The sequence below is a fragment of the Heloderma suspectum genome, chromosome 4, assembly GCF_057233095.1.
Source record: "Heloderma suspectum isolate Gila_16-S chromosome 4, 16-S_ref, whole genome shotgun sequence".
In the NCBI taxonomy this organism is placed as follows: Eukaryota; Metazoa; Chordata; class Lepidosauria; order Squamata; family Helodermatidae; genus Heloderma; species Heloderma suspectum.
Genome location: NC_139461.1, coordinates 196,484,355 through 196,628,533, shown reverse-complemented (window position 1 = coordinate 196,628,533; position 144,179 = coordinate 196,484,355).

Sequence of the window (144,179 nt, the reverse complement as noted above, 5' to 3'; positions counted from 1 at the left end):
GGGAACTCAAGCGTGCCAAATTTACATCATATGCATGTGTCTAAAAATAAAAATAGATATAAATCATGCATTGTCATTTAATCACCAAAGAATTACTAATTAAAACTTTGCAGGTTCAGTTGGTCAAGTTTAATGGCTGAATGTGTTCTGTGAGAGCATGCTCCAGCCAGCATTTATGAGATTAATTTGTAAGCTCTTCAGATTCTGAATCTCCAAGATTTATGTTGTCTGTGTGCTGTTTGCATAATGCCGTTTTATAGTGCTAAACCACTACCTATAAAGGGATTATTTTCATATTCAGCGCATTAAAGATCTGGTGCAATTCACAGATACCATACTGTGCTTACGCCACAGAGAACAGGTAAAATGTCTCTTCTTCTGATTAGCTGCAAAGCTAACATAAGATCATGGATGTCGTGAGAAAGAATATTGCCCTGCTGAAATTAATTCCCCAGTGGTTTTATTAAAGTCTGCAAATTGCATTATTTTCCCATCATATTTGAAAGGCTTCACTCCCTTAAAGCCTGTTGTAACCCGTGGCTTGCCATCTTTCCTGGAGTGTCTAGACGTGGCGTCTTAGATTTATGTGTGTGATCTCAGTGTGTTACAACATCACTCCTGACTAATGCATTATTACAATACTTACATAGACTCCCAAGTGCCATGGTATTGATTAGAAAATCACCAATCTGCATATTCATACCATCTGTGCTATAGAAAAGCAAAACATTACATGATAATATTTGGCTTGTTTGGAAGGAGAATTCAGAGGCTGCTAATAGAATGAATGGGGATTCATTTTGAGTGTGGTTTTGTGTGTGTATGTGCACGTGTGTGCACACGCATTTGTTTGGAATTGCAAAATAGACTTCTGCTAATACCTAGGAGGATTTAAAGTGGTAACATTTCCTTAGAATTAACACCATTGAAAGAAGCTCTTGATAGTAAAGAGCAAAGACAAAATGTAACCATTCCTGAAATTGGATTGGAACAGCAAACGCAACAAGTGAGAGATGCAAGAGCCCAACCTTTGATGCAACGATGGTTTCTAATGCCAAGAAACTGAAAATCAGTGGTAACTTCGCTCTCATTCAGAAGTTGGCAAAAGATGAATGACGCCTCACTGACTGGGCCAGAATGCTTTTAAAGGACAGGAATCTGCTTATCTTTGATTGATTGCTCAACTTGATACTTTCTTTTATAAAGTTTGACTACAAGCCCATAAATCAAAGAAAAACAAATCACAGGTTCAATTTGGGGGGCATTGACATCCTGCCATCTTTGCAACAACAGCTCAGAATTCAAGGGGCAAGAAGAAAGGGGAGAGACTCTGAGGGCTGAGTAAATAGGACAAAACACCTGATGAAAAATCCCTTCCCTTAAAGAACAGAGTGTGCTGCCCCAGCATGTAGATTTTTATGCATGACAATTGCACATTTGCGTATTCTGCTATGAGCACATGCTATGTACATGAGTTAAGAACAAGTAGCCAATTTTGAGAAGACAGACAGATATATGAATTTATAGGCTGTGCTCTTCAACAGGTTCCCAGAGTGGCTTCCCGATATGCACTAATCTGCAGAATATTTCCTATGAGGATATGCTTCCTGTGTATGATTTCTGTTATACTTGAAGTGACACCGCACCTCCTTGGAAAGCTTTATTGAGCTATGAAACCAGCTTCATGAGTTCCATTTCCAGGATGGAAATTTGGGCACGAGTCTTTGTCTCCTAAAATGTGTTACTTTGAATTTAAATCATGCATTTTAGATCTTTAAAGAGATTTCTGTATAATCAAAATATAAAGTGATGAAATGCATAAGTGCATGCTTTCCTTTTAGCCTTACAGAAGAGGAAACCATAATATTAGGAAACAACATTCCACAGTTAAAAAGAAGACACTTTTGCAAGGGGACCATCATACTGATAAGACAATCAACGAGGTCTGATTCACACATCACTTCAGTTCTCTACACTTGATTCCACTTGACTTGGCAGCTGTATGTGAACGGGCTCCATTGCAAAGCGCTGTGTTTGAGGTGATAGGCAAATTTTTCCATGGTGTTAGATCCCCAATGGCCCAGTTGCACATACAAGTCATCGATGAATGTGGCAGACATCAGACAATGACTATGTATGTGTGATCCACCACTAAGTAGAGAAAACAGCTAGGTATTTGTAACTGCTAAACTTTAGCTTATCTTTGGTCCACAAATAACAATTTGTCTTAAGTGATGCTAGCTCCAGGTTTTGGATGGGGGTAGCAGCTTGGACCAGACACATTGAGTGGGCCCCCTCCTCACCATCGCCAGTGTCACCAGCTGATGTTCCTGCTCCTTACTATTGCTGCCATCTGTTTACTTGTCATATAGAGAGCCAATGAGCAAGTTGGCAGTAGCAACTACTGCTTTTCCTTCTCACCACTGTCATCATTCGCTTAGGAACATAGGAAGCTGCCTTATTCTAGGTCGGACCATTGGTCCACCAATCCCAGTATTGCCCACTCTGCCTGGTAGTGATTCCCCAAGGTCTCCAACAGAGGGCATTCCCATCACATGTTACCATGGTCCTCTTTAACAGGAGATGCCAGGGACTGAAACTGGGTCCTTTTGCATGCAAAGTATGTGCTCCAGCAGCCGGTTGTGACACCTCTGACTTGTTCGCCCATCCTGGTCCAGGGGGACAAGGGGATGAGCAAGCAGGTGGCTTTGATGAGGAGCAGTGGCAGGTCCAGGAGGGTCTTGTTGGTGCGTCCACTGCTGGGGCATGGGCCTTCAGCAGATGCCTGATCATGCTGACCCTTGGTAGCCTTGGTCTTGGATCTGCAGTCACCGTTAGATGCATGTGTTTGAATATGGCAAAAAGAACTACCTGAATATTTCCTCCCACATTCCCCTTAAAATGTCATATATCACACTGCAGTCAGAAGACACAGGGGAAATCCAGGCTAATGTATCATACATCTTTAAAGTGTTTTATTTTAGTCATCTTTCTATATCTTTTTTGTATTATTATTCTCCGAGCTATTTTTCTTCAGTTTCTTAGAACCTACAACTCCTGGAGGAAGTGGAAAATCCAGAAAAGCAACAAAAGAAATTCTAGCCTGCTCTTCTGTGCGGTTTCATGCTGCTGGGTCAGTGATTAACAAAGACAAGGTCCTATTGCAGGGAAGCTAAATGGAGTTCATTATGGGCAAAAGATCTAGGGAGGCCAAAAAGGTGAGACTACGTGAAACAGGATGAATGAGAGACTAATAAGTGCAGGTTTCACTTCCTTAATGTAACCCTAAGAATGGCTTTTAACTATCAGCCAGTTGTAAGAATTACGGTTGACAGCAATTCACAGGAAATATTTTATGCAGTTATGAGCCCCTATCACAGGTACAGGAGAAAGCACCCTTGACAACATTGATGGATCACAGAACAAGCTGCAACTTTCTTGCACTGGTAACAAAGTTGGAAAGTTAGTTTACCTTGACATGATTTGGCAAGGCCCAAACTCTGGAATGTCACTGTACAGTGTAGTGATATATCCCCCCATAGGGAAAAATTGAGATCCATGCCCGGTTGGGCTGCGAGTCTGCTGAAATCTAGTGAAAGCCTCCTAGCCTAAGAATACATAGTGTAGCCCCCATTACTGAAGCCCCCATTACTCGTAGAGTTGGAACCATGTAGTGGCTAAGAATTTGTTGTTGTTGTTCAGTCGTTCAGTCGTGTCCAACTCTTCGTGGCCCCATGGACCATAGCACGCCAGGCCTTCCTGTCCTCCGCTCTCTCCCGTAGCGTGCTCAAGTCCATATTCATTGCATCAGTGATGCTATCTAGCCATCTCATCCTCTGCCGTCCCCTTCCCCTTTTGCCTTCAGTCTTTCCCAGCATCAGGGTCTTTTCCAGGGAGTTTTCTCTTCGCATTAGGTGGCCAAAATATTTGAGCTTCAGCTTCAGTATCTGTCCTTCTAATGAGCAGTCAGGGCTGATTCCCTTTAGTATGGACTGATTTGACCTCCTTGCAGTCCAGGGGACTCATAAGAGTCTTCTCCAGCACCACAGTTCGAAAGCATCAATTCTTCGGCGCTCAGCCTTCCTTAGAGTCCATCTCTCACAGCCATACGTTACTACTGGGAAAACCATAGCTTTGATTAGACGGACCTTTGTCGGCAAGGTGATGTCTCTGCTTCTTACTATGCTGTCTAGGTTGGCCATAGCTTTCCTCCCAAGGAGCAAGCGTCTTTTAATTTCATGGCTACAGTCACCATCTGCGGTGATCTTGGAGCCCAAGAAAATAAAATCTGTCACTGCTTCCATTTCTTCCCCTTCCATATGCCAGGAAGTGCCATGATCTTCGTTTTTTTAAAGTTGAGTTTATATACAGTAAAATAGTCTTCCGTTCAATTGTATTTAGATTTGTAATTGGGTTAGGCACACTACTACTGCTTCTACATCCACCCAGCCCATTCCCAATATTGGAATAATAATATGATTGTTGTAAGAGGGATACTCTGATGTATAAGAAGCAATTTTAACACTTGAAGTGTGCTGTATAAATGGTTGTATTATCATCATCATCATGTGAAAGAGAAATGGTACTTCTGACTTGTCTAGTTCTTCCAAGTCAATTGAAGCAAGAATAAATTCAGGACACTAGTCCCCAAGGACATATCCATGCATGCAAAGCAGCCAAAGGGGTGTCTGCTTTTTCATTGCCATTTTGGGATGCTGAAGAAAAGGTCTCCCTTAACTCTGGTTGTCACAGGATGTTGGCATTTTGTCAGGAATTGCCTCTTCACTCATTTTGCAGATCTGTAGACTCTCTCAACCATTATGTCCTGGACCTGGATCAAAATCCATCCAGAAATTTGCAGGCTAAGACAAATGCAAGCAAGAGATCTGGTATTAGCCTTAAATGTGCATTTCTTTTTTAAAAATAATGAAAACTAGGATTTTCAGCAAGTGGATTTTATAAAGCTATGTATTGCTGAGGTTTCTCTGAAGGCACTGCAGTTATTGGGTTGGATCCATGATACGTCTTCCACAAGAGGAAATGACCTTCTATGAGAGGAAGGGGTCTGCTTGTGGAAGGTCCATCCACCTGATTTTGGGGGATCCCTTCCTTCCCCCCCCACCAAACACCACTTCCTCCCTCCCCTCCCATACACACACCCATTCAGCACTGTCTTCTGTGTAGCATTCTGAGGTGGCTGGATGAGTGCCATGGGAAGGATAAGTCCACTTCCATCAGCTCAGCTGATCCAGCACAAATCTGGATCCAACCACTGGTTTCTGTCCTCACCGATCACAGTCTTTTGAGTACCTTCCCTACAGCCACAGTTTGGTTTAATCCTATGCCACTCTCTAGGAAGACAATGACATGACCGTTTTTCCTCTCTCTTGAAGAGGGAAGCAGTGAAAGGGAAGCAACTGTAGCAATCCTTTTCGAGGGTCTAGATCAGGATGAGGAAAGTCCTCTACACAAGAAAGAGTTGCTTTCCCCAATTAAGGTGACCACTTACTCATCACCAAAAGGAGGTTTTGCACCACCAAGAAAAGAGGGGGAAAGAGGACACACATTTCCACAGCATTTGCATGTGCTCAGGTATATGCACAATGAAAAATAATTGCTAAAAATTTAAATGTCACAAACCAATTAATTTCCCATCCACTTCCCTCAATTATTTTTCACCCCATCTTCAGATCACCCTAAATGTACCTCTTCAATTATATTTGCTTATAATTAATTTCATTTGGGTGGTGATGGCTGGAATTATGGAATCACAGAGGGGTGTGTGTGAGGCATTAGAATTCCCCCTCCCACCCCACTGCTGCTAGCAGGCCTGCTCTGTGATTTACTGTAAATTAGCTTTAGGGCTGCAGCCTCATTAATTACATCATGTGCAGCTGACCAATTTCTTTGTTTCTTACTCTAGTGTAAGTGTGCACGGCCCCAATTTCGATTGGGACCACAGCATACTGGGAGGGGAGAATTAAACTTTCCCCCCACTATTTACTTCCCCAAACGCCTCCCACCCCTGCATGCACGTCACTAGCAATAGTCCTGTGCAGTATTTCCTATCTCTATATGAAATAATGCTTTGTCATCCTGGAGATTTGCTTGCTTATTTAGAATACATATATCCTGATTTATAGCCACAAGAGGCTCTCAAAGCGGCTTACAAAAGATTTGCATGGTACAACCACATTCAAGTGAAGTATCAGGAAAAGAAATAACATGAGAGCCAAAATCCACGGACAGGCAATGCCTCTGTTAAGACCAACCAAAAATGTACATAATGGTAAGCATCCTTTCCAGATCTCTTCATCAGGTAAAACATTACAAAAAGGGGCAAGGGGCTGTTGACTTAAATGTCATGACACCTAGTAGAGTCTCATCCATTTAAGTCTACAACTCTTTCCCCGTTCCCTCTTAAGACTCTGGGTTCCTTCACACCGGGCTTTTATCCTGCAGTTGAGATTGCTCCTTCACGGAAGTTTGTGGGCTCTTTACATGACGCCGTGATCATCCAGGGCGTCTTCTGCACTAAATGCCCTTTGTTCTGTTTTTAAATAGATTGCAGATAATGAGCTACCAAATTACCCCATTGTGTTCCACTTCAGTTCCCTCTGTGAAAAGGGTTAAAGTGGCAAGAAGAGGAGCGAGATCAATGAAAGATAATGGAAGACTCAGATATGGGGAGAAGGGGGGGGGAATGGGGGGAAATGGGAGGGGGAAAGGGAGTGCATGTAAAGGGAGTCAGTTGAGATCCTGCATTTAAAACGGAAGCAGAAAGCCCTATTTTAAATGCAGGATTTTAGGCTGGTGTAGAGTTGCCCTCTGACTTCATTACTTCAACATCAAATCAGCCTTTTTTCCCCCTCCTCCACTGCTTTTTGTAACTTTTTTTTTTGGTTATGAATAAACAGTGCTTACTTTGATTTAGAAATAAAGTGGTGTCCATATGGTGCCAGGATCATTCAGATGGAATTTCCTTTCTTCATCCTTGGTCTTCCATTTTGTCACCCCTCAGTTACATCTAGAGATGTATGGATTTTGAAAAATCTGTTCTGTCTGAATTTTGCAGATTGTCAGGTGCTTTTCATTCCATCATCCCCTCATTGATGGAATTGGATCTTTTCCAGTTTCCCAAATTTGTGCAAATTCACATTTCCTCCCAATCCCCTGCCCCCATGAGCATTTTCATGCTTTAGCATATGGGGGAAATGCACAGTTTCAGCTGGGTTTTTTTTTTCCTAAGACTAAATTTGCATAAGATTCTGGAAAGTAAAAAAGCCAGGCCACAAGTCCACAGAAACTGTGTGACCCAGGAAAAGATGGTCTGCTGCAGAATTCATGAGTTGGATTCATAGAAATCCAAACTCATTTGATTCTGTTGAGGATTTCTACGACATTCCTAGTTACACCTACTAGTCATCAAGCCCTTGGAGGACTAGGGATGTCAGAGAATTCTGTCACGGATCTCAGTGAGGCCGAATGCCAGTGCATTCGGCCCCCTGAAATTCGTGGCGGAACTAAGCCCCCCCCGCCGTGCAAAATGGGCCCGGAACGGAGCACCTACCTGCTGCTGTCTGCGCTGATTTGTGAATGGTGGCCACGTCTGCGGCCGCCATTCGCTTCTTCCATATAGCCATGATAGGATTCGTAAATACTTACGTAGCCTATCACAGCTAATGCAGGGATGCCATTTGCGTCCCTGCGGAAGCTGTGATAGGCTATGTAAGTATTTACATAGTCTATCACGGCTTAACTAAGGGAACGCAAATGGTGGCGGCTACGGTGGCCACCATTTGCATTCCCTTTTCTTTGCTGTTTTAGCCTATGTAGGCTATTACGGCCAAAAAAAAGAGAGAGAGAGAACACAAATGGCAGCCACTACACCATTTGCGTTCCCTTTTCTTTCTTTCTTTTTTGCCATAATAGCCTATGTAAATATTTATGTAGGCTAAAAACAGCAAAAAACAGGGAACGCAAATGGTGGCCGCCGTAGCCACCGCCATTTGTGTCCACTTTTTTTTGTGGTTTTTTTTCTGTGATCAGCTACGTAAATATTTATGTAGCCTATCACGGCAAAATACAGGGATGCAAATGGCAGCGGCTATGGCCGCCGCCATTTACGTCCCTGCAGGTTGCCCAGCGGCCGGATGTCCGGCTGCAGGCAGCCCTGGCCGGCGGCTTCGCAGAATCTCCACAGAGCAGAGGTGGCCAGAGAGAATTTCGGGGGGAGGGACGGAGCGCCTCCCCCCCCCCACGAATGTCACCCTTCGAAAAGGTAAATGACTTTCGTACATCCCTATGGAGGACCTCTGAGGCAAGGGAGTGGGGCCAAGCAGCCAGGATTCACTCAGCCTATGATGGAGGCAAATATTCCCTTGCTGGAAGTGGGCAGGCTAAGAGCATGAACAGTAAGACATGTTCAACAGAACAGTTACCCATGTTTAACAACAAAGTGTTTGAGGAACAATGAAAATTCATTGCAAACTGAAGTCTGGGATGAAAATGACTAGAACTAGTTATCTAGTTGCACTCAGCATGAGATGGTGTCCTTAGTTTCTTCAGAGTTAACCTTGTTGTTCCTGCTCAAACCAGGCATCACCTTCTTCCTGCACTTATCATGTTGGATCCATGGTCTGTCTTCCTTGAGAAAAAGGGATCCACTCACAGAAGTTTCCACCACTCAGATTTGGGGGCTCCCCCCTACCCCATTCAGCAGGATCTCCTGACTCTCTGTGTAATATTTTCAGGGGGCTGGAGAGGCTGCCATGGGAAGGAGAGAGTGAGGAAGTCCACTTCCACCAGCAAAGTAGATCCACTTTAAATCTGGATCCAACCCATTTTTGCTAAGCACCAAATTGGTATCCATTGATTAGTGCACTCAGCTGTTCTGCAATCTGTGAAATCAGTGTGGGCAGGGGGAGGATGCTGCTTTATGCTAAATCAAAGCATCAAGGCCAGTACTGTCCAGTCTAAATGACAAGGCTCTCCGAGGTCTTAGGCAGTGGACCTTCCAAGGCCTGCTACTTGAGATCTGTAACTTGAGATGCCCAGGATTAAACATGGGACTTTATTGAAAGGTGAGCTCCACAATAAACTATGGCTACTTCTCCCAAATCACTTCTTGCATATCCATAGAGCATCTGTTCATCCAGGGACCGAACGCTAGGCTCTCTTCTTCTTCTTTTTAATATTTCCCCTAGTCTGGAGAAGATCTCAATCCTTGAAAGTCCCTCAGATTCTATTGAAACACTGATTTATCCCCCTGGGTTTGGCATCCATTTTGGTGTACTGACATTTTCAATGAGGTTCAAGATCCCTACAGAAACAAGAGGTAGGACAATCTGCATGGACACAGTTTCACAATTCTATCATACTTCCCCTAGCTTTGGCTGCCAAAGGTCCTTTATGGCCAGTGCCTCAGCTTAGAAAGCAATCCGATACATTGACTTCTGCTACCAGCCAGCTGGAGGCCCATTATAATCAGGAACTGGAGATCTAGAGTAGACAGATGACTAATTTACAACACTGTGTAGATGGGTTAGGCAGCAGTCTGTTGAGCATTTGTCAAGATAATTTGATTTCCATGGAAATGACTTGTCACAGTGGCTCAAGTGATGGTGATGGGGAAGCTTAAACAGGTGCTTGTCTTCAGGCTGGATGGGCCCACAGCCTGGGGAAATTGGAATTGTGTACAGTTAAACTTCTGCAGAATACTGGATAATATCTGGTTGGTTGCTAAAGACTGTACTCTGTTGCATTTACCATCTTGACAGGCACTTTCCCCATTTTGAGTAGGAGACAATCAATTTTCAGGGCAATCTTCCTTTGTCCAATTTGGAACTCCATTCTCTCCTTTAATCTGGCCAATTTCACTTCCATTGTAACTTCTTAAATAATTAAGGCTGCACAAAACTGAGTTTACCCGATTAAAGCAGAACACCCTCACACCCCCTTTCAGGGCCTTTGTAACTTGATTAGGCCTTTCAAACATATAACCAGCTGGCCAGCATTGCAACATGTTTTGCATTGATCGAGAAAGCTCAGCTCTCAGACTGCAATAAGCTTTATAGAATGTGAGCTGCTAGATCAAAGCAGTGCTCTTGACAAGACCTCAGCTTCTTAAATTATTAGTCAAGAGATTCTTTACTAAATCTGATCAGCTTGATAAATCAGATATAAGGTCTTGCAAACAGGCCTTGTAAGAGATGTCCAGCTCTGAATTTACAAGCAGGGTACAGAAGGTTTAAATCTACTGATTTGCCTTAAAGAATGGGTCCATGAAGCATCTAATGAATGTTTTTGCTCAGCATATATTTAGGAATATGATTTAAATGAATTAACTATTAAAATGTCAAGCCTGATTTTGTTGGTGCTCATTCATATCTTGCCTAATGTAATGAAGACATGAACAGAAGCCTAGAGCTGCAATCATAAGAACATTTACTAGGGAGTAAGCTCCGCTGAACACAGTGGAACTTACTTCTGAGTAAACATGCATAGAATTGTGCTGTAAATTCTCTCAGATATATTTTTTTTAAAAATAGCACTTATACATCTTCCTCGTTTCCCAATTTTTTAAAATCTCCCATGATCCCTGCCCAAGTATGTGCTGACAGAGGAAGTAATCCTTTCAGAGTAATTTGTCAAGTGCTGTGGTTGATCCACATTAATTTATAAATGATCCATATTTCATTTGCTACAGAATTAGATTGCAAGAAAACCATATGAAGCTTGTCTCATTAAGGGTTATGAGCTACCCACAGCTGTCACCTTTCCCCATGAATATTAGCCTGAAAAACTATTATTATTAGGCTAGGACAAAGCAAGAAGGGGCTAGAATTGGAGATCATAGAATCATAGAATAGTAGGGTTAGAGGGGGCCTATAAGACCACTGAGTCCAACCCCCTGCTCAATTGCAGAAAACCAAGTCAGAGCAGCCCTGACAGATGGCTGTCCAGCCTCGTCTTGAATGCCTCCAGTGTGGGAGAGCCCACTATCTCCCTAGGTAATTGGTTCCATTGCCATACTGCGCTAATAGTCAGGAAGTTTTACCTGATGTTCAGCTGGAATCTGGCTTCCTGTAACATGAGCCCATTAGTCTGTGTCCTGCGCTCTGGGACGTTCGAGAAGACATCCTGGCCTATCTCTCTCTGACAACCTTTCAAGTACTTGAAGAGTGCTATCATATCTACCCTCAGTCTTCTCTTCTCAGGGCTAAACATGCCCAGTAAACATGCCTATCTGCAAATGGAATTTCAACATGTCTGACTTCTGTAAGACCTAAGGGCAAAACAGACATTACTTTAAATCCATATCTAGCAGCTATGACTTTTGCGGGGTCTTTTTTATGCTAGAGAAGGCACAGAAGACCCAATCTGGATCTTAAATGCCCCCCTAACCTCACTATACAGTCCCAATCAGAAGCCCTGTGCCTACTCTAAAGTAAAACTGAAAAAAGATGGATGGGGGTGGGGGTGGCAAAGACAGGCAAAGTGAAACTTCTGAGCCACTTGGATTGGACTGGGAAATTTTCCTGGATTTTCCATTATTATTCTTCAGGAAAAATCATGTGCCAATCTGAGGAGGGATTCAGAGGCTTCTCCCATCTCCATACCAGTAACATGCTCAAGAAAATAATTAATTAAATCATTAGGGGCTATTGTGAGTAGGGATGTACAGATTGTGCGAAATCTGTTCCATCTGTGTTTCACAGATTGTCAGGCCCTTCTCATTCCATTGTCCGCCCATCACTGGAACCAGATTATTTTTAAGATTCCAAATTTGCACAAATTGCATTTGTGCAAATGCTCAATTGCACAATTCCACACATGCGAAAATGTGCAAATTCCCTGAAATGAGCATTTTCAGGCTTTAGCCTATGGAGAAATGCACATTTTGGCTTAAAAAAAATTTTTTTGCATGTTTTTCCATGATGAAATTTGCGCAACATTTGGGAAAGTTAGAAAATCAGCCCGCAAGTCTGTGGAATCCACCTGACAGGGGGAAAGGCAGTCCACTGTGGAATCTGCAGGTCAGATTCCTGAAAATCTGGACTCATTTGGTTCCGTTGTGGATTTCTCCAACATCCTTAATTGTGAGTCAAAAGCACCTAGCCACAGAGAAGAGGTTGCCTGTCACATCTCTGCATGACACACTCCTCTGGGCTCACTTTCTTCCTCTTAGTCACCACGGGATGGGAGGATAATTCTGCCATGCTTCTGTATTGTGTGAAATTTGAATCATCCTAGTAGGGAAACAAAGCAGAATTATAACTGCTGTCAGCAGATGCTGGCTGCTTCTCACTGCATCCTTCTCTGCATGATGTTGCTAGGGGCATGCTCAGGACAGCACACCAGGATTGGGGTCTTTGGAGAGCAGATAGTTCATAGCGCTATCACACTCTGAGAGTGCATCTGCCCAAGTGTAAGAGCAAAGTGTGCCTCCCTTTTTAATTCAGGGGAAGGGCAGGGGACAGGTCCCTTATCTGTCAGACATTTGGAAAGCAACCAATTTAGACATTTTCATTTCTTTTTTATCTAGATTCGGTCCTGCTGCTTTTACTGCCTCAGACAGAGTCTCCTTTGCTATTGGAAACATTAATTGAAGCTGACCAGATATATCGACCTACAATTCATGCTTACGAATACTTATTATCAATTAATAAATATGATGCACATTGTCTAGAGCACGAATGGAACAGGGAATTGGAATGTCCTACTTTGTCTAATTAATGGGCCGCCATTTTGGCATCTGTATCGGATATCTCTATGGATCTTCGATTACGCCTTATTCAGCAAACACTTTTGTTTCAGGTCTATTAGATGCCACAACGTCTCTTTAATAAAAATTTGTTAAACTCGGCTAATTGTTGGAGGTGTGATGCAATTAATGCTTCTCTTATGTTTGGAAATGCCCAATAGTTGCCTCCTTTTGGGAGGAAGATATCATATGGATAAATTTTGTGTTGGAAAGCTCTTTAATATTTACTGATGTAAATGTCCTCTTAAATTACTTACTGGAATGTAACACATGGTCAACATAAATGGCTCTTCTGAGCCCTTTTGGTTGCTAAAAGACTGATACTATGATACTGGAAGGATAAAAGATCACCGCCTATAACATAATGGATTGAAGACTTAGCAGCGCTAGCAACATTTGAAAGAGTGGTATATAGGGGTAACTTGCAAATGGACTTATATTTGGATATCTGGACTGCTTTTACTGAAGTTTGTATGTAACTTACTATTTCTCTCTCTCTCTCTCTCTCTCTCTTTTTTTTTTTCTCCTTAGAATATTCTAATATTTGAAACTGAGGATTTTAGAATATGTCGTTATATTTTTAATTTTTTTGGTTTTGTTATTATTATTATTTTGGTTGTCTGTTTTGTTTTGTTAAAACTCACAGTAAAAAAAAACGATTAAAAAAACATTTTCATCTGTGAAGTGAGGAAGTCACAATGATGTCCTTCTTCAGTCTATTTTTTATCAATTAATGACAGAGAGAGGTGATAAGGGTGGACGTTGCTCCTCTCTGAGATCTATCATGCCAAACAACTGCTTCACATCACCGCACAAGACATCTGGCCTTAGAGAAAGCACAGCTAGTAAGCCTGTCAAAAAGAGAACTGCAGAAGGAGCTCCTTGTTTGCTTCCAGTCTCTGCTTTGTCTTTCTCCCAGGATTCTCCCCAACAGGCCATTCCACATCCAGATAGCCTATGGAGAAGGATGTGAAGACATCATGCCACCATGTGATCTCTGTGGTCAGTCTACATGATATATTATAGCAGAGAGAAGCTGCCACATGGAAGTCCTTTGAACCACCATTCTCATAACTAGCTAAAGTGGCCACTTACACATTACCAAAAGAGAAGAAATACATCACCAAAAAAATAAGAGAGAGATCTGTATATAATTGCTCATGCTAATTTATATGTATAGATGCCCATTTTGAAATGATTACTATAATTTAAACAGAAATAGAAAACATCTCACAACAGTGGGGAAGATTGTGACCACTGACCAGGTGACCTGAAGGCCATCTGGATGCTAACTGTGGATGGTCAACTTCAAGGCCCCTGCTCTCCCTTGTTATGTTTATAAGAACATAAGCCAGACTTTGACAGGTCAGCCCTTCAAACAGAGGAGTGTCCTCTGTAAAGTAGGCCACATGGCCACCTATGACTGGAATAATAGATACACTGCCCTTTGTTCCCCAATGTCAACAGGTCTGTGTGAATATTTTTGGACCAGAACCTAGTCAGAGCAACTTGAAACATATAACAAAATTGTCCAGGGGTGTAATGGTAGAAGGAAAGCAGGAGACAGTCAACATCAGAAATAATTTGGTCTCTAACTTATTGCTCTTTCAAAAGGGTCAGGTAAAAAAAAAAAAAAGATACAGCAAGAGCCAAGGAGCAGTTGGCACTTGAGAAATATTGTGTTGTTCCTTAATTTGAAGACAACATGAATGCTGCCTCCCAGAGGTTCAGATCTGGTATGGTGGGTCGACATTTCCCTAAAGTGATTTTAGTTTGCTGTTTGTGATTCACATTTCCTTTCTGTTTTAATGGAAACATTTGCCTCTGATATTACTTTGCTTGATCAGCCATTGAAATAGATTATTTCAGGGGAAAGAAAACATCAGAATTCTTTTCAGAGGGCACTGGGGAGATAATTGATTTGCAGAGCTAAGCTAGGGGCAAAGCAGGGAGGGGGGAGGAAAGGGAAATTGAATCCTAAATAAGAATTAACAACTTCTACCATGGATTAAAATGGCTAAAAATTCATACTTGCAGGCTGTGAAGGGAGGTACATGATAAACACCATGAAAAGCACTACTAGCCTGGACTCAAAGTGACTTCAGAGTTTAACAAGTGGGACTTGCAACAAAATGTTGTAGCGTGGAGTACTCTCTCGTCAGGATTTCATCTACTCCGTTCCACTCCTTCACACCCCACCCCCACCCCTAGGGTGGCCACTTGTGAATCACCAAAAAAGAGAACAAAAGGGGATAGTGGTTTGCGTTAAATTTACATATAGTAATTTGTATGTGTAGGTGCAAATTTAGAAATAATTATTATAATTTAAATAGAAATACAGTACAACTCACCATAGTGTGGAAGACTGTGACCAGGTGACCTGTGTGCCTCCTGTTCAGTCTGCTATCCAGGTGCTAAGCGTTGATGGGTTGATGGTATCAATCTTTGATTGATACTCAAAAGTTCAGTGGTTCAGCTGAGGGGGAAAGTCCAAGGTCAGAAAGAGCATCTCTCCATCAAGGAGAAGACTCTGCAGCTAATTGTCCTATGAAAACTCAACCCTTCTTCTACCCAGCCAATGAGATACAAAGCACTGGCAATGTTTCCTAGATTTCCCTATGCTTGTTGGCTGAAGCATTAAGAAGGGGGCGGGGGCATCTCTGCCTCCTCCCACATGAATGATGTCATTGCCTTCTGTTCATAGCTCAAGGGACAGGCATGGGCGCCTGCAGGCATTTTTCCGAGGCGGGGGGGGAAGCTGCACAGTGGTTTGTGGTTGTGATTTGCAAGCATAGGGCACACCACTACAACACACCTGTGCCCTTTCCTTGTGTGAGCTCTTTGTTGTTTAGCATCACATTCCATGACTTTTAGAAGCCTACACAAGAGTTGTAGAAGGTCCTGGGAATTGAACAGAACAAATGCAGAAGAATATTCAAGAAGCATCATGAACTCCAACACTTTATTTGGAGTGAGAGATAAAAACACACACCTAGAAACCGGGGGGTGGGGGGAGCCTGGATGTGCTCTGAATGTCTATGAGCATGGATGAAATTTGGACTGGCGATCCCCACGATAGGACAGTTAGCCATCCCTCCCTTTCCTTTATGTTCTCTTTCAGCACTTTCCCAGCCTTTGTGGGTGAAAGCAGAGGGTTTAAGGTGCTTTCACATACCAACATTAACAGCCCACTCTGCTAATGTGTGTGTGTGGGGGGGGGGTTAAGCCACAAAAAGCCAGCCTACCTAAGGAGTGCACCTTCCCTAGTGATTCTGGGATTGGCAGGGATTGTCCTTACAAGCAACACCCCCACCCACTTCCCACATGGGCGATGTTTTTGGGTTCTCTGCCACCTCACCTCACCTCACCTGTCAGCTGGAAAACAACTCGTTGGTTCACTTTAAATTAAAGTGAACTCAGCCAGGGGCCCATGCCAGGTGGAACAGATGGGAAGTCAGGGATTCCCATAGTCACAGTCAGCAAGGGAGCCCATTATACCATTGTCCATCTGCTTTACGAGGAAATCACTCCAGCAGGCTGCCAAACTGAGGGCCTACCAGGTTGCAGCATTGCCTGGCTGAGCCTGCCAGAAAGCCAGCCTCAGTCACCACCCCTTCCAGGTCCACATTCTGCCATATTTTACCATTTCAGCAACTCTCAATTGAGCTTGATGGAATCCCATCCCCAGGTTTAATTTACTGACCTCCCTTGGCTGGGCCTCCACCCATGTTGCAGGGAACTGGAGAGCAGAGATAGAGTTGTTGTTGCTGCTCTCAGAATGGAGCTGCTTCAGCTTGGAGAAGCCTGGCCATGCTGCTGCCTGCTATTACCTCTTTACGTTACGAGGAGGTGCTCCTGCAGCATCAATTAGACTTGAGGGCATCCCCTCCCTGCATGTTTAATTTACTGACCTTCTGTCCTGTCCTGTCCTGTCCTGTCCTGTCCTGTGGCTTGCCGATGTGGCCGGATCCTGACAGTAGAGATGGACAAGGGAGGCACAGCACACAGCAGCCGCTGTCGCGGCTCTCAGAATGACATCACGACTGGAATCCAGGGGGCAGGGGCAGTTGCGCCCCCTTGTCCCTATGAGCAGATGCCCATGGGGACAGGATTCATGCCCCAGTGACAATGATGGTTTCTGGATCTCATCATGCCTGGCTATCAGCCAAATGAAATTCAGCCTGCCAGCTGCCAGCAGCCCACCCCAGTACTATGCCTTAAACATCTTTCAGATGACATCATCAAAATGAAAAACAAAATGCTCGGAGGAGGAAGAGGTGGATAATAAAGATGGATGCACACATGCATATGTATCACTTGACTTCTCAGTGCTCTGTAACTTCTCAGTGGCTGATTCACAGCGGAACGTGGAAGCTGCCTCGATTAAAACTTCTCTCATTTGGTTTGATGTCACATCAGTGCTATGAAATCTCTGACTGTGCCGTTCGATCCGAAATGGCAACTTTGCACATGAACATCTGATCGTCGCTTAATGCATCACCACACATCAGTGGCATTACATTTCAATAGAAAGTGCAGGTTCCCTACAAAATCGTTTTAGAATGCAATCCTATACACACCTACCTAGGAGTAAGTCCCATTGAACTCAGCAGGACTTACTTCTCAGCAGATGTGAGTAGGATTGCACTGTAAACATACTGTACCAAGCAGAACTCTCCGTAAAACCAAATATATATATATACTCCTATTATTTCAGTCTTGGAATTTTTGCTTTTATTTGCATGTACATATAAGTACATGAGAGTCAAATGTCATCAACTGTTGACTTCCGTGTTAAAATTAATCCTCAACATAGGCCATGTTAAATAAACCTCAACACAGTTTTCAAGCTTTAAAAATATATATAATTAAAGAACAAGAACATGGAGACAGACATCTAAATGATAACACTCTTCAAGCGGTTTGCCCTTCCCTGGAGTTGAACAAAACTGAAAAGATGAAAGTTAGTGGCATCTTGTTCAAAGTGAAAAGGTGACATCTTTTGAAAATGGAAGTGTATGGCAGTTGTTTGCTCTACCTTAAGCCCATGTCTATTAAGACACTTCATTTTCATTTGATATCTGCTTGTTTCTCATCTTATCACAACAGTACAAAATGGTCCAAGACCATTTTCTAAATACAAAGATTTGCAGGCACTAGTAAGTAAACACCAGCAAAACAAAAAAGGCTTAGCACTTGTTAAAGATTTACACATTCAATTAACATTTTTCTGTTTAAAGTAGTATTTCCATTACAGAGAGAGGTGCAGGCATTAACACCAACCTCTTCATAACATTACCATGCTGTTGGCACATGGCAAAATGAGTGTTGGTGAATGTTGGTGGGGGCAGCTGTGGCTGTAAAGAAACCTCTGTATTTTAGATAAGAGAGAAAGACTGAACTTAGCCAGGGTACTTTCTCCCCACTTGGCCACTTCCCAATAAAAATGTTCATATATGGATTTGCCCTGACATAATGTATCACAATGAAATGCAGCTGCCAAAAAATGCTCAAATAATGCCATTTCTCTAAAGAAATAAATATATAAGAAAAATAGGAACCTTTTCAGTTAAAGAAAAAGGAAAGAAAGAAAGAAATGCAAAGAAAAAAAAGCTTTTAAAGCTTTAAAGATACGACAACTGCAAAAAGCTTTTCAGGTGAAGGTTTCTTTCTTTACTCAATTTTATCTAAGTAGATGAAAGCTAGATGGAGGAGAAGGAAGTACAGATGGAATATAGTACTCCTACCTTGCAAAAGGCTCAACAGCCCCTGAACAAAATGATGCCTTAATGGTTGGAAATGGCAAGTGGAGACTTAATATCCATTTCTCCTGATACAATTTCTAGACATGTTATTGCTAGATAACAAAACTGAAGGCATAGCATTTTATTTATCTCTTCCCCCCACCCCATCCCAACAAATACATTATTTTTGTTACTTTATATGGCCATATATTAGAATTTTCAAATGCCTCAGGAAGGGATGGGGTTTACTCACATCACTGATTTTGTAGCTCTCCAAAGACACATGCAAAATGTTCCTAAGCATGTTTCCTCATAAGTAAGTTCTACTGTTCGGTGAGATGCGCTCCCTAATAAAAGTGCTCAGGATGGCAGCTATATATTGGCAATCAATCATTTTGAGTAATAGCAGAATCATACTCACCAGTTCCCCAGATGGTCAGACTTGCTTTTTTAAAGATTCCTGTTCTACATTCACTAGGTATTTCTGACATCACAGAACTGGCTATTAAGTTACAAGCAACCACTTCATGCAGAATAAATAGATAAAAGTCAAACATTTTGGATTGGATTCAACCAATTGGTTGAATCCAATGGTGTCCTTCCACCAGTAGAACAGACACTGCTGGTGGATCAAATTTTCCTCCTCCTTCAGCCTCTCATGTGCCCCCAAATAACACTCCAGAGATTTTGTAGGGCCTCCGGAGTAGATTTGGGGGAGGAGAAGGGAAAGGAAGCCCTTGTTGCATGAACAAATATTGAATTTAGCCTAATGAAATCAATCTGACTATAGGGAAACAACAGGATCTTAGTCACAGGACATGCCATATAGTCTCTTGCTAGATATGCAGGTCCCTGCACAGCAGAAGGTTACCATAAAAAAAAGGACCGCAACATTTGACTAGGGATGTGAGAGAAATTCATCCAGGGGTGGAGCCCAATGAGCTTCCATTGATTTGGTCTCTCAGACTTTGGTCCATTTTTATCTTGCCGGAGCCTGACTTGCTCTGCAGTAAGCCAAGGAAGTTCGTGTTTTCCCCCTTTTTTTAATTTACACAAATTACAGTTGCAATTTGCCCCATTTTGTGTAATTTGCACAAATTGTGATCCAAATTTGTGCAAATGACACAAATTGCAGCCAAAATTTGTGCGGAGTACACAAGTCATGACTGTAATTTGAGCAAAATATACAAATTTGTGCAAATTGCAGATGCAAATCTCTATTTGCACAAATTACGGCTGGCTCAACAGAGTTTGAGGGAAAAGCCACAGCTTAGCCTGCAAATGCAAGCTGAGCTGGGCACCCCATGGAACTCTGTCAAGCCAAAAGCAAGATGGAATTCCAAGCAACAGACTTCCTTACATTTATTAATTCAGATTACAAGCCACACTGTATCGTTAAACTAATGCCATACTACGCAATCTCTCATCAGTTCTAGCATTACAATATATTTACAATCACATCTGAATTTTGATATGATAGAGAATCTATGGAGATAGTGAAGAACTTTCTTCTTTCCACAATCATTACACAGCAGACAGGTGTAGTAACTTATCACCTTCTTGTGCCTCATCCTTTCTCTTTCCTGTCCCATCTACTAGAAAGCTTCTGTTTTCAGATCACTGAGAATGAATTCAGATAACACACTAAAGCCACATTCACTTCTTTACAAGCTCATCATGGGTAAATTATCTTCCATTGACAGCTACTACTCACACATACCGAAACATATTGCAAAATCAATGGGTGCTGAAAGCTTCCATTGTACAATTTATCTAGAGTTGACTTTGGTTAACGTGTGAAAAAGCATCACCCTGTGAATCCTTCCTTATTCCAGAGAATTTAAATAACATGCCCATTTGTTCTGGTTTGGGAAAACAAGATATGGAGAGCTGCCAAGGATGGAAAGGGCCAAGGGCGAACATTTCTACCCAGTGAGTCACTATTCTATGACACTCATGGTAGGTGGGATAGTAGGTCAGTCATTTTCTAATGATATTGTCCCTTTCTGGACTTGTAGTTTGTTATGGACAACAAATTCTGATGACCTAATAAAGAGCCGTGACCATGAATTCCAACTAGCTGCATAGTGGTATTTCATGGAGGGAGGGGTACAACAGTAACGAATTCCCTGAGTCTAATGAAAACTAGTTTCACAGCATCGTTCCACTTTCAGAGAAGCTGCAGAAAGACAAGTATGTTACTATTATAACTTCAAACACATACAATATCAACAGAGCTTATGGAGACTTACATCACTGTGATATGTCACAATTATAAATAGACTGATCATATTTGTTATTTGCAGGCAAACGTTAATTAATCAGGAAAGTTAATCAAATAAATTTCTTAAAAAAAATACAACAGCCAAAATATGGTTCTCATGCACTCTTAGACAGACAGACACACAGACACACACATGCACGCACACGCACCGACGCACACATGTGCACACACGCGTGCACACATACACACACCTTATTCATGGCTATATGAATACAAAATGCCAATGATTCTTCATCTTTAATACCTAAGGGATTTATAAGCATATTGCCTCCATAAAACCTGGTTCATCTGTACAGTGTTCAGCTTAGATATGCATATTTAATTACTCAGAAAGTAATTTACTTGTGCAGATGGTGGTATTAGGGGTCTTACTTCAATTTAAATTACTTCTGTTGGGGAGAAATGTTATTTTGCAATGAATCTTCACACAAAGATTTCACTTTTATCATAGATAAATAATAGTGCGCAGTTGTAATTAATATACATGACTAATCTGATACATTCCAAATAAAGATCTGAAGTCAAACACAGGGCAGTGGAGTTTGAGAAAGGTGAGTCTAGAAGCCCTCTAAATCCAAAGCTCTGACTTCTTGAAATATGATCACAGTAAGGAAACTGCTCTTGTGTACATAACATGGAGAGAGTGTGCCTGTGTGTGTGAGAAAGATTTGTCCTGATGAATTAAGATCTAATACAGCTCTTATTGACGCTTCCTTCTGGAAGAAAGAACCTGGAACCTGGGTTATGTCATCAACTGCCAGGGAGCAGAAGAAGCACATTAAACATATCACTAATATGGTATGTTTTTTGTGTGGATTGTAACTGTAAGTTGCTTTGAGGACCAATCTTGGCTAAAATGCTTGGTATAACTATAACCTCCCCAAAGAGCTAAATAATATTATGCTTAAGAAAAAGAGGAGGGAAGAACTTACTGAATATGTAAACTAAAAAAAAGAAATCTTTTGGATACAGGTGAAGAGCCAATGTAATCCATAAGATGCAGCGTTGTTGTGTCCCAACATGTGTTGTTTAGGTATCCATTCACGTGTAGGCGAGGACACATTGGTAACACATGAAAATGCAGGTGGGAATGCAAGTTCCCATGCACAGCTCATTGTGCAAAATGGGGGTTGTATTGGATGCGTTGTTTCCAGATGTACAGCAAAATGTGGAGGCCCATATCCTCTAGTTTATTCCCAATCCATCAAAAGAATGCAGATATAGCTGCTCATTTAATATAACATTTAGATCAGGGATCAGCAATACAGAGCTTGCAGGTCCCAGTGCACCCCCAGTCACCTCCCTTGGCACCCTACGCCTCCCAATGTCTATTTTTGTTTAAGAATTTCTTGTGGCTGGAATCGCTTCAAAGCAAAGTCAGAGCCTCCAGCCATCATCATCACCGTTTCCCATGAATGCCTCTGGGCCCCACGCATGTACAACTTACTTGTCTTCTAGCCTCACCAGTTTGCATTTCTGTGAATTGGGTGTTTTGTTGGAACAGAAAACTAAGGGATTCAAAGGAGTGATTTTGTCTTCTGAGGCTCATACCCCTTGTATTCAGCTTCATGGGCTGGTTGCTTGTTTTTTCTCCTCACCAGCTGGCTTCAGTGAAATGGGTGTTTTGTAACTGGCCTTGTCCACCACAGCAGCCATTTTATAAATGGGCATACCCTTGTGGCATCCATTTTGCAATGAAGTCACAACACTTTCTCGATTTTCCAAATGTCCCCATTGTGCGAGTGTTACAGTCAGATAATTTCAGACTCTGGATGTAATGGTTGTACAGGCGAGGGAGCTCTTTAGATGGCAATGCGTATTACTTCACTCACTCTAAATGTAAGGGAGTCCTGCTGCATTTGAGGGCATTCCTGCCCATTTTGCAGAATGGGGTCTTATATGTCTGCCCCAAAGGCCTGCCTTGATGATATCACTGGTCCAAAAAGTTCCCATAATTACTTTGACCATAGTGTCATTCAGTGTCATCGTGGGAAACTTAAAATGGCAACTGATAGCTGCTCCCCACCCAGCAAGGAGGTCCCAGGGCAAAGGTTGGTGGGCCCTGGTGGGGCTGCAGCAGCTGCCTGAGCTAATGGCAGCTGCCATAATCAGAAGCTAATGGCAGCCCTAATAACAAAACCAAATAATATGGAGAGCTTTTTTTGAAACATGCCATTTTAACAACAAGGGGCTCTGCCAGCTCATTGATTTGCTGTTTGGGCCTTCTTGAGAAAGAAAAAAGAAATTAAGTATATACAATGCCTAGCACAGCAATGGAAGGTCTAACATCAGTGCTGTACTGAGGCCAGTGCAAGTCGATGGTCCTGCTCCCAGCTAGGTTTGCCAACTTTTCAGCAGGCTGCTGTAGCTCTGCCTTAGCAGCTTGGTGTACAGACATTAGCAGATGATAACACTGACCTTCATGCTGTGGAAAACGTCACCCACTGATTTCTGCAAAACAAGCTGCCGTCAAAGGCACAAGAGCAGACTGTTGTTGTTTTTCTGACAGATCTTTTGCCAGTGCAATATTTGGGGGAGGGGGGTTTCATGCAGCACTGTTAGTAAACAGCCTTAGGCTCCCTCTTCCTTCTCTTTATGGGAAAGTGCGCGTGGTGGGGGTGGGGGTACCTGAGCTCCAGTTGTGACATGTCCACCAGAATGATAGGAGACCTCCCCTCATGCTCTCCTTCATAGGAAAAGGAAGGGGAGCAGGTGCAATACTGTTTCTATATTATGAATACAGTTCGTATATTTTGAATCCTTTTCTGTTTCTCTCTACCACAGAAAGCTCTTTCCCTTTATGGGAGACAGACTGTGACAATGAATTCCAAGGTATTTCGTGGAGGGAGACAAACACAGAAATGGATTCTGTCTGAGGTAGTTGACACAGAAATGGACTCAAAAGATATAAACAGCATGACACCTGCCTGGGCCCAAATCTGCATCTCCCTGTGGTTCCAAGGCACCAGCAGAAGGATAAGAGTACAATCTGTCACCATGACTGCAACATAGCTATGTGGCGGTGTTCATTCCATTTAACAAACATCCCCTTTAACGCCACCAAACAAGCTCTCCCAAAATGGAAAGTAACATACTGCATTAATTATTATCCCTGCTCATTATTATATTTACTGGGTAGGAGCAACTGCTTTGCGGAATGAAATTGTTTTCCTGGTGTTTAAAAAAAACATCATGAAAAGTATTCTTGTGCTTGCTAGGCTCTTGATTCTGAGCATTTTTCTATTAAATGCTGCATCTCATATCTCAGAGGTAGCATACTACCACGTACCACTGCGGTTGCCATGGTAAGCATTCATGTTTTATTGAACAGTAAATGGACACAATCCCCAAAATGACTCCCATATGGCCCTAACATAAGTGACCTACCTCTCTTTTTTCCCCTACTTTCTCCTCTTTTTATAAGGAATAAGGATTTTCCACCAACTAAAGAAAAGTACAGCCTCGTCTATTTTAATAGCACATTTTCCCCTCTAGTTTGTGAGTGCTTTCGAAAAACATTTTCAAAGAATTATGAATAGGATGTGCTGAGTTACTAACTAGCCTCAAATCCCACTGAAAACTAATCATGAGGGGGAAAGATGAAGAAAAACTGCTTTGGAACGTGAGAGACAAAATATGGCTTCTTATTATTTATACTCAGGTATATGTCTACCTAATTCCAGAATACACACAAACCATAACATACCCTTCAACAGTCTCATTTCAGCTGGAAGAGCCACTGTTTCTGGATTGTTTAGGTCTCTGCACAGAGAATTCAAGTATCTTTACACAGAACATATTCAGCCCATGAAAAAATTAACAATCTTCCCTGGAGTCACTTTGTGTTGACAACCAGGCCAGTTCTCTGAATCTCTCGCCAGTGAATTGTCCATACAAACATTTATTGGGACATAAGCTGGTTCAGATTCCATGCTAATGCTCTTGGTCCAGAGAAGGCTGCATCCAATGGAGAATGCTCTGTTTCTTGTGCTTATTATGGTGGCCGCTCCCATAGGGATGTCACCGGAGTCCTAGACGGGGGTGGAGTCTGGTGGAGTCTACCCTACCCAGCCTACTGGACTCCTGTCCATGGACCACCACCATTTACCCACCCTGTTCAGCTCCCTTGTTGAACTGGTGGAGGACACCCAGCGAGCGGCCGTCTGACTCCTCAGCAAGTCACCATTGGAGGCTGGTTATCTTATGTAAAAAACATTTTATGTATATGGCGGCCATAAAGTGGCCATTTACTCAAGATGACAGGCATGAATAGACCATTCACACTTGTCATCTTGCGTTTATAGCTGCCATTTATGAAAAACATATTTTTCGTGAAACGAAGAGCCACCATTTTTACAGAAAGTGGCACCTCGCTGAGGAGTCAGGCAGCTGTGCACCACTCGCTGGGTGACCACAGACCACCCACCAGCTTGCCCAGGAAGCCAAACAGGGGCTTCAGTAAGGTAAGTGGTAGGGGTCCGGCCAGCGGCGCATAGGGTAGATCACCCACCCTTATGCTCCAACATTGACTAAAAAACAGAAAAAAGAGGACACAGATTCTGCTGTCACAAAGAAAGGGCAGAAGCAGTTAATGACCTGGCTGGCTGCTCATTCGCCCTCTATGGGTAATTATTTTACTGAAGGGCCTGCTGGTGTGGGCTGGTGATGAAGGATGAGCAGCTGCACTTGGCTACCTCCCCCTCCCCATATTTTTGTTTTAATGGAAGGCTTTGCTGCACCTGGGAGTGGTGAACACTTCAATGAAAACAAAAACACCAAGAGAAAGAGCTGGAGGGTGCTGGTTTTCCTCCAGTCATCACAGAAATTTGGGGGATCTGGCCAGTTGGCAGTGTTCCCCTGCCAGCTCATGGTGGTCCCTACTAAATGACTGACCATGCCAACCACAAATGCAAGGTCTGGTATGAGTGGCATATTTGGTCATTTACTAGACATTTGATTGGCCTTGAAATTTACTAAGAACTGTTACAACAGAAATGTTTATGTCGCAAGCTCTGATAGTCGCACCCTTGCCATGATAAACTGTCTTTTCCATTAAGGATGCAATCCTATTCATATCTAGGGCTTTTCTACATGAGGCTGTTAATGCACTATATCTACTTTTGCTTTTGTTGCAGAACTGAGATCCAACCACGACACGAAGAGCATTTCCTTTCTGGCTTTTCTGCTACATAACCCCTTGGTGGCACTGTGGAATAGCACAAATACATGGGGGGGGGGGATTTCCTTTCACTTTCACAAATAATACCCTATTTTCCCTGCTTTAAAAAAACTCACTGAAAGGGCTGATTAGACATAGAAGCAAAACTGGAGGGTCACAACTTCATCTAAAAAACCCCTTAAACAACTGTGAGTAGGGAATGACAAGCATACAATAAATGCTTCATGCAGAAAAGCTCTTAGATGGAGGTAAGTCCTAAAGCTTCCAGCATTCCTCTGCCAGCATGGGACTTGTAGGACTTTTTTTCTTCCTAAACATGCATAGGATTGTGCCTTCAATGGTGCAAATGAAAATGAAATTTACTGAGGGTACCATGTTGGCTTTCAGATTTACCAGTCATTGTTGGCCTTTTCTGTCATTGGCCTTCTAAAGTCCTAAGGTTTAGCTAGTGCATGTAATCAACCCAGTCTGGTTTATATGCTAGATTAAAGGTCTCAATTTTCACATCATTTTTGTGATTCAGTCCACTCTTTTTCTGTTGTGCTAATCTTTTCAGGTCAATTTAAGCCTTTACTCATTTCTCTTACATTTGTTTTATGTATTCATATTGAGGATTCCTCTGCCTTTTAATTGTTCTCCATTCTATCCCATCATACCTGACTGCCCTTAATTCACATTTCACATCACTTTACATCTGCAGTCCTGTCCAAAGTTTCGTCATTCATATTATTTTCTATCCAATTCTATAAATTCATCTCCAGAACAAGATTTCATGCCTCTAGTTTCCTTCTTTCCTTTTTTCTCCTGTTGTCCATGCTTTATATTGGTACAGAGCTATACTTCATAAGTATGTTTATACACATTTATTTTTCAGAAGTAAACTTATTTCCCCTACAGACAGATGTCGCTTCTTATAAAATGTACATTTTGGACATTTAAGTCCCATGAAGTCACACTATTCTGATTTTCTGCTCTAAATCTTCTAATACTCGCTCAATGTACTAAAAAAAATCTTCTACATTTTTCCTCCAGTATCTGGATAGTACTATACTATCCAAAAAACATAGGGTTAAATCTGGGATCTGCTTTCTGAGAGATGAAGGGTTCCACTTGCAGAACATCCCCCCAACCCTTTAGACCTCAACTCGCCCCATTCAGGAGGGTCTCCTGACTCTCTGTTTAGCATTTTCATGGGGTTGGAGGGGCCACTGTGGGAAGGAGGGGCAGGGAAATCCATTTCCATCAATGCAGTTGATCCAGCATAAATTTGGATCCAACCCATAGCTATTTACTTCCCATTCACTTTAGTACCAGAAAGTGTCATCCTAACCCCTGTTGGAGGGGTTTTCGATTAGGGTGGCCACTTATGAATCACCCAAAAATAGGACAACAGAGGGCTGTATAAAATGTTCATATGCTAATTTATATGCATCAATGCAAATTTAGAAAAGAATTATAATTTAAATAGAAATGCAGTACATCTCACCATAGTGCAGATGACTGTGACCAGGTGACCTATGTGCCTGCCTGTTCAGTCTGCTGCCCAGGTGCTCCCTGGTGATAGACCACAGTTCTTACGGTTCTTTATCTTTAAATTGGAATTGAAAAGGACAGCCCTCCAAATAGAGGACTGTTCTCTGTAAAAGAGGTCACATGGCCACCCTAATTACAATATAGCAGAGCTGCCCCTCCATCACCAGAGACGAGCTCTAATGGCAGAACTTTACTGAATTGTTTATTTAGGGTGCAGTCCTACGCATGTTTAGACAGAAAGTCCTATAACGACCATTATTCCCCAGCCAGCCATACTGGGTGGGGAATGCTGGGAGCTGTAGAAATTTTTTTCTGTCTAAACATGCATAGGATTGTGCCTTTAATGTTATTCCATTCCTGCATTGAATTACCTTTGTTAGTATTTTTTTGAAGCCCAGATTAATAAACTTATAGTGCTACATGGTCCACATTTGTCTATTTTTGCCTTTGAGGGGGTTGTTTCTGTTGTACTCTACCTAAAATCATGGCAATTGCCACTGATGTACATTGCTTTGATTAATTTAAATAGAAGTGTTTTGAAGTCATTTCCTGTTTGTTTCAGAAAATGGGAAGTTACTTATCCCCGCTGGTTTATTTCCTTTTAACTCTTTCTAACACGATGTCGAATTCTGATCTAAAAATACACCACCCTCTTCTGTCATTTCCCACCTCTTATTTCCTTTCTACTACATCATCTGAAAGGTCTTAATTTCTCTAAATACTCTCTCCATCTTTCTGAAGTCTTTTCATCGTTTGTCAACAAGGTTCCTTGTTCAGTTGTACCTGTCTACCTCTCACCTTCAATGTTTAAAAAATAATTTGATAGGCCTCATCTACCTGTCTTGTATTAATTCATACTTCCATAGTGTCACACAGCCCTTTGAGCCAACTTTCTCTGGCTTCTTTTTCTTTTGTAATAATTTCACTGCCAAGTATTTCTGCTGCCCTTTCACTGCTCATGTGTTTTTAAACCTTTCCCTTTGTTTTATCACATCAATTATTTCCTCTGTTACTCTTCCACAGCTCTTTCCTTTTCGTTTTTTTAGATTCATCTGCTGCTTTTATCAATATTTCTTTCAAGTTCCATTTTAATTCACCATTACTAAAATCCTCCCCTCTTATTCCTCTGTAAATTCTGATCTATTAGATTTTTATGTACCTGATCCCTTTCTGTGTTGCTCAGGATGCGGACATTCCATTTATTTTTTTCTATAAACTTTTCTACGCAGCTTTTTTAAGTCTTAGGGCAAAAACTACACCTTACACATTTTTCCTGATTATTTTTAAAAAGTGCAAAGCAGCCATGGACAGTTTCTCAGCTGGGAATGCTTAATCCTTTCTCAGGCAACACTCACAATTGTCCCCTCAACCTGTTTTTCACCCTGCAGAGGGAAACATATAGGGATTGTTTGTATCTGGAATGGGGAATCTGCAATCTGCGAACTAGATCTGGCCTGCAGAAGTTCTCCATCTGACCCACAAAGGTTCCCTCCCAGGCTTCACCCATCCCCAAGCAACCTGTCTCTCACACCAAGAGGGACTGTCCTTTCTTCATGCAGAGAAAGGCAAGAGTGGTTGCTCCATGCTTTCATCCACACAAAGAAACTCCTCTGCATGGAGAAAGGGACAGTCCTCTTCGCGTGGAGAAGCTCCTTTCTCCATGCACAAACTTTATATTTATCAGTTCATCCATGGCTGGAGAAACAACTGACAAACTGAGTAGACAAAAAGGTGGCAAGGAAAGAATGAAGCAACTCCTCTCCCCAGGGCCAGCCCTACCATTAGGCAGAGTGAGGTGGTCACCTCAGGCAGCAGATGCTGGGAGGCGGCAGCAAGGCACTGGAGGAGAGAGCTGAGTGCCAAGCAGCCTGCCCTGTGCCCCATAACCTAACCTGCTGCCTTCAGGTGCAGTGGAGGATGCTGTTCCATTGTCAGTGTTGAAGAAATAGTCTAGTCAGCTTTTGTAGGGATGTTGCAAGAGACCATGGCGGGGGGTGGAGTCTGACGGACTTCCTCTTGCCCGCCTTCCTGGACCCTGCTTGCTGAACTGTGGGGCTCTCGCAGATCCACTTGGCAAGCACCCTGTAGTTCGGTGAGTGCCCGGCAGCTGCCTATTTTCCATAATGAGCTGCCATCGTGTGCAGCAATCGCAGCTTGGGTGCTTCCAGGTAAGTAACGCTACATAATTGGTGACTGTCAAGGAGCCATCTATACAACATCACAGGAGTGCCTGTAATGTTGTGTAGATGGACCCTTTATGTCTGACAAGTATGCAATGGTACCTGCCAGGAAGTGCCCAGGCTGCCGTTGTTGTGCACAATGGCAGCTCGCTAGAGAGGTTAGGCAGCCCCGTGGCTTCATCGGGCACTCGCAGGACCACAACGAAGCTCACGCAGGGCAGGTGGCAGCAGCAGTGGCTCAGTGAGGCCTGGTGAAGCCAGGCACAGATGAGTCTGTCTGTCCCTAGCTTTTGTACATACATGGAACAGGAGAGAGCACAATCTTGTTCTTCACCTCAGGCAGCAAAACGTCTTGGGCTGGCCCTGCCTCTCCCCCTACTGGTCTTCTGCTCATCCTGGAAGTGACCTGTGGCTGGTGTGCATTTTTTTTTAAAAAAAGGAGAAGAATCACAGGACTATATGTGAATTATAGTGTGGTCCCTCGTCTATGTTTCATCATCAAATTACAGTTTCTCTATCTGCGGCTCCTGAATAGCCTGTACTTCATGTCAATGGATTCTTAAATTGATCTCCAACCATTATATAATCCATGTGCTGATTTGCATCTCTTGATCTTTCCCAAGTATACCTTCTTGTTTGTTTCCTAAATAATGTAACTGTTATGACTAAGCCGAACATTATCACCAGGCAATCAGTCTCCTCTCTCATTTCTTTTACTTAGCCCAAGTAATCTGCTTCTCTCACATCTCTTCCTTCATCAGCACTGGCTTTCCAGTCTCCTACCTGATTATCAAGCTATGTTTTCCTTTAGTTGTATCAATCAGTTCTTCTGTTTGCTCACAGACATATTTAAAAAAGATTTTCAAGTAAAATCTTAAGCTGATCTTTAATAGACTGAGGAAATCAAGCTTGTTAAATACCACACTGAAAGGCAAACATTTCTTATCTCAAGCAATGTGCTTTAGAGTTTGTTTATTTAAAAAAATTAAGAGTGTTGTTAGGAAATCAGCTGTAGCCAGACATGACTACATCCTTGAACCATTGCTTCTTCATTGGAAAGCATAGGATTCCTGAGGCCCAAGTAGCTTTACCAACTTCTTGACTTGCTCCACCTAGGGATGGGTGATAAATTTATTCTGTTCACATTTTAATGTAAACTTACCAAATTTGCACTTTCCAAACCTACACACAAACTGGAACACAGTTATATGGCAATATTCTCACTTTTACAAATTTTGCAATGCAGTTTGCAAACCTAAAAAATGGGCACAGAGATGTGTATAGTCAGCAAAAGTGCAAGAAAAATCAGTATGTTACAGGAAGGTTTGCACAAAAATGCATTATATTGGGGAATATCTCTTGCAAAAATATGAATTTTAGAAGAAGTGTGTACAAAATGCATATATTAGGAGAAATGTGCATGAAAATACATCTGAACTTACCTGCAGACATTTAAAAAAAAAATCACAAACTGATGTGGAAACAGGACAGAACAAACCTAATGCTGGAAAAATGAGAAACTAAGCAGAATGGAACTTGACAGATTTGTCTATCTGTAGCTCAACCCTGTTGCCCCTGGATTGGAGACTGTCCTTTCTTGTCCCTCTGTAAACCTTGGTCCTGTTAGTGCTTTGTCAAATTACCTACAGTTTGGTTTCATAGGATGCATGTCTGTGATGCAAATTGTAAAGTCAAGAGAAAACTGGGATCCTGCTGCAGGTGAAGAACCTGATGTGATTGATCTTTTATCAGTTTTCCCCCTTGGTTATACTATATGCTAATACTTAGAGCTTCCTCCTTTTTATTTCGCAAAATCTGTTACCTAGCTGGAATTGAGGAACAGAGCCTGGTGAATTCTGTTGGGTCATGGGGCAGAACTAATAGCACACAGGAACATCAATCATACCTGTGGTAGATGCTGTCAGATACAAAGAGTTGAGCCTGTGTTTGGTTTCTAGCCATGGAGGAAAGTGAGTCTGAGACTAGACCCACAATGGTCATGCTGTTCTGCTGCTGCTACCTCCTCTTTTTCTTCTGGTCCTCTTGTTTCTTTCCTTTGCCTATTCAATTGAATTCTGGAGCCAACTACAGAGGAACCACATATACATGCACCCTAGAGCTTCACATGCAGCAGTATGTGAAAAAGTTGTACTGGTGCTGAGGTCAATGACCTAGTGTCACATTGCATGTACGTGGGCTATATAGTCCAGGCATGTGCATAGGATGAAAGTGCTGCTGCTAGGGGACACACACACATGTTGGCTATCAAGTTTAAAGCAATTCAAATATTACATCAAATTTTTTTATCCCACAATCAACATTAAATTCAGTAGCCCCGGTGAAAATCCACACATCCCTTTTCTCCTTGGTGTCTTCCTCACTATTAGGGATGTACGAATCCCTTACCTGGCTCCATACAGGGGCATCCGTGGGGGGGGGGAGGCGCTCCGTCCCTCCCCCCGGAATCCTGCCCGGCCGGCTTCACTCCACGGCCAAGCCGCAGACCCGCTGGCCAGCTCCAGCCGCCCGCAGCCGGACATCCGGCCGCTGGGCAGCCCTGCAGGGGTGCAAATGGCGGCTGTTGTAGCCACTGCCATTTGCGTCCCTGTATTGAGCCGTGATAGGCTATGTAAATATTTACGTAGCCTATCACAGCAGGGGGGAAAAAACCCAGCGTACGCAAATGGCGGTAGCCGCCATTTGCGTATGCTGGGGCTCCCCCCCCTGCCATGATAGGCTACGTAAATACTTACGTAGCCTATCACGGCCTCCGCAGGGATGCAAATGGCATCCATGCGTTAGCCATGATAGGCTACGTAAGTATTTATGTAGCCTATCACGGCTAGGAAGAGGAGGAAGCGAATGGCGGCCAGGACGGCCGCCATTCGCAAAGCAGCGCAGATGGGAGCAGGTAAGTGCTCCGTTTCAGGCGCCTTTCTTGGGGTGGGGGCGGGGGCTTCATTCCGCGATGGATTTCAGGGGGCCAAATGCACTGGTATTCGGCCTCACCGAGATCCGTCGCGGAATTCTCAGACATCCCTACTCACTATAGAGAATACCAAATAGTCACTGATCTTTACAACAAACCCACAGATGCCCACCTACCTAAACTGGAAATCCTGCCATCATAAACACAGAAACATTACCTTCAGCTTGGCTCTCAGAAGCAAACACAACAAAGTTTAGAACAAAGAAATATACAAAGAAAAACACAAAACCTCAACAAGCTTAAAGAACACCTTCTTCTCAGAAGATATCTTCAAGAGGTCATCAACTGCGATATCCACCTAATATCCATCTTATCTAGACAAACTCTTTCTCTGTGAACAAAGAACAACACATCTCATTGGTGATAGACTTCCATCCAGCAACTCCTGTCACCTGGAAATCAGAAAACGCTACCAATCGTTAGCCAACTCTGAACATCTTGCTAAAGCTATCAGCAAGCCTCATGTTAAGCATTCTGTCAGCCTTCAAATCTATACAGATTACTAGTGAAAGCTGTACTTCAACAACCAATCAGCAATCCTGGATCACATCCTTAAGAATCCAAGTGTTTCATCACCTGTGTTTATCTCAGGGGGACAGTTACCTTCAAGAGCACTATGGCTGACAGAACATACCATATCAAACAAAGGATCACCTGCAGGTCTTGAATGCCAACACTCAGGATGCCATATGCAGGACATGTGTAAAACAGCAATTGACCTATGCACACATTTTAGGAGCCATGAATCTGCAGTCTTGACAAAAGAATGGGAGCAACGAGTTGCAACACTCTTCGGTTCAGGTAAAGACAGCACCTTTGATTTGTCAGTTATTACAGTAGAGATAGAGATGCCATCTGGTCCAAGAACACTCGAAATAAGAGGAAACTTCTGGATATATAGATTTGACACCTTAACACCTCATGGTTTCAACTTAGAGGATAATGCCTTGGCTACAATACTGATTCACATCAGACCAGCCAAAGAGGGTGGAAGTTAAAATGTTTTAAGACTTTAATATGTTATTGTAGTAGAAATGGGTAAGAATTTTGTTTCAGTTTGTTTTTTATAAGAATTTGCCAAAATCTGCAAAATTTTCAATATTTGGGTCAAAAAATAATTTGAGATTTTAAAAAATGGAATGTGGGAGAAAGCGAAATGGACAGATTCATCCACCCAGTCCAAGGGCTTTGAGTGCATTGTTCTTAAAAGTCAGGGTTTGAATCCCTGTGTAATCAACAATGTTAGTGCTTAATTCCAAGGGCTAGATAGAAGGATGATATTCTGGAGGTGATGGACTCAACCTTGAGGGAGCTGGGGGTGCCGACAGCCGACGGGAAGCTCTGGAGTGGGCTGGTCCATGAAGTCATGAAGAGTCGGAAGCGACTGAACGAATAAACAACAAGAAGTGCTTAATTGCCACCTCTTTTTTCCTGATAAGATCTTCATCTTTAACAGCTATATATAACAGGCAGGTCCTTTCCATGCTGGGAATAGCTGTATCTATTGAATTTCACTGGTGCAAATGGGTGAGAATTTCATTTGTTTGTTTTTGATCAGAATTTACCAAAATGGGCCAAGTTCCTCATATTTGGGAGAGAACTTGAGATTTTAAAATTTTGAATGCAAGTGAAAGAAAAATGGACAGATTTGCCTAGATGTTAGTCAATGTAATATATTGACTAACATCGAGAGAGAGAGAGAGAGAGAGAGAGAGAGAGAGAGAGATTAACTGCATCCTTTCTGGGATACAATCCCAAGTGCTGTTTCATGCTTTAAGAATCTCTCTCTCTCTCTCTCTCGCACACACACACACACACACACACAGATTAAATATATATACATTTTGGCAACCAGACCAAGTGCTTGGCCTTTTACTCACACACACACACACACACACACACACAGAACAGGCTCAGAGTTAAACAAAAAATGGCTATGCCAGATTTTCCCAGCATTGGTTGGCAACTCTACTGGTACAGTTCTTTCACTTAAAGGCAGAAGGCTGCCCTTGTAGTCAACATGGTGACTACATGAATCAGAAAAACTGATGAGTGAGCAATGAAAAGTTTAAACACACTCACATCACTCTGGCACTGAAAGGCATAATGAATTTACATCCAAGGGTACACTACATATGGTACAAATCTTGGCCACAGACTAACCTATTTAGTTATAATAAGAGTGTTTGTAGATCGGTGACATTTGTTTCTAAATGAATAACCTATGGAGATTTTTTTTTAAAGAAGACAGTCAGAAATAGGGGTCAAATTCCTTCCTTGTAAAATTATCCAGAATGTAATAATACCATGTTATTGACTTAAGCACAGTTTCTTGTGACATTCTGCAGCTGACCTGTAATTTTTATCCTACATGTTGCCGGCACTATTAAAATGACACTTGTGAATGTAAATTAAGCTTACAAAGGGGACAGATTGTATGATTCTGGTTTCCCTCGGACGCCTGTAGGCTATCACAGGTTCCATATGTGAAGTAATTATGTTCACTGAAGGAAAGAATAAATGCTGTCAAATTGTGTACAGTGAAGAAAAGGCAGCTATTATATTTCAGTAGTCACTGGAGCATTGCCTCAGACACTGGCAAGATGTATCAGAAAATAAACCAGTAGCAGTGCTATAAGGAATATCATATTTAGATGAATATATGCTTTTGAATACATATTGTATCATCATTAAAAGCATTTGGGTTATTTAGTAGTATTTCCTGTCATGGATTTTGAGTGGATGCACACCATTTTGATCACGGATACTGGATGGCATCTTGTCTACATTCATAGCCATGGACAATTCCCACTTGACTTTTTGCAAACACTGACTTCAAAAAAATGAATATTTCTGAGGTTCATCACTTCCTACAATCACAACTATAGTTCCTTGTAGCCCCCCGGGGGTGGCCCATCCATATGTAGGCAAACTAGGCAGTTGCCTAGGCTTCCACGCTAAGTGGGGCACCAAATTTGAGGGGGAAAATACAAATAAAAAATACAAATGAAAATGAAAATTTCACATCTCTATTTTATCTGATCTCACAAACATTGGTTGGACAAACAGACAGATGGAAAAACCAAATAATTATGTCTCTATTTAAATAAATACACTTTAAAAAACATTAAATGGAAAATAGGAGCAAAATGTTCCCCAGTTTAACCTCAGCCTAGATCTGCCCTTGGGGTTTTGGAGGGTTTGGAGGCAGAGGCATCGATTGCATGGTTCACCTAGGGCATCAGTTGCTGGCAGCTAGTCTGGGGCCACCCCTGCACCCCTCACATATAAGGAACTGGGAAATGGTCACTCTAATTTTAGGCACTGGGGACCAATGGAGGTAATCTGGAAGTTTCAATTGGTTCAGAGTAGGGATCAGCTAAACTTGTGTGAATCAGCAAAACTTGAGCATGACAAAATTCTCTGATTTCCACCTCAAAGCTTATTCCAACTCGTGACCATATCAGATTGCGAGCTTTGGGGGGGGGGGGGGCATGACAGTTCATGCATAATTTTGTGCACTTCTTTACAAATATATGCAACAATAGTGCACATTTTTCAAAGTGTTCATATTTTTCTCCTATTGATTAAAGCATGTTTGCATGCAATTTCAAAATGTACACACTTTTATGCACATTTTTTCCATTGTAAGCATTCTTCAAACACTTTTTTTTGTGGAGCGAATCACATCTTAAGCTCAAAAATTTATGGACTTCGACTGCAGATTGCATTCTGATCTGCGCTGAGGTCCAGGAGGCATGAATTGGGTAAATTTTCGTCATTTCCCCAAGCCGTGCCTGCTGAGCCCCCTGCCCTGCTCAAGCTCCCCCCATGCTCGCTGAGCACCTGCACTCACTCCAGGCCCATCCAGCAAGCTCTGCAATCACCATTTTGCAAAAAGAAAAAGAAAAAAAGGTGATCACGAAAATACACACATTTGATCTTACACAAAATGGCACTGTAAATGGCCAATATACATAAGATTACAGGCATAAATAGTGCATGTATGCCTGTAATCTTGTGTATATCTTACTTTACGTAAGATCAAATGTGCACATTTTCACGATTGCCTTTTTTTTTCTTTTCTTTTTTGCAAAATGGCAATGGCAGGGCTCACTGGACAGGCCCAGGGTGAGTGCGGGCAGCTTGGCAATCAGTGGGGGGCTCAGGCGTGGGTCCAGGGGCATGTGAGCAGAGGCAGGGGCTCAGCGGGCATCCAGAGAACCTGGGTGGGGGGCACCTATCCATCCCTGTTCCACAGTGGCCATCTTGTAAGTGCTGGAAACTAAACGGAACTATATCCCCATCCATGATACCTTACATGAAGGGGCAAAGCATGTTCAAAGGGGCAGGAGGGTTGTGCCTTTAGCCATGCCCTTGGCATAATGAAGCTCTTCTTCTCCCCAGTCCCACTATCCACATGTTTTGTGTGTTCCAAGTCAGGAGCTTCTCGACTCTGGAACCCTAACTGTGCAGAGTTCCAGAAACTGGGGGAACCTTCACATCTAGAGGTCTACAGGGGAAGTCTTGCATCCATGAAAATGCATGGCTGGTGTGGGCAGGAAGATCATTGCGACATTGGAGGCATAGCTGAATGTGTGATCCTGCTGGTCCTTTGAACACACTTTTCCCCTTCATGTGAGTAATATGTGAAGGGGGCTTACATTATTTGAGGGGTTCAACAAACAATGTGACCTGCAGCCAATATGTCTGAGTGTTTGAATCTGTCTGTTGCTACAAAGGGAAGCTCAAGAAGAAAGAAAAACAAAATCATGGCCTTGTTTCAATGAAATTGTACTGATCTTCACCATCTGCTTTGCTCTTGTTTAATTTTTCATAAAAATCACATTTCAAATATTAAATTGAGAAGCATATGAGCAAAGCTACCATTTGGTTAAATGTCTGGAAAGTCATTTGCTTTCTATCTAAGAGTCTCTTTTATCGTTATTTGTTTTGAGATAAGACTGAGGCACAAGGTAAAGTTTAGAGATGGCATCTTTAACTCTTGTTGGAGGGTAATAAATATTTCAGGTCATGATGCTCACAAGTTTGGCTCACAAGTCACAAAACGTCATAAAATGCAGCTCTAAAAGCTACTGGTAACAGAATTCCTTCAATCAGTGGGCCCAGGGGTGATCACCATATCATTTTATTTAGTGTCTGTGTGGTAAGTTTGAGGTAAGAATAATGAAATTGGCAACACATATGACCACAGCTGTCAGCCTTCTTTAAAAAAAAAAAAAAAACAGCCCCTTTCACACTACTGGAACCCAGGACAAAACAAAAAGCCAGTGACAAATGTCAAAGCATGAAGAAAACCAGCAAACAATATGGTTATAGGTATTTAGCAGAAAGGCACATTCATCCCCCCCCCCACCCGCCCCCAGTCTGCAGTATTTGCTTTCAGGGAACAGGCTTTCATCTGTGCTCTGCTAGTGTTGATCTTGGGCACTGCATGCCTACAGTATTATTTTTTTAAACCCAACTCGGGCAGCATCTTCTTTACAACTAAGCTGCTCATAGCCATGCCTCTCAGCTCTACCTACAGCACCCGCCTGTCAGCTGCTGTCAGATAATCTGTTATTAGCACTCCTGTGGGTACCAGGAGCAGATGTTTCGGCCAGCAGGATTTACTACTGTAATGTTTAGTACACGCTCAGGTACCTGGCTGATTGGAGGAAATGAACAACACAGCCTCTGTCATTAACTGCTTCAGGGCTGAATTTAGGCAAAAATAAAAATAAAAATAAAGATCAGCAGAATATCACCTGTGCTTTCATTCACACTACACACAACGCGCTGGCTTCCTTAGGGCAGCCTTCCCAATCTACCGCCTCCAGATGTGCATGTGCTGCACTGCAACCATAATTAATTGGAAATATTAATTAATAATAATTAAGTAAATAATGATTGAATAATTAAATACTTATTATTTGAGAATTATGGGAGTTGCAGCCCAACATATCTGAGGGTACTAGATTGGAGAAGGCTGCCTTGGGATCACCACATTTGCTCCAGGTGCTGAGAGCTTTGAAGAGCCGAAGGGTGGTGGAAAACTCCTAGGATGAATGGAAATCTTGGCATAAAAATGTAAAAGCCCCACTGAATCAGACCAACGGCCTGTTGAGTCCAACAGCGGCCAAACAGATGCTTCCAAGAAACAACAGCCTCCCCCCCACACACATACTTCTTTGTTCCCCAGTAAGCGATATTCAGTATGTCCTCTTTGGAAGGAGCTTCCTCCCTGGAGGGAGAAAAAGGACTGAGAACATAGGTAGACTGGATCTATAGTTCACACAAGTCAACATTACATAAGAAGACTTGTGTAAATAGTTAACATTTTGGAGACTTACCTTGTTGCAATTTTAAATAACGGAGTATCTGGTTGAGGAAGACCTCCAGGTTAAAGTTTGTTGTTGTTCAGTCGTTCAGTCATGTCCGACTCTTCGTGACCCCATGGACCATAGCACGCCAGGCCTTCCTGTCCTGAGCTCTCTCCCGGAGAGTGCTCAAGTTCATATTCATTGCATCGGTGATGCTATCTAGCCATCTCATCCTCTGCCGTCCCCTTCTCCTTTTGACTTTGATCTTTCCCAGCATCAGGGTCTTTTCCAGACCAGTGAGTTTTCTCTTCGCATTAGGTGGCCAAAATAGGTTAAAGTTAGTGATGGACAAATCAGTCAGCTTCACCTTCTCCCACATTCACATTGCTAAAATCCCAAGTTCCCTCCATCCCATATATAAAGCAATTTCCAAATTTGGGTAAATTCTTATCAAAAGTGAATCAAAATGATATTCTCACCCATCTGCACTGGCCAAGTTCAATAGGTACAGCTATTCCCACCATGGAGAGGACCATGTTGTACCTGCCTGCCATGTAGCTGATAAATATGAGGAGCCTGTCAGAAAAAAAAGCTGGCAACCCTAATTCAACACCGCAAACATGGTTGAATGCACAAGAATTCAGACCCAGACTTTTAAGGTGTAAGCACTCAAAACCCTTTGACTGGATAGACAAATCTATCAGTTTGGGTTTCTCCCAAGTTTGAATTTTTTTTAAATCTCAAGTTCTTTCCATCTTGTTTAATGAAGAAATCTGTGAATTTTGGTAAGGGCTTATAAAAAAAATGAACCAATGAAATTCTCACCCATCCCTCATTGGAGGTCACTTTCTAGATCTTGCTTAGGATCATGGCGGTGTGTGCTTCTTCTTCAATAAATGCGTGGACAGAGGTGATCCAGTAGATATTGTTTACTTGGACTTCCAAGAAGTTTTTGACAAAGTCCCTACCCAAAGACTCCTGAGCAAAATTAGCAGTCAAGGAATAAGAGGAGAGGTCCTCTTATGGATCAGTAAAACCTTTAACTTTAAAGGTTAAAGAACAGAAAGCAGAGAGTAGGAATAAATGGTAAGTTCTCCCAATGGAGGGGTGTGAATAGTGAGGTACCACAAGGATCTGTATTGGGACCAATTCTTTTCAACTTATTCATAAATGATCTAGAATTACAGGAGTGAGCAATGTAGTGGCCACATTTGCTGATGATACCAACCTGGGAGAATGGGCATCCAAATGGCAAATGCGATTCAGTGTAAGCAAGTGTAAAGTGATGCACACCGAGGCAAAATCCCAACTTCAGGTATAACCTGATGGGATCTGAGCCAGCAGTGATCAACCAAGAAAGAGATCTCGGGGTTGGGGTGGACAGCTCGATGAAAATGTCAACCCATTGTGCAGCTGCTGTAAAAAAGGCAAACTCCATGTTAGGCATATTAAGGAAGGGAATTGAGAATAAAGCTACCATTATACTCGCCTGTGCAATCACACTTAGAATACTGTGAACAGTTCTGATCACCACACTTAAAAAAGGGCAATTATCAAGGGGCTGGAGCAACTCTCCTATGAGGGAAGGTTACAACAGCTGGGGTTGTTTTGCTTAGAAAAAAGGCGAGTATGGGGAGAGATGATAGAGGTGCACAAAATCATGCATGGTGTGGAGAAAGTGGATGGGGAGATATTTTTCTACCTCTCTCATAATACTAGAACCCAGGCTCATCCCATGAAGCTGATTGGTGGGAGATTCAGGACAGATAAAAGTTGGAGTTCAGGCCTGGTTTAGGCACAGAAACAGCCTTGGTTACCCTGTATGATGACGTCTGTGGGGAGAAAGACAGGGGGAGTGTGACTTGTTGATGCTCCTTGATCTCTCAGTGGTAGGGATGGACAGACCCATCTCTGTCTGAGAGGGAGCTCAATGAGCTGCCCCCCCATCTCACGCAGCCCGGATCTGCTCGGGGAGCCTCCCTGCTCGCCCCACCAGCCTGCCCACCAAGCCACATGAGCCCTCCTCTCCCCACTGCCATCAAGGACTCCGGCAGTCAAGCCACCTAGTCCTTGGCAAGCCAGCCCCCAGCACTCTCACCTCTCAGGAGGAGGCCAGGGTGAGACCACTGAGGTGCCCTCGAGGCCCTTCCTCTCCATGCCAACTGTTAAGGAACCCCTTGACAGCCAGCAAAGGCAGGATGGGTCCCATCATGGCCAGCCCCCAGTACTCTTGCTCTGGCCTCCTCCTGAGGAGGCCAGGACGAGAGCACTGTGGTGCTCCCAGCCACTCACTGAGCCCCGGGGCACTTGGTGGAGTGCTCAGAGAATGGGGTCCAGGAGGCCAGATGGGGGGAGGGAGTCCATTGGACTCCTCTCCCTTTTCAAACTCCTGCACCATCCCTACTCAGTGGCTTTCAATTCCATGGACCATGGTATCCTTCTGGGACGATTGTCTGAACTGGGAGTTGGAGGCACTGCATTGCAGTGGTTTCACTCCTACTTGGATGGTCCATTCCAGAAGGTGGTGCTTGGGGAACATTGCTTGGCCCCGTCAATTCTCCAGTATGAGGATCTGCAGGGGACCATTTTGTCCCACATCCCAACATCTACATGAAACCGTTGAGTGAGCTTATCTGGAGATGTGGAGTGTGTTGTCATTGGTATGCTGATGACATGCAGCTCCACTGCTCCTGTCCATCTTCATCAGGTGAGGCTATGGATGTGCTAAATCAGTGCCTGGCTGTGACAATGAGGGCTAATAAATGGAAACTCAATCCAAACAAGACTGAGATGCTGTTAGTGGGTGGTTCTTCTGAATGTATGGAGGGTGTTCAACCTGTTCTGGATGGGATTGCACTCCCCCTGAAGGAGCAAGTTTGTAGCTTGGAGGTTCTCCTAGAACCATCCTTGTCATTTGAGGTTCAAGTGGCCTTGGTGGCATGAAGTGCCTTCTACCAACTTTGGTTGGTGGCCGAGCTATGCCCCTATCTGGACAGGGATAACCTGGCTTCAGTTGTCTATGCTCTGGTAACCTCCAAGTTAGATTACTGCAATGAGTTCTATGTGAGGCTGCCTTTGAAGATGGTTCAAAAGCTGCAGCTCATGCAAAATTAGGGGTGAACGAAACTCACTTACCTTTTCGCGGAATCTTTCACGGTGGGGGGGAGGTGCTCTGTCCCTCCCCCAGAATCCTTGACGGGGGGGAGGCGATCCAGTACTCCCCCTCGGAATCCTCGATGGCCGGCTCCGCTCTGCGGCCAGGTGTCAGGAGCCCTCTGGCGGCTTCTCCCAGTAGATTCCAATAGACAATTCAAGACACAGACAAAAGGATTTATTTTCAAAGCTTTAATCCTTTTACAGCTTAATGACTCTTTCAGATGCTAATCACCAGTGACTAAAGCAAGGAACAGCAGGGTAGCCTAAGTTTCAAGTAGTCAGTTGATCCCCGTTTGAAAGAAAGTCACTTGAAGACCCAGAACGTACGAGCTAGGGAGAGATCCTCCCTCTTTCCCTTGGGACCATGGGAGGCGGCCATTGCTTGCATGCCAGATGGGCGCTATGCCTCCTTTCTGTGCCCTCCATCACTCGTCGCTCTTTGCGTCTGCGTCGAGCGTCTAAGAAGCCCCCCTCCCGCATTCCCTCGCTACCCGGGTCGCTATCTATCTCTGGAATGCTGGCAGGAGGAATCTCTGCCAGGTGCTGAGCCTGTGAGGGATGAGCTGGCCTCTCTCCCACGGATAGCTGTTCCTCCTCAGAATTCGAACTGTTCTGAGGCTGTCTGGGCTCAGTTTCCACTCTGACATCATCCCCGCTCCCATGAGGCCCCCCTTCGTGCTCCTCCCCTGGGGCCCTGGGTTTGTGGGGGTACAGCTGGTGGAAGAGCCTCAGTAGCAACAGAGCATGTACATTTTCCGTGGGTTCCCAGGATCGCTCATCTGGCCCGTACCCCTTCCAGTCCACTAGATATTGCAGGTGGCCACGAGAAAGGCAGGAGTCCAGAATCTCCGTGACCTCAAGCTGCTCCTTCCCCTCCACCAGCACTGGCGGCGGGGGGGAGCCAACCGAGTGATGAGGGTCGCCAGAAACCAGGGGGGCCAGCAAGGACCAATGAAAAACAGGATGGATCTTCATGGAGGGGGGGAGAGCCAGGCGAAAAGCAACAGGGTTAATCTGGGCTGTAATCTGGAAAGGCCCCGTGCAGCAAGGCATGAGCTTCCTTGCGGGCAAGTGAGAGGGGAGGTATTGGGTGGACAGCCAAACCCAGTCCCCCAGTTGCAGAGACGGACCTGGCTAGGGATGGGGGAGAATTTCTCCCTGAAACTTCAGGGGGCCGAGTGCCAACGTATTCGGCCCCCCGAAGTAGTTTCGGGGAGAAATTCTCCGCACCCCCCCTGCACCCCCCCCCGGGATGGGACTTACCTTTCCTGAATGTCGCTCCCGGTGGCGGGTCGCAGCGGCGTTTTGGCAGGGCTTCGGCAGGGGCAGGGGCGGCAGCTGGTCTTTCGACCGGATGCTGCCGCCGCCATTCCAAGAAAAGTAAAAAAAAAAAAATGCCCCCGTGATAGGCTACGTGACGATTAACGTAGCCTATCACGGCTAGATTTGCAAAGTCAGCTGTGATAGGCTACGTCAATCGTAACGTAGCCTATCACGGGTGACTTAAAAAAAAAAAAAGCGTGTACGGCTAATGGCGGCCCCCATAGGGAGCCGCCATTCGCGTTCCTTATTTGGTCACTGTATTCTACGTAAAGATTACGTAGACTACGGCGAAAATAAGGGCAACGCTATTTGCGTTGCCCTTATTTTCGCCGTAGTCTATGTAAATCTTTACGTAGACTACAGCGACCAAATAAGGAACGCGAACGCGTTTTTTTTTTTTAAGTCACCCGTGATAGGCTACGTGACGATTAAAGTAGCCTATCATGGCTGACTTTGCAGATCCAGCCATGATAGGCTACGTAAATCGTCATGTAGCCTATCACGGGGGCATTTTTTTTTTAAACTTTTTATTTCCGGCTGGGCGAGGCGAGGCGCCTCCTCCCCGGCCTGAATTTCGGCCAGGCGAGGCAGGAAGCCTCCCCCCCAGCCTGAACTTCTGGGGGAGCAGCGAAGTGCCTCCCCCCCACCGCGAAGCAAGCTGCGAGACCAGGTAAGTGACTTTCGTGCACCCCTAGACCTAGCTGGCGCCCCAAGTCTGCAGAGGCCTTGTAGGCTGTCTTGGCCTGCTCAAGGGAGTCCCGTAAGAGGTGGTGTACCACTTGCAACTCCTCTAAAAAGTCATGGGCTGCTGGCACCGAAGAGGGAGCTAAGGTGGATGGGAAAGCCTTGGGGTGGTAACCAAAACTGGCAAAAAAGGGAGTTTGGCAGGTGGAAACATGGCAGGCATTGTTATAAGCAAATTCTGTGAGAGGCAACAGGGAAAACCAGTCATCCTGCTGGTAATTGACATAACAGCGCAAATATTGCTCCAGAGTTGCATTGGTGCGCTCGGTCTGACCGTCCATCTGTGGATGGTGGGCGGAGGAAAGATGGAGCGTCACATGGAGAAGCCCAAGTAGCTCCCTCCAGAAATGGGCAGTGAATTGGGCCCTCCTATCTGAAATGAGACCTTCGGGCCATCCGTGGAGCCGGAAAACATGCGTCAAAAACAGCTCTGCCATCTCCCTGGCTGTGGGCAACCCAGAATGAAATGGGCCATCTCAGAAAACAAATCCACCACCACCAGAATAGTGGTCTTACCATGTGAGCAAGGCAAGTCAGTGATGAAGTCAAGGGAGAGCAGTTTCCAAGGTCCTGAGGGGTAGGCAGGGGGTGAAGCAAGCCTGTGGGCTTGCCTGAGGGGGCCTTCGCCCGCTGGCAGGTTGGGTAGGAGGTGACATAGGTCTTGATGTCCCGACACACACAAGGCCACCAAAAATCCCACGTCACTCCGTGCAGGGTCTTGGCGAAGCCAAAATGCCCAGAGGTGGGGGAGTTGTGGCACTGATGGAGGATCTTCTCGTGGAGGGGTCTAGAAGGCACATAGACCCGGCCGGAATGGTAAAGCAGGCCACCTCGCAAAGAGAAAGGGGTAGAGTGGGGGGGGGCAGAGGCTAGCCCCAATTGCTCCACTTTTGTATGAACAAAATCATGCTGAGCCTGTGCAGAGTGAAGGAGCTCCTCCCAATAGTGAAGAACCGCAGCTGCCGCCAGGCTCTGGGGGGGGGAGAATCAGAAGGGAGGGGGATTCCCCTCACCCCCTGGCTGGAGGTCCGGCTTATGAGAAAGAGCATCTGCTTTTAGGTTGTCGGAGGCCTTTAAGGTGGAACTGGGGGGAAAAAAGCGACCACCTAATCTACCTCTGGTTTAAGGCACGGATTATCTGAAGATGTTCCAAGTTGCAGTGGTCGGTTCTAACTTCAACTGGGTTCTGTGCCCCCTCCAGCAGATGACGCCAGGTCTCCAAAGTGGACTTGATGGCCAACAGTTCCTTCTCCCAGATAGTATAATTCCTCTCAGACATGTTCAGCTTTCTGGAGTGGTAGGCACAGGGTTGCAAACCACCGCCCGCCCGATCTGGCTGAAAAAGCATCACACCGACCGCAAAGTCAGAGGCATCAGTTTGCACTACAAAAGGCTTCCTTGGGTCGGGATGTAACAGGATCGGCTCAGAACTAAAAAGCTTCTTAAGTTCCTCGAAAGCCTGTTGGGCAGATGCCGTCCAATGAAAAGGAGATTTCTTGCCCTTAAGGAGGTCTGTGAGAGGGGATGTCAGCCGAGCAAAGCTGGGCAGGAACTTTCTGTAAAAATTAGCAAACCCCAGAAAACATTACAAGTTCTTCTTGGTGGATGGAGCTTGCCAGGAGAGGACAGCCTGGACCTTTGCAGGATCCATCCTGATACCATCAGCTGAGAGAATGTAGCCAAGAAAGTCCAAAGAGGTTAGGTCAAACGCACATTTGTCCAGCTTGGCATACAGATGGTTCTCGCGGAGGCACTGGAGGACAGCGGAGACATGGTGCTAATGGGCGTGGGGGTCCTCAGAACATATAAGTAAATCATTGAGATACACAATGAGGAAAGTGTCCAAATGGTCTCGGAAGATGGCATTCATAAAATGCGAAAACGTGGGGGGGGGGCGCAGGCGAGCCCAAACGGCATCACTGGGTATTCATATGCTCCGTACCGGGTGCCAAAACAGGTCTTACACTCATCCCCCTCCCAGATGCAAATCAGATTGTAGACGCCATGCAGGTCCAACTTTGTGAAAATCTTGGCTCGCCCCAGGAGCTCCAGCATCTCCGGTATGAGGGGGAGGGGATACTTGTCGAGGACCAATACCAAATTCAAAAATCTGTAATCGTCCACCGGGCAGAGTTCTCCAGATCTCTTGGCCACAAAGAAGGTAGGGGCGCAGGCGGGGGAGGAAGAAGGGCGAATAAAGCCACATTTGAGGTTTTTGTCCAAAAACTCTCGCAGAGTTCCGGCTCCGACATCAAATACAGCCGACCAGCGGGGATGGTCACCCCCGGGATGAGGTTAATGGCACAGTCAAATGGGCAGTGGGGGGGGAGCTGGTCGGCCTCCTTCTTGTTGAAAACATCCCGAAAAGCTGCATACTTCTCTGGGAGGATCACAGTAGCTGAAGAACTGCCAGAAGCAGATGAGGAGGGGGAGGAAAGGGTTAAGGCCTGGGCTGGGACTGGCACCTCGGTTGGGAGGCAATGCTCCCGGCAGTAGGGAGATGCAAACTCCACTTGCTGAAGCCCCCAAGAAATCTGAGGATTATGCTTAGAGAGCCAGGAAACACCCAGCATGATTGAGTATTGGGGAACCTTGGCCAAGTGAAACTGAATCTGCTCAACGTGGGACTGGGCACGCAGAATGAGCGAAGCTGTAATCCGGGTCACCGCACCCGAAGAAAGAGGATGCCCATCGATGGTCTCCACTGCCAAGGGGGCAGGAAGAGGCAGGGTAGGAATCTTGTGGAAGAGGGCGAAGGTTTCATCCATGAAACTGGTCGTAGCCCCCGAGTCCACTAAAACTAGGGCCTCCACCCCTCTCCACTGGGAGGAGCGGAGGTTAATGATCTCCTCGATGAGGTCCACCTGGTGCCAACATTGTTATCTTTTTGGTGCCAGGTCAAGACTTTTCTCTTTTGCCAGGCATTTGGCAGCATGTGATGGGTATTAATTGATCCTGGATTTGTTTTATGGTTTGGCTGATTGCTCAGAGTTGTTTTTAGATATATGTAGGGATGTCAGAGAATTTCACCACGAATCTCGGGGAGGCCGAATGCCAGCGCATTCGGCCCCCTGAAATCAGTGGCAGAATGGTCTGCCCCCCCGCCCCCCCCAGACGGGACTTACCTTGGGCGAATCTTCCTGGCGGTGGCGGCTCCAGCGGTGGTGCGGCGGCGGTGCGACGGTGGTGTGGCGGCGGCGGCTGCGGCGGCCGGTCTTCTGACCAGCCGCCGCCGCCGCCATTTCCAGTAAAAAAAACAAAAAAATGTGATAGGCTACATAAAGATTTACGTAGCCTATCATGGCTAGATTTTTAAAAAATACCATGATAGGCTACGTAAATGTTTACGTAGCCTCTCACGGCTGATTAAAAAAAAAAACAACCCGCGTGTACGCAAATGGCGGCACCCATGGGCGCCGCCATTTCCATTCCTTATTTTGACACATCTTAGTCTACGTAAACATTTACGTAGACTAAGACGGCGAAAATAAGGGGGACGCAAATAGCGCGTTTTTTTTCTTTTAAATCAGCCGTGATAGGCTACGTAAACATTTACGTAGCCTATCATGGCTGACTGCAGGGACGCAAACTGGCCAGCCAGGATTCAGGGGAGGAGGGACAGAGCGCCTCCCCCCCCGGGCAGAATTTGGGGGGGGAGGGACGGAGCACCTCCCCCCCAGCCAGAATTTTGGGGGGATGGACGGAGGGCCTCCCCCCCACCGCAGATGTCACCCTTCGAAAAGGTAAGTGACTTTCGTACATCCCTAGATATATGTTGACTTTATGTATACTGTCTGTTTGTGTGTTTTTATATTTAAAATTTTGCATTTTGTATTTTTAATGTTCTAACCTTTGTAAACCGTCCAGAGAGCTTCAGCTATGGGGTAGTGTAGAAATGACGACGACTACTACTACTTCACACTAGGGATGTTAGAGAATTCCTCCATGAACTCCAGTGAGGCCAGATTCTTTAGAATCTGGCCCCCCAGAATCCATGGCGGAACAGAGCAACCCCCCCGCCGCCTGATGAACCCTCCCGGGACGGACCCTACCTTTTGTCGGCCGTCCATTGCCCTCGTCTGCGGGTGCAAATGGTGGCCCCGGTCTGCAGCCACCATTTCCCTCACTACGTTAGCCATCATAGGCAATGTAAGTATTTACATAGCCTATCACGGCAAAGAGCAGGAATGCAAATGATGGCTGCTATGCCATTTGTGTCCCTGCGTTGCTGTGATAGGTTACGTATATATTTATGTAGCCTATCACGAAAAGAGCAGGGATGCAAATGGCGTAGCAGCCTCCGTTTGTGTCCCTGCTCTTTGCCGTGATCGGCTATGTAAATATATACATAACCTATCACAGCAATGCAGGGATGCAAATGGCAGCCACTACAGCAGCCGCCATGTGCGGCCGCAGCCTGGCAGTGGATGGAGGTCCAGCTGCGGGCAGCCCCGGCCAGCGGCTCTGCAGACTCACCAAGAAGCGGAGCTGGCCAGGGAAGATTCCAGGGGGATGGACGGATCGCCTCCCCCCCACCACGGATCCCCAGAACGGAGCCAGGTAAGGGATTCGTACATCCCTACTTCACATAGCACATCGTTAAACTATGTAATTTCCTACCCCAAGATGTAGTGATGGCCACCAGTTTGGATGGCTTTAAAAAGGGGTTAGACAAATTCATGGAGAAGGCTATCAATGGCTACTAGTCCTGATGCCTCTATGCTACCTCCAGTATCAGAGGCAGTATGCCTATGTACGCCAGTTGCTGGGGAACTGCTGTGGCACTCATGTCCTGATAGTGGCTTTCCCATGGGCAGCTGATTGGCCACTGTGTGAACAGAATGCTGGTCTAGATGGACCCCTGGACTGATCCAGCATGGCTCTTCTCATGTTCTTCTGCTTAACACTACACCAGAGATAGCCACAACAAAGAATCTTTATAATACACATGTCAATAGACATGAAACAACTACCTCACTCATGTACTAAAAATAGCCTGGGTCTGATTATCTCTTGAGAAAGGAAAACACCATATTGTGCACACATACACACACTCACTGGTGTGTACGTAGGTATGTATTCCATTTATGTGCTGGCCTATAATCAAGTTCTCAGGTTGGTTTACAACAAGAATAAAAGCAAATTAAAAAGACATGCATTAAACAGGTCAATAATACAACATATAAATGCAGCATTAAAAAAGCTAATACTGATTAAACCTGGAGCCGATTAAAGTGCCTAGGAAAATAAAAAGTTACTCACCTGATACCAAAGGGCACAGAGGTAGGTCCCAAGTGAGCATCCCTGGGGATGGGATTCCACAGCCATGGTGCCACCACTGAGAAGCTCCTTTCCTCAGGAGCCACTCGCTGCACCTGACCTCACCCAGCGGGAGCACCCACAGAAGGGCCTGCAAAGAAGATCTTAATGTTCAGATAGGAACATGTGGACCCAAGCCATGAAGGGCTTTGAAAGGTCAAAACCAGCGCTTTGGATTGGGCCTGGAAACAGACTGGGAGCCTGTGAAGTTGGCAAAGCGCCAGCGTCTTATGCTCAAACAGCCAGTCCCTGTCCCAGTGAACCATCTTGCCGCTACATTTTGAAACAGTGCAAAGTTGGCATGGTATAAAAAATGAAGTTTCAGGTTTGAGAATATTACTGTCACACACACACGCACAGTGACTTGATGTGCAGTATGGCGCATACCTAAATTAATTTAACATGGAATGTGTAATAATTCAGAGTTATATCATTCAGCTTGGACAGATATCTGTGCTTTACAACAGGAAACATGACACACAATTAAGCCTGTTCTGTAGAACAATATTATTAATTGCATGTGATGTGCAACGAGTATTTGAAACTGCACATCTGCTTTGGGGAACACATTCTTCAAACTTCTGATGCAGCAGGGCAGAAATATCTGTTAAAAAAAATAAAAATAAAGGGTAAGGCTTCATACATCCCTTGTTGTCTGTCTGTAGCAATTGCGGGAATGACAAACATCTGCCAAGTCCAGGAGGATACACTCTTGATGGCTTGACCAGTGTCCTGCATAGCACGTTATCAGTGCATCTGTAACATTTATGTTGGGCATGCACAGATGGTCACCACATTACCCAGTCCATTCTCCTACTAACGCCGTATGATGTCTCTTTTTCATGGTTCATCCTGCAGTGTTAATGAAAAGCTAGGGAGTTTTATATATTTTCCTCCTTCAAACAAAGGTTGCAATCAGTGTAAAATTATTCACACCATGTATATGAAATGAAAGAAGCCTGAAAATGTGAGCCACTGGACCTGTGTGGACAGGTCTTTCATTTTTTATATATGCCTTTTAAGTTGATCGTGTTTGATTAGTTCTACTGGCAATAAAGTTTGGCTCAAAACTAGGTTATAAAGGGGAGGGGGAGCATTTATTCACCAGGTTGCAAGCACTGTGGATTAAAAATGTTCAAAAGAAAAGCCCTAACAAAAGACACAAATCTTCGGAATTACACCTTGTCTTGCCTTTAGAAGTTTCAGGCAAGCTTTCTAAATAAATCCTTAATAGCTGCTTTTAGTTTGCCATTCTTTCCCAATCAAACATTTCTCAGCATATGCTAGTAGGTGGTTCACTTGTTTAGAGCCCCCACCTAGCCACGTGGAATTCACAGCTCAAATATTGGATAGTTTGACAGATCGCTCTGTATCAGGTAATGGAGGTGGCATCTTCTTCCAGGTCCAAAAACAAGCACCTTGCCTCTCTAGATTGTAAAAGACAGAAAAATCCAAATACCACAAGACAAGATTTCTGTTCAGCTTCCCACTTAGGGTTGGTTCACATAGTCAAACAGCAGCTTTTTTCTCATCCAATTACACAGGACCCTGTGGAGAAACATATTGTGTCTACTGCTAATACACAGGTTTAGTTTTCAGTAAATGCTATGATCACAACAGCCCCAAGAAGTGTTGCCAAGGTAATGGAAATCTCTGTCAAATGGACATGTGTGTCACCACTGAACACAGCATATGTTTATCCATGCAATTTTGTACATGGAGTTGAATCCAGGATCTCCTTTCTGTTTGCAGAACATCCCTCCACCTAGGGATGTACGAATCCCTTACCTGGTTCTATTCCAGGGCATCTGCAGTTGGGGGGAGGTGATCCGTCCCTCCCCCTGGTATCCTCCCCAGCCAGCTCCGCTCCACGGCAAGTCCGCGGAGCCACCGGCCAGGGCCGCCCGCAGCTGGACTTCCGTCTGCTGCCAGGCCACAGCCACAAATGGCGGCTGCTGTATCGGCCGCCATTTGCGTCCCTCCGTTAGCCATGATAGGCTATGTATATATTTACGTAGCTATCATGAAAAGAGCAGGGATGCAAATGGCATAGCAGACGCTATTTGCGTCCTTGCTCTTTGCTGTGAAAGGCTACATAAATACTTACATAGCCTCTCACGGCTAACATAGCGAGGGAATGGCCGCAGACCGGGGCCGCCATTCGCACCTGCAGACGAGGGCACCTGACAAAAGGTGGGGTCAGTCCCAGGGAGGTTTCGTGGGGTGGCGGGGGGATTGCTCCATTCCACCACGGACTCCAGAGGGCCGGATTCTAAAGAATCCAGCCCCACTGGAGTCCATGGGGGAATTCTCTAACATCCCTACCTCTACCCAATTTGGGGGGATCCCCCTCAACCCACACACCACAGCTCACCTCATTCAGCAGGATCTCCCGACTCTCTGGGTAGCATTTTCATGGGGCTGGAGGGGCTGCCATGGGAAGGAGGGGGTGAAGAAGCCCACTTCCACCTGCACAGTTGATCCAGGGTAAATGTGGATCCAATCCATGGAGATTTTTTTTTTCTTGCTCTGCGAACCAGCCTAAAGGTGGACAGGTAACATGAGAATGTTCCAGGAAAACAGATCCTCTTTAGATGCTCTCTTCTTTAGATGCTGCTCCCATGTTTATTAGAGATGGGGTTGCTGCTACATGACAATTAACAACCATGCAGGTGACTCACATCCCAAGAGGTCAGGTGCTACCTGTATAGAGGCTTACAAGGATATAGCAGCAACCCATGTGACAGTAGAAGGTCATTAGAAATGCTCTATCCAGCAAAGAAGCAACTGCAGGAACAATGCCAGTAAATCAGGGGTGGGGAACTGCCAAGGGTTGGGGTCTGCGCTGGACCCCCCAGAACTGTCTGGGTGCCTCAACCTTTCCCCTGCAGCCTCTGTCAGAAGTGGAAGAGGCTGCGCCACCACTGGAAGAAACCGTGTTGCTGCATTCAGGACAGATAAAAGGAAAGACCTCTTCACATAGCACATAGTTAAACTATGGGATTCATTTTCCACAAGACGTAGGGATGACCACCAATTTCTATGGCTTTAAAAGGGGATTGGACAAATTCATGGAGAATGGGGCTATCGGTGGCTACTAGTCCTGATGGCTATGTGCTACCTCCAGTATCAGAGGCAGTATGCCTATGTACATCAGTTGCTGGGGTATATGGGTGGGAGGGTGCATTTGCACTCATGTCCTGTATCCCGCAGGCTGCTGGTTGGCCGCTGTATCAACAGAATGCTGGAGCAGACAGACCTTTGGCCTGATCCAGGTTGGCTCTTCTTGTGCTCTTATTCCCAGCGATTCTGCTGGGAAACAAGGCATGTGGGGCTGGGGGCGGTGTGGCTCTGCTGAAACACTGGGTGTGCACTCCCTACATGCCTCATTTCCCAGCAGAATCGCTGGGAGTCAGGCACTGTGGCAGCAGTAGGGGCTGTGCCATGGAGGCAAGGGGAACTGCTGGGGGTTGCAAATCTTCCCGTAGTGGGCTGAGCCCCCCTGCAGTAAATGAATGGCCAAGAGGATCTTCCTAGTGGTGGCTGGTGGACTTTAGGGCTGTTAAGGAAGGGGCCACAAAAAAGATCCACTCCGCGAGACAGTGAACTGAGCTTGCAGCTATCTGGTTCTTTCATTCAGCCTTGAACACAGACTCTGCTGCTGCCTATTCTCCTAACCAGGGCAAACAATTTGAGTGTGCAGAGTATCTCCGCTACCGGATCATGAATGGTTGGATGGACAAATGTCAGGTTGCCTCTCTTTTCAATTAAATGCCATCTTATACAATGCACTTTCTGCTTTGCGAGTATTTTTTTTTTTAAGTATCATTATTTTCCCCACCCCTAAAATGAAATCAACTGTCATTTCCTAGCAATTCTAAACTGTTAAACAATTGCTTGCAAGGCAGCTTGTGTGCAATATATGTGGGAGGTAAAATGTAATGTAGAAATGAGAGGTGCTTTCTAGTTCACAGCATTGACAGCGATTGTAATGTATGACTCTTTTGGATGCACTGTGGCAGAAGCAGAAGGAAGATCATCTAGTGTTATTTGCCAGAGAAATTGTTACATGCAGAAAAAGCAACAAAAGAATGAATGACTGTAGAATTAAGGAGATGGTGGAGACAGGGTGGTGGCAGCAAAGACACATTGCCAGTGCAGATTTTTTTAATAGGAATTGGTGGGGTAATGTTGTGTAAAGGTAATATACTTGGATGTATTAATAACAAAACCCAACTTACCATGTTAACTGACCTTTACATATCACTGTCCCTTTTCGTTTACCAGAAAAGGCATTTATTCCATGAAATGAAGGTTTCATTCAATACTTTTGCATATCCGGTAGGCTAAAGTATATGCTAAATTGACATTTAGAATAATCTCAGAAACTCCCCCTCCCATTTAAAAATGGGGGGAATGATAAATTGAACTATTTCCATGTGATTTAAATTTGAGATTCTGAAAATGCTTTTTGGAAACCATTTAAAATAATAGCCAGATATTCGGTGGACATTCAGGTTATCTGGTAATGATAATAGGACCCTTTTCAATGACTGTGTAATTACTTCCTCACTGTGCTCTGGGTAAGTTTGAACTATCTGTCTTGTTCACAATTTAAACCTGCAGTGTATGAGCAAGGGGCATTCAGCCTGACATTTTACATTCCAAGCTAGCTTCCTATAAAGAGAAGGAAACTGTGTGCAGTTCTGTATTTCTAATCTTTGAAATATAAAAAAAAGGACAGAGGAGCAACTCCAGAAATATATAAATATTCCAAAGCATGTGGCATTAATGGAAGAACTGCAGCATATGCATGCGTATCCACTTCTTGCGACATCAGCTTTGAGTGTGGATCAATTTCAAGCCAGTATTTACTGTGCTTTATAAAGAATTTTAAAACAGTGCAAGAGGTAATAATCCAAACAAATGTTCTTCCAAAAGGAATACATAGGTATGGGCTCTCCCCAGTTCATTTGCAAGTCAGTCATGAACACCTTCTCTCCTAAAAAGATTGACTACTCTAATGATCAGAGATGTCAGCTCCCATGTTGACATGAGACCTGTCTGAATTGTGCACAAGCTGAAGAGGCATTGAGAAAGGACAGGGAAAGAGAACTGCAGCATCAACTGGTGAATTGCTTGAGTGAAAGAGTCATTCTGAATGGAAGAGACAGAACTTTCAGATCACCTCACCTCAAACACAGTGCTTTTCACATTTTCAGGCCTGCTGGACTCATGCTTCAACTGATGTGGCAGAGTCCTCAAAGAGCTGAGGTGCTGGGATGGATGGCAGTGCTACAGACTGCAGCTGAGAGAACACCATTTTGCGAGCGGAGATGGGTCAAAGAAGAGTCAAACAACAAGGCTTGGATTGAAAATTGGGCCAGATTTATTGAAAATATCTGCAAAGGAGTACCTAGGATGGACAGCTGACTGTGCCAGCGACTAGCTGGCACCTCTTGGGTGAAAGCACACCCAGCCTGAGGGGTGGCGTGGATCTCGCCACCCCTCCAGACTGCCCCTTCTGGGGGAGGTAGACCTTCCCCTGTCACTCCCTCCCGGTGCCACCCAAACACCTGGGTGAGTTAGGAGGGTCGGTCTCCCAGGCAACCCTTATCCCCCTGCTGAGCCGCACAACCTGTTCGGGGGGCCTCAGGCATCACCTGTCACCATAAGATGCCTCTGCATGCACACCATCCCTACTCCCTTTCATGTTTTGCCTGTCCTAGCCGCCACAGGAGTGACAAGCCTAGTGCTTGTGAAACTCCCCCCACCTGCACAGAAGAACTTCCTGCAGGCCCCTTTGCAGATCAGACAGAAATATGTTATTACCTACATGAGACAGGCAGACACCGTCCTGCCTGTAACGCTCCCTCCTTGTCCACAGAATTTCCTGGTGGGTGGTGCATCCATCACCCCATTCGCATAGGCCATAAGCCATTTCTCCATTCACTTTCTGATGTGCCCTGCCAATGGCAACGTCATTCCAAGCCTTCCAATTGATCCGTGGGAGCAGTGAGGACCGCAATACAGCTACTTCCGGACAGGTACGCCGGACTACCTGCACAGTAACCAAGGCCTGTTCAATCAGGTCCTTGCCTGGCTTACAGCCCAAGTCATTCCCCGCAATGTGCAGAACATGGACCTGTAGAGGAAGACTGACCAAACTTTGGTGGCACAGGGTGAGGAGAGACTCCCACCGTATGTCCCATTTGCAAGGCCACTGGATCCCAAAGTGATGAGGTGACAGAAGCTGAAATCCGAAGTCGACATAAAAGCCCTTTGTGCATCCCAAACCATCATACTGTGCCCACATAAGAGCACCCGTTCCAGCGTACGTCAAGTCCGCTGGTCTAAAGAATAAGAACATTAGGGCAAGCGAAGGGGAAATTGTATCAGGAAGAAGCAGACAATTTGCGAACACAAGGCCGGAATGCTTCAAAGTGCCATCATGTAACTGCTGTAACATGCCTGTGAGAGAAACCTACAGCGGCCGCCATGGAGACTGCTCCAAGCAAAACAGAGTGGGTTCTGAACTGAAAATTACCTAGGCCTAGCAGGGTAGAGCTGATGTAGAAACTGCCCAGATTGCCATTATGTCAACTGTAAGCCGTCGAAGAGACAAACAGAGGTCCCTCCCCAGACCACGGCATTCCAGTAAAACCCATAAGGCCCCGACGGGGCATAACCCATCAACTTGCGCCCGGCCGTGGGCTACTGCCGTGCCCTCGCCATACTGATCATTTTCTGATCTCCAAATGCATAAGTGGGTGACATTGGGACATACCTGTACATCGGAGTACCTCAAGGCCCTCCTGGACAAGTCAGACTTGGGAGCCCCGACCTAGGGATGTACAAATTGTGTACCTTTCGTGCCGCTTGACTTCCGCAGTTTGCAGCCAGTGCTCCGTACCGTCATTTGCAAGCCCCCAGAATTCTCCTCTTTTTTTTCCGCTCCAAGAATTACAAAGATAAATCCGTACCAACAGCCGCAATTCTGCATAACTTCCGCAAGAAAGGCTATTTTTCGTAGATATTTACATATTTTTTTCCCCTGCCCTGAGATGTGCAGTAATTACTTTCAGCCAAAAAACTTCCTCCTCCTTGGGGCTTCCCAAAACAAGGCTGCCCTAGGTGTGTCTGAGCGATGCACTCTTTGTTTAAAGCAACGCTGTTTGAACGAAAGAAAGAAAGAAAAAACCTTTTAAAATGACCATGCCGGTCTGGAGCCCTGCACGAGTATTATTCCCCCTGCTAGGCTTTCTATTTCCACATCCAGCCTTGTTGGTGACGTTGTGAGGCTAAAATGGAGAGGAGAACCAACTCTGTGCATGTCTACTCAGAAGTAAGTCTTACTGAGTTCAATGCAACTTACTCCTACACATGTCAGCACCCCACTTGCCCCCAGCTCAGCTTTGTATTTCCACATCCAGCTCATTAGCAAACCTCCTGTTAGTTATCTCACTGGGTGACTTTGGGCTGGACTCTCACCACTACACCACACTTCTGTTATATGAAACTCTTGAAGAAAAAGAGACAGTATAATGGAAAGTTCTTTCTGAAGCAGTCACACTTGTACAAATGCAGCATGAAGGGAAAGATCAGCAACCTTCTCTTTGTTTGAATAAAAAGCACACTCTGCGCATGCTCAGGGAATGGACAAAATGAGGAATAAACATACCAGGGAATATGAAGAACTATATTCTTCGTGTGTGTGTGTGTGTGTGTGTGTGTGTGTGTGTGTATAATCTCCCTCCATCCAGCTGTTCCCTGGAACCCCTCCCCCCCCATTCACCCAAGGTCCTTCTGACATAACTAACAGGAGGATTGATCATGAGCTGGATGTGGAAATACAGAGCTGAGCTGGGGGCAAGTGGGGTGCTGACATGTGTAGGAGTAAGTTGCATTGAACTCAGTAAGACTTACTTCTGAGTAGACATGCACAGAGTTGGTTCTCCTCTCTGCTCAGCTTTGTATTTCCACATCCAGTTCATTATCAGACCTCCTGTTAGTTATCTCAGAAGACCCTTGGGTGAATGGGGGGGGGGCTTTCCAGGGAACAGCTGGATGGAGGGAGATTCACACACACACACACACACACACACACACACACACACACACACAAACACACATAATGGAACAATATAGTTCTTCATATTCCCTGGTATGTTTATATACTGCAGGTCAGCTTTGAGGAGCAGCTCATGCCTCCAGAAGGAGACACCATTAAAGCCCTGCTAAGTTGAAGCTATACCCGCAGATCCATGCGCACAGCAGAAATTACCCTGGTTTGATGGTGCAGCAGCCGCAGTCCCTGCACTGCCCCAACAGAGCCGGTGCAGGAAGGCATGGCCAGGGGCCACTACCCTGCATGGGAAATGAAAATGCCCTACAACATCTTGCAGGGCCCCCAAGGGAGACCCTAGGAAGATGTACAACCACCTGGAGCTGTGCCCAAATGAACAGAAATTTGTCCCAAGGGAGGTGAGAACATTGCTTAAGGGTATCTAACTTGATTCCCAGGAATGTTAACATGGCAGACAGGCCCTCTGTCTTTTCGTGAGCTAAAGGGACACCGAGGTAAAAGGAAAGGGAAACAATGCTTGCATTAGGTCAGAACAATGACTATCATCTTTGGACTCCGTGTAGCACATGCCCGTCAGGGACCCATGGCCGGGATCCCAGACTGAGACAACCACCTCACCAAAGAGCACAGATGATCAGGGATCTCATGATTAACAGAATGGCCCTTGGGGAACAGAGGTTACGAATCAGCATAAACTCCCTAGAGGATTTCTTGGGCACCATTCTGAGAGGGGAAATCTTTAGATTAGGTATCAGGGTGTGGAAAGGGGGGCTATAACCCATCCTGCCAGTACTGCCTTGTCAATTTCCTTGCGAACCCGTTGATGCATGGCAAGGAGGGATTTTCACTTGTGAGCTAAGGATGGCCTATGTTGACTTAGGAAAGGGGGGTCCTAAAACGTAGCGTGAAGCTGTGTTCCAAGTAGAACGCATTCTCCCTGTTGGGGTAGCATCTTGAAAGTTGGAGTAGTGGCACCATCCTAATTGTGCTGGGACCCATAGGAGGGGGCTGCAGCCCTCCACTGGGCTTCCTACTGCCTTGGCCTTCCCTAGGGGGACCCTGCCATCCCCAGGCTCTTGAACAAGAGGTACACGGGTGCTGTCCGCTACAAAGAGGAGCACTCATGACAGAAACGGCAGGGGTTCCGGGAGGATGTGCCCCTGGAGCTGTATTCCCAGCACAGCCAGTGGTGCTGAAGCACCGGACCCTCAATAGGCCAAAGGCCTGGTGAGAATGTGGCCACTGTCAGATCTGTCGCCGAAACTCAGCCGGGAAGGAGTCAAAAATCGGAGCCAAAGTCCCAGTCCTTCAGGTCCCAGTGCAGAGAAGGGACAATAGCGGCCCTCCCATGGAAAGCCTCGACATAGGCCAGCCATACACCTCCTCAGGTGAAAAAGCCAATAAGAGAAGAAGTAGCCCCGGTAGGCATTGCTCCTCTCCCTAAATTGGCATAAGGATCTAATATTGCCACTTACATGGACGTCCGAGCAGGCAGGGGCGGGGCAAGGGGTCCTGAGTTAATCCAGTAGAGCCCAGCCAGATGCTGAGTTAAGTGGCTGGGGCTACAGTGTGGAGGTGTGACTGACGGAGCTGCAGGCGGCCCGGGCATCGTATAGGGAGATGACATTGGGAGGGATGGCCACCCCAGGGAGGTAAGCTAAGGCAGCCAGCCCAAGGCCCCGAAGTTCGCCCACCTGGCCAAGTAAAGCGAGGTGTGGTCATCTCACCCATATCTGGGGCAGCCGCACCCAGGTTCCCTGCGGGCAAGGGGGATGATGTCGCTTGCGGTGCTACTGACAGAAATGCCCCAGAAGGGTGGACTGCCTCCCGCAGTGGTGCGCCTCCTGGGCGAGCCCAAGAAGACGAGGTGTAGGCCTCAATGGCATCCAGGCACGCTGGATTCTGGGCCACCGCGCTCGGGTCCCCTACCAACAAGGCGGATGATGTTGAAATGCACCGCTGCCAACAGAGATGCCTCAGGAGAGTGGACTGCCTCCGGCAGTGGCGTGCTGCCAAGGTGAGACTGCAAGTACGAGGTGGAGGCCACCATGTCATCCAGACGAGCTCTACTAGAAAGCAACAATGAACATTGTGTCTGCTGCCATGTCGGTTTGGGCCGGACCACCATGGCTTTGCTGGGCCTGGCTGGGGGAGGGGGTGGAAATCCCAGAAGTACGTTCTGCTGCTTCCAGACATGAGAGAATTGAAGCTGAGACTGGGCCCGCACCATCCTCAGACTCGGAACTGTGCCTATGTTGTGGGCTTTTGTGAGCTTTACCCTTCCCTTTTCATTGAACCTGACCCTTCATTAGGGGCATGATGTCTTGAGCCTGAATGAAAACAAAGTCCTCCTGATTTAACCCTCACAATGACATTGAGAGGTAGGTTAGGCTGAGAGTCAGAGACTGGCCAAAGCCACCCAGCAAGCTTCCTGGTCTAGTGGGTACTAGAACCCAGATCTCCTATGTCCCAGTCCAGTTCTCCAACCATTACACCACACTGGCTTTCGGGGGGGGGGAGACCTTGGGCCCAGGTCAAAAGTCAGTGCCCTGGTGGCTCTAGGGGTGTACGAAATACTTACCTTGTTCCGCTGAGGCCATCCGCAGGAGGAGGGAGGCACTCCATCCCCTGTCCCCCCCCCCCGGAATCCTCCCCTGCCAGATCTGCTCCACGGCAACTCCGTGGAGCCACCAGCCAGGGCCGCCCACAGCCGGACCTCCATCCGCTGCTGGGCTGCAGCTGACATTTGTGTCCTTGCGGTAGCCGTGACAGGCTACGTATATATTTATGTAGCCTATCACAGCAAAAGGCAGGAATGCAAATGGTGGCTGCTATGCCATTTGCGTCCCTGCCTTTCGCCATGATAGGCTACATATATACTTAAGTAGCCTATCACGGCTTGGCAGGAACGCAAATGGCAGCCGGCGTAGCAGCCGCCATCTGCGGCTGCAGCCCGGCAGCAGACGGAAGACCATGCGGAGCCACTGCCGCCACTGCAGCCACCGCCGGAGCCACTGCTGGAGTCACCGCCACCACCAGGTAGGCTCCGTAATGGGGGGATTCCACAGGGTGGTGGAGGGGATTGCCCCGTTCCACCACAGACTCCACGGGGCCGGATTCCATGGTGGAATTCTCCAACATCCCTAGGTGGCTCGGAGGCAGGAAGCAAAGGCCTCAGAGGCCCACAGGCCTTTCAAGGGGGCGCGGGCCAGCAATTGCCCTGCCCACAAACTCAAACCTTTGGGCCGAGGGCCTGGATGGAACTGGCCCAGGCGGGTCTGAAGCCCTGAAACGGAAGTGCTGGGCGTGTGGAATGGGGCCCACAGTCACAGCGTCGCAGCAGGAGCGCTGGCAGCACTCGGTCCCACCGAGACTGAGGCTGGCTGAAAGGCACAGCAGGTGCCAGGTGCCGCCACCGACAGAGATGATGTGGAGCTGGTCACCGCATCCACTACAGCGCGAGGGCAAGCAGCGACGCGGAGGATCGAACGGGCGCAGGAGACGTGTGCCGCAAAAGGGCAAGCGCCAGTGCACCAAAGACGCTGCAAGCACCAGGGGCCATGTCAACAAGGCCAGCTGGGGCCGACAGCCACGTCCGCCATGTCCCAAGGGCAGGTGGCGGTGCAGAGAATCGGAGGGGTGCAGAACACCATCGGAGGGGCGCGGGATGCGTGCGCCGCACAAGGGCAAGTGCTGGCAACCCAAAGACGTTGCAAGCGCCAGCGGCGATGACGAGGCCAGCTGGGCCGACAGCTGCGTCCGTGGCGTCCCAAGGGCAGATGAGGTCTCCAGCGCGCCGAGCCCTTGCGAGAGTGGGAGAGCCGAAGCGAAGGCAGGCGGGCGAGGTCGTCGATGTGCTGAGCCCAGCGACTCTCCATCGCCCAGGACAGCTGCGAGAGCAAGAGAGGTTCTGTTGGGAGGGGCGCAGAGCTTAAGAGGGCTCTGCCAGCCCCTCCCCTGCCTGGTGGTGCCACTGGGGGATACCCAATGGCACAGAGCCACCCCTTCTCTCCCCACCTACCCACAACGCCCCCCCCTTTGCCAGACAAGCTGGTGCCAGGGTTATTGCATTGCTCATAGAAAACTATCACAGCAAAGAACACGGTGAGCTAAAATCTCTCTCCCTCACATGCTAGGGTATGCAGTAACTTTTTGACATTGGGGATTGTTCAAAGATGGATCCCACACCTTCTGTTTGAAGTGATACAGACAGTCCATTATACCACCGCAGGATTCTATGGCCTCATTCTGCCCCACAAATAGACTGAAATTGTTCCTGCATGAAACATTTATTGTGCGCTCATCATTCCTTACTCACAGTTGTTTAGGGGCTCTTTAGGTGACGCCCTGACACTCCAGTTTTGCTTCTGTTTTTTAAGAGCACCTTCTGGAGGTGTGTGTGGGGGTTAGAGTGGGGGAAATGGAGTATTATTTATGAAAGCAAAAGAAAATGTATTTTCACACTCCCCCTGTCCCTCCCACAAATAAAGTCATCCATCAGAGCGACCAAAACTGGGCCTGAACCCAGACTGGAATAGATCCAGATAATCCGTTTTATTCAAAAGGCCCTGCAGCTGAGACACCATCACTCTCTTGAGCATCTTGCCCAGGAAGGGGGTATTTGTAACCGGACAATAGTTAGTATCTCTGGAAGGGTTTTTTCAGGAGTGGTTGCACCACTGCCTCCTTCAAGGCAGCAGGGACCACACTATCATGCAATGATGTGTCCATCACTCCCCTGATCCATCTGGTCAATCCCTCACACAGCTAGCTCAAAGAAGCCATGAAGGGCAAGGGTTGAGAGAGCATGTGCTGGGTCATACAGATGTCTTGTCCACATCCTCAGGCTCCAGAAAGTACAACAGAACCCACAAAACAGGGAAAGACAGTGCACTAGACACCCTAACAGACACTGTGTCAATAGTAGTGTTCAAGTTGGCACAAAGGTGAGAGATTTTTCCTTGAAGTGTTTGGTGAACTCATCACAGTGAGCTTCTGAGGGCACCAATGCTGATTCACAGCAGTAGATGAAAGCAACCCCGCCAAGACCCCTCAGAAAAGCTGAGCTGGCTGGCTACTTGAGGTCACAATAGAGGCAGCAAAGTAAGCCTTCTTTGCTGCCTTCACTGCCACATAGGAGGTGTGATTATGCGCTCTCATGCATATTCAGTCACCCTCATGACTAGGGATATACGAATCCCCTACCTGCCAGTCCGGGGGGGGGGGGGCATCAGCAGGGAGGGAAGCGATCTGTTCCTCCCCCCAGAATCCTCTTCAGACGGCTCCTCTCCGTGGCAATTCCCCAGAGCCGCCAGCCAGCTCTGAAGTGCCAGCAATACAGCTGCCATGCTGTATCGCTGGCCGAAGGGGCTACTGACTGCGGACGCAAATGGCGTCTGGGATGCCATTTGCAGCTGTAAAGGCCTTAGTTTAAGGTAAATGCAAACGTAAATGGGCTTTATGGCCGCAAATGGCATCCTAGAGGCCATTTGCATCTGTGCTTTTCATTAACGTGATAGGCTACGCAAATATTTGCGTAGCTTATCATATGAAAGCAGGGACGCAGGGAGTGATTGTAGAGATGATGGAGCTTCATGCCTCACCATTCCACAGCACGACAAAGATGTCAACAGAAATGCAGATGTAACATAACCATTTTGCCATATACAAAGTGCCTTATTTTGAGAACTGGCTGTACACATGTTCTATATTTGGATTTTTCTAATAATCAGGGGATCTTGGACTACACATGGACCAAATTCCAGTTCTCTAGATCAGGGATGGGCAACATGCAGCCCCTCCCCCCCACACACACACACAATTGTACACAATTTAAAAATAACAACAAAATGGCATCCAGAGCAGCCATTTTGTACTTTTTAAAATCCTTTTAGTGCTCTGTAGCTACTACAAAGCACCAAAAGGGTCAAAATTAGCTTGAAAACAAACTAATTTTGACTCTTTTGGCACCCTGTATCCAGGCACCATTTTTAATTTTTTAATTTTTTTGACACAATGATTCAGGTAGCAAAGTTCAGCCATGCCGCTATTTTTGGCTACAGATCTGTTCTGTCCCAGATGTAGCAGGCAGCCTGGGTAAACCATGATCACTTTTTCTTACAATGAGATACACTTCCCCTCCCCCTGCCTTCCCAAAAGTCTGGGCTAAAAAGTTCTGATGAATTGGTACTATTACAATAGTAATCATAAGCCATTGAAAAAGTGAGATTAAATGTAACAATTCTCTTTTCAATACAGAATGTGGTGAATGGCTGCTACGTTAGCAAATGCAATGCAATCTAGTCCTGGTTTAAGAACCTAACATCTGGAGAACATTATTACACAATCACCATTGTTTGGCCCATGCCCAATGTGCAGTGTTGTTTCGCTCTTTCTCCTGACAATCACTGTGGCCTTGATTAGGGCTTATATTTATGTTTTCCTCCTTTTGTCTCTTCTTCTTAAGTCATTCCAGTGTGGCAGATTTTAGATGGAGCAAAAAACCCTTGTCTCCATTTACAGACTAAGCAAGCCTGGATCAAAACAAAAGGTCTCCTTTAAAAATGTTTAATTTTAGCAAAGGAAATGCTGCTTATGGAACCCCCTAGAAATGACAGCTGCTCCATCAATTTAAATAATGTAATTTACACATTTCATTTCCAGAATATGGAAGAGAGAGTAAGTTTGCAAGTAAATCAAATCCCATACCTCTACCTACTCCTATAAAAATGCATACTGATAACCTATCAGCAGTTATACTGGCAATTATATATGCACTATAATTTGGTCTTTATTCTAGCTGCTGTGCTTGAAAATAACACTTTACTTATGAAGAACCTTTTTTCCTCTTAAATAATGAAAAAAAAAACATAGTTGTCAGCATAATATCTTGACATTTAGGATGCCAGCCTGTCTCTACTGGAGTCAGATGTGAAAATAAATAGATATTAAACTGTCAGTCAATGAAATTACAAAGTCAAGGAGAGCTCTTGCAGAGATCCTGTGTGTTCTCTTTGATGGACACAGGTGTTTGTTCTGAAATCCAACAGGGCCTTCAAGTGAATCGCAGACCTTCTCCGACAGTCTCAGATTAGCGACAACAGCTGCGATGAACTTCCTTGCGTCGTCCTGGGGTTTCACAATAATCTTCATGACCAAAGAAAAAGTAACCCCCCAAAATGGGTGGGCGAGCCATTCAAAGTTTATCTCTGTTCTAAAATTTGAGGAGACTGAAAGCTTAAAGAGAGCCCTGCATACCTCGGGGAACTGATGGTGCATGCCCCTCTTCAAGAATGAAGGGTACTCCCACTGGCTTTCCATACTAATGCAGTTCCGACAGCAGAAATCTACATCATTTATTTATTACTCATCAGGCACTTAAAGTCAATCATCTTTCACTAATAAACATTAACACTATTAAAAATTAATGATCATTCCCAAGCCTGCTGAGACTGATCCCTTTTGGTTTGTTTGATATCTACTAGACCAAAGTATATCACATTATTTTACATTGTTATCATTGTCAGCCTCAGACTGTGGCAGTCTGCTGCTTGCTGACAGCCTCTCTCATCCAGAAGGTATATATTCATATAACTTTCTGTCTTGTGCTGTGTCCTTTGCCATGAAGTTTCCCATAATATTCTTTCTGTCACTTCATAAGATCTCTCTCTCTCTCTCTCATCGGTAAACCTCTAAAGGCCTTAGTGCCCCCGCCCCCGGCTCTAAAAAGACCATTCCCTCTGCTGTATCCCATATAAATGAATGAGAGTGCCTAAGCATGCCATGCCCAAACAGGGGAGGCCTACTGAAAAAGCATGGACTTCAGGCAGTGGTGGAGCTAGGTAATTTTAGACCCTGGACTAGGGTGGACACTTGTGAAGCACCAAAAAAGAGGACGGTGATGTGCATAACATCTGCACATGCTAATGCATGAATGCAAATTTAGAAGTCATTATTATAATTTAAAAAGACGTACCGTATATCCCACCATAGTGCAGATGACTGTGACCAGGTGACCTGTGTGCCCACCTGTTTGATCTGCTGCCCAGGTGCTACCAGTGGATGGGCCACAGTTCTTATGGTCCTTTATCTTTAAACCAGAATTGGGCAGCCTTTCAAATAGAGGAGGAAACCTTCAAATAAGAGGATGGTCCTGTGACAGCAATACAGGAATGTCCTCTGTAAAAGAAGACACCTGGCCACCCTCCAGGACTTAATGGCCTTACATGGCCCCAGTGGAGTCTGGTGGCTGTGATTTTGGAGGGGTGTGATGCCATTCTGGGTTTCAGCCAGAACTAGCCAGAACCCTAAAGGAGTTCTGAAATTATTTGAGGGTACAGTTCAGCACCTTGGATAGTTCCTGTAGAGTTCTGGCTGGCTCTGAATGAAACCCAGAATGGATTCACAATCCCAGCCTCCACAGCAAAGCCCCCTTTAGACAGGCATGTGTATTACTTCAGTTGTTAAGCATACAGTTAACCTTCCTCTTCTCTCTCTCCCCCACTCTAACCATTCAATGTTTTTCACATACTTCTACATTCCCAATATGTCAGAACAACTCCCCACCTCCACATAAAACTGTTTGCCATCCTGATTTAAAAAAAAAAAGATAATACTCTGACCGTGTTCAGTTTCACATGCTAAACTCATTTGAATCATAGCACCATCATAACTACAGGAATAAAATGGAGCTGACTTCCGCAGTCATGATATACTTGGGGATGAGCACCATTTCCTTGTATAAAAACGAGGATATTTTTAAAGTCAAAGTAATAAAATGAGCACCTGTAAGCATGCACATGCCTGCCCAGCCACATCCTACTATGAAAGGTCTTTTAAAATAAGGTGAGAGGAAGGATGCTGCAGGAAGCAGCGATAGCCCTGGGGGGCTGAGCTGCTAACACCAGGGCTGTCTGCCTCAGGTCAGAAGGACCTATAGAAAAAGCCTCATCACCTGCTGCTTTCTCGCTGGTCATCAGGGGGGCAGTAGTGGACTGTGGGGCCTGGATGTAAGCCCCAAGATCCAGGACTAGATTTTATTTATTTATTTATTCATTCATTCATTCATTCATTCATTTTATTACATGTCTATACTGCCCAATAGCTGAGGCTCCCTGGGCAGTTCACAACAATTAAAACCACAAAATACAACATGATAAAACATAATATAAAACTTTTTAAAGTTTAAAAGTACCATGTAAAACTAAAGTAAAACCCAGCAGCAGTTACAGCCCAGGGAAAGCCTGGGTGAAAAGGTGTGTATTCAGGAGGCATTTAAAAGATGCCACATTTTCTGTCTCCTGAACTGCAAGAGGGAGAGTTTTCCAGAGGGTGGGCACCACCACAGAGATTGCCTGCCGTCGGGGTACTTCATGGCGACATTCCATTCGTTTTGGAATGACCAGCAAGACCTCTTCTAAAGACCTTAAATGTCGCCTGGGTGTATATAAAGGAAGGCAGTCTGCTAGGTATCCTTGTCCCAAGTTGTTTAGGGCTTTATATGATAGTAACTGCAGCTGTGTGCAAATGGCCTCTCAAGATTTTCCAGCCTATTTGTGGACAGAGAAAACTGGGGGGATAATTTCACCAAATTTCTCCTGTGGGTGGAGAAATTCTCCAACAGTTTCTCACAGAAAGGGCTAGGGATGTACGAAAGGGACTTACCTTGTCCCGCAGCTTTTTTCGTGGTGGGGGGGAGGCGCTTCGCTTCCCCCCCCGAAGTTCATGTGAGGGGGGGGAGGCTTCCCGCCTCGCCCGGCCGAAATTCAGGCCGGGCGGGAGGCACCCCATCCCTCACTGGCGAAAGTCAGGCCGGGTAGAAGCGCCCCGTCTACCCGGCCGCAAAAAAAAAAACAAAAAAAAACACCCCCATGATAGGCTACGTAACGATTAACGTGGCCTATCACAGCTAGATTTGCAAAGTCAGCCGTGATAGGCTACGTTAATCGTCACGTAGCCTATCACGGGTGACTTTGAAGAAAAAAAAAAGCGCGTACGCAAATGGCGGCCCCCATAGGGAGCCGCCATTTGCATTCCTTATTTGGTCCCTGTAGTCTACGTAAAGATTTACGTAGACTACGGAGAAAATAAGGGCAACGCAAATAGCGCAAATAGCGTTGCCCTTATTTTCGCCGTAGTCTACGTAAATCTTTACGTAGACTACAAGGACCAAATAAGGAACGCAAATGGCGGCTCCCTATGGTGGCCGCCATTTGCATAAGCGTTTTTTTTTTTTCAAAGTCACCCGTGATAGGCTACGTGACGATTAACGTAGCCTATCACAGCTGACTTTGCAAATCTAGCTGTGATAGGCCACGTTAATCGTTACGTAGCCTATCACGGGGGTGGTTTTTTTTTTTTAACTTTCCTTGTAATGGCGGCTGCGGTAGCTGGTCGAAAGACCGGCTGCTGCCCCCGCCCCTGACGAAGACCCGATGAACCGCCGCCGGGACCCGCCGCTGGTAGGAACATTCGTGAAAGGTAAGTCCCATCTCTGGGGGGGCAGGGGGGCGGAGAATTTCACCGCCGATTTCGGGGGGCCGAATGCGTTGGCGCTCGGCCCCCCGAAGTTTCGGGGAGAAATTCTCCCCCATCCCTAGATAGGGCTCACTATTGGCAGGGGTTGTAGCACAGGTTCTTTCTTTTTTCCTAAGGGGTTTTGGTTTATTGCACTGCTCCTGCAAGTGGCAACAGTATCAACTATGTTGAGGCTTTCACTTTCCTGAGGCAGAGTTTTGAATTTCTTTTGGCTTTTGAGCTTACCTAATCCCTGCGAGGTGGCCGAGGGCACTGTGTGTGGTTTTCTCTCTCACCATTTGCTGCTCCACTTCAGGCAGCAAAATGTCGAGGGCCGGCCTCCGTAGGTCTCCCTTGGAAAACTCACCTAAACCTGATGCAACCATACCAGTCAGGCCTGATTTAAGTGATTTCAGTTTGATAGAGTGTGAAGTCAGAAGGTAGGGGTTTCTAATTTTTAAGGAGTCTGATTAAATCTTAATGGGATGCTTTATATTGATTTTCTAATTTCATTGTTGCCTGCTGAGAATCTTTAGGATTGGGGATGGTATAACATTAGATATATTGTTTGGCATGCAAACAAGGGATATCTGTTGTTGCACGAGCAGATGTCTACTTGTGCAAGAGAACATTCCCTTCTCTCTTCCCTGCAACACCCCCAACCTCCCAAAGCAAATTTGGGATGCACATGGGGGGCTGCAGAGGGAGGGGAAAATCCATTCTGCCAGCAGTGTCTGTTCCACTAACAGGCATACCTAGCTGGTACGACCCAAGAAGGTCCTTGGTCCCCTCAGAAACCATTTGTTTTCCTATACGATTATTTTACATTAAATATTTAATATGGATTCTAATGTTTGGTTGTTAGACTTCATACCTTCCAAACCTACAATGCTATTATAGAATCATATATGATATTATCATATGGCAATACTTGCTATTGCAACATTTGTTAGAATCTAGCTTTGCCTTTGGCCCTGCCGCTTTTGCAGCTTCAGAGTCTCCTTCGCTAGTGGAAGCACTTATTGAGGCCAGTCATATTGGCCCATGATCCATGTTTATAAATATTTATTATTGGTAAATAAGTATGATACACAGGGTCTTAAGCAGGAATGGAATAGGGAACTGGATTGTCCCATTTTGCCTAATTAATGGATTGCTGCCTTAAGCGTCTGTACCGGAGGTGTCTATAGATCTCAGGTTATGCCTTATTCAGCAAAAACTCTTGTTCTGTGTCTACTGGATGCCACAATGTCTCTTTAATGAGGGTTTGTCTAAGACAGCTAATTGCTGGAGATGTAACACAGCTAATGCTTCTTTTAACCATATGTTTTGGCAATGTCCAATAGTTGCCTCTTTCTAGGAGGAGGTATGGATAAACCTTGTATTGGAACATTCTTTAATATTTACTTACGTACATGTCCTCTTAAATTATCTACCTGCTTCCTGGAAGTTAACGCACGGTCAGCGCAAATAGATTCTCTGCACCCTTTTGACATCTAAAAGACTGATATTACAACTGGAAGGAGTAACGCCTGCCTGCTATAATGCAATGGACTGAGGATCTGCCTGGTCACTGAGGTCATCACTCATCAGAGGGCATGCTCCTGGTGGTTCTACAATGACCTATATCCTGATTGGTGTCTACCCAGAGAAGAGCCTTCCATGTGGTGGCTCCCATCCTATGGAACTCCCTGCCTCTGGAAGTCAGGCAGGTGCCAACACTGTGTCATTTTCTGCGCTTCCTGAAAACAGCTCTTTTCCAGGAAGCCTTCCTTGGTTTACCCGCCACAGTTTTATTGGCTGTCTGTTTCTAAAAAGAATAATTTTAATATCATGTTTTATTCTTTATATCTTTGAATTATTTTATCTCTCATTGTTCACTGCTCTGGAATCTGTTTAGATGGGAGTGGTATGCAAATACTGTAAAAATAAATAAATAAATAAATCTGCTTTTGTTAAAGTTTATGTATAATTCTTAAAAAGCTATATTTTCTCTCTCTCTCTCTCTCTCTCTCTCACACACACACACACACACACACACTTTATATGCATGCATTGAAATGGATATATTCCAATTTATGTAGCTACCGGGTTTTTTTCCTTTATGTTGTATTTTACAATAAAAATATTTTTAAAATGATAGTATCATATTAATACTTCAAATGGTGGGACAAATTCAATTTAGGAGAAGCTCTCAGGGCCCTACATTCCATTAGCAGGCGGAGCCGAAGGCAGAAAGGATAGGGCCAGACATACCCAAACGTACAGAAAGTATTGTCACTTAAAGCTCTTCCTGCCAGGCCTTCGGAGAGGCATTTCAACCTTTTAGAATGTGGGAAAACGGCCAGTTTTGGCCCCCAGGCCAGGGGCTCCCTACCTGGCAGCAGCTCTGCAGGATCTCCAGCAGAGAGAGCTCTTTCCCACCACCTGCTACCTGATCCTTTTGTAACTGGAGATGCGAGAGACTGGATCATGGACCTTCTCCATGCAAAGCATTTGCTCTGCCATAGACCTGTTACATAAATGTGAGTTCTTACCTATTCCTGTCTTTTCTTTTCTGCTCCTTCTGAATGGTTTCAGCCATTGCATGAATTGCCACCAGATGGTATATGCATCGCTTGCTTACCTGGATGATTGTCCTTCCTTGTAATGTCCAAAGGGAAACAAGGATGGGGGACATGCAGAAGTAGAGATATTCTTGTCCATTCCTAACCAGGACTGAAACAAGGACAAGCCAACAGAATGAAAGCATATGGAGTGGATTAACTCATGCTCCCATTCTGGCTGTGGCACGTACGGCTTGTCCTTATGGATGAGAGACTCAGCAATGCTCGATCTCATGAAGTTCTCCAATTTTTCACCTCTGAACTTGCTTCACCTCATTTCCATTCCTGATTGTGAGCTTCTTGCTGTTGTTGTTCAAATGGGGAAAGTGTGCATTTGGGCACACATTTTTTAAAGAGCACACACAAATATGCACTTTCCTCCCATTGACTAAAGGGTGAAAATGTGTATTTCCCCCCAAATGTGCATTTTTAAAGGGCACATTTTTCTAATGTATGCATTTTTCAGACCCAAAGACCATCTTGGAAATATGGAAGCTCAGTAAATGTGCTCATATTTGGGGGTGTGAACAGGGCAAATTCTGGTCCAGAACTAAATTCTCATGCATCCCCACTTGTCCTATTTTCAGGCCTTCCTAGTTGCCACTGCAAATTACTCAGTTTAAGGATGGGCCAACTGATGGGTGAACTCCTTCACCCCTTTGGCTCATCAGCCTCAAGCAGGTCTTTGGATCATAAGCTGGCTTGTTATGGTCATTGTTAATATGGTGTAATTGATTTAATTCATTTTGATTGGTTTTATTGATTTTATTGATATATTTTTACCTGCCTTGCTTCTATGTTTTTATTTTGTATTTGATTGCTGTTTTGTTCTATCATTATTTTAGTGGATTGTGTTTATATGTTGTATTGCTGTTAGATGCCTTGACCACCATTTGGTGGAAAGGTGATATACAAATTTAATAAATAAACAAACATAATATAACACCTCCAATTTCCATCAGTTTCTGTGCTTGGTTTCAGCTTCAGATTTGAGTATGTAAAAATGTAAAAATGACCCATTTTCAGGCTATTTCCGTAATTGAGATATCTTGGACTATCTTGGTTACATCCAAGAATATCTTGACTATCTTGGCTACATCCAACATCACACAATCAAACTTCTGCTCACACAATGGGACTTTCCTTTGATCTCCCCACCCCTCAACTTTCCACCACCACCCCATGCTTCCCAAATCTGCTTCAGAGAGTCCTCTGGAGCAGATTTGGGGATCTGTGTGGGGAGGGGAAATCTGTTCCACCAGTGGTATTGATTCCACTGGTGGATGGACACCATTAGTTACAACCCTATGTATTAACTAATCCACCTGTGTAGCATATTTATACCCCATCTTTCCTCCAATAAGTTCAAGGTGGCTTACATGGTTCCACACTACCATTTTATCCTCACAACAACCTTATGAGATAGATTTTATTCATTTAGGGAGCATTCCTATGACACTTAGGCATTGTCTGAGGGGCCATAGGATGGTAGGGATTCCCTCCTCCAAGGTCGGAGACAGGGCTCTGACCTTGGAAGGGGCAGTCGGAGATCCCCTTCTCAGCCAGCACAGAAAGAACCATGCCGGCTGGCCTTCAAGGTCAGAAAATCAACCTCCAAGAGGGGGAAAGGGGGGTGTTCAAGAGGATGGGGAGAGGTGGAGACCAGAAAGGGCAGAATATGAGCTATCTTGAGCCCTTTCCAGCCTCCTTCCCTCCCCTTCTGAAGCATCATCACTAGACAGGCAAAAAAGCCTACCTCACAAAACCCCCACTAATTGGAGGACAGCATTGACTTCAGTCCAGCAGGGCACTGGATACATGGAAGCCGCCGAGTTCAGAGGATTCTGTCTTGTGAGGATGCAGCCCATAGGACCATGCCTTAGCTTGCAATCCCATACCTACTTTCCTGGAAGTAAGCCTCAATGAACTCCATGGGACTTACTTCTAAGTAGACATGCATAGGATTGCACTGTTATTTACTTACTATAGAAATGTCTGTACTACCCTTCAATACAAATTCCCAGGGTGGTTTACCTAAGGAAAATACAAAGACAATTAGGCTTAGTGATTGGCCCAGCACCATCCAATGGAGCTTCATGGCTGAGTGGGGATTTAAACCTCAGTTTTTCCACGTCTTGTGCAACAGTCTAACCAAGCCTTCCCCAACCTGGTGGCCGCCGGATGTTGGACTTCAAGTCCCATTATTCACAGCCAGGGAATGATGGGACTTGCAGTCCAGCACATCTGGGGAGCACCAGGTTGGGGATAGTTGTTCTGACCACAGTGCTACCCTGGCTGATATCATACATATTTAATTTCAGCTTTCTATCTCTTCTGGAAATACTATTTTGATGGCCAAGTGAGTGAGTGGAGGCCAGTATTTTCATATATATGACATGCCACTTTTTATATTCTCCTGTAATAAATGGTCTCAGTGGAATCCATAATGGCACCATAAATATGTTCTCAATAATTGACCAATGATCATTTCATTGTAATAACATAATAAACCTTATTTGTAATGTCTAGCTAAAAATTCAGCTGAATATATTTAATTTAAACAAGCCAAACGTTAGGGAGGATTTCAGCCAGAGGAAAGAAGAGCTAACAGGCTTCTTTATACCAAATTACCTTAGCTTGTCATATGAGTAATTTGAATCCAATATGTAAGACCAAACTAAGATTTAAGGTTTGGTTATTGACTATGTAACAGGAACACTTGGCAGGCAATGAGATGAATTAATCATCTTCTTGCAGCTTACAATAATATATTTCTGTGCCAAATCACTTCCCATAGAAATGCAATGACTGGTAGTACTAGGAAAGATGTGGGAAATTAATTAAAGTACTGCAGTTCTCTTTTTCTCCCTCTTTCTTTACTATAGCTCATATCAAGTTGCTAGCTTGTACTTTGAGAGGGCACAATGATGTGCTCTAAAAATACAGAGGCACATCTGAAAGATGTGATTCTTTTTACATTTTCAACCAGGGCTGGGGAACCTGTAACCCTTCAGATATTGTTGGACTACAGCTCCCATCTTTCCTGACCATTGGTCAGGTTGACCGTGGCTGCTGGGAATTGGAGTCCAGCAACATCTGAAAGGCCACAGGTCCCCCAAGCCTCAACTGTAAAAACAATCACATCTTTCCAATGCGCTTTTGTATTTTTTGTTGTTGTTGTTCAGTCGTTCAGTCGTGTCCGACTCCTCGTGACCCCATGGACCATAGCACGCCAGGCCTTCCTGTCCTGCGCTCTCTCCCGGAGCGTGCTCAAGTTCATATTCATTGCATCCGTGATGCTATCTAGCCATCTCATCCTCTGCCGTCCCCTTCTCCTTTTGCCTTCAGTCTTTCCCAGCATCAGGGTCTTTTCCAGGGAGTTTTCTCTTCGCATTAGGTGGCCAAAATATTGGAGCTTCAGCTTCAGTATCTGTCCTTCCAATGAGCACTCAGGGTTGATTTCCTTTAGGATGGACTGATTTGACCTCCTTGCAGTCCAGGGGACTCGTAAGAGTCTTCTCCAGCACCACAGTTCGAAAGCATCAATTCTTCGGCGCTCAGCCTTCCTTATAGTCCAGCTCTCACAGCCATACATTACTACTGGGAAAACCATAGCTTTGATTAGACGGACCTTTGTCGGCAAGGTGATGTCTCTGCTTCTTACTATGCTGTCTAGGTTGGCCATAGCTTTCCTCCCAAGGAGCAAGCGTCTTTGAATTTCATGGCTACAGTCACCGTCTGCGGTGATCTTGGAGCCCAAGAAAGTAAAATCTGTCACTGCTTCCATTTCTTCCCCTTCTATATGCCAGGAAGTGATAGGGCCAGATGACATGATCTTAGTTTTTTTAATGTTGAGTTTCAAACCAGCTTTTGCACTCTCCTCTTTCACCCTCAAGAAGAGGCTCTTGAGATCCTCTTCGCTTTCTGCCATTAGGGTGGTATCGTCTGCATATCGGAGGTTGTTGATAATTCTCCCGGCAATCTTAATTCCGACCTCTGATTCATCCAACCCGGCATTTCTCATGATGTACTCTGCATATAAGTTAAATAAGCAGGGTGACAATATGCAGCCTTGTCGTACTCCTTTCCCAATTTTGAACCAATCGGTTGTTCCATCTCTGGTTCTTACTGTTGCTTCTTGACCCTCGTACAGGTTTCTCAGGAGACAGGTAAGGTGGTCTGGTACTCCCATCACTTTCAGAATTTGCCACAGTTTGTTGTGATCCACACAATCAAAGGCTTTAGCGTAGTCAATGAAGCAGAAATAGACGTTTTTCTGGGATTCTCTTGCTTTCTCCATGATGCAGCGAATGTTGGCGATTTGATCTCTAGTTCCTCTGCCTCTTCGAAACCCAGCTTGTACTTCCGGTAGTTCTCGGTTCGCATACTGCTGAAGCCTAGCTTGTAGGATTTTGAGCATCACCTTGCTGGCATGTGAAATGAGCGCAATTGTGCGGTAGTTTGAACACTCTTTGGCGTTGCCCTTCTTTGGAATTGGAATGTAAACTGACCTTTTCCAGTCTTGTGGCCACTGTTGAGTGTTCCAGATTTGTTGGCATATTGAATGCAGCACTTTAACAGCATCATCTTTTAGGATTTTAAATAGCTCGGCTGGAATACTGTCATCTCCGCTAGCTTTGTTGTTACTAATGCTTCCTAAGGCCCACTTGACTTCACTCTCTAAGATGTCCGGCTCAAGTTCAGTGACTGCACTATCATGGCTATCAGGGACATTCAGATCTTTCCTGTATAGTTCTTCTGTGTATTCTTGCCATCTCTTCTTAATCTCATCTGCTTCTGTTAGGTCCCTGCCTTCTTTGTCCTTTATCATGCCCGTCTTTGCACAAAACGTTCCCTTGAGATCTCCGATTTTCTTGAAGAGATCTCTAGTCTTTCCCATTCTGTTGTTTTCCTCGATTTCTTTGCATTGTTCATTTAAGAAGGCCTTCTTGTCTCTCCTTGCGATTCTCTGGAACTCTGCATTCAGTTGGGTATATCTTCCCCTTTCTCCTTTGCTTTTCGCTTCCCTTCTTTCGTGAGCTATTTGTAAAGCCTCATCAGACAGCCACTTTGCTTTCTTGCATTTCTTTTTCTTTGGGACGGATTTCGTTGCTGCCTCCTGAACAATGTTACGGACCTCCGTCCATAGTTCCTCAGGTACTCTGTCTATCAGGTCTAATCCCTGAAATCTATTCCTCACCTCCACTGTATATTCATCAGGGATATGATTTAGGTCATACCTGAAAGGTTTAGTGGTTTTCCCGACGTTCTTCAATTTAAGCCGAAATTTTGCAAGCAGCAGCTCATGATCTGATCCACAGTCAGCTCCAGGTCTTGTTTTTACTGACTGTATGGAGCTTCTCCATCTTTGGCTGCAAAGGACATAATCAATCTGATTTCGATATTGACCATCTGGTGACGTCCATGTGTAGAGTCGCCTCTTGTGCTGTTGGAAAAGAGTGTTTGCTATGATCAGCATGTTCTCTTGGCAAAACTCTATTAGCTTTTGTCCTGCTTCCTTTTGTACACCAAGGCCATGCCTGCCTGTTATCCCGGTGATTTCTTGACTTCCTACTTTAGCATTCCAATCCCCTATGATGAAGAGGACATCTTTTTTTGGTGTTAGTTCTAGAAGGTGTGGTAGGTCTTCATAGAACCGATCAACCTCAGCTTCTTCGGCCTCAGTGGTTGGGGCATAGACTTGAATTACTGTGATGTTGAATGGTTTGCCTTGGATTCGTACTGAGATCATTCTATCATTTTTAAGATTGTACCCCAGTACTGCTTTTCCCACCCTTTTGTTGACTATGAGTGCTACTCCATTTCTTCTAAGGGATTCTTGCCCACAATAGTAGATATGATGGTCACCTGAATTAAATTCGCCCATGCCTGTCCATTTGAGTTCGCTGATTCCCAAGATGTCGATGTTCAATCTTGCCATCTCATGTTTGACCACCTCCAGCTTACCTTGATTCATTGATCTGACATTCCAGGTTCCTAAACAATATTGTTCTTTACAGCATCGGATTTTCTTTTCACCACCAGACACATCCACAGCTGAGTGTCCTTTCGGCTTTGGCCCAGCCGCTTCACTCTTTCTGGCGCTACTTGGAAATACCCTCTGCTCTTCCCCAGTAGCATATTGGACACCTTCCGACCTGAGGGGCTCATCTTCCGGCGTCATATCTTTTAGCCTTGTGATACGTTCCATGGGGTTTTCTTGGCAAGAATACTGGAGTGGGTTGCCATTTCCTTCTCCAGTGGACCACATTTTGTCAGAACTCTCTGCCATGACCTGTCCGTCTTGGGTGGCCCTGCACGGCATAGCTTATGGCTTCACTGAGTTACGCAAGCCCCTTCGCCACAACAAGGCAGTGATCCATGAAGGGGTTTGTATTTTTAGATCACATCATTGTGTTCTCAAAGTTCAGGAACTGCCTGCTTTGCTTTGCATGGAAGTATTTGGGCCGCTTTGCTTTGGAGGAGGCCCAGATACTTCCAAAGCAAGCCGCTTCAGTTTGGTATTCATTTGGGTAGTCACGGAAGTGAGGGCATAATGCTTGCATACAACTTAAAACTCAATCAGTTGTAATGAAGATGCTCATAGATTAATTATGAACAGGGTTCAAGCATATAGTGTCTGTTGGAGAGATGCTGTCCCATGCACCCTTCCTATCTCCACACATACACTCTCCATCAAGACCAATTCCCTACCTTGTTTTTCCTTTCATGCACCTCTCTTTTGCACAACTGTCATACTCAAATTATTTTTTATAAGGACTCAGGGATTTGCTGTGATATATAATGATATATAAGAGCATCATTATTCAAACCTTAAAAGACAACAGCTAATAAAAACGTTAACAAGGTTTCCCTGATGCCGGGCTGCCTTTTTTGTAACACGGTTCCATCTGCTCAAACAAATGCTACTTTAAAAAAAACTGGTGTTTTCTTTCTCTAGATTTACCTACGAGAAGCTTGAAAATGCTGACATCTTAGAAGTGAACTTTGATTAAAGAATCGAACGTGCATGGAGAAAGAAAGCTAAAACAAGGGCTGGGAAACAAGTGAACTATTGCAAGGATGGGACTAATACCAATGCATTTCCCTTTCTAGGTGTATATCCTAATACTATTTTACACTTGTTTCTTCACATTACATTATGCAAATCCTTTCACTTCTGACCTGGGGTGCATACCTCAAGAGCGTCCCAAAGTACATGGCATTCAAATGTGGCCAAATCTATGTCCACACAGTACACCTTCTCTGCTTGCTTCTGGGATACTGCTGCTGCAATCCTAGACACACTACCTGGGAGTAACCCCTATTGAACTCAATAGGGTTTACGTATGACTAGAGAGGCATAGAATTGCACTGTAAATGCAATGTTTTGAGTATTGCTGCGGTTATCATCATATTCCACTCACACATACTCTTATTATACAGTGTTATATCTAAATTCTCAACAGGGATGTATGTACAAGCAAAACTGTTCATCAAAGTCCGTTCTGTCTTGTGTCCATACCAGATTGCCATCTTTTTTTTGGGGGGGGGGTCTATCCACATGAAAATTTGTGTGCTTTTTTGTGCATTTTTACAAATGTATGCATCAATTGTGAACATATTTGAAGTGTACACATTCTTCTCCCATTGATTAAAGTGTGTTTGTGTGCATTTTTCAAAAGTATGGATTTTTAAATATACATTTATCAAATGAATGCATGCTGTCCAATGCATTTTGGGGAGGGGGGATTTAATTTTGCAACGAATCACACTGCAAGCTTGGTAATGTGTGGACTTTAACACCAGATTGAATTCGAGTCTGAGTTTTGTTTGGAAGGTGGGAGCTGGGTAAATCTTGCTCAGAAACAAACTGAAACAAATTTGTCACACACATCCCTACTCTCAACTCATTTCAAATGTCTACATCCCTGCAATGTGAAAGCTACTAGTTTAAGTGCCTGTGTGTGTGTGTGTGCGCGCGTGGACGCACGCGCACATTCTCAGGATGCTCACACACACCACTCAGTAGGGGGCTGTCTATCATTCATTGGCTCAGATTTCCTATGGAGTTTACATGATGTCTACTACTAACCACAAACAGTTTTGTATGCATTACAAGCAAGACAGGCAAAGGAGCTTGTCAAGAACCCAAGCATCTTGCTAAGAATAGCTCCATGACTTTTCTCTCCCTTTGCAACAGCAACAAATGAACACTGGTTACTTTTTGCATGCAAGCGCTGCATGGTGAGGAGGAAAAATGACCAGAACTTGTCTGAGTTAAATAAAGGAAGGGGCATTTAGAGCAAAGCTCTTTTAAACGAGTGGTTCAATAACTAGTTTACCGGGACCAAGGCCCATGGCTAAGGAGAGAATAAAGAATTATTCTTGTCAAGTGGGGGAAAGCTGGTGCCCCGATCTGGTGCTAAATAATTACATTCATTATGTTTCAAACAGCCCTGCAAGTGGTCTTTTGCACTAGTAAATTCATTAGCAAAGCTAATAGGCAAACTACTATAGGGGCAAATTTAAACAATTCCAGTAGGACAGATGGCAAAAACAGGTAAAGGCAGCACAGAACCCTGACAGCCCAAACCAGTTTGCAGTGTAATTGAATTTATTGTCTCATCAGCTTTAAGGGCTTCCTCCTTCTGGGCCTGAAATAAGAGAAGGGAAAGCCAAATGATATTCAGTCAATTAGATTTGTGGTTATTTTCCACAGTTTATCAAGCTGCCTATCCTGAACTTGTGGCATAGCGGTGTAAGCTGTCAAAGTTTCCAGCAAACACCGAATCAAATTCACGCACCACACACAAACAAGGAAGAAATCTCGCGAACATGTTAAACTGGTCTCCATCTGTAATGCAACCTAGGCCAGGAGCACACCCTTTACAACTGCATCTTGGTCCACAGCTTCCTGACACAAGCAGCCCAGACTGTACCATTGTATCTGCTGCCAGACTGTACCATTTCAGACTGCTGGTGGGGAACTGTGTGTTTGAACTGTACTCAGTTCCCCATTCAGATCCAGGTTTTGTAGGATCCTTGGGCAAGATGCCCTTAATAGCCCACCCTTCCCTGAGTGAATCCTGTCCTTGCCACTGCCACCACTACCCAGTCATTTGCCGTTTCCTTAATCCACACCACTGTCCAGAAGAAGTCAAGAAGATGGCAAGGCAAGTGGGGGGCTTCTGCTTCTTTTCCTTGGTCTGGAAAACTCTTCATTTTTCTCCGAGCGCACTCTTCATGCGCTCGGAGAAGACAGGTGAACAAGCAGATAGATGAAGGAGGAAGACCAGCAGGGCCAGAAGGCAGGCAGCGGGCCCCTCTGCTGGGTGCACACCTTGGCAGCTGCCTAGCTATGTCAACCTCTGGTGCCATGTCAACCTCTGGTTCCTCTTCCACTATATAAAAACTCCCTACAGATCCAAAACTACCATGTCAGACAGAAAGTTCTAGCCTAGCCTTTCCCCTCACATGCTATTTTTGAGGTCCCCCGCCTTTCAACATAAGGGAACATTCAACATTTGAGTCCACCCCCCATGCCAGTCAGAGGTGGTACCATGCATTAAGGGATTATTTCCAGTGAGCCTGGTTTCCCTTCTGTCTTTTGGAATAGCTGCTTCAAGTTCAGTGTAATTCTTCTAGAGTAAATGGATTCAAGGCTCAAGACGGCGTCAGCGGAGCAGTATACAACACACCAGAATGAAACAGTGTAAGGCACCAGGCCCAGCCACACAAAACGTTTTTCTGGATGTGCTCTCAGAAACATCATGCTGAGTTGGAAGAATTGCCTCTTTTCAAGGTGATCCATCAGGAGCATGAGATGGTTGGTCTAGCCCTTTGGTCTGTCAACCTTAACATGCACAAACGGGGTGTTCGAGGTGCAATCCTGTGCATGTTTAGAGAGATAGAAAAGGCCTGCAACTCTCAGCCTGGCTGGCTGGGGCATGCTGGGAGGTGTAGGCCATTTTTCATGCACATAACTGCCCCCTTTACTGTCTCATCTCAGAAAGCTGAAGTTCTAAGGCACATTTATATGTCCCATTGTTCTCAGCGATTCTTACATCTGAGTACACACATCTAACCCTATAAGCTTTTCTCCCTAATGGAAAATCACAACAAACAATAACAAATGTAAAAACAAACAAACATCAGGATCCTTCCCTCAGGGCAGTTGGTGGAAGAAGGCTATGGGGCAGGGGGAGTCCAGCTACAACAGGAGCAGGTGTCTGGAGTCATCCGCATTGAACTCCCTCTCTCCTGGAATCCTTCCTGCAGCACAGCTAATGGCAAATGGCCCTGGGGACAGGCCGGTTCAGCTGGAGCAGGCCACAGGGTCTCCTTCCCCTGCCTCTCTCCTGGAATCCTTTCCACAGGGCAATTCTGGGATTATTTATTATTTGTTTTTCCATGGCCTGCTGGAAAATGTGGAAGCTAGTGGGCTAGGGCCACTACCGACTAGTTTTAGAGGCCCTGGCTTCATTATTCTCACCTGTACCATATAATCTCTGAATAATCCCAGACCCCTAGTTTTCTGCAGTGGAGGCTGGTGGCTCCGATGCCAGTGGGGCTGTAAACCTGCCCTGGGTATTAGTAAGAACCAGACAAACCTCTAAAGGAGCTATCCAAGGTGCTGAGCCTATATTGGGGGTAGGGTTTAGCATCTTGCTTAGCTCTGTTAGGGTTCTGACTGAAACCTAGAGCAGATTCACCACCCCATGATATCGGAGCCACCAGCCTCTACTGGATTTCCGGCATCACAGTTGGTGGAGAATTTGGAGTCACACAGGCAGCTCTTTAATGCCAGACTAAACTGTACTGAATCAGTTCCAGTACCAATCCCGCACGAAGTAGTTCCATTCCATTGCGACTTCCGTTTGGAGCTAATACTCGAGTTCTTTTCTCGCTCTTCACACTGAATGGCGAAAGCAATGAGCGGTGGCGGTTGCAGAAATATTAACTCAGCAGCGGATGTTGTAGGGAGCTCTGTCAGAGGCCCATCACACACACCATAAGGAAGAAGTTCACTGCTGGGATAAAGTTGAGAGAAGGTTCACAAGCCCTCCCCTGATCTGCTCTAGGATAAATTTCGGCAGTGAAATAATTGGTGATGGAGTCCCAGCCGAAGGATGTTTTATTGAACATAGGAGAGTCAGGTCAGATGTTGACCTCTATGCCTTACTAACCTGTTGAAAGGTTTCCCAGCAGGGTTTTAAAAACACAAAAGAAAAAAAAGGTATAGAAAAGTATTATTTAAATCAGGAGTGGACAGGCTTTAGGTTTGGAGGATCTACTTTGCTTTGTAATACAACCTTGAGGTCTTGGTGCAAATGACAATGTGCTCAGAATTAATTAAATCATTTGTTTTGTGCACCAAACTAATGAAGGCCACAGTTCTCCCATGTAAAAAATCCACTTCTGGTTCCCCCCACTCAAGCTTCCTTTATTTTAGGAAACATAATCTAGGGCGGTGGCAGGAAGTCATTGTGGTGCTGCTATTGCTAAATGGCTGGGTGTCAGAAATCCTTTCTGATCTACTGCAAATCACCCAGGGATCTATCAGTAGATCTGGATCTACCTTCTACCCACCCTTGATTTAAATGATATTTTCATGGAGTTGGGGAGGGGGATTGGAAAAGGGGTTCTAAGAAACATTCTGAACACTGACTCCATCAATGTCCTATTCAGTGATGATTGGCTTCTTTTTATCTTAAAACACTTTTGAGTAAGGGTGGGGTCAGAATTCAAAGCAAGGGAGCTCAAGCAGGCCTTCCTGGAGCAACACTCTGCCTTGATTCTGCTTGCTGTCCTCTGTGGACTGCTACCCCTTCCTCACCCCCCACCCCAAGGAAAAAAAAGTTTCATCCCTGAAAACAAGGATGGAGTAGCAAATGGTGGAAGTTCTCCTTCAGGAAAATGACACTGGCCACATCTTTAGCCATCTGGGTCATGCAGTCGAACTACAATCCCCATGATCCCTGGTGGGCAATTCTTTAAAGGAAGTATTTAGGTTTTCCAGCAATAACAAAAACATCAATCCTTTCCTCAACACCCTCCACAAAAAAGAAAATTATTACAATATATCAAATACAGCCATACATATAAATTGTCAATATAACTGTAGGTAATATAATTACATTATTGTATCTCTTATTAAATGGTCCATGTCTATATGAAATTAAAATTTGCTACACCAAAAATCCAGCTGATTAGCTGGGGGTCCACCTTCAACATTCAGAGCCCGGAAAAACATTAAAAATGGGTGCCAAATTGCTACAAAATTATCTTCTTTTATTTCTCCTCTAGCTACCCAAAAGCGGCTGGTTAATTTCTCAGCCAGCACAACAAACCATATTCTATCCAAGTATCTCTGGAATGAGAGATCTTGAGCATTTATCCCTGGTGGGCAATGACACTGCAAGCCTCGTTTACAGATAACGAGAGGTTTGTACTTCTGGAGGGCCAAGGAGCCCTCCTGTAGAATGGGGGTGCAAAAACTAGTGTGGGAGGTGAGAATCACCCAAAAGCATTACTAAAGTTATTCACTGAGTTCACTTAAGGAAATAATAAATTAACTTGGGCAGCAATCCTATGGCCGCTAGTCAGTGGCTAGATGGCCATAGGATATGTCGGTTTCCAGGAACCAAACTCCCCCCGCCCCCGCTGCCTTGCAGGCAGCTCAGAATGGCCTCTTGTGCTCCGTGCTTGGGAGAGGAGCACAGAGTAGCAAAAACGGGGTGTTCCTGGGGGCGTGCCAGGGTGGGGAAGGCAGAAATGCCGGTATGACACATCCTATGTGTTGTTCAGCAGCCACTTCCCCCACTCCGCCTTCCCGCAGCTAGACAGCCGAAATCAGCTGACTAGCCTCAAAAGCAGGGCAGCTGAAGCATGGAGGGGATGATTACCTCCACACTTCTCCTGCCCTGCATTGGATAGGCGGTCACCTCTGAGTTTGGAGGCGGCTGCGCCCTCCAGGAAGTTCATGGAAGGAGAATTTGCCATCCCCTCTTCCCCAAGCAGGCTCCTGTGACTTGGGGTGGGGAGAAAGAGCGATTCAACCAAAACATCATGAAATGGACTCAGAAACCCAAGGAGAAACAGTTTTGTAAAATGGCCCATCTTCCAACTTTGTTTCTCCAATCATTTTTCTGATTGTTCAGCACTTTTACTTGGAAATAAGTCCCATTGAACTCACTGGGGCTGAAAGTACAACACACTTAGGATTGTACTATAAATCTCTGATTCCTTCTGCCCCCAGCCCCAGCCCCAAAATAAGACAGTATGGGACACCTTTTAAACCTTTGGTTCTGCTTGTGGAGAAATCATCTTTTTTTGCGGGGGGGGGGGGGTTGCAAGACATTCTTATAAAAAAACAAAGAAGTCCAAACTTTTTTTTAAAAAAAAATTCCTAGTAGTTCAGGTTTAAAAATAGGATCACAGGGAACAACACCGTGACTTTATATTTTTAACAAGACTGCTTCAATCTCTGCCCTTTCTTTGGAGGGGTATTTAACACTGCACCTCTTGAACAAAATGAGCTGCTAGAAAAAAAGTGAAAAACGGTTTTTTATGTGGTTATTCAACTGGTGTCCACTGTAATGATGACTCCTAATGAGTAGCAAAGGAGGCAGCCATTTTTTTTATTGCACAAGCCATCTTTTATTTTCCAATTTAAAACAAAAACAAAAACACCCCAGGGCAGGGCTTTCTGGGAAATGTCCTGTTTGGGTGGGTCAGACTCACTGTTAAGGCAAATAAAGGGACAAATCCAATTGCAAGTCAATGAACAGGCAAAAGCCATGCACAGAGGTATCAGTCCAGCAAAAGGGCAGTTCTAAGCAGGAGTAGTCAGTAGACAGGCAATGGTCAAAGGCACAGTATTACCAGGCAAGATGGAGAGTTCTGAGAGGAAGTCTGAGACGCGGCCAAGGCCCGAACACAGATAAGCAGTCAGATATAAACACAGTCCAAGAAGCGGAGTCAGGCAACCAAAGGTCAGTAGTCAGAGCAACAAGGTTACAAGGCACCCCAGCTGATAGTAAGATGTTGTTTCCAGCAGTGGCAGACTAGAACTAAAGGGCTCAGCTGCAGCTCATCATAGGCCCTCTGGCAAAAACCCTACTCATGTGGAGAGCCTTGCTCACAAGGAGTCTTCCTCTGTAAATGGGCACTTCTCACAGGGGTTCCTCTGGCCTGCCTCTTGAGATGACAATGCTCTTGGGGAGTAGGAGTCACTCCGCCTCTGCCTGAGAGATGGAGTCCCCCCTCTCTTGCATGGATGGAACTGTAGCCATCTCTCCTGAGGGCCCAGGCTCCCCCTGGTCTTCTGACATGGACTATTCTGTGGTCTTCTTCATCTGCTCTGGGAGCTCTAGCTCCCCCTCTGAGGGTTCCTCTAGTGGGAGCATGACAGGAAAAACAAAATAGTGGCTTCTCCCATTCTCTTTCCCCCAAGAGAATCTTCCCTCACCACTAGAGTATAGCCAAAACACAACACCCGATTTTGTGGTGGGTGGAATTGCTGAGAAATGGTCCATGTCAATTTGGTCCAGCCTGATCTGTGACTCATCCTTTATTGTATAGGAAGGCCTCATGACACTCCAGCGATGCTTGCGGGGGGTGAACATGGCTGCAGAGGGGCAGAAGGGATGGGAAAATGTCCTTCCATGAACTTTCATGAACAGTAGGATCCAAGCTACCGTTTATGTTTAAAAAAATAAAAATAAAATACTGTTCTATAGCAGCAATAAAGCACGATTGATTATTTAATATTAATGTGAAGACAATCAGATGAATCAACAGAAAGACTGCCCATTGTCTTAGAAATCATATCTGTTGCATGTTAGCATATAATCATGTCCTTCTGATGAGCAACACAGAAGTGCCAAAAGACTTGAAGAGCAAGATATGTTTATATATGTATATCCATCTGTACATATGGGTTATTTTAAAAAAAATAATCAACAAAACCAAAAGACAGAGGAATTTGTAATCTAACAGGGCTGTTATAACACATTCCTACACAGAGAAGCCCCTTTGAAATCAGTTTCCTACATATTAGAAATGTTGGACTGTGCCCACTAAGTTTAAACCAGAGCATGTTGAGGGCTGAATTCCATTTCGAAGAAACTTTTGTAAGCCACATTCCAGTAGCGGGCAACAGGACTGAAGGCAAAAGCGGGAGGGGACAAATTGGAATAAATACCGGCTTATTTTAGTGTAAAGCTCTTCTTGCCAGTAAATAAGCCTTAGGAGGGGCATTTCAACCTTTAAGATGGGGAACAAATGCACAAAAGCCAGGAAACCACCAAATGATCAGTGGTTGGGGAAAAGATAAAGGAGACATCTGGGGAACCCCAGAGGGCTGGATTTGTCCCCCAATCCTGAGGTTCTGCACCCCTGACTTAAACAGAATAGTGACAAAAGTAAACTATTTTTTAGCAGTGCAGTCCTACACATGTTGACTTGAAATTCCCACAGTGTTCAGTGGGGATTTACTCCCATGTCAGTATGTAGGACTGTTGTCTAAGTTCTGTATCTGGAGAGCTTAAATGGCCCTTGGCAGTTTGCTCTTGGTCAAGTATAGCCGGCCACTTTTCAGGGAAAGGAAATTTCACAGTACCATACCAAAAGTGCAAGGCTACAGTGAGGGAGACCAGGGAGAGAGACTGTAGAACTCTCAGTAGCACGGCACTTTGAAGATAAAGTCGCTCAGATTCATCATGAATTGGACACCACAATTAATGCAGTTCCATTAGTGGAGGCATCCAGAGCATAGTCTGGTCAAGTTTTATTGGATGAGTTTCAGTCATTGAGGCCTGAGGATGTGGACAAGGTGCTTGGCCAAGTCCAGCTGACTACCTGTGTGCTCGACCCTTGCCCCTCAGGGCTTATTATTAGGGATGTACAGATCCCCTTACCTGGGTACTGTGGGGTGTCCGCAGGCAGGGGGAGGTGATCCAGTCCTCCCCCTGGAATCCTCCCTGGCCGGCTCCGCTCTGTGGGGAGTCCGCAGAGCCACCAGCCGGCTCTGGCCGCCGCCGAACTTCCAGCCGTGGCCAGTCTGTGGACACAAATGGCATCCAGTGTAGGGGACGCCATTTGCATCCCTGCCCTTGGCCGTGATTAGCTACATAAATATTTACGTAGCCAATCACAGCAGGGATGCAAATGGTGTCTGCTACACCGGACACCATTTTGTTCCACAGCCCAGCAGCCAATGGCTGCGGAACAAAGACGGTGACCCAGACCAGCCGCCGCCAGGTAGGTTCCATCATGGGTGGATTTTGGGGGTTGGCGGGGGGGGTAGTCTGTTCTGCCATGGACTCCAGGGGGCCAGATTCCAAAGAATCTGGCCTCATTGGAGTCCATGGCAGATTTCTCCACCATCCCTACTTATTACATCAAACAAGGAGGGGATGTCTGGCTGGGTCCAGGAGGTTGTAAATTCCTCCTTGAGAGAGGGAGTGGTGCCACTGCCAGCCTTTAAAAGAAGTGATAATCAGGCCACTCCTGAAAAAGCCTAACCTGGACCTGGAGAACGTTAACAGCTATAGGCTGGTGGCCAACATCCCCTTCCTGGGCAAGGTGCTTGAGCAGGTGATTGTAGGACAACTCCAGGCACTCTTGAATGAAATGGATTATCTAGAACCATTTCAATTGTGCTTCAGGCCTGGTTTTGGAATGGAAACTGCCTTGGTCACCCTGTGGGATGACCTCTGCTAGGATAGGGACAAAGGGAGTGTGAACCTGTTGATTCTCCTGGACCTCTCAGCGGCTTTCAATACCATCGACCATGATATCCTTCAGGATATGTTGTCTGGGTTAGGAGTTGGAGGCACTGCACTGCAGTGGTTCCCCTCCTACTTGGATGGTCGATTCCAGAAGGTGGTGCTGGGGGATTATTGCTCTGTGCCATGGCAAGTATGCTATGGGGTTCCACAGGGCTCTATTTTATCCCCCATGCTGTTTAACACCTACATGAAACCACTGGGGGTGGTTATCTGGATGTGTGGGTTGAGGTGCCATCAGTATGTGGGTAACACCCAGCTCTACCTCTCTTTCTCATCAAACCCAGGTGAGGCAATGGCTGTTCTGAATCAGTGCCTGGGCATTGTAATGGACTAGATGAGGGCCAATAAACTGAAACTCAATCCAGACAAGATGGAGGTACTGTTAGTGGGTGATCCGTCTGCCTGGCTAGGTGATATTCAACCTGTTCTGGAGGGGGTTGCACTCCCGCTAAAGGATCACGTTTGTAGTCTGGGGGTGCTCTTGGACCCAGAACTGTCACTTGAGGCGCAGGTGAACTCAGTGGCATGGAGCATTTTTTATCATCTTAGGCTGGTATACCAACTACGCCCTTATCTGGACAGAGATAGTCTAGCTACAGTTATGCATGCTCTGATAACTTCTCATCTGGATTACTGCAATGCATTATACGTGGGGCTGCCTTTAGGGCAGCAAGGTTGTTAACAGGGACTGGCCAACCAGATCATATTATACCAGTCCATTTCCGGGCCCTATTCAAAGTGCTGGTATTAACATTCAAAGCCCTTAACAGCTTGGGGCTAGGCTACCTGAAGGATCACCTCCTCCCATATGTGCCTGTCCAGACCCTAAGATCATCCTCAGTGGTCCTTCCCCATGAGTCCCTGCCAAAGGAAGTGAGGCAACTGTCTACCAGGAAGAGGACCTTTTCTGCTGTGGCACCCCGGCTGTGGAATGAGCTCCCTAGAGAGGTTCACCTGGCACCTACGTTGTACTCCTTCCAGTGCCAGGTGAAGACCTTTTTATTCTCCCAGTATTTTAGCATTTTAGCTTCCTAGTCTTTTAGCTTTGGTGTTTTAAACATGCATTTTAAATCTCTGCATTGCTGCTAGGTTTTAGTCTGGTTGTACTGTTATATTGTGGTTTTAAACTTTCATATTTTATATTGTTTTATGTTGCACTCCGTGGTTTTAATTTTTGTGAACTGCCCAGAGAGCTTTGGCTATTGGGTGGGATAGAAATAAAATGAAATGAAAGTGATGATGACAGCTGAGGTTGGAAGTTACATTGAAAAGGTTGTTTGGTGAAAGAAATAACCTACCTGACTAAGGCCCCATCTACACCAGACTTTTACTCAGAGGCGGGTGCAAGTCGAGGTCCATCATGATAGATGACATAGTTGCAACTTCACAGCCATCTGTGGTTTTTGCCCGGAAAAAGCGGAGTTCCAAGAAATTGTTTTACTGCCATTTGGGGGGGTTGCTGCTGGTTCCCCAGTGGTTGCGGGCCATCTGTTCCTTCCCTGAACTGACTTCACATCTTACAGTGGGCGTGTTGTAGGCATGCATAGTGCCTGCGTCACTCTGTGATGCCCCTTTACTCCCCCATCCCTTCACAGCTGCACAGTTACAGAGGCACAGAGGGGTGTTTAATCACACTTTTGCACATTTTTGCAGCTCCATATCTTCGCAACGGTTGCTTTTGGACTCAGTGCCCAAGGGCTGGGGAGGGTCTTGAGGGAAGGAACAACGTCGCTCCAGGCACCATTTTGGAGCGATGGGTAGGCACATACCACCCATGCTTGTGAGTGCGAACCATCGCAAGAGTCTCAGGCTGGGGAACTGACAAACTGAAGGTCAGAAAGACACAGCAGAGCCCCTGAAATACAAAACAGCCACTGAAGTGTCGCACCCCCACACTCATGGGGCCGCACAGCTGTGCATTTCATGGCAAAAAAGGGGGGACACAGCGAGTCTCTTAGGGAAGCATGCAGTACAGCGCAAGTGTATCACAGGGCATGGTGATTCGAAGCCGCATTGCTGTGCAGTTGCGACAGGGTGGGTGGTCAAAGCAATGCCATATAGATGGGGCCTAACAGTCTGGTGTCTGATATATCACTTTGGTGTTTGTATGGTCCTTTCACCATCGCAAGGTGGAATGCTAAGCCAACTTATTGGAAACTCAGTTCCACTGAATTTAATGGGTTTGCTCTACAACGCAAATAACAGAGACTGAGGAAACAATCTGTGCAAGTAGCTGCAAAGAGAACTAATCACCCTTTCACTTCTTTGCCTCACCCCATCCTTAAACCTAGTAAAGAGAATGATCCGTGAGAGCAGTTTAAAGAGATTGCTGTAATTATCATGTGATCAAACTAATGTGCAAAATCATCCTCGATTAATTGTGGTTGATACCTTCTGTCATAAGCCGATGCTTTGTTCTTGTTTTTACCAAGAGAGCCAAGTTAAAGAATTTAATTTGATAGAAACCCTCCTAAAAGTCCCAAGCCACACATTAGAACTGGAATCGAACAAGTCCACGTACTGTATCACTCCTTGTCCTCTCCACTGGAAACCTGGTCAATCATCTATAGCAGCATGCCCCAACCTGATGTCCTCCATATGTTTTGTACTACAACTCCCAGGTTACCTGATGATTGGCCATGCTGGCTGGGGCTGATGGGAGCTGAAGTCCAAAATATTTGGATGGCACCAAGTGGAGAAGGCTGATCAATAGTTTCATGGGGCATTGGTGGGTTCTAGCCCAGTATTTTGGAAAAAGCCATTTCCTCAGCATAGGGTACCTTTGAAGTTATAACAAAAAAATGCTGCTTTGATATATAATTAGGGTACATTCATCCTCTGCTTATAAGCTTCTCAGAAGCATCTGGTTGGATGCTGTTGGTAACAGAATGCTATACAAGATGGACCTTCGGCCTGATCCAGTAGGATTATTCTTACATTCCTATATAAGCAATTTCTAGTATGTATCACTTGGAGGTTTTCATTTGGAATGAGCCAGACCAATTTGGTCTCCAATTTGGTCATAAAATGAAATCACACTTTAGAGTGCGAGTTACATTCCTGCTCCATGCAACATACACCTCTGAGCAGTATAGCTTCCAGAATCTCTGAGTACAGATAAAAATAGAGCTAATTGCATCTGCACAAGAGTGCTTCTAGAGGTGTATGAACAGGCTGTGAAATACATTTCTCTGTGTGTTTTTCTGTCAGAGAAAGAAGAATATTGGAGTTTTTAAGCCGATGACTAGTGGCTTTCTATCTACCTGTAAAGTGCAACTGAGAAATAAATTACTTCCCTGGCAGACAAATGCTCAGGTTAATTGGGTGATCATTGCACAAAGGATGTATAGCATCTATTATAGGATGTGATTTTGTTTTTGTCAAGGAAAGAACGATGTCTTCTTCCCATTTTGCCATGGCTTGCTTTAAAAAAAAGAAAGAAAAAGAGAGGAAAGGATGGAAGTACAATACATTGGCACAGCCGCCAAGTGTATGATGACTTCATGTAACTTGTTCTGAAAGGAGGTCCAATTGTTGTTTACCACATTTATTGACAATCTGTGAAAGGAGACCAGGAATCAGTCTAATTACCAGAGCACCAGTTGTGCTTGTTAACACCAGCTTTGTGACCAAATGTTACTCCACAGTTGTCACATCACATGAGGTTTTCATTACCCACATAATAGCAAGCAAGATCACTTGCCTGGCTATTGACTGATCTGCCATACAAAGGAAGAACAAAGTTGTGTCTAGGAGAACCAGTCCTAGCTTTGACAATCTCATACGCACCAGCATGCGACATACACACCATTCCTCTTACGAGGGAAAACTAGCAGTGGTGTTTCCCAGCTTCTTAGAACTAGTGAATTAAAATCCTGTAATGATTTACACACCTCATCACTGAAAAGGGAAGGAACTCATCACATGCCAACCTCCTCTTTAATCTTCAAAGAATAATTATTGATTACTTCTCTTGAACCGGAGCCAACTGAGGCTTAGCAGTTTTATTTGGTGTTGCTTTAGAAAGCCATTATTTCTAGCAAATAACACATGCTTTCATAGATCCCTGTTGCAATTAGGTAATCCTACAAGTACAGCAACACACACACACACACACACCCCACACACCCCATTACAATTGTACTAACTTATATCATGGAAATATTTCACTAACAAGCATCCCTCCCCATCCTCCTCTGCTTCCCCCCACCACCAGCACCAAAGGAAAGAAGTAAATGGCCCTAAAGATATTGTTTTCTGTTCACTGGCTTTACATAAACACAAGTAACAGCTCTCAGGCTTGCTGCTAATATTTAAAAAAATGAGCAGGCTTATTTATTTTTCAATGAACTCAATGAATGTTAGAGTATCAAAGTGGATTTGTTTATCATTGGGAGCATGAAGAAAAACAAGCACGCCTCATCATCTTATCCGATGATGAATGATTTATCAGGCAGAACATGAATCTGCTTCTAACTGAGTCTATTTTCTTGTTTACGCTTGTAGAACAGATACAATTTAATGAAGAATATAAAGTACTTAAAAATCTGTCTACCATTAATAGTTTAATTAAACTGACATGTACTTCAAAAACCAGACAGAAACATTAATTTGGGTTATAAAAGGGCATGGCATTATTAAAGCACAATTAAAGACAACATTCACTTACAATTAAGACTACAACAATTTAATTATTTCGCATGTGATTGGCACTCCGGGGCTTACTTCAACACCCTAAGGTGAACAAGTTCTTCACACCAGCTACAAAACTGCAATGCATTTCTGGAAAGGCCAGATTAATAATTATATAGGCCCTTAGACTGAATCTTATTCCATGGCCCTGTCATAAAAGAATGACCACCTTCCATGCTCTGAAGAGGTGTAAAGGCATCCTGCACGGGGACTGCAAGGAGCCTAGCTGCTAGCTCCCACAGGCAAGAGAATCTTAATGCAAGATCCTGGTGGTAGAAAAACCATATGTGACCGTATGCCCCAAAGTCATCAATAGTTAGAATATGCAATATCTAATTCAGCCATTTTCAGAATTCCCCTAGTCCTACAACTCCCAGCATTCTCCAGATGGCTTATGGCTGGGAGTTGTAGGATTTTGTTTTCTGTCTAGAAGTGCATAGGATTGCGCCCTAAAACAGCAAACACTGCAGACCATTTATGTATTTATATATTTATTTTTAAAAAATTATGCCACCTTTTGAGGCAAAGCCTCCTCAAGGCAGTTAACAAGGTAAATATTTTAAACAGCAAAATATAAATGCAATTAACTAAAACAGAAGAGAAAACATTTAAAATAAGAGACAGGACAATAATAAAATGATGGCATCTAAAGAGCAAGATAACAGCAGCAATTAAAAATACAGTTTCTGCCACTGATTTAAAACCTGGGAAAAATACAAAGGTGCTAAATACCTAGTGCTAAAGGGAAACAGAGCAGGTGTCAGGCAAGTATCCCTGGGAAGAGCACCCCGACCATGAAAGCCTTCTCCTCAGTCAACACTCACCTCTCTCCAGACTAGGGTGGCCACTTATGAACCACCATGAATGAGGAAATGCATCACTTTTTTTTTTTTTAAGGAGAAAAGGAGACACATATTTGCATAAAATTTACATATGCTAATTTATGTGTATAAATGCAAATTTAGAAATAATTATTATAATTTAAATTGAAATACAGTACATCTCACCATTATGCATCACCAGAAAAAAGAACAAAAGAGGATACGGATTTGCATGAAAAATTTGTGTGGCAATTTATACACCTAGATGCAAATTGAGAAAGTGACTGTAATTTAAATAGAAATGCAATACATCTCACCGTAGTAGGGAAGATTGTGACCAGGGGACCTGCGTGCCTGGCTGTTCAGTCTGCTGTCCAGTGCTAACTGGCGGTGACGAACAGTTCTTATGGCCTTTTATCTTTAAACTGGAATTGGACAGGTCAGCCATTCAAATACAGGCTTCTGGCAGCCCTTCAACTAGAGGAATGTCCTCTGGAAAAGAGGACACATGGCCACCCTACTTCAGACAGCGGGGACTCCCCAGAGGAAGACCTCTGAAGATGACTTAAGTGTACGGGCAGACTTCTGTTGGAGTAAGCAATGCTTCAGGAATCAATCAAGTGACCTCACCTCATTGATCAAACTCTTTGGTGCCAGACATATTCTTGGGTGTCTGTAAAAAGTTTCTGCCACCAGTGCCATCAGTGCCATGGTCCAATGACAGCGTCCAGGTGCTAAATAAATACACTCATGCTTATTCTTTAAATATCATCTAAGCCTGAAGGGCTGCAAATATTCAAATGGGTGGAAAATGTATGATGACTCACAAGACTGGACATAAACTAGAAAAACACAATTTCTCTAGAAGACCATTATTTAAAACCCAACGAAGGTACAATGATCTACATGTGACTCAAAGCAAAGAAACACAGAAATGGGAATTCTATTTTTTGCCTCAAATATCTATCTTGTTTGTGTAAGCACACATACCACTCGTAAATTGCTAGGCACATCTCTAATCAGATGTTTTCATCCACAGTGCACTGTGATATGAAAATGCAGGTGTTTTTATGAAACACTGTACACAGTTAGTGGATGTGTGCTGCATGGCCATGTTTGACGATATTTTGTCTGTTTGACGATATTATGTCTGATTTTAAAAAAAGTTTGCAGCGAGGTTCTTCAAAGTAAAAAATGTGGAGCATGAAAAACCTGCGGACCATCACTAATGCAATTAAAACTGGCATTTATGAAACTATGGCTGGAACTCTTTGTTTTTTAGAAGTGCAATATCACAATAGAAGACTCTCAGGTGCTAATTAAAGCTTGTTCGCTCTACAAAGCTCCAGTGAAATGCAATTGTGGCCTTCTCTGACATAGAACAAATCCTTAAGAGAGAATATCAGGAGAGTATATAGTCACATCATCTGCTCTGCTATTGAAATCCAGGCCTTGGCAGTAGATTGCATTGCTATTATGTTCATTTGCTAGACTTCAAATACCTTGTTCCTTTCTTTGTGTTGTTGTTATGTGGGGTTAGTCAAACAGCCTGTTTGTCTTCTGAGCCCATCATTAGAGGCAGTTGGCACTAAGGAGAAACTATTATTTTGAAAACACACATATACATGCATTTCTAAAACAGTTTTTGTTGCACATGGTGGATTATCAGATAGAAGTGGGACTAAATATATTGGTCATGGTCCAGAGACCTGTGCAGCTGTTTGTTTTTTTCTCCCTTACTTCAGATGCATATGAATATTTGGCCAGATAAAACTTGGTTATTGTGATTCTCACTGAATCAAATAGCTAGGGTTTTAGTAGAACGCATTTGCTCTCTTACCTGCAATGATCAAACTCAGGGCTGCAAATGTACCAAGTGCACAGCTGGCTCTTCAACATTTGACACTTGCAGCTAAGAATTTAAACCTGTCCTATGTTCTGTACAGGGCTGTCTCCTGGAAATTTGAGACTGGCTCTTACAAATGCAAAATATGCTTCTTCTAGCCCTTGCCAAACTACAAATGTGGTGCTCCAGCTGTTGTTGGACTACAATTCACATCATGCCTGAGTTTCTGCTTTTGACTACAATAATGAATTGTCAATACACATTTGCAAAGGATTAAGTGCAGAGCTCTAGGAGCATAGACCCAAACTAGATGAGACATTAATTGTGTAAAAGTAATTAACATCTGCATTTTTATATGGAAAGCCTCAGCAGTGTTCTAACTGTGTGGTGGTGGGAAATTTAGTGTTCTCTCTCTCTCCTGGACAAAAATCACTTCTCTGAAGCTGCTACATGCATTTGAAGGGAAACTTCAGAGAGGCTATTTTTGTCAGCAACGTGGCAGGGAGGAAAAGAGTTAAACTTCCCCTCCCCGGACCCCATGGTACCAAAGCTGCTCCAGATTCCCAGCAGCTGCCATTTACATAACAAAAACATGCCTGCATTCATTGCATTCATGATGCATCTAGTTTAGCCCTAAGATTTCTGAGACCTATTTCCAAATCCATTGAACCACTCCACAAACTCAGGGGAATTTTGGAATTGGCAAGTGACATGCAAGATGCAACCTCCTTGCATGTGGCAGGGAATCTAGTTTGCAAAAGGGATTGCAGTTGGGAACAAAATCAAGGAAACTGAGCATGGAATTCCAAACTTGCCTATGAAACCTTTTGGTTCCTAGCCAATAGTTGCAAAACACAGATTTATTTATTTCATTTCATTTCTATGCCACCCAATAGCCGAAGAGAGACCCTTGCATATACACAGGCTGCTGGGTGTCTTAATTTTAAACTCTGTTTTGGAATTTATTTAGATTTTCACTCTAGCAGCATGCATGTGTGCACACACAGAAGCTTGCACACATATGCACACAGAGAGAACAGCAAAAACAGGTGTTTCAAATTCTTCAGGCGTACAGCACTGTGACCCAAATCCAGTTGTAGTCCTGCTTTGATGGCCTTACCTAGTAGCTTTGAATGGAGATGTTCATTCAGGTGCATCCACCAAGTTCAATGGAATCCAGATGGGCATGTGTATTTCCATCCAGATGCACACGTCCATTGCTGCATGTGTAAATCTCCCTTGCTAGAGGGATCTAGCTGAATATGTATGTGATCCAAAAATACAAACAACACATTTTACTGTGTTCACCGGTCTCTGTGACAAAAATCTAGAACCTTTTATTCAGCACATTTTGGAGCATAAAACTTGTGGATGTTTTGGTCTATACCAAATTCTTCTTTTGTCATCAGCATGTCTGCACTTGCTCTGTTTTATGAGCTTTCTGCTTTTTCAGAATTATAATTATTGAATTCAATTGGGTTAAACCAGCTTTAAAACCCCAAGTGCTCCAAGCATTTCTGTATTTTTAAATCAGACCATCAGTAATGGAAATGCTCTGATATTCATTCATTCATTCCCCAACATTCTCATTCAAACTCCAGAATGAAGAGCAGCCAATTTTATTAGGCATTTCAAACCAACAAAGCAAGACAAACAAATCAGGGAGAACATCAAGAGAAGGGGAACATGAGATGGAAGAAAGGTATCAGAGGGAGCATGGGGGAGGGGGGAATGGGATTTCAAAGAAAAGTGTGATGGATCATGACCCGTGCTAGCCCAATCAGAGAACAATCCCAAGACTAGCTCCCTTGCACCCCTCTACTCAGAAGTAGTGATGTTCAGATTGTGTAAAATCCATTCCGTTTGCATTTCACCTTTCATTCCATCATCCACTCATCAACAGAATCAGATTTTTTTTTAGTTTCTGAATTCGTGCAAATTCGCATTTGTGAAAATTCACAACTGTGGAAATGTGCAAATCCCCCCCCCCCCATGCACATCTTCATGCTTTCGCCTGTGGGGGAAATGTGCAATTTCAGCTGGGTTTTTTTCTTGCATATTTCTCTATTACTAAATTTGCACAAAATTGGGGAAAGTTAGAAAAATGGTCCGCAAGTCCGCGGAATCCATCCAACTGGGGAAAAGCCGGTCCACTGAGGAATCCACGGGTCGGATTCATAAAAATCTGAATGCATTTGATTCCATTGCAGATTTCTCCAACATACCTACTCAGTAGAGGCTTATGGAACTCACAGACAGAAACTCAAGGCACCCTAGAAAAGTAGCATAGTAAGCTGACTTAAATCAGGTTAGAATATCTATCCTTCTAGCCTAGCATTGTCTCCTCTGACTTGACAGTGCCGCTCCAGAGTTTCATGCATGGGTCTTTCCCATCACCAGCTTCAAGATCAATGTGAAAAATAAACAACTGGGGAAACCAGGAATTGAATTAGGAACTTTCTGCATGTAAAGAATATGTTCTACTGAAATGGTCCCTCCCCAAGTTATGGGGTGGGAGGAGGAACAGATCAGTTTTGTCTCCCACTAGTTAGAATTGCTGACAGAGAACCCACCCATCTGTTTAGATAAAGGGTGGAGAGCCTTTGTCCCTCCAGATGCTCTTGGATTCCAACTCCCATCAGCATGGCCAATTGTCAGGGGGGATGGGAGTTATTGTCCAACAACATCTGGAGGGACAAAGGTCCTCTGTCTCTGATTTAGACGAAACAGATGACCTGTTCACATGCTGATAAACTCAACCTGTTTCAAGAGTACTTTCCTGCAGACAGGGAGACCTTCTTTGTACTGATAAATTATCATGAAGGGAGCCAGTCTCTGACAAACAGAAAAAGAGACAAACCTCCAGAAAGCAATCATAACACCTGCCATTACCCCATGAAAGCCAGGTGCTCGTATGTATGGTACAGTCCATTCATACAACCTTAGCACCTTTTGTTCCCATTGCAGGAGGGGGTGCTTATTTAAAGATGCTATCACATCAGAGTAATTCTCTGATTTTTGAACACTTTCAAACAAGCAACCCCCCACCATGTCAAATTTGGCATAGAAGACCGAGGGTACCAAGCCAGCAACTAAGGCTACAATCCTGCACACACTTACCTGAGAATAAATGCCACTGAATTCAGTGGGACTGACTTCTGAATCTGATTTCATAAGACTGCACTGCAACTTTTAAATTGGTCCTTAGGTTGTGGCAATATCCTCTATAACAACAGAATATTGTACGTACATGCAACATCAACTGTCTTTGTTAAAAAGAAACAGATCCATACAATAAGATTGTGCCTCATATCATGTAGAAATCCAGTTGTTAAAAGCAACAACAACAAGAAGAAGAAGAAGAATGAGAGAGTGAAAGAATCCTTCAACAAGTGTTCAGCTTAACTATTTTGCTGTCTGTCATCTCTTACAGGCAAGCTCTCAAAAATTAACTACAGAGCTATGGACTCAAGACTAAAATCTTGGGGAAGACGTTTGCTACATAAATTTATAGAATTAAGAGGGAAAATGGACTGGTTAAAATATAACATTATATTCATAGCTGCAAAATGATTGGATTCATGCCTCATCAAAATTACATTGTAGAAATTGAATGTAGTATGATTAGGCATTATTTTAGCCACTACATTACAATACAATTTAAAATAAAATGGCTCTTCATATCATCCTGATATCAGTGTTTTAAATAACAAAGGGGATCTATTTAAATAAAGGAAAGGATTAGCATTTAGTTTCAATCAGTATGAGCAATGCAATACCAGTTGGTGTCTCAAAGATTCAGGATTTTATTAATATTCCAGTGATGCATTTGTGTTGCCTCTGGGTACACTGAAAAGCCACTTAAACTGCACTTAAAGCAGCACTACAGGATCAAATTGATGTGCATCAAGCATTTACAATAAAACTTGATTATTATAAAGGCATACATATTTGCATAATTACATGTTTGATTTTTTTTTTATAATGCAGCGTACACTACAAAATGTTGCCTCATGTAGAAAGACATCATCAAAAAGCACCATCTGCTGTGACTCTGAATGCACTGCAGTCTTTGACAAATTCTGGAGGTAGCATTTGGAGGATCAAAGGGGAAACACAAGAGTTTTGTTTGAACAGGAGGCATAGTGCTGGTGGCTGGATAGTGGCGGGCTCAGAAGGAGGGGGCTGTTTTGGAGGGTTTGCTGTGTTTAAACAACATTCGCAACAGAAAAAGAGGGAGGAAGCAACATCTTTCAGGCGCGTGCAAAATATTTAGGCTTTGGCATTGGAGAGTGCATTTCACATACGAATATTTAATTGGCATTATTGATGAGAGAAATGGGGTTTGGCAGCTGAAACACAGAGAAATGGTTTAAGCCAGAGAGCACAAGGAGAGAAGTGAGACTGCTGCAGATAAATTTGGGTTTTCTTCCTGGAGAATATGACAGAGGGGGCTGACTTTGTCAAATTCAGAGAAAATCCCTCTCCTGTCTCTAAGAAGAACATAAGACTCGCATCCACCATCTCTGCCTAGGAGGTGGAGGGTAGAATATTTGACATTCTGTGAAAAACACTGCACAGCCCCCAGCAATTTTATTTTAGTTCGTTTATTTTTAGAAAATGTGTAGCCCTCCTTTCTACCCAATGGTGCCAGAGGTAGCCAACAATGTACTTACAAAAACAATCCATAACTTTAAAACTAAAACATTACACAAACAAAACAACAACAAGATGTACACTGGTGTCCTTTTTATGGTCTTTGACAGTGTAATCCCATACATGTCTTCCCAGAAGTAAATCCCATGGAGTTCAATATGGCTTACTCCCAGGGTGTAGGATTGCAGACGAAGGCTCAGGAAGCAGCATAAATGTTATTCCGGTGGCAGAGATGACACTAATACCACCGGAAATCCACCGACCTCCCAGTGGAAAGCTCTGCTGGCGTCTGTTTCCCAAACACACTCCGGGAACTAGTGCATCTCCATGTAAGCTCTGGGGCTTGAGCTTTTTAATTCCACTGCAGTCAATGGGAGGGGGGACATTTCCCACCCTGGTTAGAATAGAACAGCAGGGTATTGTATTTGGTGGCTGCTTGGCCAGTGGACACACACATGCACACTGCAGATGCAGGTAGCGTTGCTCTGCCTGGTTGTATTTACTTCGGAGTAGACATGCCCAGGATTGCACTGTAAAGAGCATTATTTGGAAGGTGGTGTTTAGCATGTTAAAGTGAGAAAGACCTGAGTTGTGTTTTATTTACCTTTATGCCACTGGCCTAGTTGAACTCCCAGAGCAGTCTAACTGTGTTTTCTTCACCTTATCAGAACACTCCAGTACAGCCAGCTCTTACATGCCCACATCAGAAGACCTGTCTTGCTTGAACTGGATTCTTACAAGGGAGTTTTATATTTGGATAGCTCATGTTGCAGCGATCAAACCTACCTTTTTTTTGTAGTCTAAGGGCTAATTCCATTAATGTAAAAACACAGTTCTCACACAAGTCACATTTGAATGGCAACAAAGGGTGGAATCCAATTAAGTTGTTCTGCAGACCTTAAGACCTACATCAACAATTAGCTTTAAAAGGCAGCTGTAAAATTTAGGGTCATCTAAGAACTAAATTTATCTTCTTTTACATCCAGTTCACTTCACTTTGTGCTGTGTGTATATTTCTAGGTAACCCTGACATAGATACGGTTTTCCAATATGATCTCACTCTTCAGTCTTAAACCAGCAATAGTTTATTTACATAGAATTTATTGATCACTCTGAGATCCTTGGAGATTCTGAAACCCCATTCTCAGTGGCTCTCAGTTGTCAACACAGGAGTTCAGTAACGGATCTGATGCCAATGCCACATACTTCATTCTACCAAATACAGCAGTCAACCAAGTGGCTATAGGTAATGAAAAGACATGTAGGGAAGATTTAAAAGATAATATCGCCTTCCTATGCACACAGAAGATTGTTGGGCCTTCATGAATAGTGAGCTGTTGTTGATAACAAAGGGTCAGTTCAGGGTGGGGGTTATGGTAATATTAAAGGGGCATAGGAATGCCCCTTTAGTTAAAGCAAATAGCAAAAGAAAGTTCCATCTCTATAAGCCTTTAATTTCTATTGCTTATAAAACTGATAACTATTGAGGGAATGATATACATCCTGGCATCCTTGATCGATATGATGAGATCCACAATTGTGCCAAACTTCAAACTTGATCAGATATAAATTTCCACAAGCACAGCAAGTTAAATTGTGCTGAAAATAGACATGTTTACCCTTTTGCTTCCCTTCTTTAAGAACAGGTATATTTATTTCAAATTTTGCTGAAAGCTACTAATGTACCTTACTGAGGCTTGTTAAGGAAAGCAAGTCTTTTGTGGTTTGGTGATGTTCTGAGCAGCCATTCAAAAGTTATTAAGGCTTTCCTTCCCAGTAAAGCTTATGACAGCAACTGCTGGCAAAGGTATCTTTGTGCATGCTCAGTTTCATCTGAAGTGGGAATGCTACAAGAACTCCAGTGTTTACAGAGGGTTTCTAGCTCGCACCTGGTAAAGTGGACTGCAGTCTTTGAAACTCAGAGGAGGATTTCTCTGTCAATATAGTATGGCTCAGATGCTTCATAAGGCAATACAGGACCAGGACTACATGGGGCATCTTTGCTGGTCCAGGTACTCCATCCTTCCCATCTGGATTTGGGCCTGAAAGACCAAGGAAAGGTGTGGGTTAGGGATGTATGGATTTTGTACAAAATTCGTCCGTTCTGTCTGCGTTTCATGGATTGTCAGGTGTCTTTCGTTAAATCATCCGCTTATTGACAGAATCAGGTTTTTTCCAATTTCCCAAATTTGTGCAAATTCACACTTGCAAAAATGCAGAAATCCTCCTCAAACTACACAAATCCCCCCCCCCGCATATTTTCATGCTTTCACATATGGTGGAAATGCACATTTTCAGCTGGTGGTTTTTTGTTGTACATATTTTTCTATGCCTAATTTGCAGAAAATTCCAGAAAATTTTTAAAAAATGGTCTGCAAGTCCATGGAATCCATGCAACTTGGGAAAAGCCAGTCTGCTGCAGAATCTGCAGTTGGATCCATAGAAATCCAAACTCATTTGATCCCATTGCAGATTTTTCTGACATCATGAGTGTAGTTGCATCATAGAGGGTAAGTTGTAAGCAAGCACAATTTGTCACCTGCTGGTTTAAGACAAGACTTAGACTTCAGACTTTCTGAATAAATTGAATAGTATAAATACAAAAGAAAGCTGAGGGAAGGAAAACGTAACGTGAGAGATCTCGAAAGAGTGAAGGAAAATGAAACATCAGAAGGGGATTCTTGACCATTTGTAGAGGCGTTTCTTGTTTTGTTCTTATGGTCTGCAGTATTTACCCGATGTTCTTTTGGACATTTGAAAGAAGAATCAAAGAGGGAGGAAAAAACAGCATCTGGTGTACGCGTCTTGTTCTACGGTAAGGGGGAATACATACACCTCCCTGATACAGCATATATGGGCAACCTGGGCCGTTTGCGCCCCTCTTTTTCACCATAATAGCCTACGTAAATATTTACATAGGCTATCACAGCCAAAAAAAAAAAAGGGAACGCAAATGGTAGCCATTTGCGTTCCCTTTTTTTTTTGCCGTGATAGGCTACGTAAATACTTACGCAGCCTATCACATCTTCCGCAGGGACGGAAATGGCATCCCTGCATTAGCCGTGATAGGCTACGTAAGTATTTACGTAGCCTATCACAGCTATAATGAAGAAGCGTGCGGCCACCATTCGCAAAGCAGCACGAACGGCAGCAGGTAGGTGTCCTGTTTTGCGCACCTTTCGCGGGGCGGGGGTGGGGGGGCTTTGTTCCGCCACGGATTTCGGGGGGCCGAATGTAGGGATGGTGGAGAATTTCTCCCCGAAACTTCGGGGGGCCGAGCGCCAACGTGTTCAGCCCCCGAACAAGTTTCGGGGAGAAATCCTCCGAAACCCCCCCCGCACCCCGCACCCCCCCCTGGGACGGGACTTACCTTCACCGAATGTCCCTCCCAGTGGCGGGTTCGGCCGGCGGTTCAGCAGGTGTTCGAGCGGGGCGGGAGCGGCAGCCGGTCTTTTGACTGGCTGCCGCCGCCGCCATTGCAATCAAAGAAAAAAAAACACGCCCCCTGATAGGCTACATGACGATTCACGTAGCCTATCACGGCTAGATTTGCAAAGTCAGCCATGATAGGCTACGTCAATTGTCACGTAGCCTATCATGGGTGACTTTAAAAAAAAAAAAGCACGTACGGATAATGGCGGCCCCCATAGGGAGCCGCCATTCCCGTTCCTTATTTGGTCGCCGTAGTCTACGTAAACATTTACGTAGACTACAGCGACTAAATAAGGAACGCGAACGGCGGCTCCCTATGGGGGCCGCCATTAGCGTACGCGCTTTTTTTTTTAAGTCACCCGTGATAGGCTACGTGACGATTGACGTAGCCTATCACGGCTGACTTTGCAGATCTAGCCGTGATAGGCTACGTGAATCGTCACGTAGCATATCAGGGGGAGTTTTTTTTTAAAAAAAAAACTTTCGCGTTCGCGGCCGGGCGAGGCAGGAAGCCTCTTCCCTGGCCTGAATTTTGGCCGGGGCGAGGCGGGAAGCCTCCCCCCGGCCTGAATTTCGGCCAGGGCGAGGCGGGAAGCCTCCCCCCCGGCCTGAACTTCGCGGGGGGAGCAGCGAAGCGCCTCCCCCCCACCGCGAACGTCCTTCGACAACAGGTAAGGGACTTTCATCCACCCCTAGCCGAATGCACTGGCATTCGGCCTCACCGAGATCCGTAGCGGAATTCTCTGACATCCCTAACGAGCTAGGGTAATTTCAGCAAGTCCCTTCTCCAATCTGTTTCAATGAAACAATGCATTTGGGTATTTCCTTTATCAAAAAGAAAGGTGTGTTCATGTATACAGACAGACAGACAGACAGACAGAGTGTGTTTGTATAAAGGAGTAGGTCTTTTATTTCTGGCTGATTACAGTTCAGCTTGGGACAAACCTATCATGCAACTGTAGTGGAAAGCTGCAAAATGAATAGAGAGACTTGAGGCACTACAAATATCCTTGATTTTCTACTCTGGAAGCAAAAGCTGTATATCAACCATTGGGACTAAATACTCAAAACTGGCAAAAGGTTTGAGAATATTATATTCAGATTTTAAAAAGCAGTGACTCAAAGATGCACAATTTAGCCAACTGCACATGCATTGCTAGATTTGACAATGATTCCAGTCTACACTGATTAGAACTTGCAGCCATCATAAATCAGACTCCACATCTAGTGCAGTTCCTTTAACGGAGGCGTCCAGAGCATCATCTGGTCCAGTTCTCTTGGATGAGTTCTAGTTGCTGAGACCTGAGGATGGGGACAAGGTGCTTGACCATGTCTGGCTGATCACCTGTATGCTCGACCATTAGCCCTCTTGGATTCTTAAATGTAATAGGGAGGTCCAGCTGGGTCCAAGAGGTTCTAAATTCCGCTTGGAGGGAGGTGCTAGTCTCTTTGAAAGGGGGTGATCAAACCTGAAGAAACATAACCTGGACTCAGGAGATCTAAATAACCATGGGCTGGTTGATAATATCCCTTTCCTGAGCAAGGTCTGGAGGGCGTGGCTGCTGGTCAACTCCAGGCACTCTAGGATGAAACTGATTTTCTTGATCCATTTAAATCTGACTTCAGGCCTAGTTTTGGAATGGAAACTGCCTTGGTTGCCCTGTGGGATGATCTTTGCCAAGAAAGGGATGGGGGTGGGGGAACATGACCCTGTTGGATCTCAGAGCTAGGACTGGTTAGAAATACCAATTCTACCTGAAATTCTTGTAGAAATGTTTCAGAGAATCTATCAGAACTACTTTTATTTCTCTGAGCGAATTCCTGGCTATTTCGCTATTTCTACCCAGCAAAAAAACACACACTCTGTCTGAGGGCATGCATAACTAGCAAGGAAATTGGTGACACAAACGCTAGTGGCTATCTTTGTCTGGTCGCCTAGGCAACACAAAAAAGGTTGCTCTCATGATCTGTGTTTGCGGCAACAGCTTTTGACTGCTTAAGCGTGTAAGAGGCCAGTGGCTGCAGTGCTTGCTAGGATTTGTTGTTCGAAAGGGGAGATAGCAATAGAGTAAGAGGGGGAGGCAACTCCAGCTCCCAGAATGACATGCACTCTATAACTTGCTCTTAGGGCATCTCTACACTAGCCTAAAATCCTGCATTTAAAACGGGGCTGTCTGCTTCTGTTTTAAATGCAGGATCACGACGACTCCCTTTTTCACGTGCTTCCTTCTCCCCTCCCCGCTTCCCCCTCCTTCTCCCCGTATCTGAGTCTTCCATTATCTTTCACTGATCTCACACCTATTCTTGCCACTTTTACTCTTTCCACAGAGGACAGTGAAGTGGAACACAACGGGGTAATTTAATAGTTCATTATCTGCAATTTATTTAAGAACAGAACAAAGGGCATTTAGTGCAGGAGACGCCTTGAATGATCACAGTGTCATGTAAAGAGCCCTCAAACTTCTGTGAAGGTACAATTTCAGTCACAGGATAAAAGCGCTGTGTGAAGGAGCCCTTAATCCATAGAGATTATGTGCCATTCTCTTGGAGCTCTGTTTCTTATCTTCCCAAAACCAACTCTTGCACACAGGTGTGGGGGAGGGGAGAATCAAAACCACACATTTTCATGCTAGTGAAACGTATTCTTTTCTTTCTTTTTTCTTGTCATTTCTGGCCAGCCCTACTCCAGTCCAAACAGCTTTGGATTCTGTTCTCCATGGTATCTTTATGAATCAGCTATCAGGGTTGAAGCATGGAGATATCGTATTGCAGTGGTTCTGTTCGTAATTTGATGGTTGATTTCAGAAGGTGATGCATGGGGATTATCCTTCTGCCCCTCACAGGTATGCTATGGGGTCCCACGGGGCTCTATTTGTGCCCCATGCTGATTAACATCTACATGAAATTGCTAGGAGAAGTCATCCGGAGAGATGGTCTGAGCTGTCAGAATCCCAGCTTTCAGTGGACTTTTCTCTCCCTGATCTCACTGCACAAGGAGGGCAGTTTTAACCTCCCCGTCCCTGTACACAGAGCTGTGTTTGGGGTGGAGGAGTGTGTACATGTGTGTTCACGGATGTGTGCATTTGTGTTTGCATGTATGTGCACACTTGTCACCAACACAGCACCACATGCACCCCTCAAGGACAAAAAGGCTGTCAACCCCTGCCTTAAGGTTCAGATGGCAGTTTTTGCATGCTCTTGAATCCAGCATGGTCACTCGAGGGACAAGCAGCCTCTGTGACATAGGCTTTCTTCACACGGAGCTTTTATCCTGTGATTGAGATTGCTCCTTCACAGACGTTTGTGGGCTCTTTACAATACGCCGTGATCCTCCAGGGCATCTCCTGCCCTAAATGCACTTTGTTCCATTTTTAAATATATCGCAGATAATGAGCTATCAAATTATCTTGTTGTGTTCTGCTTGAGTTCCCTCTGAAAACAGGGAAAGAGGCAAGAAGAGGAGAGAGATCAATGAAAGATAATGGAAGACTCAGATATGGGGAGGAGGAGGGGGGAAGGGGAGGGGGGAAAGGAAGCACGTGAAAAAGGGAGCCGTGATCCTGCATTTAAAATGGAAGCAGAAAGCCCTGTTTTAAATGCAGGATTTTAGGCTGGTGTAGAGATGCCCTAAGTGCTTTTTATCACCTTTGGCCGATAGGCTAACTGCAACCCTATCTGGACAGAGATAGCCTTGCTATCCATGCTCTGATAACATCTCATTTGGATTACAGCAGTGTGTTGTACATGGGGCTGTGAAAATTGTCTGGAAACTTCAGCTTGTCCACAGTAGGGCAGTAAGACTGTTACCTCAGACAGGACTATCTGATCACATCACGCTGGTGCTTCGCCATCTGCACTGGCTTCTGGTCCACTTCTTGGCGCAGTTCACAACCATTTCTAGCAGATTTCACCTCCAGCAGGAGCAGGTCTTTGGTAAACCTATTGGGTCTTCATTGCCCATTCAAGACCAAGCTACCCCGAAATATTTTGCATTACAGCAGGAAACAATATATTGTTATTAGGAAAATTCATCCCCACCCCACCCCCACCACCCCAGCTATGTGAGAATTGCAGCTAAGCTCAGAGGGAATGGGGAATTCTGAGGGGGGTGGCAGGTGACATCAGCATCCCCGCTAATCAAAAGTGCTGACGCTGCATCCCTACAAGCCCTGACACCACTACACCACTGCTTCTGAGGCTTTTCTCCAGGTGCGCCCACGGAATGAGGTGTAGTGGGTGGCTAGTATAGAAAGGGCCTTCTTAGTGGTGGTGGCACAGTTGTGAAATTCCACCCCTGGAAGACATTTGCCTGGCACCTACATTGGCATCTTTTCAGTACCCATTGAAGATCTTTTTATTCTCTCAGGCTTTTTAGTCTTCCAGGTTTAAAAATGTGTTAATGTTTGTTAAATCCTTGCAGTGCTGTTTTGTCCTCTGCTGTTGGTTTTGCTTTGGTTTTATTATGTGGCTGTTTTAGATTTTGCATTATGCTTATTATATTTTATGGCAGCCTTCCCCAACCTGGTGTGCTCCACATATGTTGGACTACAATTCCCATCACTCCCAGCCTTCATAGCCATGGCAACCAAGGGTGAAGGGATTTGTAGTCCAGCACATCTGGAAGGGACCAGTTTGGAGAAGGTTGTTTTGTGGCTTTAACCTTTATTTGTTAACTGCCTAAAGAGCTTTGGCTCCTGGCCAGTATAGAAATGCAGTAAATGGATGAAACAAAATTAGCATCTGTATTTTCCTCTCCATTCCGCTTGTGAGGTCATGAGGAGGACTCAGGATGATCAAGGATGAGTCTCCGTATTATTTTTTAGCATTTTGCAGAAGAGGGCAGTTCATCCTTGCTGTCACCCAGAGAAATGCTGCAAACCTGTTGTATAATGAAAACGGACGGTTGCCAACAACAGTTCAGTATATGATTACACTTGCTAGATATGATGAATTCTAGCTGGATTCTGTCACCCTTAAAAAAGAACCTTGTAATTTTGCAGATTATACACAGATATATGTCCAATAAAATATTTATTGTAGCACAATGTATTGTTAATGGTGTTGACTATTCTTCACCCAGGTACCAGGGAAATAAAAAATTAACCAATGTAGAATATAAAAGAGGTGTGATAAGCCCAGGCAGGCCTAGTTTCTGAGCATACAAAACAGATCTGTCCTTCTGGTTGAAATGTAGAAATGGCATGCATAGAGAAGAAAATTCAGCACTCGTGAATCTTGACAGGAGAGCAAAACAGAGAGCCACTTTAAAGCTGTGCAGTTGAGGAGTTGCATGCAAATGCAGGGAGGTTTAAATTAGTAATGTTGAAGACCTACTTAAAATGGACAGTATACACAATGTGGTGAACAGTTCAATGACAACTAGCAAAAACAAAAGTAACCAGTTCATACATTCAACCCAGGGAAATCCTAGAAGGTTCAGTAATTACTAGCAATCTAATGCACACACACGTGTGTGCGCACACGTGTGTGCGTGTATTACATGAAATAATGTATATATTTTTTCATGTGTATATGTTTCCCACCTGTGGTATCACACATTTTTCTGCCAAAAACACTTTGGTTCTGAGATATAGTTTGTATCCCTGTTTCTAACGTTAATAGGTACAAATTACACAACAACTGTAAAAAAATACCATGAAAATGAAAGTTGTAGTCCCTTAGCCTGATTTAGTTAGGAATCTTAGGGATGGACGAAAGTCCCTTACCTGGTCCTGCAGCTTGCTTCGCGGTGGGGGGGAGGCGCTCCGTTCCTCCCCCCCGAAATTCTGGCCGGGGGGGAAGGTGTCCCGTCCCTCCGGCCGCGAATCCTCCTTGCCAGCCAGGACGCAAATGGCGACGGCCGTAGACGCCGCCGTTTGCGTCCCTGCAGTCAGCCATGATAGGCTACGTAAATCCTTACGTAGCCTATCACGGCTGACTTCGGGGGGGGGAAAAAAAAAGCGCGTACGCAAATGGCGGTGCCCATGGGCACCGCCATTTGCATACGTGCTTTTTTTTTCCCCAAAGTCAGCTGTGATAGGCTACGTAAGGATTTACGTAGCCTATCACGGTGTTTTTTGAAAATCTAGCCGTGATAGGCTACGTAAATCTTTATGTAGCCTATCACGTTTGCTTGAGTTTTTTGTTTTTTTTTACAGGGAACTGGCGGCGGTGGCAGCCGGTCGGAAGGCCGGCTGCTGCCGCCGCCGCAGAACCGCCACCAGGAGCCGCCAGCGCCAGGGACATTCGCCAAAGGTAAGTCCCATCCTGGGGGGGCGGGGGGGCGGACCGTTTCTCCACTAATTTCGGGGGTCCGAATGCGTTGGCATTTGGCCTCCCAGAGATTCATGGAGAAATTCTCTGCTATCCCTAGTTAGGAGTATATGCATGTATAGATACTGAAACTGAAGCTCAAATATTTTGGCCACCAAATGTGAAGAGAAAACTCCCTGGAAAAGACCCTGATGCTGGGAAAGATTGAAGGCAACAGGAGAAGGGGACAGCAGAGGATGAGATGGCTAGATAGCATCACCGATGCAATGAATTTGGACTTGAGCAGAGCACACTCCAGGAGAGAGCACAGGACAGGAAGGCCTGGCGTGCTATGGTCCATGGTGTCATGAAGAGTCGGACACAACTGAACGACTGAACAACAACAACAAATATGCATGTATGTTTACTAGGGATGTACGAAACACTTACCTGGTTTCGTCCAAGGTCATCCGCGGTGGGGGGAAGGCGCTCCGTCCCTCCCCCTGAAATCCTCGACGGGGGAGAGGCGATCTGTTCCTCCCCCCCAGAATCCTGCCTGGCCAGCTCCGCTCTGTGGCCAGGCTGCGGAGCCGCCGGCCAGGCCAACTCGCAGCGGGGCCTCCCGCCGCTACCGGGCTGCTGCAGATGCAAATGGCGTCCTGAGTAGGGGATGCCATTTGCATCCCTATGGTAGCCCGTGATAGGCTACGTAAATATTTACATAGCCTAGGAAGGCTAAAACAGGAATGCAAATGGCATCCTCGCTTTAGCCATGATAGGCTATGTAAATATTTACGTAGCCTATCACAGGCTACCATAGGGACGCAAATGGCGTCCCCTACTCAGGATGCCATTTGCATCCACAGCAGCCCAGCAGCAGCTGGAGATGCCACCACCGCCACCGCCGCCGCCGCTGGAGCCACTGCCAGAGCCAAAGCTACAGCTGGAGCCACCGCCAGGTAGGCTCCGTTCCGGGGGGCTTTCGCAGGGTGGTGGGGCGGGTTGCTCCGTTCCGCCACAGATTCCAGGGGGCTGAATTCACTGGAATTTGGCCCCCCTAGGATCCGTGATGGAATTCTCTAACATCCCTAATGTTTACTTAAGGAAATTTATATCCCAGCCTTTTGCTGCAGACCCAGTACTCAGGGTAGTTTACAAAGGGTTGGATCCAGATTTAAGCTGGATCAACTATGCTGTTGGAAGTGGACTTCCCTGCCCCCTCCTTCCCACAGCAGCCCCTCCAGACGCCTGCAAATGCTACACAAAGAGTAAGGAGAGCATGGATGGAGATGGGGTAAACTGTGGTATATAGAGGAGGAGAGAAAACTGGGCAGAGTGACTCCCTCTCATGGAAGACAGATCCCAAATCCAACCAAAAGTGAAGCAGGCTTCCAGAGATGTATCCCTTTCTGATCAGGAACCAACAGGTAGTAGTGTGTGATTTTCCTTGCTTGATCGAAAATCCAGAGTTGCTTTCCAGTTTGGAGGTAGCAGTCTTCGAAACTGGTACCTCCATGGGATCATTCCTCAACCACAAATCTTCCAGCAGCCCCCACATGCTCCTGAGGCACTCTTGTGGGGGACACCCCAAACCATGCCGCGTATTAATTTACATGTAGTTGTACCTGTAAATCACTGATTAAGCAAATATCCTTTTTCTTTCCCTTTGCTAAGTAGGTTAGCCAACAGTTGGAGTCTTGCCAACAGTTCAGAATTGTTTTTCTAGTAAACAGCCTGAACCCTAAAGAACCTAGGCATTATTTCCATTCACTTGCCCATTCCGATTGGGGGGGTCCGCAGGGGGGGAGGCGATCCATCCCTCCCCCCGGAATCTGTCTGGGCTGGCTCTGCTCCACGGTGATCCTGCGGAGCCGGCTGCTGGCTCCGTATCGCTGGCAATATGGCCAGCCGCCATTGCCCTGCTGTATCGCTGTGCTCAGTCTGGATGCATATGGCATCCACTACGCCATTTGCATCCCTGTTTTCACACAATAGGCTACACAAATTATATTTACAAGGTTTCATGACAGCGATGGCCAGATTTTTCGGTGACCCCCTGCGCACGCAGACAGCTTCTCAGGAGATTTGCCGCCTCCGGCAGGGCAAGGACTCAGTTTCCAGCTACGCGACAACTTTTTGCTTGCTGATGCAGGATTTACAGTGGAATGATGCCATGCTGGTGGCTCAGTTTTTGGACGGTTTGAACAACGAGATCTTGGATTAGTTGGCACGCACGCCTAGCCCACCTGCTTTGGAGGACCTCATCCAGGCCTGCCTCCAGATAGATAGTCGGCTGGAGGGGCGCCGGCAGACCTGGCAGGGTGCTCGGGGCCAAGATTTCCCTCCTCCCATTCCCCCACGTTTCCTGCCCCCTCCCCCATGCCCTGCCCCTGCGGTGGGGGCGGAGGAGACCCTGATGCAGCTGGGAGCTACTAGGGATGGATAAAAGTCCCTTACTTGATCCCGCAGCTTGCTTCGCGGTGGGGGGGGAGGCACTCCGTCCCTCCCCCTGAAATTTTGGCCGGGGGGAGGTGCCCCGTCCCTCCGGCCGCAAAATCTCTTCTCCTGCCGGGACGCAAATGGCGGCGGCTGTAGTTTACATAGCCTATCACGGCTGACTTTGGGGGGGGGGAAAGCGCGTACGCGAATGGTGGCGCCCATGGGCGCCGCCATTTGCGTTCCTTATTTGGGCACGTGTAGTCTACATAAACATTTACGTAGACTACGGCGAAAATAAGGGCAATGCAAATAGCGTTGCCCTTATTTTCGCCGTAGCCTACGTAAATGTTTACATAGACTACACGTGCCCAAATAAGGAATGCAAATGGCGGCGCCCATGGGCGCCGCCATTTGCGTACGCACTTCCCCCCCCCCCAAAGTCAGCTGTGATAGTCTACATAAACATTTACGTAGCCTATCATGGTGTTTTTTGAAAATCTAACCGTGATAGGCTATGTAAATCTTTATGTATCCTATCACGTTTGTTTGTTTTTTTACTTGGAAATGGCGGCAGTGGCAGCCGGTCGGAAGACCGGCTGCCACCGCCGCCGCCGAACCACCACCGGGAGCCGCTGCTGCCAGGGACATTCGCACAAGGTAAGTCCCATCCCGGGGGGGGGGCGGGGGGCGGACCATTTCTCCACCAATTTCGGGGGGTCGAATGTGTTGGCATTCAGCCTCCCGGAGATTCATGGAGAAATTCTCTGACATCCCTAGGAGCTACCCTAGCCCCGCTGTCACCGGAGGAACTAGAGTGGTGGTGCACAGAGCGCTGATGCTTTTGGTGCGGAAAGCTGGGACATTTCGCCAAAACCTGCTGCGCCAGACCCACAGCCCCACTGCCTCCTCCTCCTCTCCTTCCTCCTCCACCTCCTCCTCGCCCGCAGGCCTAAATAGGCTGCCCCCAAGCCTGTTGGGGATCTCCAGTGTGGGGGTCAGTTCCCCACCAGGTGGGTTCCTTCCGCACCCCCCCCACCCTCCCATCTGCTATTGCATGTTCACCTCCACTCAGTTGGGGTGGAGGCCCTAGCTTTAGTGGACTGAGGGGCTATGATGAGTTTCATGGATTAAACATTTGCTCACCTCCACAAGCCTCCTACCCTGCCTCTTCCTGCCCCCTTGGCAGTGGAGACCATCGATGGGCATCCTCTTTCTTCGGGTGCAGTGACCCGTACGTGCCCAGTCCCAAGTTGAGCAGATTCAGTTTCACTTGGCCAAGGCTTCCCAATACCCAATCGTGCTGGGTGTTTCCTGGCTCTCTAAGCATAATCCTCAGATTTCTTGGGGGCTTCAGCAAGTGGAGTTTTCGTCTCCCTACTGCCGGGAGCATTGTCTCCTGATCGAGGTGCCAGTCCCAGCCCAGGCCTTAACCCTTTCCTCCCCCTCCTCATCTGCTTCTGGCAGTTCTTCAGCTACCATGATCCTCCCAGAGAAGTATGTGGCTTTTCGGGATGTTTTCAATAAGAAGGAGGCTGACCAGCTCCCCCCTCACCACCCTTTTGACTGTGCCATTAACCTCATTCCTGGGGCAACCATCCCCATCAGCCAGCTATATTTGATGTTGGAGCCAGACCTTACAGCTCTGCGGTAGTTTTTGGACACAAACCTCAGCCGTGGCTTCGTTCACACCTCCTCCTCCCCTGCCTGCACCTAGGGATGTCAGAGAATTCCACCATGGATCTCGGTGAGGCTGAATGCCAGTGCATTTGCCCCCCCTGAAATCTGTAGCAGAACGAAGCCCCCCTGCCCCCCCACCCCACGAAATGGGCCCAGAAAAGAGCACCTACCTGCTGCCATCTACGCTGACTTGTGAATGGCAGCCACATCTGCGGCCACCATTCGCTTCTTCCATGTAGCTGTGATAGGCTACGTAAATACTTACGTAGCCTATCACGGCTAATGCAGGGACCATACCTATCATGGCAAAACTAAGGGAACGCAAATGGCGGCAGCCTTTTTTTTTTTTTTTTTGGCTGTAATAGCCTATGTAAATATTTACATAGGCTAAAACAGCAAAAAAGGGAACGCGAATGGCAGCCGCCGTAGCCACCGCCATTTGCGTTCACTGTTGTTGTTGGTTTGTTTTTTGCCATGGTAGGTGACGTAAATATTTACGTAGCCTATCATGGCAAAATACAGAGACGCTAATGGCGGCAACTACGGCAGCCACCATTTGCATCCCTGTACAGGCTGCCCAGCGGCCAGATGTCTGACTACAGGCAGCCCCAGCTGGCGGCTCCATGGAATCTCCATGGAGCAGAGCCATCTGGAGAGAATTTTGCGGGGAGGGATGGAGCCACTCCCCCCCACCATGAATGTCACCCTTCGAAAAGGTAAGTGACTTTTGTACATCCCTACCTGTGCCCCTACCATGTTTGTGTGCAAAAAATCAGGAGAACTCCGCCCGATGCATGACTTCTGAACATTGAATTGGGTCTCAATCCCTGACAAGGATCCCCTCCCCCTCATACCCAAGATGCTGGAGCGCCTGGGGCGAGCCACGATTTTCACAAAGTTGGACCTGCGTGGCGCCTACAATCTGATAGGGATGTCAGAGAATTCCGCCACGGATCTTGGTGAGGCCAAATGCCAGTGCATTTGGCCCCCCGAAATCCGTGGTGGAACGAAGCCCCCCCAACCCATGAAAGACGCGCAAAACGGAGCACTTACCTGCTGCCGTCCTTTTTTTGCCATTTTAGCCTATGTAAATATTTAAGCTATTACGTATTACGTAAGCTATTACGGCGGGGGGGAAGGAACGCAAATAGCGCCCACTACGCTCTTTGCGTTCCCCTTTTTTTCGCCATAATAGCCTATGTAAATATTTACGTAGACTAAAATGGCTAAAAATAGGGAACGCAAATGGTGGCTGCTGTAGCTGCCGCCATTTGCATATGCTGTTGTTCGTTTGTTTGTTTTGTCTTGCCGTGATAGGCTACATAAATACTTATGTCGCCTATCATGGGAGCTTCGCTGGACACAAATGGCAGCCACTACGGCGGCCACCATTTGCATCCGCAGCAGTCTGTCCTCGGCTGGAACTCCGGCTGCGGACGGCCCTGGCCGGCGGCTCCGCGGAACCACTGCAGAGCGGAGCAGGCCCAGGGAGTATTCCAGGGGGAGGGACGGAGCGCCTCCTCCCCACCGCAAATCCAAGCTGCGAAAAGGTAAGTGGCTTTCGTACATCCCTACAATCTGATTCACATCCAGGAAAGGGATGAGTGGAAGACCTGTTTAAGCACCTGGTACGGAGCATATGCATACTTACTTAGTGATGCCATTTGGGCTCGCCTGCGCCCCCCCCCCCCACATTTTTGCGTTTTATGAATGCCATCTTCCGGGACTATTTGGACACTTTCATCATTATTTATCTCGATGATTTACTTATATTTTCTGAGGACCCCCATGCCCTTCAGCACCATGTCTCTGTCGTCCTCCAGCACCTCCACGAGCACCATCTTTACGCCAAGCTGGAGAAATGTGCGTTTGACCTAACCTCTTTGGACTATCTCGGCTACATTATCTCAGCTGAAGGAATCAGGATGGATCCTGCAAAGGTCCAGGCTGTCCTCTCCTGGCAGGCTCCATCCACCAAGAAGGACTTGCAATGTTTTCTGAGTTTTGCAAATTTTTACACAATGTTCCTGCCCAGCTTTGCTCAACTGACATCTCCTCTCACGGACCTCCTTAAGGGCAGGAAATCTCCTTTTCATTGGATGGTATCTGCCCAACAGGCTTTCAAGGAACTTAAGAAGCTTTTTAGTTCTGAGCTGATCCTGGTGCATCCCAACCTGAGGAAGCCTTTTGTAGTGCAAACTGATGCCTCTAACTTTGCAGTGGGGGCTGTGCTTTTTCAGCCAGATCGGGTGGGTAGCAGGTTGCAACCTTGCGCCTACCACTCCAAGAAGCTGAACATGTCTGAGAGGAATTATACCATCTGGGAGAAGGAACTGTTGGCCATCAAGTCCGCTTTGGAGACCTGGCATCATCTTCTGGAGGGGGCACAGCACCCAGTCGAAGTTAGAACTGACCTTCGCAACCTGGAACATCTTCAGACAGCCCATGCCTTAAACCAGCAGCCGATTAGGTGGTTGCTTTTTTTCCCCCGGTTCCACCTTAAGATTTGCCATGTGAAGGCCTCCGACAACCTACAAGCAGATGCTCTTTCTCGTTAGCCTGACCTCCAGCAAGGTCGTGAGGGAATCCCCCCCCTCTGATTCTTCCCCCCCCCCCGAGCCTGGTGGCAGCTGCAGTACCTCGCTCCTGGGAGGAGCTTCTTCACTCTAAACAGGCTCAGGATGCGTTTGTCTGCACAAAAGTGGAGGAATAGGGGCTAGCCCATGCCCCCCCACTCTACCCCCTTCTGTTTGCGAGGTGGCCTGCTTTACCACTATGGCCAGGTCTATGTGCCTTCTAGACACCTCCGCGAGAAGGTCCTCCATCAGTGCCATGACTTCCCCACCGCTGGGCATTGTGGCTTCACCAAGTCCCTGCACGGAGTGATGCGGGATTTTTGGTGGCCTCGTGTGTGTAGGGACGTCAAGTCCTATGTTGCCTCCTGCCCAACCTGCCAGTGGGCAAAGGCCCCCTCAGGCAAGCCCACAGGCTTGCTTCACCCCCTGCCTACCCCCTCAGGACCTTGGAAACTGCTCTCCCTTGACTTCATCACTGACTTGCCTCGCTCACACAGTAAGACTACTATTCTGGTGGTGGTGGATTTGTTTTGTAAGATGGCCCATTTCATCCCCTGCTCTGGGTTGCCCACAGCCAGGGAGACAGCAGAGCTGTTTTTGGCGCATGTTTTCTGGCTCCACGGATGGCCCAAGGGTCTCATTTCGGATAGGGGGGCCCAATTCACTGCCCATTTCTGGAGGGAGATACTTGGGCTTCTCCATGTGACGCTCCGTCTTTCCTCCACCCACCTTTCACAGACGGACGGTCAGACCGAGTGCATCAATGCGACTCTGGAGCAATATTTGCACTGTTATGTCAATTACCAACAAGATGACTGGTTTTCCTTGCTGCCTCTCGCAGAATTTGCTTATAACAATACCTGCCATGCTTCCACCTGCCAAACTTTTTTTTGCTAATTTTGGTTACCACCCCAAGGCTTTCCCGTCCACACTAGCTCCCTCTTTGGTGCCGGCAGCCCATGAGTTTTTAGAGGAGTTGCGAGTGGTACACCACCTCTTACAGGACTTCCTCGAGCATGCCAAGACAGCCTACAAGGCCTCTGCGGACCAGTGGTGCCAGCCGGGTCCATCTCTGCAACTGGGGGACTGGGTTTGGTTGTCCACCCAATACCTCCCCTCTCACTCGCCCGCAAAGAAGGTCGCGCCTCGTCACACAGGGCCTTTCCAGATTACAGCCCAGATTAACCCTGTTGCTTTTTGCCTGGCTCTCCCCCCTTCCATGAAGATCCATCCTGTTTTTTATCAGTCCTTGCTGTCCCCCCTGGTTTCTGGCAACCCTCATCGCTTGGCTGGCTCTCCCCTGCTGCCAGTGCTGGTGGAGGGGAAGGAGCAGTTTGAGGTCGTGGAGATTCTGGACTCCCACCTTTCTCGCAGCCGCCTGCAATATCTGGTGGACTGGAAGGGGTACGGGCCAGATGAGCGATCCTGGGAACCCATGGAAAATGTGCATGCTCCGTTGCTGCTGATACGTTTCCACCAGCTGTACCCCCACAAACCCGGGGCCCAGGGAAGGAGCATGAGGGGGGGCTCATGGGAGTGGAGATGATGTCAGGGTGGAAACTGAGCCAATAGAGCCCCAGAGCAGTTCTGATAGGGATGGAAGAAAGGGACTTACCTTGTCCCGCCACTTGCATCGCGGTGGGGGGGAGGCACTTCGGTTCTCCCCCCGAAGTTCAGGCAAGGGGGGGGAGGCACCCCGCCTCGCCCGGCCGAAATTCAGGCTGGGGGGGTGGCGCCCCATCCCTCGCTGGCGAAATTCAGGCCGGGTAGGAGTGCCCCGTCTACCTGGCCGCGAAAAAAAAAGTAACACACACACACACACACCCGTGATAGGCTACGTAACGATTTACGTAGCCTATCACGGCTAGATTTCCAAAGTCAGCCGTGATAGGCAATGTAAATCGTCACGTAGCCTATCTAGGGATGGCGGAGAATTTCTCCCCGAAACTTCGGGGGGCCGAGCGCCAACTTGTTCGGCCCCCCGAACAAGTCTCGGGGAGAAATTCTCCGCACCCCCCCCCACCCCCGGACCCCCCGGGACGGGACTTACCTTTGCCGAATGTCCCTCCCGGCGGCGGGTCCGGCCGGCTGTTCGGTGGGTGTTCGTCCGGGGCAGGAGTGGTAGCCGGTCTTTCGACCGGCTGCCGCCCCCGCCATTCCAATAAAAGAAAAAGAAAAAACGCCCCCGTGATAGGCTACGTGACGATTAACGTAGCCTATCACGGCTAGATCTGCAAAGTCCCCCATAGGGAGCCGCCATTCCCGTTCCTTATTTGGTCGCTGTAGTCTACGTAAAGATTTACGTAGACTACGGCGAAAATAAGGGCAATGCTATTTGCTTTGCCCTTATTTTCGCCGTAGTCTATGTAAATCTTTACGTAGACTACAGCGGCCAAATAAGGAATGCTAATGGCGGCTACCTATGAGGGCCGCCATTTGCGTACGCGCTTTTTTTTTTTTTCAAAGTCACCTGTGATAGGCTACGTGACGATTTACATAGCCTATCATGGCTGACTTTGGAAAACTAGCCGTGATAGGCTACGTAAATCGTTATGTAGCCAATCACAGGTGTGTTTGTTTTTTTTTACTTTACTTTTTTTTTTGCAATGGTGGTGTCGGCAGCTGGTTGGGAGACCAGCCGCCGCCCCCACCCCCGCCGAAACGCCGCCGAAACGCCGCCAGGACCCACCGCCGAGAGGGACATTTGCCGAAGGTAAGTCCCATCCCGGGAGGGGGCAGGGGGCAGGTGGAGAATTTCCCCAACACTTTCGGGGGGCCGAATGCGTCGGCGCTCGGCCTCCTGAATATTCGTGGAGAAATTCTCCGCCAACCCTAAGTTCTGATTCTGAGGAGGAACAGCAATCCGTGGGAGAGGAGCACGCTCATCTCTCACAAGCACAGCAGCTGGCAGAGATTCCTCCCGCCAGCATTCCTGGGATAGATAGTGACCCTGGCAATGAGAGAGCGCTGGAGGGGGGCTTGCTGGATGCTTGGCGCAGATGCAGGGAGCAGCGACAGATGGAGGGCGCCAAAAGGAGGCGCTCCACTCGTTTGGTGCTAAAACAACAGTCGCGTCCCAAGGACCCAAGGGTATGAGGGAGGATCTCTCCCTAGCGCATAAGTTCAGAGTCTTCCCGTGGTTCTCCTGCAAACAGGGACCAACTGCCTTACCTGGAGCTTAGGCTACTCTGCTATCTACCCCAGTGCTGTTCCTTGCTTAGTCACTAGTGATTAGTATCCATAAGAGTCATAAAGGAATAAAGGAATAAAGCCTTGGAAAGAATCCTCGTCGTCTGTGTCCTGAGTTGGCTATTGGAGGAGACTGCAAGAGGCAGCTAGGGCACTCCTGATACCTATGGCCTTTGAGAAGTTCATGGACTACAACTCCCACCATCCCTGACTGTTGGCCATGCTGGCTGTGGCTGATGGTAGCTGGAATCCAACAACATCTGGAGAGCCAAAAGTTCCCCACCCTGGTGGCAGTAACTTCAGTGAATCAGCAGCTTGGGACCAGTGAAAAAGTAGACGTCCATTCTAAGAAGGGTTGGGAAAGGGCCCAAAAATAAACCACCAAAGTCTCATCCTGTAGATTTTGATCTACAGTGCACCCATATTTAGAGCACAGGGTACAGCTCTAGTCATCTCATCTAGTTGTGTGTGTAAAGAAGGTGCCAGGCCCATGCTAGCTGGCCTCACCTTGCCATTGCTCTTGACTAGGGATAAGCGAGAATTTTGTTCACATTCTAATAATGCCGAAAGTGCCTGGGGTCGCAACCCTGAATGCAATTTTCAGAAAAAGCTTGCACATTCTCAGTCTTGTGACCATGTTCACAAAATGCATCATTTTTTAAAAATGTGCACTCTAAAATGCACAGTTTCCCCCTTCAAACCCCCCCCCCCACATTCGCAACCAAGAACAAGGCAAAAAATGCACTGTGGTGGGAAAAGGAGAGCCTCAGTGAGCACTAAAATCATTCGTTCACTCATCCCAATGCTTGACATCTATACGCTGGGCATTATATTTGAATGGGAGCCTATGTGCATTGAGCCCAAGACATGCAAGCTCTTCTAGTCACACTATCTGTATGCTGCAGAATTGGAGTGTACAGATCAAGTGATTTGAGTCTATGTGTGTAAGGCCTATGCAAATATGAGATTGGACATCAGGAAGCTGAGCCATTCAATGCACTAACCCCCCTCTGCATGTACAATTACAACAGCTGCATAAGACTGGCACCACTAAAATGATCAGGATAAGGGACTCAGGGAGCATCTCCCTTATTTTAACAACAACAAAAAAAGGTTGGAGCTCTTTAGCTGAGGAAAAAGATGACTTTCAAAACACTAGATCTCTGCCTCATCCAATTAAACTGATTGGCAGCCATTTCAGGCAAAACGAGAGGAAATACTTCTTCACACAAACTATAATTGACTTATGAAATTAATTGCCACAGGAAGCTGTGATGGTCTTGGATATAGTATTGACTGTAGTCAATAGGGCTGGGCGCACCATTTGACGAGAAGATGTAATCTGCAAGGACAGGAAGCAAGAAGAACAGGAAGTAGGAAGGGAGGACTATCTCAGCCTAAACAGAGCAATTGTTATTGAAGTTATAGGTTTGTAAATAAACCTTGTTGGCGCTTACACTGTGTCTCTCATTTACTTGACACAAAAGAAGCTGTGATGGTTACTAGCATGTATGGATTTGAAAATGTGCTATAGCACAGCACCTCTGTATTAAGATGCAATAGGCCAGCCAACATGGTGCCCTCCAGATGTTTGGGAACACAACTCTCAGCATTCCTGACTATTGGCTGGGAGCTGATGGGAGTTGACATCCAACACATCTGAAAGGCACCAGTTTCGGGAAGGCTACAATAGGCGCTAGCATTCTAGTACAGGTCAACAACCATTCCTGTGCTCATCAAGGTGATCTACAGGGCTCTGGTGTCTGCATGTGTGCTTAGAGTGCTTGCAGCCACTGTGATCACACACTAGCCAAGAAAACCGAGTCAAAAGCAGTAAGAACCTTTGATCTCAAAAGTCCCAAACCCCAGATACGTGCGGTGCGACTGACACTCATCAAGGGTGCTTCCAGGCAGAGAGCTCCTACCGTTACTGATCAAAAGGCATTGTGCAGCTATTCCATCTTTTCCTCCCTAGCGGATTCTTTGCAGAAAGAAAAAAGAAAGAAGTAGTGGGAAAATATGGGAGGGCTCCAAGTGGAAGACAAGAAATTCTGAACACACATGCACGCACACCCAAATTCTGTGAACGAGGCAGCAGGGCAATTGCACAATAAAATCCTCATCTGGAAACACCTCAGGTCAGTTCCTGCTGGAAAGTTGCCTCTGGACATATCTCAAGTACAGGTGATGTTTCTGAAAAGGCACGCACTTTTCAGAATAAACAAGACATTTTGCATATTGTTGTCTGCATTGATTGACAGCAGCTCTGCAGGGCTTCATATGGAGCTGTTTCCCAGCCCAACTTGGGCATGCTGAGGTTTGAACCCAGGGCCTTCTGAATGCAAAATATATGCTGTGCTGCTGAGCTTCACCCTGCCCTGCTCAGAGAGTTATGACTCTGCTTGAGAGTTTTCCCAGGATTGCCACAGATGGAGCTTGGTTTGATCCAGCATAGCAATTCTCTTAGGGGATCTCTATACCTCAAGTTTATTGTGCATTTACGGTTGCTCACTCACTGAAATGTGTGGGTCCATTACATGACGTTGTCATTGTCCAGTCATTATTCCACTATTTCCTCCCACCTATCCCGTGTTTTCCTCAAACGGAAAACATGGGGTATTTTTCCAGATATGTGCAAATGGAGTGCCATGTCCTCCCCGAGTATTTCTCCCCTAACGTGAATGAAGCACTGAGTGTGGTTGTTGGGGGTGTGGTCATGATGTCGAAGGTGGTGACGAAGGTCTGATGGGCGTTCAGCCTTCCTGCTCCTGCACCATTTTGGCTCCTTGCCATTTTCAGCCTGCCTGTTCAAAACAGAGTGGCAGAGCAGCAGAACGGCAGAGCGACAGAGCAGCAGAGCGGCAGCAAGGGGGGGGCAGCAGAGCAGAGGAGCAGCAAAGGGGCTGAGCAGCAGGGACTGGCCAAAAGCATGGAAGAGGGAGGCGGGGCCAGTGGAAATCGGTGGGGAGGCTGTCCATGTGTCAGTCCCCATCCACCAGTAATGTGCAAGGGGAGGGAAAGGGGCAGGAACCCAGGAGCAAGTATCGCTGAACCTGGAGTGTGCGTAATGCCTCTTCATGGAAAAATAATGCTATGGGAATGGCCATCTACAGAGAAGGAAGCGCATGTAAAGGGAACCAGTTGTGATCCTGCATTTAAAACGGAAGTGGAAAGACCTGTTTTAAATGCAGGATTTTAGGCTGGTGTAGAAATCCCCTTAGATTCAGAAGAAGTACACTCTCCAACATTTCATGTGTAAAAATCGGAACAGTCTTGTGTACTTGTAGTTTGCCTAGCACCAAAGATCACCCTTGCCCCCCCACACACACACACTTATTCCATATATCCAAAGTGTACCTGCTATATTTTGAATGAATTTACTCCCTAATAGCACCTCTTGCACTAATTTAAAAGCCAAGAAGATGTTTGGTCATATTTTAAGGCAGAATATACTAGATAAATGAGCCCTGTTCAGGCATCCAATCCCTCATGTGATCAGAACAGCATGGGCGAGGGGAGCAGGGCCACACTTGATGGCCACATCCCCTCCTTCACATTGCTGTCACCTGGCCCTGCCTCCTTCTATGTGAAGGTCTGAAGTGGAGGCTTCCCACATGATCTAGAACACCAGAGAAAATAAGACTAGAGATCTAGAACACTATTTGCCTACCCCACCCCCACCCCACAAGAGATTTAATTTCTAAAGCTCTGGAAATAAGGGCTGAAATCTGAGGAGATAATTCTAGCAACTCTCATACTAACAACATTTTGAAAACACATCACCAAAATCTGTCCCAAAGGCAAAATAGTGACAGCCATTTTCCAGGACTGGTACCAAAAACCCAAGACTGTCCCTGATAAGTAGGGTCTATCGGTGCATATTGACAGCCAGTGTGGTGTAGTGGTTGGAGTGTTGGACTGGGACTGGGTTCTAGTCCCCACTCAGCCATGAAGCTGACTGGCTGACTTTGGGCCAGTCACTCACCCTCAGCCTAGTAGTCTACCTCACAGGGTTGTTTGTTTGTTTGCTTATTTATTATTGCATTTATATCCCGCCTTTTTTCCTCTTGCAAGGAACCCAAGGCTGCTTACATTATCCTCCTCCTCTCCATTTTATCCTCACAACAACAACCCTGTGAGGTAGGTTGGGCTGAGACCACACTGGTTGTTGTTGTGAGGATAAAATGGAGAGGAGGATCATGGACTCCTTAGGGGGAAAGGCAGGATATAAATGTAACAAATAAAATAATAAATAAAATAAGTTATATGATGTGTCATTTGCAGGACCCCTTAAATATTTAAATGTTTATAGTAGTTCTAACAGGTTTATTTTCTCAATGGAATTGTCAGTCCAGAAGAGTCACCCCCCAACAAAAATATTTGTAAATAATACAGAAATGCAAGTATATAAATATGAATGGAAATATTAGCTGCAGTTGCACAGCCTTAATTACAGCCCTTGTTTACATCCAATGCTGATTCCCAAAGTCTGATTAAGAGTGTATATTAAGAAAAAATTCAGTGACTATTAGGAACCACGAAAGTACTAACAGAATGAGAAAAAAACATGGATTTGCAGTGCCATAGCCTTTCCTGTTCCTCTCTAATTTACTGATTATACAAATTTGCAAAAATTTGCCCGTTAAGTATGCAAGCACCACCGGAGTTATAAGCTCCAATACGCCACTTAATACCAATAACGTCAGGGTCAACAGTGACAGAGGAAAGTACTCCTGTTAATCAGTCAGGAAGATTTCATGTGTCTTTGCCAGAACAGGGAAGGGAGATCAGAAGTGATGGGTTATTTGTGCCTAAAATATTGTCCTCATATTTTATACCCAATATTTTGTTCTGCAGACAGTTCACGCCATGCAAAAAACAGCAGCCATCTAGAGGCACCTGATTTGACGATTTATAATCTCTTTGTTGTCTTGGGATTGAGTGAGAGCTTTGCCCCACCCCCCAACCCCAAATGATACATTTCCTTTTTGAAATTTCTGACTTTTAAGACTCAAGACTATGGAGACAACATATTTTTTAGGATGGCTTATAAATACTCACCCTGAAAAGTGATTATTTCCTTCCCTTTTTTTCCTCAGGTGGGGTTTCTTTTCATAATTTATTCAACAGAAGACTTGCGTTATATACATAGTGATTCATTTATGCATCGGGAAGCTAATAAACATTCCAAAGTAGACAGTATGAAAGCCCAAGGTGATGTTTTACTGGAGAACAGGAAACTGCTATTTCCTTAAGAAACACTGCAAAATACCTCACACATATCTCGGTAAAGGGAGACCAGTCATGTGGTCCCACTCAGCATGAGCCTGTAACAGGAAAATATTCAGCCCTGTACCACATGGGCAGTGGGGGTGATATCTCTGAGGCATGCTGACATCTGCACCATTGCAAATGCACAGCAGTGTTGTGTACCAAGCCAACATTGGCACAAAGCATGCTCTCATGACCACCTCGCCATGGCTGCTGGAGGCTGGAAGAGGGCCAATGTCCAGTATAGGCATGACTGGGCACCTGCTGAGGGCCTAAACCCCACCAAGAGCCCACTGACAAGAGCCTCCAAGCGTTCCTCCTCCTCTTCACCATTGCAACCTGCTTGTTCACCTGCCTCTCGCCCAGATAATAGTGGCGGTGAGAAGGAGGAGCAGGAGATGCCACTGCCTATTTGCTCGCTGTGCCCATCAAGCAAGCAAGTGGTAGCAATAAGAAACAGAGAAGCAGTGGCAACTGAGGGTGCTTTGCCCAAGGGCCCTCAAATCCTAGATCCTTATCAGTGCTAGGGCTGGCAGTGAGGGTCTCCTCAGAGGTCTTGTCCAAACAGGAAGCTGATGGGCATGCCATAGGTATGGGGGGGGGGGAATCCTGTTCATCTGTTTCTGCAATGAGGCAGTACCCCCATTAACCTAACACAGGGGAAGGCAACCTTTTTGGGCCACAGGCACCTCTGGCAATTTGAAAACATGTCTTGGGCATCACCAAGAATGGCTGCGAAATGGCTAGCATGGGAGGTGTGACAAGAGCAAGTAACCTGCCCAAAAGGCTGAGTACAAGGCGGGGTCTGAGCCTCAGCACACTAAACAACTTGTTTAAACTGACAGAAACCTATTGTTTTCAGCACCAACAGAAACCTATTTCCCAGGAACCCCAGCTGCCAGTAAGAAAATATGTTTTTTATTTTAAGTGGGAGGGGTAGGGCACCTTGGCAGGTACCATGAAAGGTGTCTGGGGGTGACTGGTGCCTGGGGGCCCCACGTTGCCCACTCCTGACCTAATATATTTGCAAATATTCTACTAAGCACTATAAACAAAGAAACTCTGATCTGAACCTTCTTCTGAACATAAACTATATTTATGTTAGAATGAAGTTGTCAAGGTTCCCCTTATGACCTGGACCCCTTGAAAAAACTCCTTAGGGATCTCTTGCCTCCTTAAGAGTCCCACCTTCCTTCTTTTAAATTTCCCCTTTCCACTAACGTGGGGTTTAGGCTGTAGATGTGGGGTGACTGACACTCTCGACACAGGGTTTAACCACAACAGTTTACTAGTAGATTTAAAGCCAACAAATCACAACCAAAGGTATTTACACAAATGATTTATCACAAATGAGTGATACAAAAGCCCATAAAATAAAATAAAAGTTGCAAAACGCAAATTTATTTATCCTAGCTGTCTTTAGACTTTTCTAGGCTGCTTCTTCCTGCTCACTCTTCAGACTGCTCTCAGTACAGGCTCTGGCTGTCTCTCTGCTTTTACTGCTTCTCTTAGGGCCGATCTACACTTGCAGTTTTTTATGCTTCCAATGAGGTTTCATCCTCCATCTCTCACATTACGCCGTCTTCACTTCATATTGGAACCGCAATTTCCCACTTCCCTGCTACTGCTTTCAATACCCTGATATTGCAGTATTTCCCATTCATGTGCTCTGCTCTTCCATGTTCATTACCGTATAAGGTCAAAGTCCCCTCCCATGTCTGCCCATATATGGTGGTGTTTGTATTTCCCTCCTGTCCAATCACAGCTCTCAATGCCCCCATGCGGTCTTCCAGCTACTGATTGCATAGCTTCTTCAGCACTCAAAGTTTTTCATCACCAACAAGCAAAGGGCTGGATGTGCGTGCACTTGTCTGATCTTGGAAGCTCAGCAGTGTCAGCCTTGGTCAGTAGTTGGATGGGAGACCACCTGGGAATCAGGCTTCCTGCACTGAGAGGGGGGTTGTTCTATCCCTTCAAATGACACTAAGTTTTACCTCCTTCTATCCCCTGCTTTGGCTTTTTTTTTTTTTTTTAATTAAGGCATTATCTTCAAATCTTCGAAGAAGCTCGATTTCTCTGTACACTTGTCCAGGCAAGCCCAGGCAGCGTAATTTTTTTCACAGTCCCCACCATGCTCACAGCACAGAAAAAAACACACACACATATCCAGGCAGACAGTCATCACTATTCACAGACTAACATCAGTAAAAATGTCCGTGGACAATTTTAACGTTATCTCATGAGCGGCGGACAAAAACAGGGCGGTCTTCGAAACTTCAAAGCTTTGAAGACGCTAGCAGCGCCCCCACAACCCAAGCACTGGGTGCCGCCGCCACTCTTCCTCACGCCAGCTGCCAAGGGCTGGCGTGGGGCAAAGAACATCAGGAGACACCCCCCAGCCTCTCGCCCTGGCCTCCAGCAGGTGGGGGGGGAGAAGAGGATAGGTGCCTCCTTCTTCCCTCCACTCCCACTCACTACAGCAGCAGCAGCAAGCTGGTTGTTTTTCCTAAGGCCAGGAGAACTTACGGGAAATGACCAGCCTCTCCTGTGCCACTGCCGCTGGCAGTGCTACATTGCTACATTGCCGCTGTAGCAATGGTGGGGGGAGGACAAGAGGTGCTGCCTCCCTTCCCCTCTTCTTGCTGAGGGAACTAGTATCCTGGGGGGGCAGAGTGGCAACTTCTCACCGGGCTTTGAGCCCCAACAGGATATTTGCGCCATCCCTACACACACACAGGGATAGAGGAAGAGAGGGATGAGGAATCAGCAAAAACAGGAAGAGTTTCTGTTCCTCCAATGAGAGCTACTTTCTTTAAGAGCAGGAAAACAGCACAGTGCTCAAGTGTGAACTGTGCTGGCGCATTCGATGAAGTACTGGAACAGGGAAACAGGGCAAGTGTGAATAATCGTGTTTTAATATGATGGCATTTAACTCGCCAGTAGGGATGTCAGAGAATTCCGCAACTGATCTCGGTGAGGCTGAATGCCAGTGCGTTCAGCCCCCCAAAACCCGTTGTGGAACGAAGCCCCCGCCCCCCCAACCCACGAAAGGTGCGCGGGACAAAGTGCCAGCCACCCCCACCCCACGAAAGGCACGCGTAATGGAGCACTTACCTGCTCCCGTCCACACGTCCTGCGGCCGCCATTCGCTTGCTCCTCTTCAGCCATGATAGGCTATGTAAATTCTTAAGTAGCCTATCACAGCTAATGCAGGGATGCCATTTGCATCCCTGTGGAGGCCGTGATAGGCTACGTAAGTATTTATGTAGCCTATCACGGAGGGGGGGGAAATCCAAGCGTATGCAAATGGCAGTCGCTGCCGCCATTTGCGTACGCTGGGTTTTTTTCCCCCTGCCATGATAGGCTACGTAAGTATTTATGTAGCCTATCATGGCAGGGGGGAAAAAAAACCCAGCGTACGCAAATGGCGGCGGCTACCGCCATTTACGTATGCTCAAGTTTTCCCCCTGCCGTGATAGGCTACGTAAATTTTTACGTAGCCTATCACGGCTCAATACAGGGACGCAAATGGCGGTGGCTACGCCAGCCACCATTTGCGTCCCTGCAGGGCTGCCCAGTGGCCAGATGTCCGGCTGCAGGTGGCCGGAGCCGGCAGGCGGCTCCACAGCTTGGCCGCAGAGCGGAGCTGGCCAGCCAGGATTCCGGGGGGAAGTGCAGAGCACCTCCCCCCTGGCGAGGATTCCAGGGGGAGGGACAGAGCGCCTCCCCCACCAGCGGAACCCAGCGGAGCCAGGTAAGCGGGGTTTCGTACACCCCTACTCGCCAGTCTACCGAATTCAGTGCGCTAGCAGACATAATGTAGATCCTCCCTTACTATCTTTATATACCCTCCTCCCTCAAAACTGAAGTACTGCTTCAAACCTGAAGAAATGAACTTTCAGTGGAGAAATGAAACTGACACTTAACCGGATAAATGAAATGACTCCTCTCAGGATTCCCCCCTCCCAACAGAAAACTCCAGTCCTTTAAGCCTGAGCGTTTTTCCCTTTGCCTCTGTAGGCCTCAAACCTTCACAGAAGTCTATATCTCAAATATAATGTGCCACATAAAGAACGGACCTTCGGGATAGGAGCAAACAACCCTCAGCACCTGAACACCTGTTGTGTGACCCCCATGCCCCGGGCTCTGCTGCCACAGAATTCACACACATATACACTGATTAGGTCTCTAATAATGGTGCAGCAGAAGCAGCAATGCTTGTCTGGGTCATATGGAGGGGGGAAAGGGAAAAGCCCCCTCCTCCCTCAAGCAGATGGCATTGCCGCTTCCAGACTGCTAATCAGGGTTGGCAAACAGGTCTTTTGTTTGGGTTGGTTGGTTTTTTGCTCTAATGTATCAGGAATGTAGAAGTAGCTGCGCTGTGGATGCCATCTCATCTTCTTACTTGAGCCGTGCCATTTTAAGTTGTTTGGTTTTGAATTTATGTTTTATTTTTGTTGTGCTTTGCCTTCAGCACTAACGTTTGAGTGAAATGGCCATGCACGAGCATTTTTATTGAAAGACCAGTGGGGAGTGCTCTGTTTCCTCAAACAGCACGTGTTCCTGCAGCCAGCTTGGAACAGCTGCTTTGGAGCACTGTCTGGGGAATTCAGGAGGGGTGGTTTCCAGAGAGCAGGAAAGAGAAACGTTCCTTTTTTCCTTTTCCTCAGCCTGAAACCAATCTTTATGGTATGGGGGCAGAAAAATGAGGCCAGTTCCCTCATTCATGCCCCCCACTCACTTCCCAACTGACCCCCTCAACATTCCATAGGTCCTTGAAGTCACTAAGCATAGGTCCTTGTTGGGTAGTTGTGGCTTTCTGGTTTGTTTTTTTAAATTAATGTACAAACTAATACATGATTCTACATACCTAGGGATTCTCCCCCACCACCCAAGTACACAGAAAGTATCACCTCGTTTGGGGGTGGCTCTGTTTTGCTTCTAAATTAATAGGGCACTCAACCACCTGACTTTGTTGCTACGTGGAATTGTGGTGATGGTGACGATGATAGATAAAATAATACTAACTCAGGGGTTCTAATGTGGAAAAATAATGTCTCGGCTTATGTCTTGTATGCTAAAGGCTAAACCAATATTTTTCGAAAGAAGGGCATATTTGAAACATTTTGCCTTAATAAGTGTTGCAGATTTGGGCCCCCTAGACTCCTTTCGGATGCTATCTGTTATATAGAATATAAAATGCCACCTTTTTGTGCCTTTATACTTCCAGTCAGAAAGCCAAACCATCCGCATTTCAGAGCTTTTTCATTCTGGCTGCCTTCCAAGATACGGTTTCTTCTCCTGACAAGAAAATAAACAAACCAGAGGCAACTACTGCTTGTCTGCCCTCACCATTCCCAATTCCCTAGCTGATTTTTAAAAAATATCTACATTGCAATATAGTTCTGTGCAACATTTTACACTTAATGTTCCCCTGCAGAATTTGGATTATTTGGAAAGAAAGCACTGTTAAATCAAGCTACTAGGCCTGTTTATTTATATAGCACTCTATTAGCTCTAGGTGCCTGATAAAAAAAAAAAAAAAGAGTTTGGAGGCATTTTCTAGACTTCCATACGAAAAACACTAAAGTCTTTTCTAAATGACCATAATTCAAAGTATATATATATATACACACACACACACACACACACACACACACACACTCAGGCTTTAGCTATGTGTGCTACAATGTGCAGCTGAACATTTTAGAAAGATTAATACATATGGCAAGACAGAGAAAACTTTTTTAAAAACATTTTTTTCTTTGGATATGTGCCTGAATTCATTTACAACTGTTGCTGTTTTAAACACTTCAGGCAGAATAAGTGGATGGCACTAAACAGCTTAGCTGCAATTATTATAGAATGTCTGAGGTATAATTTCCCCTGCGGTTTTGTTAGGCGTACAAAATTCATAATTCTGATTTGTGGCAGGTACTTATTACCCATCACAGGTGGGGATATGCAAATATTATTCTAGTAGGGGTGAACAGCCTTTATTTCAGTATTCAGCTATTAACGAGATTTGTGAGTCTGCTACTCTGGGGCCATTTAATTAATTAGATGGTACAGATAAAATAAAAATTGTTTTGCATGCGACACAATTTGAGTTTTAGAAGATGTGAAATACTGTTAAATGAACTTAGTGTGGACTGATTTCTTCACTAGGGCCCACTATAGATGTACATTCTGCCTATTACTTTTGCCCATAATAACCCTAGTCCAGATCCTAACACTGTCACACATTTTGTAAATGGGATGTTAATAACGTTCAAAGCATCTATCACTTCATCTCTCTAGTATGTGCTCTGAATGAAAGTAATATGAGTATTTGCTTCTATTAAACACCATATTTACATGTTTGATATTTCTAAGACAGTGGCCCTGTTCCACAGATTTCCATGCACACAGGCAGGTTGCTCATATACTACTATGTGAGAGGAACTGACAATGGATTGAACCCCAGAGCAGATTACCAGTGCCATCAAGGCTGATCGCTCAAACCATTTGTACCATACTTTATGGGCACATATTCCTGGTCCAGAAAGGGAGACCGTGGGTTGTATCCAATGATGTCACAGCACTCACGCTAATGATGTCGCAGTAGTGTAAACCAACACTAGTCCAACATCATTAGTGCATGCCAGGCAAAGAGAAAAAGCAGTAATTTGCCACCAAATTCTGGTGGCAAAGCTCCGCTTTTTGCCTTTGCTTAGCAAGCCCTAATGATGTTGAGCTAATGCTAGTTTGTGCTAGCAGTGTGACAGCACAGCATTGGATACTGCCCCATATGTGCAGTCCCAGCTGGGTGCAGGCTTGTATGAGTCCACACATGAAGCACCAAACCTAAAAGGGGAACTATGTGCAGGGGCCGCGTGAGGATCCCCTTCTGGACCGGATGCATCTGGATACCCTTCCAGATTTCAGTATTAGGGCATTTGCATCTGTGGTTGGTAATGTATTGGTCTCTGTACTTTGGACTTGAAACGAGGTATAGAGTACAGTCAGAGCCTATCATATGAACCAGAATGGGATGTTTTGCCTTTTGTTCGTGCTCATCATAAAGGGGTCCGGTTCAGCTCAGTCTTTGGCCAAATCCAATGCACATTTCTAAAACATAGTGAGAGCAGTTGAAATATGAGAGCACCTTGGCTCAAGGAGACAGTTGCATCTTCTCAGCAGATTGTGAAGGGAGCCCTGGGTATTTTGTGGCAGAATTCTGAAAAATGTGTGCTTTAGTGTTATGCCACTTTAACATTCTGTTTCAGACTGTATCACACGTGCTGTCAGTTGTTTGATTAATTCCTGAGGGGCAAGGTAAATAAGAGTCCAGGTGCACAGAAATACACTGACTGAATTTCAAACGTCTTCTTCTGGGGCACTCTTCGGTACGGCCTACTCGCGCCTTTGGCATCCAACTCTGTTGCAAAAGATTCTTTTGCAGCTGAGCTGAAGGCCAGAGATTTGTTCCTGAGCACTTTGAGGCCTCCTCCCCCGAAAGTGCGCTGAAAATATATTAATTGAATATTCATTCTAAAAGGTTGACTCGCATAAGAAACATAAGGAGTCCAAATATTTTCAAAAGGCTCTTGATGAGGCCTCCCAGCGACGTTGCTTCAGGCAGCTACACAAAGTCGATACATTTTGCCATCTAAGCCAGATGCAAAGTCTTAGAAGCCACTCTGTCATTCATGGTTGGGACAATCAAAATATACCCTTTAGGACGCAAACATATGCGTGTTTAGACAGAAACAAATCCTACAACTCCCAGCATTCCCCAGCCAGCATGGCTGGCTGGGGAATGCTGGGAGTTGTAGGACTAGTTTCTATCTAAACATGCATAGGATTGCATCCTTAGAAGACAATGGCTGCTTTGCAGCAGTTAACAAATTCCATACCACCTCAGAAGTAGTTGTTATTCTTAGGATGACCTTCCTAATAAATAACTACTTTGCACATTGTGTCAGCTGATTCACTGTGAATTATTAGGATTTTTTGTATTATTACTATTTTGTTTGTATTTTGTATATATTAAAAATATAATAAATACATCATAAATCCTTTTGTTTCATTTCTGTTCCATACTTTCGCCAAAGAACTCACATATGGATCTCATGTGGCCTTACATCCAGCTGATTCTCAGGGCCAGAGTGCATTAGCTTAATCAGTACAACCGTATGATGTTTCCAGAAGATTCTGTGGGCAATATCCAGTGGAGACCGCCTGCTGCAAGCAGCAGCCAGCCCCCTCAATTCTGTTGTGTAAGCAGTGCCCAACTGCTTCTGGAATGAAGATTTAACCCTTCTGGGGTAGCCCAACACAAGAAGAAATGCTCATTTCTGGGACGGGGCAGGCTGGCAGAGCTTGTATAAGGAAGCTCCACCAACCTGCCCCATTCCAGAAACAAGTGTTTCCGCTCATTTGGAGGCTTGCGCTTGGAAACACTAAACCTCTGTTCCATAAGCTGGGCACCACTTAACACTGACAGGGCAGGATGCTCACACAGAACAGAAGTGGTGTAGAGCCACATTCGTGCACAGACTTTGCTGGATGCTGCCCTCATTTTGCTCATTTTTTCCCTTTCTGTATACCTGTCTGTCTGTCACTTGGGAGGGTGCATGTCTGTTCAGGCACAATCTAATGTAAACTTTCTCCTGCAAACCTGACATTTTGTTCTACCTGGAATCATTCCAGAGAGCATCTGAAGTGATTTCCAGAACTATTGACATATCATTTTCAGGCCTGACACAATCTCTTGGGATGCTGGGATGTCTCACTACCTATGGCAGCACTGCACACTTCTCATGAGATGACTAATTGGTAAAAAAAAAAAAAAAGGCAGCTGCCATTTCTAACTCCACATGGAGAAATTTGATACAGTTAGTTCATTATCAGGGTATCAAACACGTCACCATCCTTTCTTCTGAAAGTGACTTCAGTACTTCCTATAACTAGTGCCAAGTGTCAGTCAGGAATCCTGTCATTAGTATCTTCCATCCCCTGATATAAGGACAAAGTTTGCAGAAGCTGCTTCACGTTATGACACCAGGAAGAGTTGGCCTCCTACTTTTACCTTCACGATATCTTGGTCATGATTTTCTACCATTAACTTCCAAAAATTGGGGTTGAGGGAATCATAGATTGTTCTATATTTGCACAGGTTAGCTTTTCTGCCTAAGTCCTTGAATCCCTGGGACCTTTATTTTATCACAGTGCACAAATGGTTTTGATTTTTCCATTCCCTCTAGCCAAGGACCATGATTCAATCACAGAGTTCATACCTTATTTGTATCCTTTTATTAGTGTCTGGTGATCCCCTTTAGTCTTGATTTCCAGACCAGCAATTCTTTCTGCTGAGTGTCTGGCAGCTTTGGCCTGTCCCTGCAAACTTGCTGGCATGGCTGTCTGTACTGTTCTTTTCCTGTATGCATAAGTGTATGAAACAAACTGACTAATCAGTTTAAGACTTAAACACAGAACTGTCACATTAATGTACAATCTACATATTCAGAAAATGCACATGGCACGCTTCTTGGGAATATACTTTTTCAGAATGCAGGTAGGGGAGCACCAGATGTCCCCCCAGTTTCATATCAATGCAGATTGGCTTCATTTGAATTAAAGATGGAGGGTTCATCATAACATTGGGGCGGTTCACACAACATACTATCCCACACTCAGTCAGTGTGCTGGCTGAACCCAGGACATTTTCTGCAGGGTGGTGTGTTAACCATGCAGTATGGCTTGTTAATCACCCTGGCCAACCCAGCAACAAACCATGGGTTCTCAAGGTGGTTTTTCGAGAAAAATAAGCTACGCTGCATGGTTAACAAGCCACCCTGTGGAAAATGCCCTGGGTTCAGACAATACACTAACCCATGGTTCAACAAACAACGTACGGTTCAACAACAACCCAAACATAACCACTGAGTGTGGTTTAGCATGTTGTGCAAACCCAGTCATTCTGTTGATTTCTTAATTTTTTGTTGTTTTATCACTGTATGGACTTTTACTGTATGGGACTTCATTGTTTAAGCCACCTTGGGAGGGCTGTTGCTCTGAAAGGCGTCCTAGATAGATTTTAAATAAATAAATAAATAAATAAATAAATAAATAAATAAGCAAGCAATTATATGCATGTTTAGAAAGGCCTATGAATTCCAGAAAGTCCTACAAATTCCAGAATTCCCTAGTCGGTATGGCTGGCTGGGGAATTCTGGGGGTTGTAGACCTTTTTTCTCTTTAAATATGCATAGGAGTGTGCCCTTAAAAACACGTCCTTTGCCCATAGAAAGCTAGTATGTCAGGGAGAAGGACTGGAGCCTAGCCTTCTTCATAGCATCTTGGTTTTCTATGAATAAGTGTGGAGAAACATGCAAACATGCATTTCTCCCATCTGCATCCAGTGATATCGTCCCCGTATTTTATTTATTTAGTTTTATTTGCTGTTGATAAGACAGTACCACATACTTGGTCTGAATTTTGGAAGTCATACAGTCATCTCAAGAAGCAGGCAGATTTTCTTCTGCTCTCCTAATTACATATTTTCACTCCACTTCTGTTTGTTGGGAAGGCTGCTGGAGTTCCAAATGTCCCATCACTATGAACAAGGACATTCCTCCCCTATCATGAGATGAGTGATGGGAAATCAGCAAGGCTCAAACAAATTTGAGGTTCTCAGAGGTCCACCTCATCCCCATTCTCAATTGTGAGCTTCCCAGGCTGCAGTCCAGATGGGAAAAGTACACATTTGGGTGTGCATTTTTTAAAGTGCACACTAAATGATTACTTTTTCCTCATTAATTAAAGCATGAAAATGTGCATTTTCCCACAAGATGTGCTCACATTCATGTTTGGAGGTCCAAAAAGGGTACATTCTGGTTTTAAACAAATGGAAATGGAATTCTCATGCATGCCTTGTGAAGGTTTGAGGCCTACAGAGGCAAGGAAAAAGGTCAGGCCTAGAGGGCTGGAGTTTTTTGTTGGGAGCTGGTATCCCTGAGAGGACTCATTTTATTTCCCCAGTTAAGTTTCAGTTTCATTTCCCCAGTTAAATTTCATTTCTTCAGGTTTGAAACAGTACTTTTGGTTTTGAGGGAGGAGGGTATATAAAGACAGTGAGAGAGCCAGTAAGAGCAGTGTCAGGGAGACCAGATCCTAAAGGGGGAGCAGGAAGAAGCAGCCTGGAGAAGTCTAAGTACAGCTAGGGTAAAGGAACTTGTGGTTTTCAACTTTTATTTTTTCTTAATGCCTTCTGTATCACTCAGCTCTATTGTCTAAATACATTTAGTTGTGATTTGCTTGCTTTAAAATGCCAGTAAACTGTTGTGTCTAGAGTGTCAATCACCCCTCGCTTACAGCCTAAGCCCCACATTATTGGAAAAGGGAAGGTAAAAGAAGGAAGGTGGGACTTTTAAGGAGGCAAGAGATCCTTAAGGAGTTGCTCAGGGGTTCCAAGTCATAAAGGGAACCCTGACATTCCTATATTAGATTAACCATAGAGAACAATTGCCCAATGGTTCCCATATTTCCATCATGTTAGCCCTTCCCATTGCCTGGGTTAAAGTTCCTTTAGCCCTAGCTTTCCTTACCGAAGAACTGAATAACAGAGCTAAATATGATCTATGTCCCTGGTGGAGGTCAGAAACTGAGGACTGTAGACATTCACTAATGAATGGAGCAGACCCACTGAAATCATGACTAGCTTAGGTTCCATTGATTTCAATGGGTCTACTCCAACTGTGGCTAAGTCTGGAACCAATCCAATGTCAGCAATGCTAGAACTAGTGGTAAACATTACCATACATCAGTGATTTTAAATACACCACATGTAGATTTAGGTGGAACATGATTTAAGCATTTGTTAACAGCCTAGAGTGTTTAGCATGGAGCACACTATAAACTCAATAACAGTATATTACACCGAATATACACTTTTAAAATATGTAAGAAGGAGGCACATGAAGACATCTCACAACATTTAATAGAAATGAAACAAATACCTGTGGATACAATAGTAAGAGTAAGCACCAGGGGAAAGTGGAAGCCCCAAATTTAAGGACACCTGCCCCCCAAATATACACCTATCTCCTGAGCCAAATGAAATGAAATAAATAAATGGACAAGTTTACTACTTAGTTACCTGTCAGTCTTTTTATCATCAAGATTTGCCATTAACGCTTCAGTGAAGCACAGGAAAAGTGACAGAACATAAACCTCGCTTATGATTTAAGATGTGTCAACAAGATGCAGTTGCTTTTGACTTAAATGAAGTCTATCACGAATCCCCACTCTGTACCTGCTACAAGTTTGTAATTGCTTTTGGGGTATAATGGTATGATGTACCAGCCCATTAGGACAACTTCATCCCCTGAACACTCATCATGTTTCTATTAAAACATGCTGGCTGTTTTGAAGTGTCTGATGTACTTGAAAGAGCAGCCTTGTTTGTGCTCGGTGGGGAAAGAGGCAGAGGGAAAAAGAACAGGATAAGAACAAGACTTGGGCTCCTGTTTCAAAGATGTTGCCTTAGTAAGAGACAGATTTTTCCATATGATTTCCTGAGAATACAAGGCAAATCAGCAACAAGGAAACTATTTAAAGAGAAACTTTTTTTTCACATTCACATTCATTGGCTCCAAAGAATGGCTTGAACACAATAGACAAATCCCAACTAAAATCTCTCAATAGGCTCAGGATTCCATGTATATAAGTGCTAGCTAGATTTAGGGTGGCTTCATACAGGTAATGCAAGGGTCCCAAACATTTTTGGGTCAGTGGGCACATTTGTAAGTTGAGAGTGTCCTTGGGTGCTCTCACAAAATGGCTGCCATGGGTGGGGGCTTGCTACTTCATAAAATGGCAGCTATAGCAGGCATGGCTGGTGACGAAATGCTCATTTCCCAGAATGCAAACTGGTGAGACTAAAAGAAAAGTACTAAGTAAAGTCTAAGTAAAAAGCAGAAGTGGGGGCTGAGCTACAAAATGTAAAACCACTTTTTTGAACCCAAATAAAAATGGCAGTGAAGGGCAGCACTTTGCTTCGCATAATGCCAGCATCCCAGTTTTAAAGCCATTAATTTCAAACACCTTAAGAAATAAAAAAAAAAATCAGGAGGGGCGGGGAGGCTGGCAGACACCAAACGAGGTATGTGCTTAGGCACATTGGTGCCTCCAGTTGGAGATTCCAGAGGGAATGTTGCAATGCAACGTAGCTGCAGTGACAGGGTCAGTTGCACGGTTGGTTCCAGAATATTCTAGGCCTAAATTCACTCATCTTTATACGTTCCAGTAAACATGGATGGGGGATGGGTAGGAAACTCACTGGGTTTGCATTTTAATATGAACTTACCAGATTCACACTTCCTGAACTGGTGATATTGCACTTTCCCAAATGTTGCAGTGCACTTCACAAATCAATAAATGTGCACACAGATATGTGTATTAAGGGGAATGTGTACAAAAATGCATACAGTAGTGAAATGTGTATATATGCACACAAAACCATGTTCTATTAGGCAAGATCACTTGCAGAAATGCATATATTTCAAAAAGTGCATATATATATATATATATATATATATATATATATATATATATATATATATGGGGAAATGCATACAAATATGTGAATATTTAGTTAAATGCCCATGATTTTTTGTGCAGACTTTTATAAAGGCAAATTTGCAAACCATTGCAGAAAGAAGGCAGCGCAAACTTAGGAAAAATGAGAAACTAAGCTGAATGGAACTTGACAGATTTGCCCATTCCTAACACGGACCACATGAGACTGAATCTGCAGCCAATAATACCTAAGAAAGCACATGGCCCAAAACAGGGCGGGGAACCTGTGGCTCTCCGGGTCAGACTTCACCACCCATCAGCCCCAACCAGTATGGCCAATGATCAGAGATTATGGGAACTGTAGCCTAACAATATCTGGAGGGCCAGAGGTTTCCCTCTGGCATATAGAGCATGATGCTGTCTCCTCACATGTGCTTCATGCAGAGCTGAAGCTTCAAATAAACTACTGCACTTTATGTTGATCTTAGAATTCTACTGAGGTATCAAATCCATATGTGCATAAGAATCAAATCCCAACTAAGTACTCACCACTGGTCCTTGCAGGGGGGAAAGCTACACAGGTAAGCATGGGAGAGAGCAACCCACATAGCTGGCATTTCCAGATTGTTCTGCCACTACCCACCCTGCTTTCCTTGGCTCAGCATGTCAGGGCTCCCCTGTGGCCTACTGAATTCTCCAATAGCCAAATCAACACTCAGACAAAAGGGCTGCTTTCCAAGGCTTTAACTCATTTACCCTAATGAGGCATACAGATGCTAATTGCTAGAGACTCAGAGAACTACAAAGGAACAGCCATCTAGGGGTTCTAAGGGTTAGTACATCAGTTGATCTCTGTCTGGGAAAAGGGTGGCAACTCTCTGAACTTAAGGGGTGGGAGGGGAAGATCTCCCCCTCTCCCATGATGCTTCTGGGCACAGCTGTTGACATCGAGCCAATCGGGCTGAGCGTCAAAGCTCAGCCCCTGCGATCTCTTGCTGGTGCCTGCATCTGCGCCTCACGTCTAAAGTTCAGGTCGTCCTTCCCTTCCACACCTGGTTCGCTGTCACTCCCAGGAATGCGAGTAGGGGGGGCTCCCCCTCCAGCTGCGCCTCTGAAGTCTGAGAGAGTTGCTCCCCCACCAGTTGCCTCTCTTCCTAAGAATCAGAGCTGCTTTGGGAATCTATGGGCTCAGATCCAACCCTGACACAGCATAACTTTGAGGGGACCTACGGAGGAAGCACTCCACTTCCTTATCTTCTCCCCTCTGGTTCCCCTGCCTTCCTTTTTACATCTGCCTACTGCTGCCCTCTGGAGTTGGCTTTGGGTGGTATAAAGGGTGCTCTCCACATTCATTCAACCCGGAGATAGAGCTATAAATGTGCAAGGAGCTTTGTGGATAAAGGTGCTGACGTCCAGTCTGGCCGAAATGAAAATATTTACAGCAGTGTTTGAACCAAAGTTATTCTTCATATCATTTGGCTACTCTTGCTTGGACAAGTCTCAGTGGTTTCTTCCTCAGCTACTCAGAAGTGCATGCAAGCAAAGAGGAGCTGCACAGTTGGAATGGTGCACACATCAACATGCCTGCAGAATCCATGTCCTTCTTGGCTAGTGAAGACTAAACCAGAATTAGTTGGTAGGGGATATTAGTAATGCTTCCCTCTCTGAGACAGCTATTAGATCTATTTTTAAAAATCTTCCCCTAATGCCAGTGAACCATCAAACTAACCACCAGTTTCTACTGGGAAAGCAATGCAACAGATGATTATGAGGCAACCATTCATGCATGATATAAATTTCTTATCGATTTTCCAGAAAAGGGTTTGGGTTCAAGACAGCCTTAGTTGCTCTGGTCGATGATCCATATAGAGAGTATGAAAAAGGAAATACATACTTTTCTCTTGATCCTACTGGGCATTTTTTGTGGTGTTTGACACTGCAAACCATCGAATTCTGACTCAGGGCCTTGGAGTAAGGGTGCTTCAAGATGAGGCTTTTCTTGCGCCATCGTTCTGCCTCATTCACAGAATTTTATAGAGGGTCCAGTTGTCATCACCTTCCATTCACAGCCCTCCTGTGTTTTTCCACCAATTCTTCCATTGTTTTCCTTACTGCAGAAAATTGGTTAAGAAGAAAAGACACAATTGTTAGCACTAGGAGCCCTCTGTCTGGAAGCACCCAAAGGCTGAACACATGTTCTCTAGGGCTGTGCACCGCTTTGGCCTGAGGCTCGAATCCCGAGTTGAAGCGTGCTGCTTTGGGTCACTTTGAGCCCCTTCTGAAGCAAAGCAGAGCTGGTCAGGGGCTCTCTGAAGCACTTGGTGCACTTCGGAGCTTCAGCACCCCCAGCCCAGCCATGCTGGCACCTCCAGGTCTTTTCCTGAGCTGCCCACTCCTCCACCATCGCCTCCACTGCCTTCTCCACCACCGCCGCCATCACTGCCACCACCTTCTCCTCGTCCTCCACCTCCACTGCCATCATTGACACCACCTTCTCCTCTTCCACCACCATCATCACCATCTCCGCCATCTCCGCCACCACCGCCATCATTGCCGCCGCCGCCACCTCCTCCTCCTCTGCCGCTGTCATCACCACTGCCTCTGCCGCCGGCACTGCCAGGTCCTGAGGCTTGGACACTCTGACTCTTATTGTAGGGAGTCACCATTTTAAAAATGGCAACTTCCAGGCCCTTCCAGGAGGTTGCCATTTTAAAAATGGCGACTTCCTGCAATAGGAGTCGGCTCGCGTCCAGGCCTCAGGACCTGGCAGCGACATCAGTGGCAGAGACGGCAGTAGTGAGGAGAACGCGGAGAAGGTGGAGAAGGTGGCAGCGGAGAAGGTGGCGGCAAGGAGAAGGCAGCAGTGGAGGTGGCAGCAGCAGAGGAGGAGGAGGAGAAGGAGGCGGCAATGAAGGAGGAGAAGGCGGCGGCAAGGTAAGGAGCTGGGGGGTGCATGGGGGCATCGGGGGGACACAAAGTGGGGTTTGTCATTCAAATCCTGCTTCTGGTTCGGGGCTGAGTCAGGTCAGGACCCCCCGAATTAGCCCGAGCTGAATCAGGCCTGCCTCTAAAGCCATGAACCGGCTTCCAAGTCGGATCGGGGGGTCCCTGCACAGCCCTAGTGTTTTCAAACAAACTTACTTGTGTCAAAGAAAGTACTTTGAGGGAGCAAAAGGTTTCACTCTCATACACACATGTTTACCTTTTACACTGCTGCTTTTAACCTTTCCTGGAAGTGGTAGTGAGTGTGCTCCTTGGTGCTGCTTGGCAGCACCATCCTGCTTCCCATATTTTTTTACCCACACATCTCAAGAGTGAGGGCAGGAAACGTTTCCCTTGCTCTGATTTGGTTTCATAATGACACCAAATTACATTTCAAAAAAAGCAATGTATTTTTAACAGCATTTGCTGGCCATTATTTCTCTACTTTATAAGTACGCCAATGTTATCAATGCAGGGCAAACAGCCTTTTTTTTCTAAGCACATACCTATATAATATGTAGGGTTCCCTTCACAGGGTCCCCACATCAACTGAGGTTCAGCAGATGACTGCCTGGAAAAGGACCTTCCCACCCAGTGGTGGTGCTGTGACTGTGGAATGCTTTCACCTGAGTAGTTCACCTGCCACCTACCTTTTTTCTCAGGCCTTTTAATTCAATATGACCTGTTTGATCTTGGCTGGGTTTATTATGTTTTTAAGCTGCTCCTATTAATTTTACTGTTTTATATGTTTTTAATTTGTTTTTTGTTTTGTTTTTGTGCTTTGATGTTTGTAAGCCAACCTGGGAATTTTATTGAAGGGTGGAGTATAAATCCATATAACTCAAGTACATACATACATACATACATACAACTGTTATTTTTTATCATAATAAAAAATATCACAGTAGGTGAGCTGTCCAGAAATATATATGCTCCTAGGGAATAATTTCATGCGATCTGAAAGACAGGAGTGGACTCGAGTGCCTCACAATATGGCACTTCACAGATGAGTTAAAAGGAAAGAATAAAAATATTGTCTTGCAAGAGAATCATACCTTAATCAAACAAACTACGGAGATATTTTGTCATTTTTATTACCAGCATTTATGCACATATTATAAAGTCACATCGTTTAGTCACAGAATATTGTATTCATACAGTGTGCAATAAAATTCTCTCTTATATTAGTTTAATACCATCCTTTAAAAAAAGAAAGTCCCAAACCCCCCACAACCCAGTACAATGAGATGTCATTGCATATTTGCATCTAACATAACTGTTCCATTGTAGCAGAAATGCTGTTTTTTGCCAACAGCAATTGCTATCCTAAAAGATTATATCACAAGATAATAGCGGTTGCCACTGCATCACAGATGGCAGCATCATAATGTAGATATTCCTCCTGTCTCAACCTTTCTGAGCCATTATTTAAGCCACAGTTCATATACACTCTGGGCTTTTAGTTTCTTTGTTTCTTTGTTTGGGAATGACTTGGGTATAAACTATGCTTAAGATTTTTTGTGTTCAGCACCTTTAAAAAGCTCTGAAGCAGCAAAGGAATGGATTGGCTTATCAGTGTGCTGCTAGCTTCATTAAACTATCACAGTTAAAACAGCATTAGCAATCTTTAATAATAAAAGAGGATGTCTGTCTGTCTGTCCATATGTCAGTGCCATAGTGCCAAAAATGAGAAATGTAGGCACCTGAAACTTGGTATGCATACTAACAGGACCCTAGGGGTGTGCACCTCCGGGTGATTTTGTTTTTTAAATGTGTTAATTAATTTTAATTCATTTAGATGTGTCCATGTGGTTGAAGCGTACAGTAACATCTTCAATTCCTAAGGGGAAACTTCCCTAACCAGCACATAGCTTTGCAGTCCATACAGTTTGAAGCCAGGGGACAGTAGTAAGCCAAGGGGCAAAGTTATACTGATGTGGGGCAGACCCACCCCCAAGGCTTGGTGCAGACAGACCCCTCCCTCAGGGTGATTTGGGTGTTCCATGGCTTGGGTCATGCCTAGGGGTGCCAGCGGGTGCCGATTCACTCAGACGGAGCGAGTGCAATCTGTCCAAATCTGGCAGCTGCGTTAGTTTGTTTGAAGGCTTCACTGAATCAAACTAAGGGCTGTTCCAACTTGTGCAAAGCTGGGTCCATTCTCTAGTAATAATTAAAATAATAACAGCTTAAATAATATTGCTTTATGGTTCCCAAATCACCAAGTGGAACTAGAATCATATGAAATCCTTTTATCCATTTATTCATTATTTGCCCAATTCAGAGGCAGCATTGTTCCACAGTATTCTGGGGGAGAGGAATGGTGCCTGCCACAAAAACAATGGCAGCTTCTAGGAGTGATTTTTAAATATTTATTAACGCCTCTTGATAAAGAGTGGCAACACATTTGGAAAGCAGAATTAAGTTCTGAAATGGATGAATGGCACACCAGAATGCATAAACCCACGAGAAAGTGTCCTGGGAGTGGGTTAGGGTGGTCTCTGCATAAACAAAACACTATGCAGAATAGGTTTTGTCTGACCACACTTACTACAGAAATGACTAAAAGCGTTAAACGGGACTTTTACTTAACTTTTCCAGGCATCTTGTTACAACTAAACCAAGCAAAGCAAGGAGACAAAAGTGAAATTAAAACCAGCACAACAGTAGGCTACACAGAAAGGGAGAGAAAAACACACATCCCAACTCCCTGTTCCTACGTGCATTACCTATTTATTGGCTTTTCAAGCAGTTATTTTCCTCCCCCTGCAGTGCATTTTCACTTGACGTCTGCTGCTTATTCCAACAACTGGGCTGGCACATTGGAGCATCATAGAACATTGGGTTGCAGCCCTCAGCTGATATAGAGAGGTTTGGTAAACGTAAAGTCTGCATTTGTATACTCTGTGAATTTTTGCAAGATCTATTTGGCTGTTGTATTTTTATTTATCTATTCGATTCCATAGGTACCATACGTGCAGCTGCATGTATGTGTTGGTTCCAATGAACTGCTATCTGCAAGAAATAGTGCATAATACTTTGGCAGCCATTAATAATCAGACTCACCCTCCTTTCTGAATGTCAGCACATGTCCTGTTGGCATGATCTGTAGGGTCAGGCCATGGACAGATGGTTGCATAACAACAGAGACACCCACATTACTTTGTACCACATTAGATCAGGGCTGTTGCAAAAGAGGCTCAAGACTCTTCCTAAACTTTCCAAAACCAATTAAGGCTGCTG